The 144,179-nt window shown below is 43.5% G+C and overlaps 1 protein-coding gene across 1 annotated transcript; it reads right to left on the bottom strand.

Annotated features, from left to right (window-relative positions):
- Positions 1–57,530: 57,530 nt before the first annotated feature.
- Positions 57,531–136,087, bottom strand: ZNF831 (zinc finger protein 831). The gene is made up of 5 exons (XM_075347759.1): positions 132,611–136,087; positions 117,883–117,980; positions 117,408–117,526; positions 60,967–61,070; positions 57,531–59,306 (listed from the first exon to the last, which is right to left on the bottom strand). The coding sequence occupies exons 1-5, from the start codon at positions 136,085–136,087 to the stop codon at positions 58,680–58,682; spliced, it is 4,425 nt and encodes a 1,474-aa protein (XP_075203874.1). The 3' UTR covers positions 57,531–58,679.
- Between the last annotated feature and the right edge of the window lie 8,092 nt (positions 136,088–144,179).

Below are 144,179 nucleotides of genomic sequence, written 5' to 3'. Positions count from 1 at the left end.
ATATATACCTATTTCTCATGGTGGACCTTCAGCGCACTAATGTCAGTCACTAACCTCCTCCTATGAGCAACACCGTCGGGTCATCATGAGCTTAACCTTGTGTTCTTAAATGATCCCACGGGCTGATAGGACCAGCCAAAAAGGTTATTAATAGGGATCTATATGGGATATAGGACTATGGTCTGCCATCTAATACCTACCATACCAGGACTGGCGGTCAGCTGTAGTAGGGTGAAACAAGTGCCAGAGGAAGACTGAAATACCTTAAAGCCTAGGCGCCCAGCCATTGTGTTAATAAAGTTCTATATGGATTGATTTTTGATGGCATAATTAAGTAACTTGGGGAGAACAGAATAAGAAATGGAATGGATATACTAATTATACGCTAAGTAGCAGTACGCAGTATACAATGCCAAGCAGCATCTGCAAGAGCTGACGATATGATAGGGTCTATAAATCTATAAAAAGAAAGATAATCTATGATCCAAATATAATATTCCCTGTCTATAAGTCCATTATAAAATCCCCATTGTAGGATATATATATATATATATATATAATATATATATATATATATATATATATATATATATATATGATGACAATTGCAAAGTGGTATTCTTAGGTCTGTTCTTTATTTTCTCAGACCTAATCTTGATCTTGCTTCCCCTTTCTCGGTTTGGATTTCGTACAACCACACCAGGTAAGCACGGCCCGCACCGACTTTAAGTATTTGCTCCTGTGAACCAGATGTAATCTTTTATTTCTAAATCAGCAATTACATATAAGTACGAAGCAGCTGCATCAACATCATCCTCAGCCTCCAGGCATTATATCTTATGTCTCTTATGTTCAGATACATTGTCAGCATTCTGCCCCCTAGTGGCGGTTATACAAACAACAGTTTTTGCTGATAAATAGCTGAACTCCGTCTTGTAAAGGACTGTTCTCTTTATGATGAATATACAGTCATATGAACAAGTTTGGGCACCCCTATTAATGTTAACCTTTTTTCTTTATAACAATTTGGGTTTTTGCAACAGCTATTTCAGTTTCATATATCTAATAACTGATGGACTGAGTAATATTTCTGGATTGAAATGAGGTTTATTGTACTAACATAAAATGTGCAATCCGCATTTTAACAAAATTTGACCGGTGCAAAAGTATGGGCACCCTTATTAATTTCTTGATTTGAACACTCCTAACTACTTTTTACTAACTTACTAAAAAACTAAATTGGTTTTGTAACCTCATTGAGCTTTGAACTTCATAGGAAGGTGTATCCAATCATGAGAAAATGAATTGAAGGTGGCCACTTGCAAGTTGTTCTCCTATTTGAATCTCCTATGAAGAGTGGCATCATGGGCTCCTCAAAACAACTCTCAAATGATCTGAAAACAAAGATTATTTAACATAGATGTTCAAGGGAAGGATACAAAAAATTGTCTCAGAGATTTAAACTGTCAGTTTCCACTGTGAGGAACATAGTAAGGAAATGGAAGAACACAGGTACAGTTCTTGTTAAGCCCAGAAGTGGCAGGCCAAGAAATATATCAGAAAGGCAGAGAAGAAGAATGGTGAGAACAGTCAAGGACAATCCACAGACCACCTCCAAAGACCTGCAGCATCATCTTGCTGCAGATGGTGTCACTGTGCATCGGTCAACAATACAGCGCACGTTACACAAGGAGAAGCTGTATGGGAGAGTAATGCGAAAGAAGCAGTTTCTGCAAGCACGCCACAAACAGAGTCGCCTGAGGTATGCAAAAGCACATTTGGACAAGCCAGTTACATTTTGGACGAAGGTCCTGTGGACTGATGAAACAAAGATTGAGTTGTTTGGTCATACAAAAAGGCGTTATGCATGGAGGCAAAAAAACATGGCATTCCAAGAAAAGCACTTGTTGCCCACAGTACAATTTGGTGGAGGTTCCATCATGCTTTGGGGCTGTGTGGCCAATGCCGGCACCGGGAATCTTGTAAAAGTTGAGGGTCGCATGGATTCAACTCAGTATCAGCAGATTTTTCACAATAATGTGCAAGAATCAGTGACGAAGTTGAAGTTACGCAGGAATGGATATTTCAGCAAGACAATGATCCAAAACACCGCTCCAAATCTACTCAGGCATTCATACAGAGGAACAATTACAATGTTCTGGAATGGCCATCCCAGTCCCCAGACCTGAATATCACTGAACATCTGTGGGATGATTTGAAGCGTGCTGTCCATGCTCGGCAACCATCAAACTTAACTGAACTGGAATTGTTTTGTAAACAGGAATGGTCAAAAATACCTTCATCCAGGATCCAGGAACTCATTAAAAGCTACAGAAAGCGACTAGAGGCTGTGATTTTTGCAAAAGGAGGATCTACAAAATATTAATGTCACTTCTATGTTGAGGTGCCCATACTTATGCACCGGTCAAATTTTGTTTAAATGCAGATTGCACATTTTCTGTTAGTACAATAAACCTCATTTCAATTCAGAAATATTACTGAGTCCATCAGTTATTAGATATATGAAATTGAAATAGCTGTTGCAAAAACCCAAATTGTTATAAAGAAAAAAGGTTAATATTAATAAGGGTGCCCAAACTTTTACATATGACTGTATGTCGCAAACAAGCGTTTCCGGACTGACAAGAACTTCCTGGATCAACTGATCACTATGGATGAGACCTGGATTTATTTGTATGACCCTGAAAACAAGGAGCAGTCAAGAGTGGAGGCACAGTGGTTCTCCTTGTCCAAAGAAGTTCAGGGTGAAAAAAATCAGCCACTAAGGTGATGGTGTCTGTGTTCTGGGATAAGGAGGGCATGCTGCTAGTGGACTACCTTCAAAAGGGTTCCACCATCAATGCATCATTGAACTTTTGGACCAATTGAAGGCAGCTCTGAAGGCCAAAAGGCGTGAAAAGCTGTCCAAAGGAATCTTGTTCCTGTACGCCAACGTCAGACTGAACAAATGACCACGGCAAAATTGGCAGAGCTGGGGTTCTGTGTCACCCAGGGTTATGGGGTACTCGGTCCCGAGCGGTATATACAATTGGGGATGTCACTGTGGTGGCCGTTGCCTGGTCCCATGCCCTGGGTGCTTTTTATAGAGGGGGGTATTTACATGGGAGATAAGAGTTAATGTTCATGTGACGCCACCTGCGGGTTGCGGTTAATAGGACGAAACCACCGCTGCTTAGTGGAATTACCCCTGGGCTTATGGTGATGGCAGTTATGATGGTAGGCCCTCTGCAGGCAGGGCTGAGACAGGGGATCTGTGAGATGGGAGCTTTGCACTTTATAATGAAGGAGACCACTCCAGGGTTGTAATGAACAGTCTCTACTCACTTTAACCTGTGGATGGCTGGTTCAGGTCCCTGTATTTCCAGTGCCAGTTTAATGACTCGGTTTCTCTGTCCCCAGCACTCTCAGAGTAGTTTGGGTCCCCATAGCTTGAAGCGATTTGTCGGCCCTTACTGTCCCTGTTAGGTAGCAGTCTCCTCATCCGTACGGCTGACAGTGTGGACCCTGTGGGGAGGTTTGTGTCCGAACCCCGATCCTTGCTTTACTGCTGATGACCCCGGATCTGTAGATCAGTGAAGTCCATGCAGGTCCCTCCACTGTGCAGGAATTTGCCAGGCCATCTGAAACTGTCGCCTGACCTAGGGACCTGTGCCCCGTGCCTGCTTCGGTCCTAGCGGTACTTGGATGTACCTGCCCTGGTGACATCTCTCCTGTGCCCTCGGGTCACCATTACCCAGACCCAGCTCGAGGCACGTCGGTGCACTTCACTGTGCACCACTCGACTCCCTTGTCCACTCCCACCAGGCTGTCTAGTTCCCTGGTCAGGCTCTGCCCACTGGGTGGCCCTCCCCTTCTTGACTAGCAGTGCCCCCTAGTGTGTTGTGGGAACTAGGATTTTAGGTGTTGTAGGTGTTACCGGCACTGGTGTTCCAGGTCACAGAGGGTAGGCCCTGCATCCTTGTGGGGATGCAGTACCTAGTAGTGCCCTGAGTGGCTCAGGGGCGCTACACTTCCAGCTGGTTGACCACCCACCTTATTCACCAGATCTAGCTCCCTTCAACTATCATCTGTTTCCAAACCTGAAGAAACACCTCAAGGGTACCAAATTTCACACTATTTCTGATACCATGCCTGCTATGGATGCCTGGTTTGGGGCACAATTGAAATCCTTCTTTTAGCTAGGCTTATAAACGTGGAATACCGCTGTAAGAAGGGGGTTGACATCAGTGGAGAGTATGTGGAATAAATGTAAAGTTTCGTCATCGTGTCTCGTTTCTTTCTGGGTAAAGCCAAAGATTTAGCAGCCCCCTCATATTTATCCAAAATCAGGATGTTCTCTATGGTCTTATGCCTTTCTAACATATTTTGTATTTTAAAGGACTTTTCTGGTTTTATAAAAGTCTAGTTCCCCGGCTGCAGATTTTATGTTTTTAAAAAAAATAAAAACAAACAAAAACCTCCCCAGGTCCAGCTCTGAGTCTCACTGCTGCTCCTGATGTCTGTTACTATCTGGAGCACTGATGTCATGTTGCAAGCACTGCAGCCAATAGGGGAGCTCAGCGGCTCATTCCATCTTTTGAGCACAGCTGCTGAGCTCAGTTTTTCGCTGCAGTGCACATGACATCAGCGCTGCAGATAGTAACAGACATCGGGAGCAACAGTGAGACTCAGCGCTTGACCTGGGAAGGTAAGAAGATGTTCTCTTTTTATAAAACAAACAGCACCAGGAGTCAGGGGGCTTTCAAAAGCAGAAAATCCCTTTAAAGTGTGGCTCCCCTGGGCTTCAGGCACCACAGGGTATTACACCACTTTTCAGGGGTAATATCTATCCCGGGTCAGGAGGGGGTTAACCTGCCGGTGCCTTTAAAAAACGCACACAAACAACAGCAGGTGTTTACTCACGGGGGGTTGGACTAGGGCAGACATGGGAACCAGCCATCACGAAGCATGGGACTTCGCCAGTCGTTAGGACAACGACTGGGGGCTGGCACCACATGGGGTAGAAGTAGGTGCAACCATCACACTTAGAGCAGAACCTTCCAGGGCACAGCTTGGGATGACATCTAGCACTGACAACTGGAGTTAGTGTTCCTCTTTCTTCGTGGGCCCGTGGCTTGGAGCAGGAGGCTCATCCCGGGTTCCGGACAGCAACCAATGGACACTTCACTAAAAGACTTTCACGGGTCCCGGGGGTGACCGCTGATGGGTCCGGGATCGGCTGGAGCCCATCGTGGGAGAGAGTGGTACCTTGAGCAGCGTCTAAAAGACTTGTGAGTAAACAGACTTGGAACCGCAGCGCCTGCCTCTGCTTTACCAGCACTGGCACCAACGGGGACTACCACCAACCCCCCGCCATCCTCCACGGGGTAATCCCGCTCCGCCTGTGGGGAGCGACACCATCGCGGCTGCACTTAACATCTGCCCTGGTGAGAGACCCTGCAGCGACGGCCCCATCCCTGGCCGCGTACCACAGGTGGCGTCACGATCCTAAAAGACTTTCCTAACCTCCAACTACTACCTCCATCCTCCCTACCACCCTCCAACCCTCCTTCCTGTACACCTCAGGGTAACGGAACCGGGCCAGGCCACCCCGTGACGACGCAGAGGATCTGCACCCCCGTGCGGCAACAAATAGGTTAAAACATCTGAATCGTGGGGCTCTACAAAAGAAAATCTGTCAGCAGGATTTAATCCCCCAAATTATTTATATGTGCATGTAACCCTTTCAAAGTAAAAGTCCAGCCATACTGTTACATGGCCAGTCCATTCCTCCATTCCTCTGTTTTTGAGAAATCAGCACTTAAATCAATAGGTAAATAGAGCTTAAGTGCTTTTGACTCATGGAAGCTCTTCCTGAGCCTCTATCAGGGTAACACACGCACAGAATGTGCCTTAAAACGTGCCACAAGAGCACACCATAAGGCCTCTTTCATACGTCCATGAAAAATGTTCGTATTTTGCATGGCCGTGTTGAAGGTACATATAGCTCATCCATGTGCTGTGATTTTGGCACATATGCTGTCCCTGTGCTATCTGTGTGACATCCAGATAGCACATAGACAGCATGAACTTCTATACTTACCTGACCATGGTGCTCCTGTCTCCGGTGCTGCTGCTTCTTGGTCCGCAGTGCAGTGAATATGCAATGAGCATAATGAGTGGGACCCAGAAGCAAGTGACAGCAGCGCTGGAGACAGGTGAGTATAGAAAATAATTTTATTTTCATGTTTTCTCCGCTACGTGTCACACGGATCACATCAGTGTGTGGGCCGTGTGACATCAGTGGCACCAGTGTAACGGGGTGCCGGGGGTGCCTCGGGGTTTGTAGTCGTGGCCCCTTTTTCTTTCAGGCCAACCCCCGGCTCCGCCGTCACTATTGGGACAGGGGATTGTTCTGTGGGGCAGAGTGTGGTGGAAAAGAGCATACTTTCAGCCGCAGGAAGACTCTTCAGGCAGGGATCAGATAAACCAAACGACATCTTTATTGCACAGAGTTTCACAGACAGCTCAATGCACGGATTTTGTAGCGCACGGTCACAATTCCTGTCCGGGGAAATCTTTCCTTGTTGTCTCCTCTAGTGGGGATGTTCCCGGCTACTCCACTTCACCTAGGCTCCCACTCCGGCTAACACAGACTGGACCCACACCAATTCTGCTTCACCCTTGAGGACACTTCTTCTCTTCTTCCCTTCTTTCTTTCTTTCTTTCTGCCCACTCAGCTCCACACTCTGCCCCTGGCTGTTCCTTCTCCCCCGTCCCTGAATCAACTGCCTTCCACACACACACACTTCTCTCTCTAAGCTGCCGGCTCCTCCTCTCTCCTGCCCTGTTTCTATGGGGACAGCCGTCCCACCCGGGCTCTAGGGGAAACCCACTGCACAGTAAAAACATGTTTATTAATAACATCAACAGTAACTACCCCAGAGTGAGGTATCTTCAGGGGGAAACTGCACCTCCTTGTAAGGGGTCTGCCCACCCCTTACATTCCTCCCCTCTTTAAGCCTAAGCCTCCCGGCAAGGCTCGAACCTGTAAAACACAATTTAGCAGCAAGGCAAACTTTGGATAAAACTTTAAAACCTTCATAAACAAAGTCAACCACTGAGCGCCCAAGTTCTGCGCCCGGAGTCCCTCCTGGGAGCTCCCGGTCTTTGTAGGCAGTGTGCCCGGAGGCTTTTACAGCACTACCGGTCTTTGTAGGCAGTGTGCCCGGAGGCTTTTACAGCACTCCCGGTCTTAGTAGATAGGAGGACAAACAATAAAGTCTTTCTTAACATCACGGAGGGAGCCCCTGGCTCAGTCCAGCATCAGGCTCCTTCCGGGCTCGGTAACTTAAACATGGTTGAAACTGTGGAACTTTTCCGGCTCTTTAACAACACCGGTCTTCAACACGAACATGTCCGTCACCTCCGGTCGTTACGGGTCACTCGGGATGGTAAGCGCGCTGCCATTCGGCCCGCTGAGCCCTCACATAATCGGAAAGGGACTGACCTGGCAAGCGGCGCAGCCTCCGGAACGGTTCGTAGTTGACTGGTGGTTCTGGCGCCTCTGTCTCCGGTTTTGCCTCTTCAACCCCCGACGGGGGTGACGGGGGTCGCTGAACGGGACTGACGGGGACTACCCACGACGATCACCGGGTGTGTGACCATACTCTGGTGGATCGCAAACACCGCCGGTGTCCCCTTGTCTGGGTCAGCACTCAGTCCTGTCATTACTTCTGGCGAAACCGCCAGCATGTTTCTCGGCCGGGAAATCTCAGCCAGCACCGGTCTCTGCTGTGTACGTCTCCGGTACTGACACTCTTCCCATCCGATCTCTTGCAGACCTTCCTGTAATGGCGCCGGGAACGGTGGAGACGCTGGGGAAGGTGGAGGCGGGCCTTCTTTTCCCGCTCTTGTATACGCTCCACCCCCAGTCTCACACATTAAATCGACCCAGCATAGGCGACTCTTCTTTTTCTCTGTACTGCCACCCTCTCCACATGTTTTCAGTAACATCTTAGGGTCAGCACCTCCCCTCTTTGGACGGCGCACTCTGTACTTCTTTTTCTTCGCCGGCCAACTCAGGGTCTTTCGTTTGGCGCCAATTCTTCGCGCGCTCGCTGTACTCGTGAAGATGGCGGCCATCTTACCGCCGTCTTGTGCCTGGTCCAACGCCTTAGGCACCACTTGGTCTCCATCTTCTTGGATCGGGACCCCTTGCATATAATCCGGATCCTGCCGACTACGCCACATGTAACGGGGTGCCGGGGGTGCCTCGGGGCTTGTAGTCGTGGCCCCTTTTTCTTTCAGGCCAACCCCCGGCTCCGCCGTCACTATTGGGACAGGGGATTGTTCTGTGGGGCAGAGTGTGGTGGAAAAGAGCATACTTTCAGCCGCAGGAAGACTCTTCAGGCAGGGATCAGATAAACCAAACGACATCTTTATTGCACAGAGTTTCACAGACAGCTCAATGCACGGATTTTGTAGCGCACGGTCACAATTCCTGTCCGGGGAAATCTTTCCTTGTTGTCTCCTCTAGTGGGGATGTTCCCGGCTACTCCACTTCACCTAGGCTCCCACTCCGGCTAACACAGACTGGACCCACACCAATTCTGCTTCACCCTTGAGGACACTTCTTCTCTTCTTCCCTTCTTTCTTTCTTTCTGCCCACTCAGCTCCACACTCTGCCCCTGGCTGTTCCTTCTCCCCCATCCCGGAATCAACTGCCTTCCACACACACACACACACACTTCTCTCTCTAAGCTGCCGGCTCCTCCTCTCTCCTGCCCTGTTTCTATGGGGACAGCCGTCCCACCCGGGCTCTAGGGGAAAACCCACTGCACAGTAAAAACATGTTTATTAATAACATCAACAGTAACTACTCCAGAGTGAGGTATCTTCAGGGGGAAACTGCACCTCCTTGTAAGGGGTCTGCCCAACCCTTACACCAGAGAAAAACGAACTTGCTCTATACGGACACACGGTCCTTGTGAAAACACGGATGTGTGCGCAGACCCATTCATTTTAATGGGTCTACGTATGTTCGTGTCTCCGACACTTATGAAAACAGACGTCATACCTACCAGTATCACTGACATGTGAAAGGGGCCTAAAGTGAACATAATGCAAAGCAAGGACAAATCAACATTGCTGTGCATATATTCTGTCTTCGGTAACATGTTTTAACCACTGCAGGGTTCAGAAACCCGGGATTGGTTAAAGAAATGACTTGCTCATTCTACGAGTGGCTACCACTAGGAAGCCGCAATCGCTCTACACTTAAAGGGGCTGTCCACTACTCGAACCACCCCTTCTCATTCCCCATGTTTCCCCATGTTAAAATAATAAAAACTTAAACTCGCCTCCAGTGCCAGCACCACTCCAGCGGTGTTGGCACTCGCTCTCCTGGAACTCACGTGAGTTTATTACTAGTGATGAGCAAGCACTAAAATGCTCGGGTGCTCGCTACTTAAATCGAGCAGGTTGGATGGGTTCGACTTAAGTGCAAAGTATAATGGAAGTCAATGGGAAATTTGAACATTTTTCTGGAAGACCCTAACAGGAGGGCCGGGGAGTCAGAAAAATCACTAGAATGGAGGGAAACAGTGCTCAAATGGAATGGGAACAACATGGGGAGATGCCTGGACACACCTCTGACTTCCAGGTCGCTGTTGTGAACAATGTTGCCAGAGTATTACCCCACTTTTACGGACTGACAAAAAAACATACAAAAGTGAAGATCGTATAGATTTTACAAAAAAAAAAAATTTAAGGAACCATTTTTAAGTTTTTAACTGTGCCTGAGAAATTGTGCAACAAATTGTATTGGTCATTTTCTCACATAACCCCTTTGAAAATTAAAAACGTGAGGCCAAGCAACATTTTAGTGCAAAAAAAGGGTAATTTGCACTTAGCCTAATATTATACAATTCTGTGAATTGCCTGAGGGTTTAAAGCTCTCACTAATCCACTTGACGAATTCAGTGATAGGTGTAGCTTCCAAAAAGGAGTCAAACTTGTGGGGGTTTCTGCTGTTTTGGCATGCCGGGAGCCCTTTAAATGTGACATGGCATCTGCAATCTATTCCAGTCAAAATGGTGCTCCTTCCGTTCTTAACCGTGTCATGCACCCAAACAGTAGTTTTCAACCACATATGAGTTCTCATCGTGCTCAGGAGAAATTGCACCACAAATACTAGTGACAATTTTCTCTCCTGTTATCCTTGTGAAAATGCAAAATGTGGGGCTAAAATAATAATTTTGTGGTAAAAATATGATTTTTTTTATTTTCACGGCTCAATGTTATATAATTTTGTGAAGCATCTGGGGGATCAAAGTGCTCACTACACATCTAGATAATGGTTTTTACACGGTTTAGGCACATTACAGGTTCTGCAAATGCGTTATGGTATCCGCTATCAATTCCAGCCAATTTTGCGTTCGAAAGGTCAAATACTGCACCTTCCAAGCTCTGCCGTGCGCCCAAAAAGTAGTGTTCCACCACATATTGTTACGGGGGGCTGTCTGATAATAAAACCCAAAGGAATATCAGACAGTCAGGGTCCACCGTGCAAAGACTCTGCTGCAGACTATGGCAGAGGATAAGGGGTATATAAGTGTGCCACTGTAAATAGTAATTGAAACAATTTTCATGGGAAATGGGGATGCACACATATATCCAACTGTATACATATCAAAACACAGGTGATATCCCCAAAGTATTGGATTCCTGATGACAGGACATACTCCTATATATACTACAAAAAATGTGGAAACCACACAATGGAGTGATGAAGTCCAAAATATCTTTATTAGAAAGGTTCACAAACAGTTTAAAACGTGGGAAATGCACTTACACAATTCCCCAAAGTAACATAAATAAAGAGGACACTAAGGGGCACTTTGCACACTGCGACATCGCAGGCCGATGCTGCGATGCCGAGTGCTATAGTGCCCGCCCCCGTCGCAGCAGCGATATGTGGTGATAGCTGGCGTAGCGAAAATTATCGCTACGGCAGCTTCACACACACACTCACCTGCCGTGCGACGTCCCTGTGGCCGGCGACCCGCCTCCTTGTTAAGGGGGCGGGTCGTGCGGCGTCACTGCGACGTCACACGGCAGGCGACCAATCGGAGCGGAGAGGCGGAGATGAGCAGGATGTAAACATCCTGCCCACCTCCTTCCTTCCACATATCCTACGGAAGCCGCAGTGACGTCGGTAGGAGATGTTCCTCGCTCCTGCGGCTTCACACACAGCGATGTGTGCTGCCGCAGGAGCGAGGAACAACATCGGACCATCGCGTCGGCGTAATTATGAATTACGCCGACGCTGTACCGATGATACGATTACGACGCTTTTGCGCTCGTTAATCGTATCATCCAGGCTTTACACACTGCGATGTCGCATGCGATGCCGGATGTGCGTCACTTTCAATTTGACCCCACCGACATCGCACCTGCGATGTCGCAGTGTGCAAAGCCCGCCTAAGAAAGACCTCACATCGTGGGGACCAGGGCCAAAATATAGATGACTGGATATTATAGGCAATAATACTCAGTTAGTGCAACAAAGTGCCTAATGCCAGTCATTATTCACATTATACAAACCCCCCTCAAACAATATAAAGATATGTCTTTGGGTACAACGAATCTCTCATCACAAACGTTCTTCTTAGAGGGTGCAGAAGACGTCTCTAGTAACCCCCCTCTAATGGTTACTAGGCCTGGGAGTTTCCCTGATGGCTAGGACACTTATTGGCATAGTGCCCAGCCTGACGACATACGTAACATATAGGAGGACCAGACCTGCGTAGTCTGGAGGACGTTTGACCTAACTCCATGGGAGTGGGAGATGTGCTGAGGAAGATGGTAGTGGACCCTCAACAACTGGAATAGCCCGATGCTTAGGGCGTGAGGAAGAGACCTCGAGTCTACGTTCTTTATGGCGCATGTCGATCCTTGTTGCTACAGTGATTAAGTCCTCCAGAAAAGCAGGGACCTCAGGAGTAGCAAGGGCATCTGTTACGGGGGGCTGTCTGATATTAACCGAAAGGAGTATCAGACAGTCAGGGTCCACCGTGCAAAGACTTTGCTGCAGACTATGGCAGAGTGCAATACCTCTGTTAACTCACAGAAGGATATAATAAGTAAGTAAAGCAATTCCTCCCTTACTTGGAGGGTGTGTGGAATGATCTCTGTTAATAATCACAGAGACAAAGGCAATGTGTGCGAAATGGCACCTACCTAGGTCCGCTCTTCTAGTGGTGCAAAGGAGACGAACAGCAGCGTACGCCGCACAAAGCTCCTACCTGCATTCGCTCCACTAGTGTGCGAGGACACGAACCACTAGATATGGCACCTGCCTAGGTCCGCTCTTCTAGTGGTGCAAAAGAGACGAACAGCAGCGTAAGCCGCACAAAGCTCCTACCTCTGTTCGCTCCCCTAGTGTGCGAGGATACGAACAACTGCCAGACGCAGTATAAGGAACGTTACCCTAGCGGCAACGTCCACCTACGAGTAGAATCACAAGGCCCAGCCAGACCATGTGCCTCAGGCACCTGCCTATGTCCGCTCCCCTAAGAGGTAAGGATACGGACAGCAGCCGAAGCTGTAAGGTATAAGAACACTACCCTGCCGGTAGCGCTCACCTAGCATAGACAGAGGAATGCCTAGAGGAACGCGCACAGAGCGTCTACTCATATGCATGAACCAAGAGGACTGAGCACCATGCGGCGTGTGTCAGGGTCTTATATAGACTCTGTGCCTCATCCAAGACGGAGGACACCAGAGCCAATCCGCTGCCAGAACGACAGGAGTGACGTCATGCTGGCCTATCACCGAGCAAGACGTCACAAGCACATGACCAGCGACCAATCGGCATAGAAGGTGTCAGAGACATGTGACCTCGTGTCAGCGATGATGTCACCTGCACATGTGCAATGGCTCCAAGATTGGACTTAGTCTCCGGCGCTCGCACATGTGCAGTAGCAAGAAATCTGGACTTAGTCTCCAGTGCTCGCAGCAACCGTAACAGTACCTCCCCCTCAAGGGCCCCCCTCCCGGCGACGCAGGTAATCGGCAACTAAGTCGGGAGCATGGACAGCCTCCTCAGGCTCCCAAGAGCGATGTTCCGGGCCATAGCCCTCCCAATCTATCAAGAAGAACCTGCGCCCTCTAACCATCTTAGAACCAACTATGGCTCGTACCTCATAGCTAGAGCGAGAGGAATCAGAGGCAGGAGAGTGCACTTCACGAGCGTGAGGTAAAATAGCCGGCTTTAGCAGTGAGACATGGAATTTGTCATGAATCCTAAGATGGACAGGTAACTTCAATTGATAGACTACAGGATTTACCTGTCGAAGAACCTCATAAGGACCCAGGAAGCGAGGAGCAAATTTGACAGAGCTCACTCTAAGTCTCACGTGTTTTGCAGAGAGCCACACAAAGTCCCCTGGAGAAAAGACAGGAGCCGGGCGACGAAACCGATCGGACACCGTCTTCATACGGTCCTTAGCTGCTTGGATCGACTCTTGAGTCCGATCCCAAACCTCTCTGGCATTAGTTGCCCAGTCGGCCACAAGAGGAGGAGGTGCAGCAGCGGGAAACGGTACCGGTACCCTAGGGTGTTGCCCATTATTGAGTACAAACGGTGTCTGCCCAGTGGCCTCAGCCAGCGACTTGTTAAGGGCAAATTCTGCCCAGGGTAGGAGGGAGGACCAGTTATCGTGGTTCTCAGCAACAAAGTGTCGAAGGTATATAATCATAGATTGATTGGTACGTTCAACCAAACCATTAGTCTCCGGATGGTATGCCAAAGAGAGATTCAACTCAATTTGCAGAAGGCTACAATGCTCTCGCCAGAAACGGGAAGTAAATTGCGGGCCTCTATCACAAATGATACGATCTGGCATCCCGTGAAGCCTAAAGACATGCTTGAGGAATAGTTTGGCTAGTACCCTGGAAGATGGGATTCTCGATAACGGTACGAGATGAACCATCCGGGAGAAATGGTCCGTAATGACCCACACAAATCTATGTCCCTGTGAACATGGAAGATCACCCACAAAGTCCATGCCTACCACCTCCCATGGTCTATCTGGCACTGGTAAAGGATGCAAGAGCCCAGCCGGTCTCTGCCGTAATGGACGGTTGCGAGCACACGAGTAGCAGGAACCGACATATCTCTTGACGTGGCTGGCTAAGTGTGGCCACCAATACCACCTCTCCAGTAACTCTCGTGTCCGCCTAATACCAAAATGCCCACCCACCTTTGAGGTGTGGGCCCATGACAGTATATCATTCTGTCGATCAGGCGGAACAAAGGTCTTGCCCGGTGGGATTTGGTCTAACGTCACAGGGGAGAGCGTATGAAAAACCCTGGAGGGAAGGATAAGACGAGGTTCGTCAATCTCTTCCTGGGTAGAAAGCATAGAGCGAGACAGGGCGTCTGCCTTGTTATTCTTACTCCCAGACAAATAGTTGATGGAGAAGTGAAAGCGGGAGAAAAACAAGGACCAGCGGGCTTGGCGAGGATTCAGACGCTGAGCGGTTTGTAAGTACGTCAGATTCTTATGGTCTGTATAGACCTGGAAAGGATGTTTCGCTCCTTCCAGCAAGTGACGCCACTCCTCCAAGGCTAATCTCAAGGCGAGCAGTTCCCTATCCCCAATGGTATAGTTTCTCTCTGCCGGTGAAAAGGTTTTAGCAAAGAAGAAACACGGCCTTTTTCTACCTGCACCGTTCTTTTGATACAAGACCGCACCAGCACCCACTGAAGAGGCAACAACCTCTAAGAGGAAGGGCTTACTCTCATCGGGTCTTTGAAGAACGGGAGCAGTTGAAAAGTGTCTTTTTACTGCCTCAAAAGCCTGAGATGTCTCAGTAGACCAGGCTTTGGGATTAGCACCTTTCTTAGTCAAGGCCACCAAAGGGGCCACCAAAGTAGAAAAATGGGGTATGAACTGCCTGTAATAATTTATGAATCCTAAGAAGCGTTGCACCGCCTTCAAGGAATGAGGTTCGGACCATTGCAGGACAGCAGAGAGCTTCGCAGGATCCATAGCCAGACCCTCTTGTGAGATAATGTAACCCAAAAAAGGCAATGAGGACTGCTCGAATACACATTTCTCGAGTTTAGCAAACAATGAGTTCTCCCTTAAACGGGAAAGGACACGAACGACATCCTGACGATGAGTCTCCAGATCAGGAGAAAAAATCAGGATGTCGTCCAGATACACCACTACTGAGGATAACAGTAAATCCCTGAACACATCGTTTACGAAGTCCTGAAATACTGCGGGTGCATTACATAACCCAAAAGGCATGACGAGGTATTCATAGTGACCGTCTCGGGTGTTAAAAGCGGTCTTCCATTCGTCACCCTTTCGAATTCGTACCAAGTTATACGCACCCCGCAGATCCAACTTCGTAAAAACTTGAGCTCCTCTCAGTCTGTCAAAGAGCTCCGAAATTAAAGGTAATGGGTATTTGTTCTTTATTGTGATTGCGTTGAGACCCCTGTAATCTATGCAGGGACGCAAATCACCCTCTTTCTTCCGAACAAAGAAAAACCCAGCTCCCGCGGGAGAGACAGACTTACGAATGAACCCCTTCTCTAAGCTCTCTCTTATATAGGTCGACATGGCCTCCGACTCAGGTATCGACAGGGGGTAAACCCTGCCTTTAGGTGGAACCGAACCTGGGATAAGGTCTATGGCACAGTCATACGGCCTATGGGGTGGAAGAACCTCATCACCCTGTTTGGAGAACACGTCAGCGAAATCCAAATAGGGTGTAGGTATGGGAGAGAGATCAGTTGATGCAACCGCAACGACCTTAGGTGGTAAGGGAAGACATCGGGACTGACATTTCGAACCCCAACTAATAATGCTGTCAGACTCCCAGTCAATGTGAGGAGCATGAGTCCGAAGCCATGGAAGACCCAGAAGGACGTCGTCTATACCCTCAGGCAAAACAAGAAAAGAAATCTCCTCTATGTGACCCTGAGACAGGGAAAGGCGCAAGGGAACTGTCCTCAATGTAATGGAGTCAGACAACATAGTTCCATTAACAACACGGACAGGAATAGGCGCCTCTAACATGATAGAGGGAATATTGTGTCCCTTTACAAATCCTGAGGACACAAAAATCCCGTCAGCTCCGGAATCCACAAAAGCCATAATTGGCCATGTATTCTCAGATAACGAGAGCTGACCTGGGATACAACACTTAGAGGGTGCAGAAGACGTCTCTAGTAACCCCCCTCTAATGGTTACTAGGCCAGGGAGTTTCCCTGACGACTAGGACACTTGTTGGCATAGTGCCCAGCCTGACGACATACGTAACATATAGGAGGACCAGACTTGCGTAGTCTGGAGAACGTATGACCTAACTCCATAGGAGTGGGAGATGTTTCAGATGCTGAGGAAGATGGTAGTGGACCCTCAACAACTGGAATAGCCCGATGCTTAGGGCGTGAGGAAGAGACCTCGAGTCTACGTTCCTTATGGCGTACATCGATCCTCGTTGCTACTGTGATCAAGTCCTCCAGAGAAGCAGGGACCTCACGAGTAGCAAGGGCATCCTTGACATAGCCTGCCAACCCTCTCCAGAAGATAGGAATCAACACCTTCTCTGGCCAATCTAGTTCTGCCACCAGAGTTCTAAAAGCAATGGCATAAGAACTAGTGGATAACGAACCCTGAGATAGATCTAACAGTCTCAGGGCCGCATCATGGGTAACCTGCGGACCCATGAATACCGCCTTAAGAGCATCAAGAAAGTCTTGATGTCTCAGAGTAACCACATCAGAGCGCTCCCATAGGGGAGTCGCCCATTCTAAGGCTTTGTCCTGAAGTAAGGAGATGATAAAGCCTACTCTGGACCTCTCCGTAGAGAAGCGAGAAGAGTTGACCTCTAGGTGTATCTGACACTGACTAATGAAACCACGACATGATCTGGCATCGCCAGAATATCTGTTTGGCAGAGCAAGTCGAGGATCATGTGCAGATGTCACTATGGTCTGAGGTTTATCCTCTATACTCTTGAGCCGTGACTCAAGTACTTGTATGTAACGGTGTAACTGCTGATATTCTGCCATAACTGCCAGACCCTTGGCTCAGTCCTAATGTTACGGGGGGCTGTCTGATAATAACCGAAAGGAGTATCAGACAGTCAGGGTCCACCGTGCAAAGACTTTGCTGCAGACTATGGCAGAGTGCAATACCTCTGTTAACTCACAGAAGGATATAATAAGTAAGTAAAGCAATTCCTCCCTTACTTGGAGGGTGTGTGGAATGATCTCTGTTAATAATCACAGAGACAAAGGCAATGTGTGCGAAATGGCACCTACCTAGGTCCGCTCTTCTAGTGGTGCAAAAGAGACGAACAGCAGCGTAAGCCGCACAAAGCTCCTACCTGCGTTCGCTCCACTAGTGTGCGAGGACACGAACCACTAGATATGGCACCTGCCTAGGTCCGCTCTTCTAGTGGTGCAAAAGAGACGAACAGCAGCGTAAGCCGCACAAAGCTCCTACCTCTGTTCGCTCCCCTAGTGTGCGAGGATACGAACAACTGCCAGACGCAGTATAAGGAACGTTACCCTAGCGGCAACGTCCACCTACGAGTAGAATCACAAGGCCCAGCCAGACCATGTGCCTCAGGCACCTGCCTATGTCCGCTCCCCTAAGAGGTAAGGATACGGACAGCAGCCGAAGCTGTAAGGTATAAGAACGCTACCCTGCCGGTAGCGCTCACCTAGCATAGACAGAGGAATGCCTAGAGGAACGCGCACAGAGCGTCTACTCATATGCATGAACCAAGAGGACTGAGCACCATGCGGCGTGTGTCAGGGTCTTATATAGACTCTGTGCCTCATCCAAGATGGAGGACACCAGAGCCAATCCGCTGCCAGAACGACAGGAGTGACGTCATGCTGGCCTATCACCGAGCAAGACGTCACAAGCACATGACCAGCGACCAATCGGCATAGAAGGTGTCAGAGACATGTGACCTCGTGTCAGCGATGATGTCACCCGCACATGTGCAATGGCTCCAAGATTGGACTTAGTCTCCGGCGCTCGCACATGTGCAGTAGCAAGAAATCTGGACTTAGTCTCCAGCGCTCGCACATGTGCAGTAGCAAGAAATCTGGACATAGTCTCCAGTGCTCGCAGCAACCGTAAAAGCATCCTTGACATAGCCTGCCAACCCTCTCCAGAAGATAGGAATCAACACCTTTTCTGGCCAATCTAGTTCTGCCACCAGAGTTCTAAAAGCAATGGCATAAGAACTAGTGGATAACGAACCCTGAGATAGATCTAACAGTCTCAGGGTCGCATCATGGGTAACCTGCGGACCCATGAATACCGCTTTAAGAGCTTCAAGAAAGTCTTGATGTCTCAGAGTAACCACATCAGAGCGCTCCCATAGGGGAGTCGCCTATTCTAAGGCTTTGTCCTGAAGTAAGGATATGATAAAGCCTACTCTGGACCTCTCCGTAGAGAAGCGAGAAGAGTTGACCTCTAGGTGTATCTGACACTGACTAATGAAACCACGACATGATCTGGCATCGCCAGAATACCTGTTTGGCAGAGCAAGTCGAGGATCATGTGCAGATGTCACCATGGTCTGAGGTTTATCCTCAATAGTCTTGAGCCGCGACTCAAGTACTTGTATGTAACGGTGTAACTGCTGATATTCTGCCATAACTGCCAGACCCTTGGCTCAGTCCTAATGTTACGGGGGGCTGTCTGATAATAAAACCCAAAGGAATATCAGACAGTCAGGGTCCACCGTGCAAAGACTCTGCTGCAGACTATGGCAGAGGATAAGGGGTATATAAGTGTGCCACTGTAAATAGTAATAGCACAAGTGCAGAGTGCAATACCTCTGTTAAACTCACAGAGGAATATAATTAGGAAATATAGCAATTCCTCCCTTGCTTGCAGGGTGTGTGGTATGGTCTCTGTTAATGGTCACAGAGACAAAAGCAGTGAGTGTGAAATGGCACCTACCTAGGTCCGTTCCTCTAGCGGTGCCAGGAGACGGACAGCAGTGTAAGCCGCACAAAGCTCCTACCTGCGTTCGCTCCACTAGTGTGCGAGGACACGAACCACTAGATATGGCACCTGCCTAAGTCCGCTCCACTAGTGGTGCAAAGAGACGGACAGCAGCATAAGCCGCACAACGCTCCTACCTATGTTCGCTCCCCTAGTGTGTGAGGATACGAACAACTGCCAGACGCAGTATAAGGAACGTTACCCTAGCGGCAACGTCCACCTATGAGTAGAATCACAAGGCCCAGCCGGACCATGTGCCTCAGGCACCTGCCTATGTCCGCTCCACTAAGATGTAGGGATACGGACCACAGCCGAAGCTGTAAGGTATAAAAACGCTACCCTGCCGGTAGCGCTCACCTAGCATAGCCAGAGAGATGCCTAGAGGGACGTGCACAAAGCGTCTACTCTCATGCATGAACCAAGAGGACTGAGCGCCGGGCGGCGTGCGTCAGGGTCTTATATAGACTCTGTGCCTCATCCAAGATGGAGGACACCAGAGCCAATCCACTGCCAGAACGACAGCAATGACGTCACGCTGGCCTATCACCGAGCAAAGCGTCACAAGCACATGACCAGCGGCCAATCAGCTTAGAAGGTTTCAGAGACATGTGACCTTGTGTCAGGGATGATGTCACCCGCACATGTGCAATGGTTCCAAGATAGGACTTAGGCGGGCTTTGCACGTTGCGACATCGCAGGTGCGATGTCGGTGGGGTCAAATTGAAAGTGACGCACATCTGGCATCGCATGCGACATCGCAATGTGTAAAGCCTAGATGATACGATTAACGAGCGCAAAAGCATCGTAATCGTATCATCGGTGCAGCGTCGGCGTAATCTATAATTACGCTGACGCGACGGTCCGATGTTGTTCCTCGCTCCTGCGGCAGCACACATCGCTGTGTGTGAAGTCGCAGGAGCGAGGAACATCTCCTACCGGCGTCACCGCGGCTTCCGTAGGTTATGCGGAAGGAAGGAGGTGGGCGGGATGTTTATATCCTGCTCATCTCCACCCCTCCGCTCCTATTGGCTGCCTGCCGTGTGACATCGCAGTGACGCCGCACGACCCGCCCCCTTAATAAGGTCGCAGGGCAGGTGAGTCCATGTGAAGCTGCCGTAGCGATAATGATCGCTATGGCACCTATCACAAGGATATCGCAGCTGCGACGAGGGCGAGGACTATCGCGTGCGACATCGCAGCATCGACTTGCGATGTCGCAACATGCAAAGTACCCCTTAATCTCCAGCACTTGCACATGTGCAGTAGCAAGAAATCCGAACATAGTCTCCAGTGCTCGCACATGTGCAGTAGCAATAAATCCGAACATAGTCTCCAGTGCCACAGCAACCATTACACATATACAGTATCTCACTACTCAGGAGAAATTGCACAACAAATTGAATCCTGCATTTTCTCTTATTATCCTTGTGAAAATGCAAAATTTGGGGCTAAAGTAATTTTTTTGTGGGAAAAAGTAGCATTTTTATTTTTTCCTTCCATATTGCTTTAGTTCCGGTGAAGCATCTGAAGGGTTAATAAACTTTTTGCATGGAGTTTTGAGCAGTTTGAGGGGTGCAGTTTTCATAATAGTGTCACTTTTGGGTATTTTCTGTCATATAGGCATCTCAAAGTCACTTAAAATGTGATGTGGTGCCTAGAAAAAATGGTTTTGTAAATTTTGTTATAAAATGAGAAATTGCTGATAAACTTTTAACCCTTCTAACGTTTCAAAAATGGTGCTAATATAAAGTAGATATGTGGGAAATGTTATTTATTAACTATTTTGTGTGACAAAACTCTGGTTTAAAAGCATAAAAAGTAACAATTTGAAAAAATGTAAAATTTTGAAAGAATTTTTGCCACGTTTCCAATATTTTCACATATAAACACAAAAAAGTCCTAAATTTATGACTAACATGAAGTCCAATATGTCACATAAAAAACATTCTTAGAATCACTGCAATCCGTTGAAACGTCCCAGAGTTATTTCCTTATAAATTGATACTGGTCAGAATTATAAAAATTGGCCTGGTCATGAAGGTGAAAATAGGCTGGGTGGTAAAGGGGTTAAACTCTGCCTATATGGCTGGTTCACTGATGGACACATTCAGAAAAGGGTCCCTGTGTAAAAACAGTGTATAGGCCCATTTCAATCCAATAACTCATCAAAATGCACAATTTCACCTACTTTGAAGGTAAAAATTGGCCCCCTTAGCTCTTGGGCCCCTGTGCAGTTGCAAATGTTGAACCAATGATAAGTCCACTTCTGGCCTGCTCTAATCTAAACTTTCCCTCCTAGAGCAACTCTTTCTGAACTGCTTCCAGAGGAGAGTGTGCCAACCATCGCATCACCAGGCTTTATATAAGACCCGAAGACGCAATGTGGCTGGCCAATCATAGTAATGTCAGTAGGCAACATGGCTACTGCATTAACGTGTGTGGCAGGCAATCCCTGCAGGTTGTTTGGCTGTCTAACAGCCGCAAAACATGTGGGGTTGGGAATCGATAATGGCGCGGAAGCATCCGCAATTTTCAATCGAGCAACGAACATACCCAAGCACCTCGATGCTCAGTTAAGTATCAAGCAGTGGCGACCATGATTGCTCATCACTAGTTGTTACATCACACAAGCCCTGTACACATTCACCACCGGCTTCTCTCCCTGCCTTCAGACAAATAAGAAATCAAGAGGAAGTGAAAGCTGCAGATGTTTTTCCACTTCCTATTGATGTTTTATACACTGATGATCAAGAGGGCTTTGAACTTTTGACTTTTAGGCTCCACATATCTTACCATCCACTACAGCTTTGAGGCTGGATTCACACGATTGTATGCCATCTGATGTGAGTGCATCGGATGCAATATTCTAATGACCCTCCAGCGTGAGCCGAGTGTTATGCAACTGTGAATCCAATCCTGTGATCGGATCACAGAGACGGCGGGAGCTGTGGAGGAAAGGGAGGGATTACTCTCACCATCTCCTCCATTGTCAGCTGATGCGATTATCGCACTGCACTCAGATATCATTGCATAGACATGTATGGGTGCAAGTGACAGAATATGGATGAGAAAAAAGCTAACCATCTGCTCTCCCTAATTGAATAACATTGGTCTGAGTGCAATACGAGATTTTCTCACATTGCACTCGTCCAATTCATACACTTGTGTGAGTGTACCCTGAACATGAGACTGCCTTAATTTATAAACAATCATCTTGGCTCTCCTACATAAATGTGACTTGCAACTATTTAACATTTGATTAGTTATGCAGATTTTTGTCATGTCACTGTATTGTTACTGTTTTGCTTCTGATGGTGGAAATATCTATATTTCCTGTATACTACAAATTACAACCTGTTCTCACATTCCCTAATAGCTCAGTGTGTTATTAATTTGACTTCCAAGTGAAAGGTCACTGGTTCAAATTGAGTAGCAGCCATGAATAGGATTTCCCAAGAACAGGGTGTGATGACACAGACTTTTTCAATGTGTGTCGTGGGTTAAAATTTCTTACATTAGCCAGAGGTATTGTTCTTCTGTGTGCTAACTCATGTTTGCTAAACTATTGTGTCTGCCAGGCCCTTCTGAGCATTCAGTTGTGCATTGCTAATCTAATGTAAATTACCTTAGTAGCCATCTGTGACTTGCAGACTTCATGTAGATATCCTCAGTCTTTCTATCCACATCATTTTAATGAACATTATCCATGCAGCTTGAAATTCATCTAATAAGAGAAGCAATCTTGTACAACCAATCCGATAAGGACACAGTATATCCAAAGGGAAGGCTATGGCTATAATAAGGGACTTCTTTAAGTCACCAGTTGTTGATGGATTTTGTTTGATCCAGTCTAAGCTCTTAGGAGCTGGCTAGAGGATCAGAACCAGGATACCTTGTGGACTCGGTCTAGGGACTCTGGCTCCAACTAGAGGAACACTTGGGTACATGACTTCAAACCAGAAACTACTTAAGGAGGAAACCCAGGTTGGGACAATTCAGTCACCTGGTACAGACTTTTCAGACCTCAGCCAGCTTCCTAAATCTGGCGTTATTCCAATCTCGGTGGGTGCCCACCGAAAGCGGGGTGCTGCTGGATTGGAGTAAATAGCCCTGGAACCTCTGAGGCATGAACATTCTAAATCCCTGGTGAGCCAGCGGAAGGGTGAGACTCTGATGCCTGTTACATTTGTGTGTTTTGCTGGTTATGTGTTATGTGCCGTTAATATTTTGGGGATCCAATAAAGTCTTAATATTGTGATTCCCTCACCCTGTGTTGTCTGAGTAGTGTTCCGCCCATGGTTAAGGAGGTTGTGCGTTCAGTTGGGATTAGCCCTGAGCCATGCTGTCTTTCTAAAGGAGGCCGGGCCAGCGGACAAGAGCACCCACTGAGCCCCGTGTCTACACACAGGGAAACAGCATCATCTAGCTCATCGATAGTGGTCTCTCGGCCATGAACATTGCCAAACTGCATGTAAGTGCTATGACGTTTGGAAGAATATGAAATGAAGTCCGCCCATCCATTTAAAAGCCAAGAGGTGGACATCCAGGCAAAATATCGGAGTCAACAAGTCGGCTCATAACAAGGTCTATCAATTCTGGCACGACAAACACGGCAGTAGAGGTGGCTTGTATGCTTCATAATAGTGAGATCACAGATGTCCATGCAAGCAAGGGGTGATGCATGTAGCAAAAGTCTAGAATGATGGCCCGAAAAAAAGGTGAAGAAGTCTCAATTTCAATATCATCATAAGAAGTGGCTTGAGTTTTCAAAGAAGTATAAAAAGTGGACTGTAGAAGATTGAAATGGGTGATTTAGAGCGATGAGACGAAAGTCAATAGACTAACTAGTTTCTGATGGGGCAAATGGGTCTAGGAAAAAAATAAGCAAAAAGTGTGCTAACGGATCGAGAAATTGAAAGAACTGTCAAGTACAGTGGAGGAAGCCTGATGATATGGGGTTGTTTCACAGCCAAGAGCATTGGATACTTGACCTGGATTGATGGTGATCTCAATGCTAAGCTATATGTAAGTATCCTACAAGATATAATAATAATAATAATTATTCACTTATATAGCGCCATTAATTCCATAGCGCTTTTCATACATCATTAACACTGTCCCCATTATGGCTCACAATCTAAAATCCCTATCAGTATGTCTTTGTGTCTTAGACGAAGGGAGGAGGAAACCGGAATACTGGGAGAAAACCCATGCAAACACGGGGAGAACATACAAATTCCCTGCAGATGTTGTCCTTCGTACACTCGAGTACTATGGTATGCAAAGAACAACATAGTGTTTAAAGCGGACAACAACCCAAAGCATATATTGAGATTGGCGAAGAAATGGTTCAATAGCAATGAAGTAGAGGTTCTGGAATGGTCCAAAGAGTCCCCATATCTCAACTCAATCGAACACTTGTGAGTAGAGTTGAAGAAAAAGCCAAGTGAGTCGATCAGTATTCACCAACATTGGGCAAATGTAGAAGATACCTAGGATTAGATTTCGCACATGCTTGGATCTGTTCAAGAGCATGCCCAGAAGGATATAGGCAGTGTTCAAAACCAAATGTGAAAGAATGATGTACAGACCTATTTGCTAGGGAGTAAGAGATCTGAATGTGCGTTTTCCCATGTTTTCTCCAGGGAAATATAGTCTGGGGAGGATCACCACTTATTTATATACAAAGGACCCTATCAGAACACAGCTCTCCATGGCCGTGCAGAGACCTGAGGGGATATGATATTGGTCTCTGCATGACCATGCCATTCTAATAGAGTTATTTGTATATCAATAAGCGGAGCTGTCCCCCACACTATACTTCCCTTGAGAAAGCATGGCGAAACACATGATGGGATACCATTACTCTCTGGCAAATAGGTCTGTACATCATTCTTTAACCTCAGCACTGTCACTTTGTTTGATGCCATGGCACTTTATATATTGGCTCTTTGATGTATATATTTATATTCTTCATAGTGAACATACCCTTTGGTCACCATAGTAGTGACTATTATACAGCTATATGCACATATTGCACTGCACTTTATTTCACTGCATTACCTGATACTGCCTCACGTTTTGTGAACTATCCTATTAGATGCAATTCACTTGTAACTGCACTTATATTGTCTGATGCCCCTATTACCAGCTGTGCCATCCACGAGCTGCGATTCAAACCACTACATCCTAAGTGTGCCTACTTTATTTAATTCCAATAACTAGTGACCATATTATATATAAAATAAACTTTTTTAATTTTTTGTATGTTCACTCAGGACTAAATTTAAGCAATTCACCTAATGTTATGTGATATGATCTGTGACAACTCTGTGGTCAGTTTTCTGTATTCATAGTAAATTATTATTTACATTATTGTCCTTACCCCTTACCAGGGTATTTTTCCATTTGATGTAACTCTCCCCATTCTTTTTGCATTTTAACTTGTTCTATAAAGAAAATCTAATATTTTAAATGTATTGATTGAACGTTGTGCATCTTTGATGTAGGTTTAATAATGAAATATACCACAATATTACCCTGGAATACAGTTAGGTCCAGAAATATTTGGACAGTGACACAATTTTCGCGAGTTGGGCTCTGCATGCCACCACATTGGATTTGAAATGAAACCTCTACAACAGAATTCAAGTGCAGATTGTAACGTTTAATTTGAAGGTTTGAACAAAAATATCTGATAGAAATTGCAGGAATTGTACACATTTCTTTACAAACACTCCACATTTTAGGAGGTCAAAAGTAATTGGACAAATAAACGAAACCCAAACAAAATATTTTTATTTTCAATATTTTGTTGCGAATCCTTTGGAGGCAATCACTGCCTTAAGTCTGGAACCCATGGACATCACCAAACGCTGGGTTTCCTCCTTCTTAATGCTTTGCCAGGCCTTTACAGCTGCAGCCTTCAGGTCTTGCTTGTTTGTGGGTCTTTCCGTCTTAAGTCTGGATTTGAGCAAGTGAAATGCATGCTCAATTGGGTTAAGATCTGGTGATTGACTTGGCCATTGCAGAATGTTCCACTTTTTTGCACTCATGAACTCCTGGGTAGCTTTGGCTGTATGCTTGGGGTCATTGGCCATCTGTACTATGAAGCGCCGTCCGATCAACTTTGCGGCATTTGGCTGAATCTGGGCTGAAAGTATATCCCGGTACACTTCAGAATTCATCCGGCTACTCTTGTCTGCTGTTATGTCATCAATAAACACAAGTAACCCAGTGCCATTGAAAGCCATGCATGCCCATGCCATCACGTTGCCTCCACCATGTTTTACAGAGGATGTGGTGTGCCTTGGATCATGTGCCGTTCCCTTTCTTCTCCAAACTTTTTTCTTCCCATCATTCTGGTACAGGTTGATCTTTGTCTCATCTGTCCATAGAATACTTTTCCAGAACTGAGCTGGCTTCATGAGGTGTTTTTCAGCAAATTTAACTCTGGCCTCTCTATTTTTGGAATTGATGAATGGTTTGCATCTAGATGTGAACCCTTTGTATTTACTTTCATGGAGTCTTCTCTTTACTGTTGACTTAGAGACAGATACACCTACTTCACTGAGAGTGTTCTGGACTTCAGTTGATGTTTTGAACGGGTTCTTCTTCACCAAAGAAAGTATGCGGCGATCATCCACCACTGTTGTCATCCGTGGACGCCCAGGCCTTTTTGAGTTCCCAAGCTCACCAGTCAATTCCTTTTGTCTCAGAATGTACCCGATTGTTGATTTTGCTACTCCAAGCATGTCTGCTATCTCTCTGATGGATTTTTTCTTTTTTTTCAGCCTCAGGATGTTCTGCTTCACCTCAATTGAGAGTTCCTTAGACCGCATGTTGTCTGGTCACAGCAACAGCTTCCAAATGCAAAACCACACACCTGTAATCAACCCCAGACCTTTTAACTACTTCATTGATTACAGGTTAATGAGGGAGACGCCTTCAGAGTTAATTGCAGCCCTTAGAGTCCCTTGTCCAATTACTTTTGGTCCCTTGAAAAAGAGGAGGCTATGCATTACAGAACTATGATTCCTAAACCCTTTCTCCGATTTGGATGTGAAAACTCTCATATTGCAGCTGGGAGTGTGCACTTTCAGCCCATATTATATATATAATTGTATTTCTGAACATGTTTTTGTAAACAGCTAAAATAACAAAACTTGTGTCACTGTCCAAATATTTCTGGACCTAACTGTATAATGTAGATATCACAGACGTTCTGGGAAGGGCCATCTCCTGAGAAAATCTTTCATCTGGAACATAAACAGGCTATGAATGAACCGAATGAATTATCCATGACTTTGTGCCTTTGAGCCATCATCTCAGGGGCCACATCTGCTTTGAATGAACCTTGTTTTCCGTCCAGGACTGCCCCGATCAACAGTAGTCACTGTGTATATTTTCATTTGTTTACACTTCAATATTAAGCGGTAAGATAAATCCTGCTCTCTATGGAGCGCTAATCTCCACTAATAAAGCTACTCAATCTCCCACTACTTCTGAGAAGGACGGACCGCACAAGACTAGACAAATCCTCCTGGCTTCTCCAGAGGTTCTAGAAGATGAATCCTCGGATGGTAACTTAGAAAATGATTATTCCTGTCTGGTTGGTAAGCAATGTAGAATAGTCTTCTGGCTCATTTACGGGAGTGAAGGGGGTCCATGAGGTCTGTTTCCATCTTGCCTCCAGTATTTTTTCTTTAAAAAATATTAATGGATTCTCTTTACTTTCTTCTACCAAGCTCCGGCATCATTTTTGGCATATACAGAGAGAACAGGAATGTATTTTGCTTTTTTAAATGTATTTATTTATTGAAATCTTCTTAACTTTCTTGCATTATTCAAATAGTTACCATGAAAAAAGAGAAGATTAAAAAAAAGAAAAAGGGGGAAAACAATATTGCATAATTTGAAACGCACAAAAGGGAAAAAAAAGGTTAGAAAAGATAGAGCAGCACTATTGTGGCAGATCTCTTATTATATGGCCTCCACAATGTCGTGGTGACATGGATCTGTGTATCCATTTGTATGGATTTGTAATTAGGGTTGCTATTTTTTCTAACAAAAATATACAATACAATATAAAAGAGTAAAGATGCAGCTTAAGGTCTCGGTTCCACTTGCGCAGAGCATTGGAAGCGATATACTACTGACCCTCTGCTGCGGGTGTCAGCCGAGCGTCATTCGACTGTGATCTGATCTTGTGATCAGATCACAGCTGCAGAGGAGAGGGGGAGGGAGCACTTTCTCCCCATCTCCTCCGCTGCCTGTCTCTGCGTACATCACACTGCACTCGGATGACATGTGAGTGCAGTGCGATGTTTCACACGCACCCCTAGACTTGTATGGGGGTGTGTGAGCCAAGACTCACTGCTGTGATTAATTTCTTATGCAACATGGCATGAGACCTCAATCACAGATGGACACTACCCCATAATTTCGCACTGGTGCGAGTGCAATCTGATGTTTTATCGGATCACACTCGTCTGTTCAAAACGCAAGTGGAACCGAGGCCTAATTGAGGCCATAATAATAATAATAATAACAATAACCTTTATGTCTATAGCGCCAACATATTCCACAGCTCTTTCCAATTCAGAAGTTCAAATACAAACAAACATAAGTAACTGTTATACAATAGTTAGAGCAAAAATAAAGACAGCCCTGCTCATAAGAGCTTACAATCTATAATAAAGTGAGGTGGGGGTAACACGAGGTACAAGTTTTTATTTACAATGATGGTACAGCCATCTCAAAGAAATAGGGGATAGATAAAGGTTGCATGAGCCAGTCACCGGCCAATCTTTGTAATGCTTTTGGGTAAAGAAGTTTGTGGGAGAATTATGTTCTGAGAAATAGTGGAGGGACTCTATATGAATTGACTTCAATTAGGGATTATGACAAGCCACCCTAAAAAGATGTGTTTTTAGGCAGCCTCTGAAGCTGGGCAAGTTGTAGATTGCCTTAGTTTCTTGGGGTAGAGCATTCCAGAGGATTGGTGCAGCTCGGGAGAAGTCTTGGAGTCGGGAGTGGGAGGTTCACATTAGTGTGGATGTTAGTAGAAAGACGTTTGTGGAGCGTAGAGAGTAAAGTTCAGCTCTGTTTCCACTTTGGAAGCATAAACAATTCAAGATGTTCAGCTACCAATACAAGACGTATATGAAACCGTAAAAGATGTTTGCAAAAAAGGGAAATTTGATAAAGCTAATTAGGGAAAAAAAGTTGTTTCTTAGGATTTTTTACTTTTAACACATATAATTAATTATCACTAATTGAATTAAGCTATGCCTGGAGTAGAAAGAAACAAAAAGATAAAGAACCATGCAGTAACTTTGGAGGGAGAGAGCACAATAGGGTCTTACCAGATAAACAGCAATTGGTGACAAACAGAATCACACTCACCTACATGGGTTGTATTCCATTCTTTTATTTATAATGCAGGTCAGGTCAATGCATTTCAGGGACTGACTATCACCTTCATCAGGACATCAAGGAGACAGTTTGATGGTTCCTTGAAGTCCTGAGGAAGGGGATAGTCGGTCCCTGAAACGCGTTGACCTGACATGTATTATAAATAAAAGAATGGAATAATCAACATCTATCATCTGGTGATAGCACGGCATATGACCCATCTCCCGCCTGACTACACGTAAAAAGATAAAGAAAAAACTTAAAAAGTTTTTTTTATGTCTGAAAAAAATAGTGACTATTCTGAATGAAAAAAGCTGGATTTGTGTATGACATAACATTATAAACTGCATGAAAAAATACACAATTACAAACATAAAAACAGCGGGGAAAGTTGAATTAGTAGACAATTGTTTACTTAAACACGTATCACTAATTTAATTCTCCCTAATTTAATTACACTTGGAGTGGGGAGAAACAAAAGGATTGCTTTAAAAAAAATAAAGTGCAAATTACATTACAATAAAAAGATAAATCCATGCTCATGCGAGGATATCAAGACATTATGGTTTTTATACTTGGGAAAATCACAATCACATTCCCCATCCTGCTGTTCCTGCATTTTTTCCTCCAAAAATGGTGCAAAAACTGATAGGAGTGCTTTTGCTATGTTTTTGCATTTTCTTATTCCTGTCTATAGGTGGAAAAAATGCTGCAAATATGGTGAAAGAATTGACATGCTGCAGTTTTCAAAAATTTAGCTGTTATAAAATCCTTTTGAGAAAAAACAAAACAAGAGTGTGCATGAGATATTTGAAACTTCATAGCTTTTGCTAGTAGCAATTTTTAATAATAAAAAAAGTGGACATAGCCTAAGGCCCCATTCATACATCTGTGTTTCCAGGACGTGTGGTGTACGTTTTCAAACAATTTGGAGCCACGTTCACACGCATACTCAATAAAATCTCTGTAGATCTTCACACCTACGTGTTTTCACAGTGTGCCAGTGTGAACCACATGTGTGTCCCTGTGCTCCACAAGGAGACATATCTGTTTTTTTTATCATCAGCATGGATGAAAAAGGCCAATAGAAGTCCATGGGTCCGTGAAAAACACGTGCAGCACACAGATGACATCATTAGGAATGTCATCACTCGTCACTGATTGCTCTCAGTGAGAGAAACAAAATTATAATTGTCACTGTGACAGTCGCTGGGTATCAGAGTGGGTGACTAGAGATAAGTGAGTACCGAAATATTCATAATCGCTGTACTCATAACGAGTACTTTGTAATATTCGTGTGTTCATTCTGAATAGCCAGTACAATGCAAGTTAATGAGAAATGCGAGTAATTTTCTGCTAGACCCAACAAAGAGGCCAGGGGGCCTGAGGAAAAGGCTGAAATGGGTGGAAACTGATGAACTGACCACAAAGATGCAGTATTTCAATTCTTTTTGCGTTTCGTCCCTGCGTTTCTCACTAGTGAAGGAAGGACTCGCAGATCAATCCTCCACTGACTCGGGGTCGGCGGGGGATTGATCCCTGGTAAAAATAATCAATGGGGAACAGAATCCGGCGCATAGGGGTAGGAGCAAGCGTTTCATCCCCACTGCTCACCGGGGCGGCTGTCATACTGCTCCTGTGGCCTCTCATTCTTCTTCTCAGGCCATTCATTTGCCTCATTACATATGCACTGCTTCCCCCGACCACTGGCATCTGTGATTGGATGAAGTCAGATGAGCCCCCACGCTGATTGACAGCGTGTCTGATGGTTCCAATCACAGACACTGGTGGGCGGGTCTATATCGCTGATTGCGCAGCTCACTTCAATCGCAGCGTGGATGTCACAGCAGGCAGTCATGTTCTATGGCGCTCACTGTGATCTTCAGATGTAGCAGTGCTGGAAGCGTCGCGGGACCTTGTGTGGATAACGTCGGGCCTACAAGGTGTTTTGGGGGTTAATAAAGTGGGGAAATAGGGTGCTTTTTTGTCTTTCATGTCAAATAAAGGATTTTTGGGCTGATTGTGTTTAGTTACTTTTACTTACAGATTAGTGATGGGGGAGTCTCATAGACGCCTGCCATCACTAATCTAGGACTTAGTGGCAGTGACATTTCCTTAGTACATGCAACATTGTTTGTTATAGATGATTTAGTGACAAAAATGTATAATTGGTTGAGAAAAGCTGAACTTGATGGACCTAGGTCTTTTTTCAACCTATGTAACTATAAGTCATTTTCCTTTTCCTCCATTAAAAATAAAGATAACAGACAATAAAAAAATAACACGTGGTAGTACCGTATCCATAAAAGTCCGATCTATCAAAATTAAAAATTAATTAACCCAATCAGTTAACTTCTTAAACAGCAAAAAAAAAATCAGAACACCAAAATTATGTTTTTTGGTTGTCAAAATGCCGCAGAAAATGCTATAAGAAAATGAAACACAATTACATTTTTTTTACAAATTTCTAGTCCTTCTTTATCCCTAAAATAATTAAAAAACAAAACAAAACAAGTTTGTTATCACCGTAATTGTACTGACGTGGAAAATTATGATTCGAGGTCTTTGTTTTATCACACAATCGTATATGTGTGACGCCCTGGACCCCAGGGGTCACAGGTAACAACACTTACCACATTACACAGACACCCCCATCCCTTGTGAGGACACATCAGTCACCCGAAAGGGAGAACTGATGCCTTCCTCAGGGCCAGTAGGGCACATCAGGTGGGCGGCGTCAGGTGGAAAGGCATGCCCACCGAGGAGACTACTGTCCTGAGGCAGGAAATACAAACAGTTTAAGTTGTGGAGTGACAGTAACAGGAGGTGTAGAGGAGCAGAGCTGTCAGGGACCCGGGTTGGAGCCTGGGATCCCCGTAACGTAAGGCAGGCAGACAGTAGTGGCCGCCTGCAGGAGTACCGGTACAGCAACCGGCAGAACTGTAGGGACCGGGCCAGGGTTGGAGCCCGCCGGCCCTGAATCGGGGAGTCAACCATTGACCGGAGCACCAGAAACCGGGTACTCAGACCCCGTCCTAGCTTAGAAGTCACTGAGTTTAGGCAAATTAACTGATTGCAGTCTGGACCTCACGGGTTCATCCTCACCCAAAGTCCCGAAAGAAGGCAAAAGCCCACCGATACCGGGTGAGAGCCACCGCCAAGGGCCAAACATCCGACGGGCCAGCGCCTGCAGGCAACCGAGGGCTCCTCCGGCAGCTAAACGCCGGGGAGCGGGCTACCACTGTCCAGGCAGGGGAGCCAACAGTCAAACAAGAGGTGCAAGGGAAAGGGGCCACCATCAGCCTCACAAGGGACACAAGCAGCCGGCTGCGGGACCCGACCAGACCCGAACTTTAGTTTACCAGTGACTCTGAGTGTGAATTAATCGTGAGTACACCAGTGCCATCGGAGCACGACACTGCACCGCAGCACGGCACCCTGCACCCCGAAAACAACACCGTCGCCAGTCCCCACCGGGCCCCGGGACACACCGCCCCTACCCACGGAAGGGCTAACATCTAGGCTGCGGCCAGTGTGAAAGCAGATACAATGACCCTACTTATTACAACAATGGACCACTCCAGTGACTCCTCCAGCTGATAGTACAAACACCCCAGCCTGGACCTAAACTGTATATCTTGGCATTTGGTCCACACATGAAGAGGGTCAAGAAAAGTTGACATTCCACACGGGGTACTGAGGTCTCTTCTCACTGAATTAGTTCAGCAGTTTATATCCCTGTGCAGATTAAGATGATATTAAAAACAGACCGGATGGAAATGATCCTGTCCACTAAGAAAGCTGTCTGTGAACTATTCACTATCCTATACAAAATAATAGTCTGGAAAACTTCCTTTCATCCCATTTTCCATCTAAATCTCATCACTGGGATGACTGCTCCCATCATATGCTCAAAAAACCTGATTAATAAATGCTGCTAACTGTAGTAGATCATGAAGAGTGTAGACTTATCCAATCATTTTCCTACTTCTGCCGTGCATCTATAATAGGAAAAATATAGCATGCTAATATATCTTAGCAGTTTTCCGTATACAGCTTTAATCCAGATGAATGTGTTTCTATGGAATCTGATTTAAACCTCGTGTGTACTATCACCCCCTGCAGTTCTGTTCCTTCTTCCTCTTCCATTTGGTATTGAAGATGGAAAATTAGAGGACAGAGGGATTTGAGTTTCACATATCAACAGGATCTGATTATTATAAGTTTCCTCTGATTTTTCCACTAATGATTTGGGTTTACTGATGTACAATACTGACCAAATACATCCGTAAGCTAATTGATTTACAGAGGTCCTTTTATTATTTTTTTATGTAACCGCTTATTCATCATGTAGCAGATCAGGAAGGTGTGGTGCGGGCTCAGGAGCTGAGCCTGCTCCACATGTGGCATATGCTGGATAAATGAAATAGTCTAAAAGCAGTATATAAATGGAACTCATGCACACTCCAGTGCAACGGCTCCCATCGCCTCACCATGATGCAAGTGTGGGGAGCCTATGGGTTACTATTCCAGCAGAGACCCGACTAAAAGGCACCATCACTATCTAGGTACTCCTATGAAGGTCAGCAACATGCTGAGCTTCAAAGGAGAATGAGATTTTCAATATATAGTGCATGAACGTGGTAAGAGTAAAAAGCGATCAAATTATTGCTGGTTCTAGACCCCTGAGGGGACTGCAAAATAAGAGTAAGAAAAATATGAAGAGAATATAAATATAAATTTAACAGTAAACACCATGAAAGGGGTTGTCCACTACTAGAACAACTCTTGTGATTCCATATATTTCTCCCAGGTAAAATAATAAAGCCTATACTCACCTACCATGTTGTGGAGGCTCACTTGGAGTTGTGACGTCCAATCAGCTTCGGCTTCTGTCTCCTCGACTTTTAACCAAACAAGAATAATCAACCTCATGTGAGCCACAGCACCGATGAATGGGTGCTGGCACGGGAGATGAGTATATGCTTTATTATTTTACCTTGGGGAAACATGTGGAATCAGAAGGTAATCTGTTTAATTAGGGCTGAAGAAAACAACGTAGATATGAGCTGCTTCATTACTATACATTGGGCCGAGCAAATGTAAATTTTTTTCTCATTGCATTAGTGCAACTCATACGCTAGTGTGACTCTACCCTATAAAAGAAGTTCCCAGTTGGTTGAAAGAAATACCTGCATCTTTAAAAAGGGGCATAACATTGGATTGGAGTGGCCACATTAAACATAGAAAACTTCTAAAATCAGTGAAACAATTTCAGTTGGAGGAAGTGTAGGAGGTGGTCAGGATGTGACGGCCTGGATTACTCAGGTCGTCCCCCCATGGTTCTGGGAACCTAACCTGTAGTACTGCCCGAACCAGCATTCACAAATCCTAGCTACACCTTGCACCACACCTGTCAGGCACACCAGTGGGCTGCTTAAGCAGGAATAGGACCGCCCACCTAGGGTTCAGGCAGGGAGGTGAGAGGTGTCAACTTAGTTCAGTGGTAGCCCTCGAGCTGTGAGGAGCTCTGAGGAAGCTGGGAGTTGTAACTCCCAGGGGAGAAGCAGACTAGGTCGCAGACGGTGGTCTGGACCTAGAGGAGTCGGACCCCCTGTCGCAGGGCATTGACGCTAGGTGCCCTGGACCTGTCTTGGAGGACGGTCAGCAGCCTGGGCCTAATCACCGATCTGGGACCGAAGGCACGACGGGGTACACAGACCCTAGGTCGGGCAGAAGCTTCAAGCAACCCGGCAAATAACCTGCGGAGAACAGGACCTCTATGGACTGTTCCCACGAAGCTCAGAGATCGGGGGCACTAGCGTAACGAGGGGTTTAGGGCTTTCCAAACAAGCGGCCCACTGAAATCACAAGGGTGAGCTCCTGAAAGCAGGCTCCTTCACTTAGCCATAGTGGGGAGCGGGGCCCGGAAAGCTCCAAGCTGACGGGCCACAAAGCACACTCTAAATTCTGTGCCAGGAGGCAGGTTACGGACCACCAGGCAGTGCTGCAGGGGACGAGCTCCTCTAAGAAGACAGCGGCAATCAGAGACTTGGTTTACCCTGTTGTCAGCGTCTGCTTTATTGCTGAGTGAGTACCTAATTAAACCCTGCAGCCAGCGAGCCTGCGCTCCCCCTGCACCCCACACCACCATCCAGAATCCCGGGGTAATCCCCTACCCGTGGAGGGTCACGTCATCTAGCTGCCCCACTCTATCACCCCGGGTACTCCCAACGGCAGCGGCGGTACTCCCAATTACCGTACACCACGGGTGACGTTACGATCTATATATACCTCCCCTGTAAATATCTCCTTCTTCATTTGAGTGTGGCCCCTAGCCCCCGGGTCCGGAGACCCTCGAGCCACGAGTAATCACCACCCCCGGATCCGAGCGGTTCGACCGCTGCAGGGGCAGCACAAGGATACCCCCATTCCTCTTAGGTGTTGTATTAAAGTGGACCACAAAATGTGTTTTTAGACTACTTTAACGTGTTAGCTATACTGTGTCATAAGTGTATTATAGTTATATGCATACAAATAGATAGATTTGTTAGTGGCAGGAAGAGTAATATGCAGGTGTTGGCAAGCAAAGAACAGGATACTTTTGGAAACTAAAGGAACATTGTCCCCAGTTCCAGGTGTGTGTTAGGCCGTTTTCACAATTAGTTTTTACCTATGTGACTATTGATTATAATGGAGCAGACGGAGTCCCCATGTGCTCCGTCTTGCACCATTTTCAAGTGTATACACGTTCTGCAGGCAGACACCCAGACAGAGCACACGCTGACTCCGTCTGTTACATTATAGTAAATGGCCCAGTCGACACATGCGTCCGAAACCAGTTTTTTGGGGGTGTTTGGATGGAAGCTCTGGCGGGACCACTGAACGCAGGTAAAAATGAAATGTGAAAGCAACCTTAGACTAGCTACCGCCTCCCCTCCTGTGGACTGTGTGGGGTTTAACCCAGCAGAGAAAGTGCGGGAAAGAGTCTGTGAGGAGATAGACTGGACTGAGGGAGATATAGGAGTGGTTGTGCCTCTGACATGGTTTAATCTTGTGGGACGCTACCTGAGGAGAATCCGATAAGTAGGAGTGGGAAGATATACGGTGCCAGTTGCGAGACTTACGCAGTGAAGTTCGCATGAAGAGCATTTGGACTCCCTCTACCCCTTTATTAAGGGCTTTTTCACACATCCATGTTTCAGGTACGTGTGATGTCCATTTTTGCATGGATGCCACATGTACCCATGTTATTCTATGATGTAACATAGGGACGTACATTTTTCTTCGGTTCACACAGACCCATACAAGTCTATGGGTGTGTGTAAAACACATACAGCATACAGCATACAGTTAATGCCAGCTGGAGCTGGCATTAACCCCAGAAATACTGCCCTTTTTGCCACCGCACCAGAAGAGCTGGGTCCAGCACCAGAATTGGAGGATCTAATGGATGTGCCACTTCTGGAGAGGTTGCGGGCTGCTATTGTTAGGCTGGAAAGGGCCAAATAACCATGGCCCTTCCCACCTTAATAATATTAGCCCTCAGTTGTCTGCTGGTTTTAGAAAAATGGGCTGGAATGCACGTAATTTTTTAAAAAGATAAATCAAATAATTAAAAAAAAAGAGAAAGTGGGATCCCCTCTATTGTTTATAACAAGCCAAGGTACAGTAGAGAGCTAAGGATTGCACCCCGCAGCTGCTGCTATACCTGTGCCGGATCTGAAAATTGGGGGGAACCCCACGTCAATTTTTTTTTAAATTAAAAAATAAAAATGCTGCAAAACAGCTGTCCAAGCTAGCTAACTTTCTATCTACTGAGCCATTCTATCTGTACTTTCTTTTTCTTTTCTAAATATTCTTTCTTATCTTGTTTCTTTGCATCTCTTTATGTGTTTTTTTCTGTTCTCTCCATCTATGTATCTATCTATCTATCTATCTATCTTTATAGCTATATCTATCTTTAAATTTTTCTGGCTTTGCATAGCTTTTACACTTTAAGGCTATGTGCGCACTTTGCGTCGAGGTAGTTGCAGTTCTAAACGCAACCTTTGGCAGAAATGGTTTTTGCCAAAGTTGGTTTTGACCAAAAAACGCTATAAATACGCATGTGTTTTTACAGCGTTTTTACCGCATTTTACATGCTTTTTCACTGCTTAAAATCAGATGCGTTTTGACTAATAATACAATGTTAAATAAAGTTTAAACATACAAACACTATAAAAAAATAGAAAAAAATGATAACAAATATCAAGATTATTACTAATCATCAAAAATAGCTTATTTTATTAAAATTATAACTTTGTGATAATAATTATGCATAAAATTACATTTATTTATGGATTTTCTTAAATTTAATTGTCAGATTATGTGTGTGTGTAAAGGGATATATCATGCCATTAATATTTTGCCAAAAACGCAGGCAAATAATTGGTCCTAAACGCATGTATTCTTCATCAAAAAAGCAGGTAAAACGCTATTGCGTTTTGCAACATCTCATTGACTTCAATGTTTGCAAATAGCTGCCCAAATGGCAAAAACAATTGACATGCTACTTCTTTGAACGCAGAGTTTTTGCACAAAAAGATTTAAATTAAACGTAGCGTTTTGAACAGCAAGAAATCCCCATTTCCCATAGACTTTGCTTGAAAATCAAAATGCATGCATTTTGGCATGAAAACGCTGCAGTTCAAAAAGCTGCGGAAACGCAGGTAAAAACGCAAAGTGCACACGTAGCCTAATAAAAACATTTATTTCAATATCATGTGTTCTTTTACCGCTACCAGCCACACGGATATCACAAGTATACAAACATGGATGTAACATATATGACACACGGATGTCACACTTATGACCATACCGGTGCATGTGAAACATACCTGTTGAAACACGGAAGTGTGAAAGAGGCCAATTCACTATATTGTGTATGAAATAGCTTTTTTTTAAATAAATAAATAACCCTTTCAAGATATGTATAATATTCTAGAATATTTTTATGAAAATCATTTTTTTATTACAGGCCTTTGGACTCCTTGTAATAGGCCTCGTAATACATTATAATCTTTAGTTCATCCAGAATATTATAATCTGATGAGCTTTTACTGAGTGCATAACATTCAATTCCCTTTATAACAGATCTATAAAGTTTTTTTGGACAGGAGCAAAGCCTTTGTTTTTTTGCAAGCAAGATGCACGTGTTTTCAATCACATGTATGGTATCTATTAGCTGAAATACTTGGAACGTCATATTTTCAGATGATTTTTTTTTAGTTATTTGGAGTGCCGTACCTAAAACATATTACATTTCACATGCAGAATCCCTCTCTCTATAGTAAATATCACAGTCTATTTCCATTAGATGTTACAATGAAGTAATTCCACAAAGATGTGCACACAGACCACAACCTCCCAAATCTACAATTGTGTTACCCATTTTAGGAAAGATTTCGTGTTTTGATCTCATGCTGCAGGCTGTGTTATAACTAAATAAGTCCCACAGAGCTGTAGGATCTGGCTTCAGGGACCTTGGTAGTTCACATGGGACGTGTGGGCTATCATGTGGACGTGTGGGCTATCATGTGGACGTGTGGGCTATCATGTGGACGTGTGGGCTATCATGTGGACGTGTGGGCTATCATGTGGACGTGTGAGCTATCATGTGGACGTGTGGGCTATCGCTATCATGTGGACTTGTGGACTATCATATGAACATATGATCACAATTTAGCTTTGATTTTCCAATGTAGACTGTCAGAAGTGACTATAGAAGTAATATACACAATTTAAAAAAAATATAGGGAAGGGTGAAAGTAGAGAACAGCCTGTGCAATTTGTATCCTTTTTCGATGATCCAATGGGCATATCAAAAATCAATAGATGTTAGATTTCAGAGGAGAGTGATGAACCAATCTACCTGTACCAGGGTATTTAGATAGTATTACTAGTACAAAATATATTTTTATCTTTGGCCTAGTCATCAACATTGGTGTTGAAAATTCAGCGATGGTTTAGCCCTGTACTAGTTCCTCCCTGGACTGCCCCAATTCCACCCAGAAATGGCTAATCGTGGGTGGGATTTGTGTAAACTTGGCATCAGCTCAAGACACCGCAAATTTGCAAGATCAGGGTAACCCTTGCAAATTCAGGGCAGTTGGCATGTGTGTAATGTGGCCAGGGGTGGTATTCGAGGGCGAGTAACTTGTCTTTGCTGCCCCACCACACCACACTACATGAAAATTGGGATCCTGGCTAGGTGTGTGGGCTGTTGGCTTTACCAAGACGATATGCCTCTGCAGACCGCATGCTACCGTTTGGCGTGGCTGGTATGGACCAGATGGTATAGAAAGAATTCAGGACCACCAAAGTCCGAAAATAAGCTTTTCTTTACTTAACATTAACTTAAAGAGAATTATGTACATCAGACAGTAGTATTGACATAAACTTAATAAATGCTTCATTTGCAATATGCAGATATAGGCACTTTCCCATTACATGTGGTGATACACAGTGACGTAGTTCCAATGGCGGCAGACCACGCAGCCGCTATGTGTTCTGTGAGCTCGGGGAGCTGGGTGTCAGCGCTGTCCCCCCACACCCCACCCGGCAACCACTTTCAACTGCATTGTGGATGTCAATACAGCTGAAAGCAGTGATAAAAGACGGACCTGTCATATTTTAAATAAAGCTACTTTGTTTTTGATACTTTGTGGTATTTGGCTTAGTTAAAACTTTATTGATGTACTTATTTGCGGATTACATGCATTTTTTATTTGTTTTCTTATTGGAAACGCTCTTAAAACTTATGTATGTTTTTTACCTGCATTGTTTCTGCACCTAATGCACATCTATGGGGAAAATCTTCTCATCTATGCTGAATAAAAAAGGACAATGAGCACAAGATTTCTATATATCCATCCACTTTGCTGGAATGGTAAGATGCTGCATTTTCAACCTAGTGAAAATACGAAGAGTAAAAAAAACTCACCAAAAACTCATCATGAGCACACAGCCCTAGTCCAGTTGCACACAGTCAGTATTTGGTGAGTTTTTTATTTCAGTATTTGTAGCCAAAACCAGGAGTGGAACAGTCAGAGGAAAAGTATAATAAAAACACGTCACCACTTCTGTATTTATCACCCACTACTGGTTTTGGCTACAAATACTGATGTAAAAACTTACCAATAATTAATCATGAGCATACAGCCCTAGGCCACGTGCACACCGTGTGTATTTGGTGAGTTTTTACCTCAGCATTTGTAAGGCAAAACCAGAAAAGGGATAATCATAGGAAAAGTATAATAGAAACATGGGCACCACTTCTGTATTTTATACTCACTCCTGGTTTTGTCTTACAAATACTGAGGTAAAAAACTCACCAAATACTCAATGTGTGCACGTGGCCTAGGGCTATATGACAGTGATTAATTTTTGGTATGCTTTTTACCTCAGTATTTGGAAGCCAAAACCAGGAGTGGGGGAAAAATACAGAAGTGGCAACATGTTTCTATTATACGTTTCCTCTGACTATTCCACTCCTGGTTTTGGCTACAAATACTGAGGTAAAAAACTCACCAAATACTCAATGTGTGCACATGGTCTTACAAATACTGAGGTAAAAAACTCACCAAATACTCAATGTATGCACGTGGCCTTACAAATACTGAGGTAAAAAACTCACCAAATACTCACGTGGTGTTACAGTCCAAAAGCTCATGATCATGTACAATTCCACCTGATTTAGAGCTGGAGGTAGGGCATTACCTCTCAGCCCCGATGTAGCTACACAGGTTGCACCAATGGTGTGTCCGCCCCTGGTATGAGGTTATTTCACAATGAGTCCTTTTCCATGATTTTTTTTGCACAGGAAATGCCACAAAAAGCACTGAGAAATTGCTCAAAAGAATGAACCTATTCATTTTAATGTAAAAACAACTGCCTGTTTATACGTTCAAGTTTTTGAGCTTCTTTTAAGTGTTTCCGGCTTTCAAAAGACACCAAAAGAAATCACATGGCCATTCTTTAAGTGTTTTCAGCTACGAAGACACCCAATACCTTATAAGAGAAGTCAAATGGAAGGCTAAAATACACACATGGGTGTGTTTGCGCTCAAAAAACACTAGTATATTTTTCATTGGTTATTGGATTTCAGAAAAAGGCAGAAAAAATACCCCAAAAACACAGGCAGAATAGAACACCAAAAAAACACTCGGGAAACTACCAAAACTACAGCAATTTTTTAAGCATCTATTTATCGAAAAACGGACGTTTTTGAGCACTTGAAAATGACACAGTATGAATATACCCTTGGGCTAGGAACGCACTTTGCGTTTTTACCTGCGTTTTAGGTGCTTTTAGGTCCGTTTTGGGAAGCACCTTTTTCTTGCCATAAGGCATGCGTTTTGATTTACCAGCAAAGTCTATGGAAAATTGGATTTTCCAACCCCACTTTGCGTTTCTAAACGCTGCGTTTAATTTGCATATTTTGTGGCAAAAACCATGCGTTCAAAGAAGCAGCATGTCAGTTGTTTTTGCCATTTTCGGTGCGTTTTGCTAACATTGGAGTCAATGAGAAATGGCAAAAACCAAGATTCCTTCAAATTCCTGCGTTTTACCTGCTTTTTCAGTGCAGAAAGCATGCGTTTTGGACTACCAAAACGCATGCTTTTTGATCAATAAAATAATGATTTCATAAGTCCCTTTACACACACACACACACACACACACACACACAGTCCGACAATTTAAATTAAGGAAAATAATACTTTATTTCAATTTTTCCATAAAATATCATATTACAGCAATAATTTAATGAACATAATTTAATTTCATGATTTTTTTCTATGATTATAGATTTGATTTTTTTTTACCATTTTTTGTAAGATTTTGACTATTTAAACTTTATTAAGCAGTGTCTTTATGTTCAAAATGCAACTATCAGAACGCAGGTGGAAACGCAGATAAAAAGCGCTGAAAACGCATCAAATACACAGCAAAAGCGCATGCGTTTTCAGCGCTAAATTTCAGAAACAGGCAACTTTGGTCAAATCAACGTGTGTTCTAAACTGCAAGTAGGTGAACGCAAAGTGCGTTCCTAGCCTTATAGTCAGGGCTGGACTACAAAACACCGTAACCATAATCCTTAAATTATTCAGGTCTCAGTCTAACCTTTGGAATGATATAGTCAGATGACAACCAACGCCCTACGTGATTATCATAGCTTGATGGGATATAATGTATAGACTTTATAGCAAGTGAGTAATAAAGACTTGTATCTTCTGAGGGGGAGGGCAGCTTTGACCTTGTGTTTGCAGTTTCATGTATTCTAAATTTTCTATGTATTTATTTTACCCTTTGACCCAAACCGAATTCAGTTTGGAGCATAAAAATATGAGGAGCCATATCTTGTTTTTCCCAGGATTATTCTGCAAAAAGGCCCAGTGACGATTATTGAGCGCTTTTTACATGCCCTGTCTGTTGGTGCTTCTTATATCCTAAATCCACCCCCATGCTTTACACTGCATCTCAGCATCCATTACCAACCTGGAGGAGCTAAAGTCGATCCCACGTCACTTTAAATTGGAACACGCCAGCAATCCAAAAAGTTTTCAAGTGAGGGGAATCGAGCACATCCAGGTTGGTATTAGAGGAGGTGATGTCAAGCGCATTTTAGCGCAGAAAGAATGCAAGTGGATTACTATGCTGGGCACCCTTGCAACGATGGGACTCAATGAATCCAACAGCTTCTCCTCCTTTCTGCGACAGAATTAGGCCAGTTTCACACATCCTTCTTTTTGCCGGTTTCGCGGATCCGGCGCGCTCCGGTGCAGTGAATACAGTACAATGACAGCGCTGTAACTTCCGGGTCACATGCGCCGGTCACATGACAGCACGTGACTGGCGCTTGTTGCGCTGTCATTGTACTGTATTCACTGTACGGGAGCGCGCCGGATCCACGAAACCGGCAAAAAGAAGGATGTGTGAAACTGGCCTTAGTATCGCACAGATCTATGGTAGGATCCCCCTGTTTAATACATTTCAACAAGATTATGCTCCTGGAATCATATGATTCACCACCATCTCTCTTCATTGATGATATTTTTGGGAGGTGCTGTTTTGCCTGCCTGCACTGCTTTTTAGCCATGTTTGACAGTGTCTGGTAGTATTTCTTATTGATTTTAATCATATATTTTTAATGTTTTTTGCAGCAATATATGACCTATTGAAAATAACTTTCTATCATCTGGCACATCATACATAACGCAACAGCATTGAAAGTAATTCCCACTCTCCCCTTGTGTTCGTGGACTGAACAAGATTTGCCTGTGCAGCATGCATGACTACAAACAACAAACAGTACTAATACATTGGACATTATGCCAATATAAATATACAATTATGTTCTTGCATATGCCTGCAATGTTTTAATGATGATATGTGATTGCCAACACGCATCCATAATTCATAAAGTATGCATTTATTACCTGATACCATATATATGTATGCTTTAGTGGATAAATGATAATAGATGCATATTGGTAAAAAAAACGCTTGTTTAATACAGGCTATAAATGTATCTTAAAAAATATCATACAGATGTACAGTTAGGTCCAGAAATATTTGGACAGTGACACAAGTTTTGTTATTTTAGCTGTTTACAAAAACATGTTCAGAAATACATTTATATATAATATGGGCTGAAAGTGCACACTCCCAGCTGCAATATGAGAGTTTTCACATCCAAATCGGAAAAAGGGTTTAGGAATCATAGCTCTGTAATGCATAGCCTCCTCTTTTTAAAGGGACCAAAAGTAATTGGACAAGGGACTCTAAGGGCTGCAATTAACTCTGAAGGCGTCTCCCTCGTTAACCTGTAATCAATGAAGTAGTTAAAAGGTCTGGGGTTGATTACAGGTGTGTGGTTTTGCATTTGGAAGCTGTTGCTGTGACCAGACAACATGCGGTCTAAGGAACTCTCAATTGAGGTGAAGCAGAACATCCTGAGGCTGAAAAAAAAAAATCCATTAGAGAGATAGCAGACATGCTTGGAGTAGCAAAATCAACAGTCGGGTACATTCTGAGAAAAAAGGAATTGACTGGTGAGCTTGGGAACTCAAAAAGGCCTGGGCGTCCACGGATGACAACAGTGGTGGATGATCGCCGCATACTTTCTTTGGTGAAGAAGAACCCGTTCACAACATCAACTGAAGTCCAGAACACTCTCAGTGAAGTAGGTGTATCTGTCTCTAAGTCAACAGTAAAGAGAAGACTCCATGAAAGTAAATACAAAGGGTTCACATCTAGATGCAAACCATTCATCAATTCCAAAAATAGACAGGCCAGAGTTAAATTTGCTGAAAAACACCTCATGAAGCCAGCTCAGTTCTGGAAAAGTATTCTATGGACAGATGAGACAAAGATCAACCTGTACCAGAATGATGGGAAGAAAAAAGTTTGGAGAAGAAAGGGAACAGCACATGATCCAAGGCACACCACATCCTCTGTAAAACATGGTGGAGGCAACGTGATGGCATGGGCATGCATGGCTTTCAATGGCACTGGGTCACTTGTGTTTATTGATGACATAACAGCAGACAAGAGTAGCCGGATGAATTCTGAAGTGTACCGGGATATACTTTCAGCCCAGATTCAGCCAAATGCCGCAAAGTTGATCGGACGGCGCTTCATAGTACAGATGGACAATGACCCCACGTCTACAGCCAAAGCTATCCAGGAGTTCATGAGTGCAAAAAAGTGGAACATTCTGCAATGGCCAAGTCAATCACCAGATCTTAACCCAATTGAGCATGCATTTCACTTGCTCAAATCCAGACTTAAGACGGAAAGACCCACAAACAAGCAAGACCTGAAGGCTGCGGCTGTAAAGGCCTGGCAAAGCATTAAGAAGGAGGAAACCCAGCGTTTGGTGATGTCCATGGGTTCCAGACTTAAGGCAGTGATTGCCTCCAAAGGATTCGCAACAAAATATTGAAAATAAAAATATTTTGTTTGGGTTTGGTTTATTTGTCCAATTACTTTTGACCTCCTAAAATGTGGAGTGTTTGTAAAGAAATGTGTACAATTCCTACAATTTCTATCAGATATTTTTGTTCAAACCTTCAAATTAAACGTTACAATCTGCACTTGAATTCTGTTGTAGAGGTTTCATTTCAAATCCAATGTGGTGGCATGCAGAGCCCAACTCGCGAAAATTGTGTCACTGTCCAAATATTTCTGGACCTAACTGTATGTATGTACTTGGGTTCACAACAAGGGGTTAATTATTATAGATCCTAGTGGTGCTGTGCGCGTGCCCGGCGCTCTCCCCTGCCTTCCGTGGATGCTGCTGTTGTCTGGCAGCGTTGCATGCGCGCTGCGCACACTAGTTGTTGCCAGCGCCCGTGCGACGTCAGGAGAGGAATGGTGGCCCACAGAGGTATGGGACATCACTGTGCATGCGCCAAATAGCGCACCACTATTGGCTACAATGTTGGAGGCGGGCTATATGAATGTCGGCTGTTCAACCAGCTCATGTGCCATTCCCTGATGAAGCTGTGAATGCGAAATGTGCATTGGAGGCAAATGAGGTCACATCCACGGGCTGCATGACTAATATGGGTAAATCACGACCTATTTCGTGGATTTAATATGCCGTGGGCTAAGGAAACTAGGCTAAATATGAACTGTTGATCCATAAGCCCTCATCTGAGGAGCTTAATTGCATTTTCAGTAAGACTGTTTTGGTAGAGCACTTACATGTGTGTGATCTTTTGTGCAAGAGTTTCTCCTGTGAATGATGACAGTCAAGTAAGGAGTAACTACTTACTTTACATTTATATCTGGGCAATAAGCAGTATGGATTAAAACTACCAACTCATAAGGGACACTACTGCTGTCTGTCAACACACACAGGTGCATATTCACCTACAGACTAGTCTGAATAAATTAAAACAAATGGTGGATTAACCCTTGTGTGTGCAGGAGATATCTTGCTGACTGGTAACTCATGGTTGTGTATATATATCCACAGGACAGACTGAATAGACCAAAATAAAATGGTGGATTAACCCTTGTATGTGCAGGAGATATTTAGAAAAATTAGATACACTGGTCATTATTTACCTATTTTCTGCACATTTTGGGTTTAAATAGCCGTAAACTCAAATTAATACAGCTGAAAGCCCGGCATATGTTTAAAATGGTATGAGATTTCTGATTTACTCGCGATTTGCACGTTTTTTCTGCAGCATGGTGTGTGAACCTGTTATTCCTGGGTCATGATTCTTTGCTTGAGACCGTACTTGTGCTTTTAATGTTTGTAAAATATTCCTTCTATACCAACAAATAAACTTTTTTGATACATTTTTCCAAAAAAATACGTGGTTGCATTTGAGACTCGTTTTTCGCTTTTGGTCTATATAAATGGTTTTGAGTCTGCAAGATAAGTTTAAAATAATGAAAATCTGGAAGTGGTTTTTCTTTGCATCTCAGCATGCTCAGACTTCCGGCAATATGCTGTACTGAATAAACTGATTTCAATTACAATGTAATCATTCACTAAACGCAAGTAAACCACCAGCCATAAAAGATCAATCAGCACAAGTCAGTTTCAACAGTGAGATCATAGAGATTCACTTTAATATTGATATTTACCAAAACACACAAAATTACAAAACTGAGTATCAAGAAATTGTCTGAAATCTGTACAAAATCCTGTTAAATTAACAAATAGCAGTCTATACACATAATATACACAACGATGTACAATGATTGTCCAGCGTCATCAGATCATTAATACAAACAGCAGTAACGAGATAAAATAAAGCATCCAACACCAGAACCAGGAGATGCAGATTGTCATGCAGCTAAAATAACTCAGATACACATGAAATTACTGTATACACAAAGCTCCATAAAACAAAGCAATAAAAAGATTTAAATAAAATACATATGAAGGATTAGAGCCACGATCACTTATCCCAGATCCACAAGAAAAGTTGTAGCTGTCCGATCTGTGGGGTCAATGTCTATGGGGCTGATGAAGAAAGGCAAGCCTATATGCTTCCGTTCAGTCCCATATATAATCAAAGGTGCATGGAGCGCCATTACTCCATTGAAATGGTAGCACTCCATTCCTGTGTCATCAGAAGAGGTTCCAGAACTGGTACCCACAGCAATCAGTAATATCATATGTATGCAAAATTTGGGTTTATCAAAATTGTTTCAAATCCAATTGTTGTATTTCCTTATGATTTTTTTTATACCCTGATTTAAAAAAAAAAAAAAAAAAAAAGAAAAACTTCTATTTTCAACCACCGCGTTTGGATTTTGCACACAACACAAGTGAAATTACGCCCAAGCGAGATGAACAAGAAAAATCTTTAATGTAGCCAAAAAATGTTCACAATATTATATATGTAAATTTTTTTGAACATTCATTCTACAGCTGTATTGGATATTAAAAATCTTGCGTCTTTTCCCTTTCTCTTCAAATCTCTTAATACCTATAGAAGTCCTGCAGATCTTCTCTGTGATGCATCCAGCAGTCGTCCCCATCACGTTCACCTTCTATCTACCTTGGTATACTCGTTCCATCTCCTTGATATCCTAATGAAATCTCTCTCCTTCCTCTTCGCTAACCGTACCAAGGTTTTCAGTAAAGAAGACAAAATGGAAATGTAAAAAATGTAACTTCAAATTCATCAGACAACCCAAGCCTGCGATACATTTCAGCATGTTCTCCATGATGGACTTAAATTTTGGATCTTTGTTGTTGCTTTCGATCCCACAAATGAAAACTGTTGAGAAAAGGGCTTGGGATTATTTTAAAGAAGTCGTGAAGAAATTTCTACATAACAACAAAGATCCAAAATTTAAGTCCATCATGGAGAACATGCTGAAATGTATCAAAAGCTTGGGTTGTCTGATTCATGAGTTTGCAAATATCCGGACCCACAAAAATGCCTTTCATCAGTTTTGCTTTGGATAATCCCCAAATCTTGGTACACACGTACTTAAAAGTCTCTCCTTTTGGTAGAGCTTTCACAAACTGCTCCATGAGTCGAAGCTTAATGTGGAGTGGTGGCAAGAGAAGTGGGATCAACTAAACTTTCCACAGCTATGTTTTTGAAACAAGGTTGTCAAGATTTTCTTGTTTGGCTCCAGTGACGAGTCCTGTCCCATTTACACTAAAAAGCATAGGTACTTTGTGTATCCTCCTTGCTGCCCATGGAGCAAAGAAAAAACTTCCAGATCACCACATTGATCCTCATAGTTATGTTTCTTGAGAAAAATGTCTAATTTCTCATATCTTTCCTTCAAGTCAGGGCCGGCGTCAGCACCCGGCAAACCCGGGCAAATGCCGGGGCCCTGGAGAGCCGGGGGGGCCCACTCGGCCTCGTCAGTTCTCCTGTCCCTTGGCCGGGGCCCACTCGCCTTTATAGTTCTGCTGCCCCCGGCCGAGTTCCGGGGACCGCAGTCCTCGGCAGCAATCTGCGGCGCCGTCACTTTAAGGCGCGCAGACATCCTCGTTTGAATTTCATCTGTGGGCGGAGCTACCGCCTTCTCAGTCCCACAGATGAAGGAGGCGAGCTTCTGTCCGGCGCTGTGTGGGCCCCCTCTCCACCGTGACCTAATCGGGTAAGTGCCCTCCCCGCCTCCCCATTATAGGCCCCGGTGAGCTGCTTCTACCCCCTGGATGTATGCCCTGGCCCCTGCCAATGCCCCCACCCGCCGATTCCGCGGGTGCGGGCCCCGCCGAGCCGCGGGTGCGGGCCCCGCCGAGCCGCGGGTGCGGGCCCCGCCGAGCCGCGGGTGCGGGCCCCGCCGAGCCGCGGGTGCTGCCAGTGCCGCGGGTGCTGTACCCGCCGAGCCGCGGGTGTGGGCCCCACAGAGCAGCAGAGTTGTGTGCATTTGTCTGAATGTAGCAGAGTTGTATGTGTTTGTCTGAATGTAGCAGAGTTGTGTGTGTTTGTCTGTATGTAGCAGAGTTGTGTGTGTTTGTCTGTATGTAGCAGAGTTGTGTGTGTTTGTCTGCATGTAGCAGAGTTGTGTGTGTTTGTCTGTATGTAGCAGAGTTGTGTGTGTTTGTCTGTATGTAGCAGAGTTGTGTGTTTGTCTGTATGTAGCAGAGTTGTATGTGTTTGTCTGTATGTAGCAGAGTTGTATGTGTTTGTATGTAGCAGAGTTGTATGTGTTTGTCTGTATGTAGCAGAGTTGTATGTGTTTGTATGTAGCAGAGTTGTATGTGTTTGTCTGTATGTAGCAGAGTTGTGTGTGTTTGTCTGTATGTAGCAGAGTTGTGTGTGTTTGTCTGTATGTAGCAGAGTTGTGTGTTTCTATGTAGCAGAGTTGTATGTGTTTGTCTGTATGTAGCAGAGTTGTATGTGTTTCTATGTAGCAGAGTTGTATGTGTTTGTCTGTATGTAGCAGAGTTGTGTTTGTCTGAATGTAGCAGAGTTGTGTGCATTTGTCTGAATGTAGCAGAGTTGTATGTGTTTGTATGTAGCAGAGTTGTATGTGTTTGTCTGTATGTAGCAGAGTTGTATGTGTTTGTCTGTATGTAGCAGAGTTGTATGTGTTTGTCTGTATGTAGCAGAGTTGTATGTGTTTGTCTGTATGTAGCAGAGTTGTGTGTGTTTGTCTGTATGTAGCAGAGTTGTATGTGTTTGTATGTAGCAGAGTTGTATGTGTTTGTCTGTATGTAGCAGAGTTGTATGTGTTTGTCTGTATGTAGCAGAGTTGTATGTGTTTGTCTGTATGTAGCAGAGTTGTATGTGTTTGTCTGTATGTAGCAGAGTTGTATGTGTTTGTCTGTATGTAGCAGAGTTGTGTGTGTTTGTCTGTATGTAGCAGAGTTGTATGTGTTTGTATGTAGCAGAGTTGTATGTGTTTGTCTGTATGTAGCAGAGTTGTATGTGTTTGTATGTAGCAGAGTTGTATGTGTTTGTCTGCATGTAGCAGAGTTGTGTGCATTTGTCTGAATGTAGCAGAGTTGTATGTGTTTGTCTGAATGTAGCAGAGTTGTGTGTGTTTGTCTGTATGTAGCAGAGTTGTGTGTGTTTGTCTGTATGTAGCAGAGTTGTGTGTGTTTGTCTGCATGTAGCAGAGTTGTATGTGTTTGTCTGTATGTAGCAGAGTTGTATGTGTTTGTCTGTATGTAGCAGAGTTGTGTGTGTTTGTCTGTATGTAGCAGAGTTGTATGTGTTTGTCTGTATGTAGCAGAGTTGTATGTGTTTGTATGTAGCAGAGTTGTATGTGTTTGTCTGTATGTAGCAGAGTTGTATGTGTTTGTATGTAGCAGAGTTGTATGTGTTTGTCTGTATGTAGCAGAGTTGTGTGTGTTTGTCTGTATGTAGCAGAGTTGTATGTGTTTGTCTGTATGTAGCAGAGTTGTGTTTGTCTGAATGTAGCAGAGTTGTGTGCATTTGTCTGAATGTAGCAGAGTTGTATGTGTTTGTATGTAGCAGAGTTGTATGTGTTTGTCTGTATGTAGCAGAGTTGTATGTGTTTGTCTGTATGTAGCAGAGTTGTATGTGTTTGTCTGTATGTAGCAGAGTTGTATGTGTTTGTCTGTATGTAGCAGAGTTGTATGTGTTTGTCTGTATGTAGCAGACTTGTATGTGTTTGTCTGTATGTAGCAGAGTTGTATGTGTTTGTCTGTATGTAGCAGAGTTGTATGTGTTTGTATGTAGCAGAGTTGTATGTGTTTGTCTGTATGTAGCAGAGTTGTATGTGTTTGTCTGTATGTAGCAGAGTTGTATGTGTTTGTCTGTATGTAGCAGAGTTGTATGTGTTTGTCTGTATGTAGCAGACTTGTATGTGTTTGTCTGTATGTAGCAGAGTTGTATGTGTTTGTCTGTATGTAGCAGAGTTGTATGTGTTTGTATGTAGCAGAGTTGTATGTGTTTGTCTGTATGTAGCAGAGTTGTGTGTGTTTGTCTGTATGTAACAGAGTTGTATGTGTTTGTCTGTATGTAGCAGAGTTGTATGTGTTTGTATGTAGCAGAGTTGTATGTGTTTGTCTGTATGTAGCAGAGTTGTATGTGTTTGTATGTAGCAGAGTTGTATGTGTTTGTCTGTATGTAGCAGAGTTGTGTGTGTTTGTCTGTATGTAGCAGAGTTGTGTGTGTTTGTCTGTATGTAGCAGAGTTCTATGTGTTTCTATGTAGCAGAGTTGTATGTGTTTGTCTGTATGTAGCAGAGTTGTATGTGTTTCTATGTAGCAGAGTTGTATGTGTTTGTCTGTATGTAGCAGAGTTGTGTTTGTCTGAATGTAGCAGAGTTGTGTGCATTTGTCTGAATGTAGCAGAGTTGTATGTGTTTGTATGTAGCAGAGTTGTATGTGTTTGTCTGTATGTAGCAGAGTTGTATGTGTTTGTCTGTATGTAGCAGAGTTGTATGTGTTTGTCTGTATGTAGCAGAGTTGTATGTGTTTGTCTGTATGTAGCAGAGTTGTATGTGTTTGTCTGTATGTAGCAGACTTGTATGTGTTTGTCTGTATGTAGCAGAGTTGTATGTGTTTGTCTGTATGTAGCAGAGTTGTATGTGTTTGTCTGTATGTAGCAGAGTTTGTGTGTGTGTTTGTCTGTATGTAGCAGAGCTGTATGTGTTTGTATGTAGCAGAGTTGTGTGTGTGTGTGTCTGTCTGTATGCAGCAGACTTGTGTGTGTGTGTCTGTAAGTGTATATGACTGTATATATTTGTCTGTTTATATGTATTTTTGTGAGTTTGTCTTTAAATATGTATATGTTCGTATCGGTGTCTGTGTGTGGATGGGGCCCACTGGGACTCTTCCGCCCGGGGCCCACAAAAACCTGGAGCCGGCCCTGCTTCAAGTGCACAGAATGCCCTACAGGCACTGAAGCAAATTTGCTGCCATTGAGCAGTAGCAGCTTTCAGACTTTTTTTTAATCAAACAATAAAGAGTCTGCTCTCGCTCACATTGTACTCAATGTAAATTTTTCCATCAGAACATCATTGCAATACACTAGAGCACCATCTTGAGAACTAATGGAAGAAATCCCTTTTGGATCCCTGTTGAAATATCATCTTTTGGCAACCTATGGAGTCAGTGTTTGTTAAAAACAACTGTACATGAAGGAGTTTTTTTTTTTATATTTTTACTGAGTTCAGTGATTGAAAGTATATAAAAATTCTTACTTTTTAAACATTTTTACTCTTAAAGACCTGTGTATTTGTTGTTCATGGGCTAACTCTTTGAAGGAGCTTTCCGAGATTATTTTAAATTTCAAATATATTTTGTGTTTTGATTCCTCTCGATGTTCAGGAATCCTGCTCGTTGTCAGCTCATAGAATTTTATATGTTTTTTTACATGAGGCTGGAAAACTAACCTAAGGTTGTGTTCACACATCACACATTTGAGTTTTCTGATCCAAGAGTGGATTTTGAAATAGGAGAAGTCTGTCTTTACTTAATGCATGTCTCCTGTTTATTATCTACTTTTGGATTTGGCATCTAAAATTGCATAGAAAATCCCTGAAAATTTGGCTGTACCCTTAGGGTATATGCACACAGAGTTTTTTGGAGCAGGTCAGCTTAAAAACCCCCCACCTGAATAATCACTTCAAAGACTCTTGTTATTCATTTCTTTTGTAAAACCACTTTTCTGTTCATATGTTTATTTTTTTTAGCGTATTGCTTCCGCTTTAGGTTTTGAAAAATGCTTGGTGGAAAAAAGTAATGTGTATGTCACTGCTTTGAAGCATCTCCTGGTGGAAAACGTTCCAAACTAGGAACTACCCAATCAAAAGGTTGAAAAATTTGTACCAAGACAAAAAACTCTTCTGAAAGGCTTCAGAAAATGAAGAACTCCCCAAATACACCCACAAAAAAAAAGCATTTTGTGGAGTGGTTTCCGCTAGAAAACTTGTTTTTGACCCCCCCCCCCCAAAAAAAAACAGTGTTCACATAGCCTATTTAGAAGAATGTTTTTTAATATGCCAAGGCATGGGTGCACAACGTGCATCACGGCGGCTATGTATGGCCCATGATGCCATTCTGTGTGTTCCCAAGCCACCTATGACTCCTCTGTGTTGAGTAAGTTTTAATCTTAAACTATAGGGATAGCTGTGCTCAGTCTTTCATTGTCTTGACATATACAGTGCCTTGTGAAAGTATTCGGCTCCCTTGAATTTTTCAACCTTTTCCCATATTTCAGGCTTCAAACATAAAGATAAAAATTTTAATGTTATGGTGATATGCAATACAAGGTAATATTGTGGTACTGTGTTATGGTGAAGAATGAACAACAAGTGTGACACAATTGTGAAGTTGAACGAAATTTATTGCTTATTTTAAACTTTTTTAAAAAAATAAATAACTGAAAATTGGGGTGTGCAATAGTATTCGGCTCCTTTACTTTCAGTGCAGCAAACTCACTCCAGAAGTTCATTGAGGATCTCTGAATGATCCAATGTTGTCCTAAATGACTGATGATGATAAATATAAGCCACCTCTGTGTAATCAAGTCTCTGTATAAATGCACCTGCTCTGTGATAATCTCAGTGTTCTGTTTAAAGCACAGAGAGCATCATGAAGACCAAGGAACACAACCGGTAGGTCCGCGATACTGTTGTGGAGAAGTTTGAAGCCGCATTTGGTTACAAAAATATTTCCAAAACTTTAAACATCCCAAGGAGCACTGCGCAAGCGATCATATTGAAATGGAAGGCGTATCATACCACCAAATCTACCAAGACCCGGCTTTCCATCCAAACTTTCATCTCATACAAGGAGAAGACTGATCAGAGATGCAGCCAAGAGGCCCATGATCACTCTGGATGAACTGCAGAGATCTACAGCTGAGGTGGGAGAGTCTGTCCATAGGACAACAATCAGTCGTACACTGCACAAATCTGGCCTTTATGGAAGAGTAGCAAGTAGAAAGCCATTTCTCAAAGATATCCATAAAAAGTGTCGTTTAAAGTTTGCCACAAGCCACCTGGGAGACACACCAAACATGTTTAAGAAGGTGCTCTGGTCAGATAAAAGCAAAATCAAACTATTTGGGCACAATGCCAAACAATATGTTTGGCGGAAAAGCAACACATCTCATCACCCTGAACACTCCATCCCCACTGTCAAACATGGTGGTGGCAGCCTCATGGTTTGGGCCTGCTTCTCTTTAGCAGGCACAAGAAGATGGTTAAAATTGATGGGAAGATGAATGGAGCCAAATACAGGACTATTCTTGAAGAAAGACTGTTGGAGTCTGCAAAAGACCTGAGACTGGGACAGAGATTTGTCTTTCAACAAGACAATGATCCAAAACATAAAGCAAAATCTACAATGGAATGGTTCACAAATTAACGTATCCAGGTGTTAGAATGCCCAAGTCACAGTCCAGACCTGAATCCAATCGAGAATCTGTGGAAAGAGCTGGAAACTGATGTTCACAAACGCTCTCCATCCAACCTCACTCAACTCCAGCTGTTTGCAAAGGAATAATGGGCAAGAATTTCAGTCTCTAGATGTGCAAAACTGATAGGGACATACCCCAAGCGACTTGCAGCTGTAATCGCAGCAAAAGGTGGTGCTATAAAGTATTACCTTAAAGGGGATGCATAATATTGCACGCCCCAATTTTCAGTTTATTATTTTTTAAAAAAGTTCAAAATAAGCAATAAATTTCATTCAACTTCACAATTGTGTCCCACTTGTTGATTCTTCAACATAACATTAAAATTTTTATCTTTATGTTCGAAGCCTGAAATGTGGGAAAAGGTTGAAAAAATCAAGGGGGCTGAATAGTTTCGCAAGGCACTGTACCTCAGATCAGAATACCCTTCAGAGTGGTACATTTAAAAAATGTGATACTTGGACCAAAAAATGTTGCGCATCTCTGTACCAAGGACATGTTCCCATGTGAAGAAATGCTGCATTTTCCAGCAACATTTTTCCCACTAGTGTCTGCACCAAAATATGCAATATCATTCTCCCCTAATGATTATTATGTGCTTTTTTTGTTGTTGTTGTTGTTGCTGTGGCTTCCGCTTTATTTATGTTGTTTTTGGTGCATATTTGAAGCAGTGTTTTGTTTTTGTTTTTTTTATTTTCTTAGTGCAGAAATGCTGGAATTCTGCACTAAGGTTTCCCATAGAAGTATATAGGGGAAAAAACCCTGAACAAAATCTTTAAATGAATAGTGGGCACACATTTTTATGAAATCACACCTACTTTGGTTAAACTGTTAAAGGCAGAAGTTTTTCTTTACAAATAATATGCAGTAGAAAAAGAGCAGCATTATCCACATCTATGTGGGAACATGACTTTAGGCTGCAATGACATTCAACTGTTTTGCTGTTTGTTCTTTTTGGAATAATTTTCACAAACTTTATAAGGTTATTGAAGTGACCCATTTTCACATAAATTGCTATACAACATATACTATCATCATAGCAGGTGACTATACATTTGAAGGTAATCTGTTAGCAGGTTTTTGCTATATAATCTGAGAGCAGCATAATGTAGGGGCTGAGATCCTAATTCCAATGATGCATCACTTACTAGGATGTGTTGTTGGTTCAATAAAATCAGTGTTTTATCAGCAGGAGATTATTACTACTAGACTAGAATTTTTGTGCCTCCTAGTGAACTCTGTGGGGGTGGGGTTATATAGAGCTCAGCATTCTGAGTTCTGCTAGATCTTCAGTAGAGAAAACTGTGTTTTTTATCACAACTGTAAACTAAGTGATACATCACTGGTATCAGGATCACTGTCCCTACATCATGCTGCTGTCCGATAGGGTAGCAAAAACTTGGTGACCGATTCCCTTCAAAGGGATTTTTCTATCTGCTAAATGAGCGTAAGATCCTCTGTTCTGAGAGCTGCATTGGCTGTGCTAAATAGACTAAGTACCTGGCTACCCACCAATCATGTGAGAATTACAGAGAGCTGATTAAACCTAAGGTGTGATTTTCACCTGTCAGACATTTTTGGTATGTCAGCATACTAAAAACTTGCAAAGTCCACCAGCAGACTGATCTATGTCCAGCATGATACAAAGAAGTCAGCGCTAAGCAGATAAATATATCATTTTATGGGACAAAGTTCCATGTAACTTGCAATTTTTTCATTTTAATTCCTGATCATTCTAGATTTAGGAATCCAATGGGCAGTCCTAATCAGTAATAAGACCACCCACTGAGCTCCTAAGTGCAAAATAAACAGTAATATAAATGAATGAATTGCAAGTTATACTGAATCTTTTACCGCAGAACTATATATATATCAGTCTACTCAGCTCTTCCTGCCAGTTCAGACTGTGTGTTCATTGTAAACAGTTCCTCTTTTAAGGCAATCTGTCAGCAGGTTTTTGCTATGTAAGCTGAAGCCAGCATGCTGCAAGGGTTAACACAGAAAATTCAGGGATGCCTGTCTTATCACAGTCTGATCTATTGTTTATTTGCTATGTTTGTTTAAGCAACAGAACCGTTATCATTGCTGGGACAGAAAAGTCATGAGCAAGGCAGTCCAACACGCCCCCTGCTGTGATTGATACCTCACTGTCAATGTACAATCTCAATGTACATCGTCTGGTGTGGGCGATGGCAGCTCTCTGGACTCTGCTACATGATGATTAAAGCTAAAAATTCTGATTGTGTCAGGATGGCGGCACCCAGTAATCTAAGTGATACATCGTGGGACTAAGGATCTCTTTGCCTACATCTTGCTGCTCTCAGATGAGGAAGCAAAAAACCTGCTGACAGATTCCCTCTAAAAGTCTTACATGATCAGAGCAAAATCAGGAGAGGTTTTAAGCCTCCTTAGCAACAATTTGAAACCTTGAAAATGATAGATAAAGCACAAACTAAATTAGAAATGTACAAAACTTGGTATTATATAAGGAATAGGCTTGATTTATATAATACTGCAAAACCCCCTTTAAAGTCACAGAACATTATTTCCAGTTTAATTTTCACCTTTGTGCAGTGAAGTCAGCTACTTTCTGGATTAATTGATAATGATGGGAATATAGCTAATTTTTCTATTACCTATACATTCATCACTGTGGGAAGACCCTCAAAGTACCCAAAGAACACAGGAATATAAGGTGAATGTACAAACACCTGTTCACTTCAGCTGCCACTGGGGGGAGCTCACTGCAAATAGAAGTATACAGCTGGGCTTGGATTTATAATGGAACTGTAGTTTTACTAATCATTGAACAAATCAGTAGTAATAAACTTTGTAATATATGTTAGCAGAGAATTCTGCTTTTTACTACACTAATTAGCCACTTTTTTTCCCTAACTCTGTGCCTCTAGAAGTTATCGTCCACTCTGAAAAGACAGCTCAATTCATCTTCCTCATAACAAGAAGAAATGACAACACAGTGAGAAAACAGGCGAAGGGAGACACAGAAAGATTTAACAGAGCTTTCTAACAAGTCTTTTACCCCATCTCAGAGCTGGATTCACATATATACAGCTGAATACAGCTGTATAATTTCTCCAGGCTGCTTCTGCTTCTGTCTGTGTCCTAAGCAAAGATGAGCACGAACCCTTCTCTGTATGCCATGGTGTGTATGGGACACATCATAGCAGCTAGTTTCCACCCACCAGCTCAGAGTCAATTGCAAGTTAAGAGATAGAGCTTGCATAACAGAAAACTAGTTAAAATGCAGGGTACAAGACATACAATGAACTGGAATATCTTTCATCATGTACACACAGGACAGCTTAATTTGAGAATTCACCTGTACCTACAGTTACTGATTAATAGTATGTGTATAAAGTTTCATTCAGTGAACTCCCCAATGACAGATGTTGGTAACTGCTATAACGATATCAAAGCAGGTGTAGCTGGGTCTGCCCACCATGGACCCTATAGCGGTTGTGTGCCCTGCATATGATTATGTAGATATACATAAATACAAACATGACTGTTCAAGCAAAAATATACAAAATTTTGTTAAATTGACAATTGATTGGTGTATGGATTATGTCTGTCTTCACTGTATACAGGCAAAAGCTGCACTATAAAACACCACAATATAATATATTTGGAATGGCTTCGATTAAGGTTCAACTTGGCATCAATAATAAAGTAACATCCTTCCTAAAAAAGAAACATAAACACGTCAGTTCCGTATCACCTAATCAAGACAAGTATTTCAGGTCCTTCATCCACTAGGCTAACAAAGTAATCAAAATAAATATCATGTTTCTAGGAATCTTTCAAGGAACTACTCAAGAATATACAGTCGGTCCTCATCATCACTGCTGGAGTCACTATATTCTACATGGCTTTGTTTTCTCATCACCTCCAAGTTAATCTTCTGTGTTTTAAGACTTTGAAGGTCTGAACATTCTCCATGATTTTCTGGTTGAAGTTTCAAGCTCAGGGAAAAAGTCCCAGATTCTAGAGTTGAACCGGAGCTACTTGTGTTTTGAGCCAAATAGACATCAGGTGCAGTTATGTTTTGTAATGATGACCTTCGAGTACCATCCTTCGCTTCTACAGGAATTCTTGGATGGGAGTCAGAAGATGTCAGTCCTGATACCAAGCCTAAAGCCTCATCACCTAAGCTGTGCCCTATTGTCTTAGATCTGTGTAGAGTCTTTCTGATATGTTTTGGTGGTGGACATCCTGTTAGATGATGATGTAGTGGAACTTCTTTCCTTGTGGGAAGAACATATGAGCAGGTTTTTGGCCAAATTAATGATGCCGAATGGGGAGATTCTAGCTGAGCAATCTCTTCCGTAAACTGAGGTTTTTTATCATCTTCCTTAATAATTAGCTCTTCCAATAGAGTCCTTGTTGTTATCGAACTCTCATTCATTTGACTAACCAGTGTAGCTTGACCTTCACTCTGGTAAAAGCAAGAAAGATTATTAGATGATCTTTATGATGAGTCATTTCAGCAAATCGACAAAAAATGCCTTGATTGTGACATTTCTGACTAATGTGACAGTTGTGCCACGTATAATACCATGTATGTATCATGTACTTCTGATTATCTTACATGCTTGTATCCCCCCAAAAACCCATTTATGGACTATATTTATGGAAGGACAGTTGGCATAGCTAATGGGTAAAGAGTCTGAGATTTCTTACAAAGTGAAGACTTTTAGTCCTTTAGACAAAAAGTTCAGATTAGGTATCCTGCTACTAGGACCACCAACAATTTACTGTATTTCATAGGGAATCAGACTGCAAGTGTACAATTTTCCTACAACTTCAACAAAGAAGAAATTACAAATTTCCCATTAAAATTGATTGATCATTTATATAATGCACATATATGCTGAGTCCTCCAAAATCTCTTTGCTGCTACTTTTTGCTCTGGCTAATCAATGATGGTCCTGAGCAAAGGTCTTTCTTCTATAATTGTACTATAATGCAGTATAGAATATTTAAGGATTGGTTTTCTAAACAAGACAAGCCTGTGAAACATATTTTTCAAGTGTAGAATGTAAATCAAACTAGGTGGAACCATTAGAATGACTGTGAACAAAAAAACTGTTTTCAATTTCCTGATATGCCAATAAATTCCTGGAAGGTCTTTGCTTTGTGGGACATTTTGAATGCAGTTCATTAGTTTTAGTGGTTAGGAACCTGCGGTTATGGGAAGGTGCACAGCGGGTGTGAATAAACGGGGCCCTTTCTCTGCATCACGACTATAGTGCACCTGCTGTTTAACATTAAAAAATAATTCATAAAACGACCCAACATGTGGAAGAACTTAAAATGCTCTGAATTACCAAAAACCTAAATGTTTCACTACTATTTGTTTACCATCTTGTGGATTATCTCCTCAGCAACAGTTTTTTTTCCTTTTCGTTATCATTCCATAACTTACTAAAGACAGAAACATTTCCAAAGAAAGGGTGACAGGGTTCACAGGTCATTGATGACACTGTTGTCTAATACCATTTCACAAAAACCTCCTAGAACCTGCAGAACTTTATACAACACAGTGGTAGAATTAGCAACGAGACTCTGTGATGAGAAACTCTACATGTATTCAGTCATGGAAGATTTACGAGTGCTTGACCCATGCTCATTTTATGACTCAATCCACATATAGTCTTACTTTCTCATCTTGGCCACTCACTTCAAGTCCAATCTCATAAAAAGCTCTTCCTCCAATGATCATGTTTTTGGATGGAGGAAAGCAGGGAGGACATACAAACTGCATGAAGCTGTTGTATGGTGCCACATAAACCAATGGTTTCACATACAGTATGTAAGGCAACTTGTATATAACCACTGAATCAGTAGACACTATTACTGCTCACTAAAAAGAAAATCACCTGGGAAATAATGAGGACCTTCCCTATCGGTCTACCAACCGGAACCCTCTTTCTATTACAGCAAAGTATTTACGGTAATCTTTTGAGCCACGTCTATATGATTGATGATTCTTTGTTTCTTAGCTGCACCGACCATATCTCTTTAGTCTAGCAAAGTGCCTGAAGATGTTATTGAGGTTTTTTTACCCCTATATTGAATGTGAAGCAAATTCTCACCTCCTGGCTAAGGTCTCCTGGTTGACATGTTGTATGATGAATGCCGGTTCTGCTGCCTTCATTATCACTAAGCTCAGTGTTTGTGGTCCTCAGTAAACTTTCCCCTGCAAGAAAGAAAAATCAGAGATAACTAATGCGGGCCTAGTTTATATTCATCACATGTGGCGGTGGTGGTGGTATTTTCAGATTTATTCATAGACTCAGTTATGGCATTTGTAAATAGGCCACAGTTCATGCTGAAGTTAATAATTTGCGATGGTAGCATCTTTAGTGACTACGTAATATGTCCAGGTGAACAATTTGTAACCACAGCCATAAAGTATATATCTTTTATCGTTCAATTATCATATGTGCTGGTGGCATAATTACTAACAGTGGCAAAACTAGAATCTGATACGCCCCAGTGCAAAGTTTGGGCCTAGGCTCCCCTCCACCACATGTTAGTCAGATGTATGGGCCATTGTAGCATTCTAAATCCTATAAAGACATATGATTTGCCACCCCCTTCCCCTTCATTGTATACTAATGTCCCCCATCCTATACTAATGTCCACCACTGTGGGCCAATACCCAGTAAATATGTCCCCCACTATGGAAAATATGTCCCCATCCTGGTTTATATGTACCCCATCCTTTTATATATGTCACCCATCCTGGTATTCAAGTCTCCTATCCTGGTATATATGTCCTCCATTCTAGGCCCCATCCTGGTAAATAATTTCCATCCTGGTATATACTGTACATCCCCCATCCTTTTATATAGGTCCCCCATCCTAGTATACGAGTCTCCTATCCTAGTATATGTGTCCCACATCATGGGCCCATCCTGGTATATATGTCCCCATCCTAGGTTCCATTCTGGTATATCTGAACCCCATCCTGAGCCCATGCAGGTATATATGTGACGCGCAAATGGGGTCGGGGGGTTATTCCTCACTGGGCCAAGGTGCATCTCCTGGGACGCCGCAGTGGCCTTGCCCGGTTCCGTGACCCCGGGTGTCAATAAAAGGCTGGGGATGGGGACGATGGGGGTAGTTGTTCATGACGCCACCTGTGGTGTGCGGCCAGTATTAGCTGCCACTGTGGGACTTCTCTGCTGGGGCGGATGACAACGCAGCTCAGATGGTTCAGCTCAACACAGGCAGAGCTATGGCCCCAGGGAGGATGGTGGTGGTAGTAGTTTCTTAGGCGCTGATGGCGCGGTGGTGCAATGGTAGGGCGGCGGCAGTAATAGGACGACACAGGCGGAACAGTTCAAGGTCTTTCCTCAGAACCCGGGTCGAGCCTCCGGCTCCAGACCACGGGCCACGAACTTTCTGTGTCTTTGCTTGCTTGTGTGATCTGGAGTCTGATCTGACTCGAACGCTGTATGGTGCTAACTGCCTGTAGTGTCTCAGATGGATCCTTACTTCGCCTGTGGGTGCCCCGCCTCCAGGGTCCCTGAACTACTGAACTAGTGGGCATGAGGTTCCATACCTTGTGATGGCCACCCCAACACCTACCCTAGCCTGGTCCCAGTGACAGAACCTCTGTGTTAGGCTGGAAACACATCTATGCGAGTAAAATCGGTCAGACTGGGCTGAAAAAAACTCGGCTGATTTTAGTTCACGTTAGGTCCGAGTGCAACGCAAGTGCGATGCTTTTTCTGAATAAATTAATGATTTTACTAGCGTGTGTAATGCGTGTGTAATGCGTGTGTAATGCGTATTTTTTACTATGTCATCTGCCATTCAGATCTGCTACATTGCCGCTGACAGCAGACACAGACAGCCATGTAGCAGAGCTGAATGGCAGATGACAGCAGACACAGACAGAGCCGCACTGTCAGAATGAACTCGGGTGAACTTCACCCGACTTCATTGTCATGCTGCGGCTCTGTCTGTGCCACGTCCTGATTAGCGGTCACCTGTGAAGGGCTCACTGGAGACCGCTAATCCCCTGAGTGACTGAAGTTAGCAGCCCTCTCTCATACTCACTGATCCCCGATCCCCAGCGCGGCGCTGCACGGCGTTCACACTGCTCCGGCGGCTTTTACTATTTTGAAAAAGCCGGCCACTCATTAAACAATCTCGTATTCCCTGCTTTCCCCGCCCACAGGCGCCTATGATTGGTTGCAGTGAGACACGCCCCCACGCTGAGTGACAGGTGTCTCATTGCACCCATTCACAGCAGCCGGTGGGCGTGTCTATATTGTGCAGTGAAATAAATAATTAAATAATTAAAAAAAACGGCGTGCGGTCCCCCCAATTTTAATACCAGCCAGATAAAGCCATACGGCTGAAGGCTGGTATTCTCAGGATGGGGAGCTCCACGTTATGGGGAGCCCCCTAGCCTAACAATATCAGTCAGCAGCTGCCCAGAATTGCCGCATACATTAGATGTGACAGTTCTGGAACTGTACCCGGCTCTTCCCGATTTGCCCTGGTGCATTGGCAAATCGGGGTAATAAGGAGTTAATGGCAGCCCATAACTGCCACTAATTCCTAGATTAATTATGTCAGGCGTCTCTCCGAGATACCTTCCATGATTAATCTGTAAGTTACAGTAAATAAACACACACACACACACACACCTGAAAAAATCATTTATTAGAAATAAAAAACACTAACAAATTCCCTGGTTCACCAATTTAATAAGCCCCAAAAAGCCCTCCATGTCCGGCGTAATCCAGGATGGTCCAGCGTCGCTTCCAGCTCTGCTGCATGAAGGTGACCGGAGCTGCAGAAGACACCACCCCTCCTGTCAGCTCCACGCAGCAACTGAGGTGAGGAGCGCGATCAGCTGAGCTGTCACTGAGGTTACCTGGATCCAGCTGTGGCCGCGAGTATCCCGAGTGGAGCTCCCCATCCTGAGAATACCAGCCTTCAGCCGTATGGCTTTATCTGGCTGGTATTAAAATTGGGGGGACCGCACGCCGTTTTTTTTAATTATTTAATTATTTATTTCACTGCACAGTATAGACACGCCCACCGGCTGCTGTGATTGGGTGCAGTGAGACACCTGTCACTCAGCGTGGGGGCGTGTCTCACTGCAACCAATCATAGGCACCTGTGGGCGGGGAAATCAGGGAATACGAGATTGTTTAATGAGCGGACGGCTTTTTCAAAATAGTAAAAGCCGCTGGAGTAGTGTGAATACCGTGCAGCGCCGCGCCGGGGATCGGGGAACGGTGAGTATGAGAGAGGAGGGGAAAATGACCGACAGACTGTGAGAGAGGGACAGAGATAGTGACGGACCGACAGAGAGAGAATAGAGACTGAGAGGGAGAGACCGACTGACAGAGAATAGTGATTGACAGATATTGTGAGACATCACTCATTTCCAGTGTTTTAGGAAACATGCGAGAAATGTATTTAGAAAATCGCATGTCACTAGGATGGTGTGAGTGCCGTCCTGTGACATCCGATAATTTACACGCTCCCATAGACTTGCATTGGAGAGACTCACAGTAGAAACTCGCAAAAAAAGCAGCATGCTGCGATTTTTTTTTTTTCTCATTCCGATTTGGACTGAGAAAAAAATCGCAGATGAGAGCTGAATCATTCACTAACGTGTTCGATTCCAATGCGAGATTTTCTCGCATTGCTCTACTGCGAGAAACTCGCAAGTGAGAAGCAGCCCTTATGTGTTGGTTGAGTGTGGTTGTGATTGTTACCGGTGATGACCTCCTCTGTATCCGCGCCTGAGGCCGCAGGGGCGCCCCATATGTCCTTATCCTAGGCCCCTTCCTGATAGATACAGTCCCTATTCTGTCTTTAATGCATTAAAAAAAAACCAATTCTATTCATTTCCCTCTACTCCTAGATTGTGCGGCGTCCTCTCTAGTCAGCACAGTTGCCAGCAGCTGACATCGGAGTGCTAACGTCAGCTGTCGACCGGCAGCTTGTCTTGCAGAGCAAGGACCCGACAAGTCTCTGTGCTGCAATGCATTTCAGCTGGATGTGCAGCCTCAGATGCACATCCAGCTGAAGCATGCACTGGGGTTGTAGGGCCCCTGTACCCACAGGACTTGGTCTTGACCTCTGTAACCACAATCGTTATGCCCCTGATTACTGGTGAGGTAAAGGTGCAAGTATAAACCATGTTCTAGACCCCTGAAGCCTCAAGCTAGGTCTTTACTCCAGATTGTGCATATACTGTATATTGAGTGGCTCCAATAACCAACTGAGATCATGTTTGATTATATTTTTTCATGTATAGTAGGTGACAAGTACAATGGAAAGCATAGCCATCATTTTAATTTTTATTTATAAATCAATAGTACACATGAAAATAAGCAATGTTGTAATATATCTTATCAGACAAATTTGTTTGCCATCTCCTCTCAATATTGGGAAAGTATTCAATGATTACATATTTTACCTCAGAAGTGAGAATTTTTATAAAGATTGATCAATTCTGGCAGAGAAAGAAGCTCATTTGTCTGATAAGATATATCACAAATTGCTTACTTTCATGTGTACTTGCCAGGTTTTTTTTTGTAGATTTTGAGAAATCTGCAAGTATATTGTGGCGCCCTGGACAAGCCAGGACGTCACAGGTACTGCAACAACACACCCCACACCCCGGTTAGGAACATCAAGGTCAGACACAAATCCTTGTTGCCTTCCTCCAGGGGCTGATGTCCACGCCAGGTGGGGCGGAGCCAGACGGTTGTCTCCACCCACCGAGGAGTTCACAGTCCTGGAGGCAGGAAAAGGAGGACAGATAAGTTTAGGAGTTGTGGAGTGAGGAAGTAGTAGTGGAGGAACTGACTGGCTGTGTCCGGGTACGTGGCCCGGGCACCTGACAGCAAGGTTGGCAGACGGTGGTGACGATCTGCAGGAGTGGCCGATTGACGCACAACCGTGAGGACCGGGGACGGGCGGTGGCCCGCCGGTACCGAACCAGGGAGCGAAGAGAAGCCAGCACCATCCGGCAGGGCCTACAGACCCCGACCAGGGTAGGAGTCGCCGTAAAACCGGTCAAATCCGTATGTGACGGGAACCTCCGGGGTTTCCCAGCACTAAAGACCCGACTGAAGGCAACCGTCCAAACCGTGAGGGAGATAAAGCTACCGCCAGAGCTCCCAGGGCCAGAGCCTACGGGCAAAGGAAGGGCTCCCTTAGCCCGCTCCCCAGCGGTATGTTGGCTATCAGTGGGGAAGCCATTGGGGCTGAGAACAGAACACCGGTGCAGGGGGAGACAGTTACCGCCAACCTACCGGGAGTGACCGCCGCAGCCGTCTGCGGGACTCGTCCATCCAGCCGTTTATTTTACCAGAGACTCCGTGTGCATTACTGGCTGAGTAAGTACCACCGTGCTGTCTGGCACTGCGCTGCCCCGTGACCCTGCACCCGGCCAGGCCCTGCAACCCACCTTCCGACCTCCACCACCGGGCCCCGGGACCACCAAAAACCCCCTACCCACGGAGGGGAGAAAACATCTCAGCTGCTCCCTGCCAACGCTCCCGGGATCCCCGTACAGAGCAGCGGTGGTGTCCCAACCTCACCACGAACCATGGGTGGCGTCACGGACAATATCCCTACACCCAAACCATCCCTTTCACTCACGGGCGAGGAGCGCCGCTCGAGTCCCCGGGATCCGGCCCACCGCTCGAGCCACCGACCGAGCGAGCAGCAGCAGCAGCTGGACCCGAGCAGTGGGTGAGCGCAGCGTCCCCTCCCCGCCCGCGACAATATCATAATGCGAGAAACGTCTATGTGAATTCTGAAGTGTTGTGCACACGTTCAGGATTGTTTCTTTGCAGATTTTGTTGCTGAAAAAATCTGCAACATGTCAGCTCTTTCTGCGTTTTGTCCTGCGTTTTCACCATTAAAGGCAATGAAAAAAATGCATAAAAAAAGCATTATAAAAAATGTGGCAAACAAACTTGACAAATCATCGCAAAACACACGTTTTTTCAAGCAGCGTTTTTTCTGCCAGAACATCTAGATTTGGGTGCAGATTGTCTGCAACCAAATCTGCAATGTGTGCACATAGCCTTACTTTCTCAAAAAAGTTCTACCACTGTTCAGCAGAGCCTTTCCATTAAATACTTAATTAACCTCTTGTCAGGGGATTGTGGGAAATATGTTGATTTGCCTTACATAATTCAGTTCTCAGATCATACACATGACACAGATTTAAGGATGGCTGCCATTTCCTGTTTTCCACACCTTGCCTGGAATGCAAGGAATGTCCAGATGTAAGAAGACCACTATATAAGGAAAAGACCCTCTGGCCAAGCTAGAGGACCAACCCACAGATCAGATGACACCGTGGACTCATCCACTGACGTCAGACCCGCCCATCAGCAGCAACACGGATCTCCCCATTAGCTAACCCATGAACTGTCCCACTAAATGGGCATATCCGAACTTGTGTACGCTCCTAGTCTATATCAGATGCCGCATGCTTTTTCTCTGTCTGTTCGGTGCCATCTTCACTGTGATCAAGAAGAGATTTCACATTTGACTGTGTCTGACGTGATTTCTTTATGCATGCACTTGGTGCACACCACTTAAGTCAGGCAGTAGGCAACAAGTGATCTCTGGTTGGATTGAAATGTAGGTGAAAGGTTAAGTTGCACAGTGTTGGGACTAACCCATAGGGGAGGGTTTATTATTCAGGGAAAGAGAAAAGTTTTCTCTGGAACATCATATAGGCACAGCAGTTGACTGTCATAGATCTAATCAGCAGCAGAGCCGCATAACGTGGGTGTTCTGAAGGAGAGGAGACCAAGAGCTATGATAGTGTGATTCAGATTAGCGAGCAGAGCCAACAGCACTACAGACAAAGTGAGTGGAGAAGGACCTGAACCAATTGAGAAAGTGAGTGAACGGAAGAGGCTGATCCCTAGAGAGGATACTTAGGTGTGTGTCTCAGTAGCTTAGCAATGTTCCTCAACTCCAGTCCTCAAGACCCACCAATAGTGCATGTTTTCAGGATTTCGTTAGCATTGCAGAGGTGTTGGAATTATCACCTGTGCAGGTGATCCTGCAATACTAAAGAATTCCTGAAAACATGTACTTTTGGTGGACCTCGAGGACTAGTTGGGGAACACTGGCTTAGAGCACAAGAAGTGATGGGCCCAGATGTGACGGGAAAATGACACAAAACCACAACGAGGACAGAATTACTTTAGAGGACTGTGATGTCCAGTTGAGCTGGGTAGTGGCGAATTATTCAGGCCAATGTGAGAGAATAGGAACCGGTGATATGGCACATAATGCAGAAATATGTCTGGAGTTACTCTGTAATGCAAATGAAACGTACGAGAAGAAATGTGCCTGCTATCGTGTGTTTATAGCTACCATCAGCCTTCTGTTCAGTAGAAACTTTGTATTTTTAAAGAATTGATGGTTTCCTTCCACAAAGTGGTTAATATCTGGTCATCGGTACCATACGGACTACAAGGGTATGTCGCCCCACTGGTAAAAGTCCACACTCAGCCAAGACAACATCTTTTATGTAGCGTGTCGGGGTGTCCGGAGTAAATCGCCAACCCACAACTACCACTCTGCTCCGATCTATACAGGCGCCTATTATTGAGGCTACATAGACACTTCCTAGGCACTCCATGTGGCCTCAGCTACACACAAAAATGTTCTGTATGACAGCGTATTTTATAGTTGATGCCACTATTTAATGCATTCAATATATTCATTTACATTCAGTATACAGTGATGTGCACAATATAACACAATATGTAAAAGTAACTTAAAGCCATACCTAAAATTAAATAAAGAACATATTGCTTTAATTACAAAACCATAAATAACATGATCAGCTAGTGCAGTCTGGGTAAACCCTTATATTGCCAGCTTTTTTCATTCTCTGTGTAGCCCACCAAACCTCATTCCATCATCCTTATTTCAATACTTTTAGTGTGTTTTTATATTAAGAAACAGCTTCTTCCATTGTGTTCTATTTTTAGGTCTAGCCTTGCTGTTTATACTTAGCAGCAGTTTGGGGTTTCTCTCCATGTGGACTTCTGTGCAGCTTTTCAAAGAGAGCAAGACATCCCCAACTGAGATGAAAAAAAACGCTTTTTATAAGTTACTAGCTGTAGTTCCCGGCATTGCCCAGGATAGTAACTGTCACTCTGTCTATCTCTCATTCTCCCTCTCTCCCAGTATCTGTCTGTCTCCCTCTCTGTCTGTCTCTCTCTATCTCTCTGTCTGTCTGTCTCTTTCACTGTCTGTCTGTCTCTATCTCTGTCTGTCTGTCTCTTTGTCTATCTCTTTACCTGTCTCTCTCTGTCTGTGTGTCTGCCTGTGTGTCTGTCTCTGTGTGTCTGTCTGTCTTCTGTCTCTATCTGTGTCTGTCTCTGTCTCTCTATATCTGTCTGTCTCTGTATCTGTCTATTGCTATCTCTCTGTCTGTCTCTATCTCTCTGTCTCTCTGTGTGTCTGTCGCTCTTTCTCTCGCTATCTCTCTGTTTGTCTCTCTCTATCTGTCTGTCTCTTTACCTGTCTGTGTTTGTCTGTCTCTTTGTCTGTCTGTCTCTTTGTCTGTCTGTCTCTTTGTCTTTCTGTCTCTTTGTCTGTCTGTATCTTTCCCTGTCTGTCTCTTTTGCTGTTTTTCTGTCCGTCTCTGTTTCTGTCTGTCTGTGTCTGCCTCTGTCTCTCTCTTTTCCTGTCTGTCTCTTTCCCTGTCTGTCAGCCTCTGTCTGTTTCTGTCTGTCTCTGTCTGTTTGCCTCTTTCCCTGTCTGTCTCTGTCTGTTTGTCTCCATCTCTTTAACTATCTGCCTCTATCTCTGTCTGTATCTTTCCTTGTCTGTCTCTTTCCCTGTCTGCCTGTTTCTGTCTCTGTTTGTATTTTTCCCCGTCTGTCTCCTTCCCTGTCTGTCTCTTTCCCTGTCTGTCTCTTTCCCTGTCTGTCTCTTTCCCTGTCTGTCTCATTCCCTGTCTGTCTCTTTCCCTGCCTGCCTCTGTCTTTGTCTGTCTGTCTCTCTCTGTCTCTTTCCCTGTCTGTCTATCTCTTTACCTGTCTGTCCCTTAACATGTCTGTCTCTTTATCTGTCGGCCTCTGTCTTTGTCTCTGTCTGTCTGCCTCTGTCTTTGTCTGCCTCTGTCTGTCTCTCTATCTCTGTCTGTCTCTGTATCTGTCTATCACTATCTCTCTGTTTGTTTGTCACTGTGTGTTTGTCTGTATCTCTGTCTGTCTCTTTCCCTGTCTATTTCTCTACCTGTCTGTCTCTGTTTTTCTCTCTCTGTCTGTATCTTTCCCTGTCTGTCTCTTTGTCTGTCTGTCTGTCTCTGTCTGTCTGTATCTTTCCCTGTCTGTCTCTTTCCCTGTTTTTCTGCCTGTCTCTGTCTCTCTGTCTGTCTAGGTCTGTCTGTGTCTGCCTCTTTTTGTCTTTCTGTCTCTTTCCCTGTCTGTCTATCTCTTTCCCTGTCTGCCTCTTTCCCTGTCTGTCTGCCTCTGTCTGTCTGCCTCTGACTGTCTGCCTCTTTCCCAGTCTGCCTCTCTGTCTGTATCTTTCATTGTCTGTCTCTTTCCCTGTCTGTCTCCTTCCCCTTCTGTCTCTTTCCCTGTGTCTGTCTCTTTCCCTGTCTGCCTCTGTCTTTGTCTGTCTGTTTGTCTCTGTCTGTCTCTTTCCCTGTCTGTCTTTGACAGTCTGTCTCTTTGTCTGTCTGTATTTTCCCCTGTCTATCTGTCTCTGACTGTCTGTATCTTTCCCTGTCTGTCTCTTTTGCTGTTTTTCTGTCTCTGTCTGTCTCTTTCTGTCTATCTATCTGTCTCTTTCCCTGTCTGTCTCTGTCTGTTTGTCTCTGTCTGTTTCCCTGTCTGCCTCTATCTCTGTCTGCCTGTATATTTCCTTGTCTGTCTCTTTCCCTGTCTGTCTCTGTATCTGTCTCTCGCTGTATCTTTCCCTGTCTGTCTCTTTCGAAGTTTTTCTGTCTGTCTCTGTGTCTCTGTCTTTTTCCCTGTGTGCTTCTGTATTTGTCTGTCTCTTTATCTTTCTGCCTCCTCTCCTGTCTGTCTCTTTCTGTATCCGTCTCTTTCCTTGTCTGCCTCTGTCTGTCTCTTTCCCTGTCTGTCTGTCTGTCTGTCTCTGTCTGTATGCCTCTTTCCCTGTCTGTCTTTATCTCTCTGTCTCTTTCTCGGTCTATGCCTATATCTGTCTCTCTCTGTCTTTCTATTCGTCTGTCCACCGATATCATATTACCTCACATATAAGCTTCTTATACTAAAAATGTCCTTAGTTGCCTATAGCAACCACTCACAGCTCCTATTAATAAGCTGTAGATCCCAGCTCCATTGACTTTAATGGAGGCAGGTTTTTTTGGCGAATAACTGTAAAGTACAGGGTTAATTTTTCCTTCAAGTCATAGTCTATGACGTTCCCTGAGTCAAATGAGGCGGCTGTGCAAAATGTTGTGATTGTAAATGCAACTGTGCGGATTCCTTTAGTTGACATAGATACACTCACACACATTCACACACAAACACACACAAACACACACACACATACACTCAGCTTTACATATTAGATAAAACTGTTTTAGTCATCTTGACATCTGTAGTAAAAATATTGCCTGCAGTGTCATTTTGGAATATGATATGGACCATAATCCATAATTGCTCAGAGTATTTATCACTAGCCTTCTCCCACATACACAATTCTACAAGCACTCTGGTCAAAGAAAGAAGAAATGCGAAATATATGTAAAATATAAAAATCTTTATTAAATTACATAACAGCCAATAGTGAAAAAGCGGCATCACAAAGGGGGTAGGCACGCACTACATCACAGGGATACATTATCCCCCAGCATTCCAGAAATGGATGTATCTACCACCAGTAAATTCTTATCTAATCACATGCAAAATTATGCTAGATCTTCCAATAATGTAGGCTCAGAGTCAAATTGTAACCCTGCTACGTATTGCACATCTCTGATCACTGAGACACTTGTATTGTGTGAAAATGCAATAGATATGCAGACACTTTTATTGGGTGTTTGCAATGGGTCCCAGAAGTGTAATCATGTACATATGTCCTACTTTCCAGCCATCACACATCATATTTAATGTTTAGATATTTATGATCGCAAATACTTGTATTGGAAAACCATGGAATGAAAAATACTGACTGGTTCAGCAAGCTGATCTGATGTAACCAGCTATAGTTTAATAGTTGATCATAATGATCCAGCAGGAGACAATCCCATCTAAAGCTGATTAGGAGGCGATCTCTTACTGAGAGAGACAGTTTTGGTTTTTTTTTGTTTTTTTTTTTAATTCACACATATGATTATATTGGTATTATCCCATTTTTCCAGCAGAGTCCATCACAGGGGAGATATACTAAAGGAATTTTCCACTACTAATGTAACCTCCTTTTATTTGACCTAACCTTTCCTAACTAACACTTTCCAATATACTTCTGCCACTGGTATATACCTTTATTGATGTTTTGCTATGATCCTTCTGGTCTTGAGACTGGAATCTAACAAAATCAGCAGGGCACATCACTGGTGGAGGCGGAGATGCCTCTCTGTGAGTAACAGCAGTCTGGGCATGTATGGCCAGATCACACTTCACTCTCCTCTCAGCCCAGAGTTTGGTTTACAGTGCAATGCTTTCATGTGACAAGCTCTGTAATATGCTCACCATTAGATAGTAAGTCACAGTGATAAACTATCTAATGATTGGCACATTGCACTGTTTGTTGTAACATGAAGCACCATACTGGAAAACAAGCAGAGAGAAGAGTAAAGTCTAATTTGGGACTGCTGTCACTCACAGGAGAGTCAGCCCTGCCCCCACCAGTGACGTGCACAGCTCATTCTGTCCAACTTCAGTCTCCAGACCATAAGGAGAAAAAGAAAAACATCAATAAAGGTATATACATGCTGCAGATAGATCAGCTTAAAGGAGCAGGGTAGGTAGCAGATGTATTTTGAAAAATCGCGCTAGTTAGGAATAGTTAGGACAAATGAAAGGGAGTCACATTCATTGTGGAAAACATCTTTAAATATCTACTAATTCAGATAAATAGGAATTCAGAGTCCTCAGAGTGGCTCTCCACTCTGGTTTATAGAAAGGTCCTAAACTATGGCTGCTCTTTATGATATTCATGTGCCCTAGTAGCAAATATGGGCAGTATGTGTCATAATGACCTACTCCCTTCCATGATAAGACCAGTGGACCACAGAAGAAAATACAGTGCTGTACAAATCTGTTGTATCAAAATCAAAGGCATCTTGATTAAGTTTAATACTATAAATTAGTGAGATTTATTTTTCTTGTATAATATATATATATATATATCAGAACAAAAGTTTGGACACACCTCATCTCTAGAACAACTGTTAAGAGGAGACTTTGTGCAGCAGGCCTTCATGGCAAAATAGCTGCTAGGAAACCACTGCTAAGGACAGGGAACAAGCAGAAGAGACTTGTTTGGGCTAAAGAACACAAGGAATGGACATCAGACCAGTGGAAATCTGTGCTTTGGTCTGATGAGTCCAAATTTGAGATCTTTGGCTCCAACCACCGTGCCTTTGTAGAAAAGGTGAACGGATGGACTCTAAATGGCTGGTTCCCACCGTGAAGCATGGAGGAGGTGTGATGGTGTGGGAGTGCTTTGCTGGCGACACTGTTGGGGATTTATTCAAAATTGAAGGCATACTGAACAAGCATGGCTACCACAGCATCTTGCAGCAGCTGCTATTCCATCCGGTTTGCGTTTAGTTGGACCATCATATATTTTTCAACAGGACAATGACCTCAAACACACCTCCAGGCTGTGTAAGGGCTATTTGACTAAGAAGGAGAGTGATAGGGTGCTACACCAGATGACCTGGCCTCCACAGTCACCAGACTTGAACCCAATCGAGATGGTTTGGGGTGAGCTGGACCGTAGAGTGAAGGCAAAAGGGCCAAGTGCTAAGCATCTCTGGGAACTCCTTCAAGACTGCTGGAAGACCATTTCCGGTGACTACCTCTTGAAGCTCATCAAGAGAATGCCAAGAGTGTGCAAAGCAGTAATCAAAGCAAAAGGTGGCTACTTTGAAAAACCTAGAATATAAGACATATTTTCAGTTGTTTCACACTTTTTTAAGTATTTCATTCCACATGTTTTAATTCATCGTTTTGATGCCTACAATTTTCAGTCATGAAAATAAAGAAAACTCTTTGAATGAGAAGCGGTGTCCAAACTTTTGGTCTGTACTGTATATATTATATACACACTGTATGTATGTGTATGTATGTATATATATATATATATATATATATATATATATATATATACAGTATATATACATATATATATATATATATATATACACACACACACAGTATATATATGTATATATATAATATATATATATAATATATATTTAGCGCCATTAATTCCACAGCGCTTTAAAGTCAACATCATTATCATCATCATCATCATCAAACATCCAAGCCTAATAATAGGAGTCCGACCTGTGGGACTCCTGCCTAACAGTACCACAAATCCTTCATTGTTTCCATTTTTACAATGGCTCACCTATGTATGACTTACAGCAGCTCGCCCCATTTTCCCATCACTACGGTATGACCCCATTATTGTTATGATCCTCAAAGATCTCAGATATAATTGGGAATGTTGCGAGTCACTTTTCTTTTTCAGCACTTAAGCTCCATTTATCTGGATTGCAAATGTCCCAGAATGGAGGCCCCTGTGTTCAACAGACTCAAAGCAGATGAACTTTCTCTCTCAACATGCCTCGCTCTGGACAGCTGCCAGTCCATGCAGATGTTTAATGGCAAGGACCAGATCCTTCTCCCCCTTGAGTGGACTGTCTAAGCAGTTTAGTATCACACTCTCAATCCTCTAACGTTTATTTCCCCCGCAGTCACTTTATTAGTGCAATTATTTGTCAGTTTTGCTGACTTTCAGTCCAGAATGTTTTTGATTAATATTTTCAACATCTCCAGATAGGAAATCGTAAACATGGAGCTGTAATCATCTGCTCAATGACCTACACGTTGGTGTTGATTTACACGTACACTAATGTATGGTAGACACAGACACAACCGATTTTTCAATATGTCTAGAGGCAACCGCTGACTTGTGGTGAGGCATCCTGCGATAAGAGTTGTTCATATCCCAAGACACATGGTAGAAAATCTTGCACAACTTATGTTGACTGCATGTTTCAGTAGACACATGTGAATAGGGTTAGGGATCCTATTTCAGACATAATAATGATAATTTTTATTTCCATAATGCCAACATTTTCTACAGCACTTTAAGGGAACCTGTCAGCTGCAATATGCACCCAGAACTACGAGCGGACATAATGCCGGGTGACACTACACAACAGACCCCTCAAAAAATATTACCCCAATTACCAGGTCACCAAAGCAATCGGGAAGAGCTGAGGCGAAGCACCAAAATTGGAGCATCTAATGTAATGTGCCACTTCTGGGGCAGCTGCCGGCTACTTTTTTTAGGCTGTGAAGGGTCCAATAACCATTGACCTTCCCAGCCTGATAATATCAGATCTCAGAAATCTGCATTACCTTTGCTGGTTATAAAAGGTAGGGGAGACCCCACATTATTTTTTTTACTTATTATTTTATTTATTAGGTTAAACCAGGCTAAGCACCCTCTAGTGCCACATGAAAGGCACTAAACGGTGCAAGTGTATAGCATGTAGGGGATTGGGAAATTAGATATCCACAGGATATTGATCTATTCTATCTAATATCTTTCTGTCAACTATCTATCTATATGTATATGTATATATATATATATATATATATATATATATATATATATATATATATACAGTAAAGTGCAAAGGTTTGGACACACCTTCTCATTCACAGAGTTTTCTTTATTTTCATGACTCTGAAAATTGTAGATTCACATTGAAGGCATCAAGACTATGAATTAACACATGTGGAATGAAATACTTAAAGTGTGAAACAACTGAAAATATGCCTTATATTCTAGGTTCTTCAAAGTAGCCACCTTTTGCTTTGATTACTGCTTTGCACACTCTTGGCATTCTCTTGATGAGCTTCAAGAGGTAGTCAACGGATATGGTTTTCACTTCACAGGTGTGCCCTGTCAGGTTTAATAAGTGGGATTTCTTGCCTTATACATGGGGTTGGGATCATCAGTTGTGTTGTGCAGAAGTCTGGTGGATACTCAGCTGATAGTCCGACTGAATAGACTGTTAGCTGCCTTTTTCTTTCCATAATACAAATTCTAAGTAAAGAAAAACGAGTGGCCATCATTACTTTAAGAAATGAAGGTCAGTCAGTCCGAAAAATTGGGAAAACTTTGAAAGTGTCCCCAAGTGTAGTGGCAAAAAACATCAAATGCTACAAAGAAACTGGCTCATGAGTAGAGATGAGCGATGTTCGAGGCTCGAGGTTTGCCAATTTCATGTTCGAGTGATTTTGGGGGTGTTTGAGACGTTCGACGAACTCGAGCTTTTTGCTAAAAGCTTGACAGTTCGAGTTACGTTTGAGAACGGTTCGAGCACCAAAAACGTGGCTTTTCACAGTAAGGCTATGTGCACACGTTGCTGTCTGCATGCGTCCTGCTTCCCCAGCACAATCCCTCTCTTTCCTACTCACCGATCACGGGCGTCTCGCTGCACGGCTGTCACAAAACTCAAGCGCCATTTCCTCTTTAGAAAATGGCTGCCGCTTCATTATTCAATTAGTTATTCCGTGCTTTCCCCGCCCACCGGCTAATTGAATTTCATGAAATAATTAAAAAAAAATCGACATGAGCTTCGCCCCATTTTTGTGTCCAGCCAGGTACAACTAGGCAGCTGGGGATTGGAATCCTCAGCACAGGTTAGTCCGAGCTTTCTGGCCCCCTCTGCTGCGAATTGCAGTCCGCAGCCGCCCCAGAAAATGGCGCTTTCATAGAAGCACCATCATCTGGCGCTGTATCCAACTCTTCCAGCTGCCCTGAAGCCGGGTGGCTCGCTGGGTAATAATGAGTTAATACTAGCTTTGTTTTACTAGCTAGTATTAAGCCAGAGATTCTTAATGTCAGGCAAGTTTGACCCGGGCCTTAAAGAATATCAAATAAAGGGTTAAAAAAAAAGACACCACACAGAGAAAAAATACTTTAATAGAAATAAATACACAGACACACTTAGAGACTCCATGTTTATTACTCCCTGTCAGCCCTCCATGATCCATGGTCTTCTGTCTTCTTTCTCCTTCAACCCATGCAGCTCTGATACATCAGACAGCTATGCATGGGAGGAATACGCTGCTGCTCCCCGTGCAGTCTATACACTCAGTGAGAGTGAGCAGAGGGTGCAGGCTGTAAGCGGTGACGTCACTGCTGACAAGCAGGTTACCATAGCAACGGTGCTCCGATCATGTGATTCCTGGTGCCGCTGCGGGCTGTAACCGGTGATGTCACCGCTGACAGGCGGGTTGCTATAGCAACGGTGATCTCCATTATTGACCGGCTGTGGCAGCCGGTGAATAACGGAACGGGGAAGCCGACCATGTGCCAGAGCATTTCGCCGGTATATGGAGATGCTGGAACGATCACCGCGTACCGGAGAGATGCAATGACAGGACCTAGCATGACGTCATAGCCATGTGACCAGTCTGTAACCAATGAGATAATAGACACGTGACTGGTCACATGCTTTTTTTGACGTCATGGAAGGTCCTATCATCAGTGCTGGTTACCGGTAGGACGCAGTGATTATCGGAAGGAAAAGCGGCGGGAGACAGAGTGCAGGATGCGTCGCGGGGACCTGTAAGTGTAATGGCAATGTTTATTAACTGTATGTCTACATTTATAATGTGTTTTTATGTGTTTGTGTTTGCCTCCCATTGTTTTCAATGGGGTTCGAGAGGTTTGTCGAACGGTTTGTCGAACCGAACTTGAACGGGGCCTCCGTTTGACGAACCAAACTCGAGCCTTCAGAGGCTCGCTCATCTCTACTCATGAGGACCGCCCCAGGAAAGGAAGACCAAGAGTGACCTCTGCTGCGGAGGATACGTTTATCTGAGTCGCCAGCCTCAGAAATTACAGGTTAACAGAAGCTCAGATTAGAGACCAGGTCAATGCCACACAGAGTTCTAGCCGCAAACCCATCTCTAGAACAACTGTTAAGAGGAGACTTTGTGCAGCAGGCCTTCATGGTAAAATAGCTGCTAGGAAACTACTGCTAAGAACAAGCAACAAGCAGAAGAGACTTGTTTGGGCTAAAGAACACAAGGAATGGACATTAGACCAGTGGAAATCTGTGCTTTGGTCTGATGAGTCCAAATTTGAGATCTTTGGATCCAACCACTGTGTCTTTGTGCGACGCAGAAAAGGTGAACGGATGGGCTCTACATGCCTGGTTCCCACCGTGAAGCATGGAGGAGGTGTGATGGTGTGGGGGTGCTTTGCTCGTGACACTGTTGGGCATTTATTCCAAATTGAAGGCATACTGAACCAGCTACCACAGCATCTTGCAGCGGCATGCTATTCCATCTGGTTTGCGTTTAGTTGGACCATCATTTATTTTTCAAAAGGACAATGACCCCAAACACACCTCCAGGCTGTGTAAGGACTATTTGACTAAGAAGGAGAGTGATGGGGTGCTACGCCAGATGACCTGGCCTCCACAGTCACCAGACCTGAACCCAATCGAGATGGTTTGAGGTGAGCTGCACCGCAGAGTGAAGGCAAAAGGGCCAACAAGTGCTAAGCATCTCTGGGAACTCCTTCAAGACTGTTGGAAGAGCATTTCCGGTGACTACCTCTTGAAGCTCATCAAGAGAATGCCAAGAGTGTGCAAAACAGTAATCAAAGCAAAAGGTGGCTACTTTGAAGAACCTAGAATATAAGACATATTTTCAGTTGTTTCACACTTGTTTGCTAAGTATTTCATTCATAGTATTGATGCCTTCAATGTGAATCTATAATTTTCAGAGTCATGAAAATAAAGAAAACTCTTTGAATGAGATGGTGTGTCCAAACTTTTGGTCTGTACTGCATATTTCTTTTTTTTCTTAGAGATTTGTGGGTAAAAATCGGATGGCAGATGGATGCTCCGTGTGCTGTCCGATTTTTTTTTTTTTCTTGTACCGATTGACTTACATTCACGAGTCTCGGCCGATATACATGGTAGACTAATAGATTAAAGGGGGCTTTACACGCTGCGATATTGTTAATGAATTATCGTCGGGGTCACGGTGTTTGTGACGCACATCCACGAGATTGCAGTGTGTGATACGTACGAGCGACCTTAAACGATCGCAAAAGTCGTCAAAATCGTTTGCCGCGGACAGGTCATCCTGAAACCAAAAATCGTTCTCTGCTTATTAGCGATGTTGTTCCTCGTTCCTGCAGCACCACACATCGCTGTGTGTGACCTCGCAGGAGCGACGAACATCTCCTTACCTGTGTCCTGCCGGCAATGCGGAAGGAAGGAGGTGGGCGGGATGTTACGTCCCGCTCATCTCCGCCTCTCCGCTTCTATTGGACGCCTGCCGTGTGACGTCGCTGTGATGCCGCACGAACCGCCCCCTTAGAAAGGAGGCGATTTGCGGGCCAGAGCGACGTCGCAGGGCAGGTAAGTCCGTGTGACAGCGACTAACGGGGTTGTGCGCCACGGGCAGCGATTTGCCCGTCGCGCACAACCGACGGGGGCGGGTACGATCTCGCTAGTGAGATCGCAGCGTGTAAAGAACCCTTAACTGTGAATAATATCATAAGAAATAGAACCAAGTTGTAAGTAACTTGCAGCAAAGTCACCTACAAATAAGATTGTCTTCTGCTAGATATTTGGGGTCCATTATTTTGTCAGAACCTGGACCTTTTGGGTATCAACTAGTACTATGGTGTGTCAGTCCTACCTGTTAAAATTATGATCTCAATGTGTACTTAGAATCGAAAAACTGTTAAGGCCAAAAAGGGCAAAAAATATTACCCACATAACAATTCATCCAAAATTGTGTCTAAAATGTTATTCGACTGAAAGATTGTGTACTGTACACAGTATCAAGGATGAAAACTATACTGTCCAATGGCAAAAGTAACAATAGAGAGAGGCCATGTGGCTGCTATGGAGCCAAAAGAAAGAATAGGTCCATTCCAGTTAATGTTTATTCCTATTTTAATGGGTGGTGCTGGTGCAACCTGCATAGGATGGTGCTTCAGCAAAGACATGACGCATCTATAAGGGATAGGCAGGTTACCAGGTTCCACACCCCCCATACCATATTTACTTAAATAAAGACGATAACCACGACTTTATTGCAGGAATGGCCACCGCTTTATTTTAACCGTATATATGTATACCAAACTCGTGGCTCAAACATGCCACCCATTGTTAAACATAACCTTATACATATATACCCCCTTATAACCAAAACCACCGATAGATCCATCTGAGAGGGAAAACCATCATTCTTAACCCCCCGGCCGTAACTTCCAACTGGCCCAGAGGACCACCTCGGCCGTGACCAACCGGCCCGAGGTGAGGGGTAATAACGTTCCATCGTTAATTACCCCCGCCCAGAACCTGCAGGACCTCCGCCCACAAGTTCCCATCCAATCCGAAGCCACTCCCCTTGAGCGACTTCGTACCAACAAACCGACTGTCGGTACCCCCAACCTCTCAGACGGACCTATCACCCCGCTGTGACAACAAAACAAAACATCCATTTTTTTTTTTTTTTTATGACAAAAAACCATCACCCTTTCCTTTTTTTTTTTTTTTTTTTTTTTATCCTTTCCCTTTTTTTTTTTTTTTTTTATAAGTGTATATTATCTTTTTTTTTATTTTAATAAGGGTGGGCGGGTGGGCACAAAGTTCACGGCGACGAAAGGGGAGGTAACATATTTTACACCCCCTTTATACCTCCTACTACACCCCCACCCCTTCCTTGCTCTCCTCCAATCCCCCCTCCAGTACCATCCACCAATCCTATGCCCCCATCTACCTCCCCCATTGTACCAAAACCTTTAACTCCTTACTACTTTGCACCCTCCCGATCGTCATGGGCCTGTTCACCCCTATGGGGCTCACTGCCCTTCTTGACTTGCGTTATGAAAATGGGATGAAGACACTGGGACCTTCTGGTTGTGTAGGAGCACATTAGTGTCAGTCAGCCACCAGAAAGGCACATTGTTTTATATTTCTTTGCCCATCCTCTTGCATGCCATGACTGATGCTTTCTGCACCACTAAAAATGGTTTGTCAATCTTATGATGCTTTAGACCTAAGAAACATGCTATCAATGCCTTTACAGATGGAATTAATCCTGAGCAACAAGCCCGAGACATGACCTTTTTATTCAATGATGGGGGTTGTGTACAATATAGACCAGATGGATCCCCAAGAATCATCCGGTTTTAGGGACATTCTGCAAACTCTGCTCCTTTTAGAAAGCTCAAGAATGTGACATTTATAACCCTCAGAATCTGTTTTGGGGTTGGCAGTACTATTTACATGATTTCAAGTCAATATATCCGTACACTATAATGGATGGCTCCTGCCGCAGCCGTATACACTGCACTAATAGGAAACAGAATTACACAGTAGTAACAAACATAACAAAAAAGGTTTGGAGTTTTGTTCCAAACTAGAGCTAGACACACATCACCACCACCACCATTCCATCTCCTGTTCAACCCTTTCAACAGTGACATCACAGTCACATGACCAGTCACACAATCATGATGTCACCAGAGGTTCTGAAGTCCCACAGAGTACAAGACCTGTGGTGACATCACAGTCACACCACTGATCACATGATCGTGATGTCATGAATAGTCCTTACGCCATCTCCACATCAGGAATTACACTGTTCAAGTACAGCTTCTGCTGGAGGCCCCGAAGCGAGTCGGGGCCTTGGGCAAATGCCCAGTTCATTACCCCATAATGCTGGCCCTGAATGAGGAATATTTGCTAATGTTTTCAAAAGTTTGGCAATTTTATTGTTGTGAATGTGTGCACCAAATTTATTAATGTTTTATGCCATTTTTAGCGTCTCTGCCAAAACTTAAAGGGAATCTTTCACCAGCTTTTTAATACCCAATTTGAGAGCAGCATGATGTAGGGGCAAAGACCTTGATTCCAGTGATGTATCATTTACTGGATTATTGGCTGCAGTTTTGATCACTGTTTTAATCTCTAAATCCTGAGTTCTATGTAACCCTGTCGACACCACTGATTGGCATCTTTCTGTGTACATTGTGCCGAGGCAGAAAGCTGCCAATCATTGCTGATGCTGGGAAAAGCAAATTCCTCCTCGCTTGAATCAGGGTCCCTGTCTCTATATTATGCTAGTCTCAGATTATGTGGCAAAAACCTAGTGACAAATTCCCTTTAACTCCTTCGAGAATTTGGACATACTTGGTACGTCCTGCTTGTCGGGTACTTCCCCACCAAGGACGTACCGAGTACATCCTGTGAGCTGTGCCCACGCAATCGACGCAGAGGACTCGGCTTACCCGACAGCCGAATCCTGGTTCTCACAGTTAGGGGGATGGTCCCCGCGCTGCTCTTGGCTGTTATACCCCATAAATATCGTGATTTATATCGGTTGCAGCACTTAGGGATCAGGGAGAGGGATCACGCTCCCTCTCCCCTCCGATTGGTGCCCCCGTGGTGTGATTGCTACAGCCCGATGGTTGGCATGGTGACCCGGGGTCGTCATGATGAGTTCCTTGGTCACCAAGGTGGTTAAAGCCTCTGAGGTCACGTCAGGAGCATGATTCCGATCCAAGATGCTTCTGACAGTGCTGCACTGACAGATTTACTGTATTGCAATGATCATGTATTGCAATACAGTATAGCTGCAATCAGAGCAGTTAAATGTCCCATGTAGGAACTAAGTAAAAAATGTTAAAAAAAATTGTAAAAATATTTTTTTAAAAAATCAGAAAATAACCAACAAAAAATGTTTTTTGCCCCCCCAATAATATGTATATTTATGTAAATGGAAATAAACAAAAAAAATACACATGTTTGGTATCGCCGAGTCCGTAGCAACCCCATTTATAAAATTGTCACACTAGTTAACCCCATCAGTGAATAAAAAATGTACCAAAAACTGTTTTAACATACAGCTGACATAAAAAGTGGAATAGTATATGATCAAAAAGTCATATATAATTAAGAACAACTGAAAATGTTATCTTGTCGGGCAAAAAAACAAGCCACCATATAGCTCAGTCAGAAAAAAATAAAACAGCTATACCTCTCAGAATACAGTAATGCAAAAAAATGTAAAAGGGGCAAAACATAAAAAAACTATGTAAATGTGGTATTGCTGTAATCATACCTACCTGAATAAAACTCATCATCACATTTATGACACTTTGATCGGTGTAAAAACAAATAAACTATTCTGGAATTGATGTATCATCTTGATTCTGCTTTACAAAAATTGAAATAGAAAACAATAAAAAAAATGTGGCCCAAAAGAGTACCAATAAAAACTCTATAGCTTCCAAAGTTCGGTGATGCAAAAAATCTTTATTTTGTAAGAAAAAAAATAAAAGAATTATTAGTGTGATAGTAGCCAAACCTAAAAAAACTTATATAAATCTGGTATTGTTGTAATCGTACTGACCAGAGGAAAAAAGCCTCACTTAGGCCTAAAACACACTTCCGCAAAAAAAACGTCCGTGTGACACGGTCCGTTTTTCGGGTCCGTGTTCCATTTTTTTGGGGCATTTGTCTGGTACGTATGGCATCCGTGTGATGGCGTATGCGAGCCGTGTGTGCGTGTGGAATGTGCGTTTTGACATAAAATACGTACGTGTGCTGTCCATTTTTAAAGGCCCGCATTCTTACCCAATTAATTATTTTAATCATTCATCATGAGATCCTGGTGTTGTTGTTTGCTTTCAAATGACCTGATAGATTGGAAACAAGTGTTTCAGATTTTGTGATGAAAAACGGACACGGACGATACGTGCTGAACACGGACATACTCCGTGTGCGGTCCGTGCAGGCACGGACCCATAGACTAAAGCGGTTCCGTGCCTGCGTGCTGCCGGCAAAAAGCGGACATGTCGTCCATGTAGAAAAGCGCACACACGTACTTACGACACGGACACACGTTCCGTGTGATTTTACATGCGTGTGCCATCTACCATTGATTAACATGGGTCTCCGTGTGTACGTGTCTCCGGTACGTGCAAATACGTACCGCACACGTACAAAAAAAACGGATGTGTGTTGCGGGTCTTATACAGCAAGATGAACAGCGTAAAAAATAAATAAGTTATACAAATGCTTAAACTGCGTTGATCTGTTCATTCTGCCTCCCACAGATTACAGTACGGCATGGCTCACATTTATTTTGCAATCTACACTGAGCGTTTACATCTAGGGCTATGTGCAAATCTCTGAAAAATGTGATTCATAGAAAATTCTCAATGGAAAATGCACTGTAATGAGGCAGAGGGAGTCACTTTGAAATCACATCTGGTTTGTGGTGTGGCAGTGTCCATTTTTTTTATTTTTTTTTAGGCGTGAACAAAAGTGCAGTCATGAACAGTTTTGTTCACCTTTGATAAGATGGATATGGAGGAACAAAAGCCAAACGAAGTCCAGAGTAACTCTGCTGCCTCATTGGTGAATGGCTCCATTGGGGTTTCACCTGAATCACGTATTTTGAAGATGTAAACTGAATCCCACATGTAAGTGCTCAGAGTGCCGCCCCTGCAGCAGTCGAACTGCTCGGATCCGGGGTTGCTGTGGCTCGAGGGTCTCCGGCCCCGGGGGCTTGCAGCCACTTAAATGTAAGGGGGGTATTCACAGGGGATAAATGTTTGTGATACCACCCGTGGTTCGCGGTAAGGGGAGTACCGCCGCTACCGATGGGAGTACCCGGGGGAGATGGAGTGGCGCAGCCAGATGGTGTTCCCTCTATGGGTAGGGCAGACCCCGGGACTCTGGAAATATAGGTGGCGGATAGCGTTGTGAAGGCTATGCGGGCAGGCAGGACACAGGGAGAGCAGTGTACTCACTCAGGCCCCCTTCACACGCACGTGTCTCCGGTACGTGCTAGGTCCGCGCCCGCATGTACCGGAGACACGGGAACATGTAAACCCATTAAAATCAATGGGTTTATGTGCACGCACTTGTGCAGCCATTGGCCCGTGCCTCCGTGTGGAGCAGACGTGAGCCCGTGTGCTCCACAAGGATGCATTTCTATTTTTCTCCGGCAGCACGGGTGTCACACGGCCCGCACACGTACCACACGGATGTAGTGTGGATGCGGTCCCATGTGACACGGGCCAGAGAAAACTCATGTGTCATAGAAAAAAATAACATTAACAAACCTTTACTCACCTTCTCCTGCCCTGCTGTCTCTGCCGCTGCTGTCACTTGCTGCCGCCTGCCGCTCATTATGCTCATTTAATATTCACTTCACTGCGGCGGAAACAGCAGCAGCGGGGAGTCGGCAGGGCTGGAGACCGAAGTTCAGCACCACGGACAGCGACGCCAGGGAACAGGTGAGTTGAAGGTTCTCGTTCTCTGTGTGTTATCACAGATAACACACGGAGAACACACGTAGTGCCATAAACACGGCACACGAAGGGGAAAACGCACCTTTGACACGTCCGTGAAACACGTGGGTGATTTTCACGGACATGTGAAGGGGGCCTCAGGCTGTGTGGAGGTTGGTGCAACCATGAAGCAGACTCTGACACAAGTGTAAACCAAGTCTCCGGGTGCTGCTGCCACTCTGGGGAGCTCGTCCAGTTATCCGTCCCCGCTGGTATTGCTTAGTGGTCCAGAACCTGCCTCCATGCACAATTATGTAGATGTTCCTGAGTGACCCTTCGGCCTGAATCTGTCAGGGTCCCGCTCCCTATATTTCAATAGTGGAGCTGTGCTCTCGATGGCTGACACTTGGGATTTCAGTGGACCGCATAAGCTGGAAAGCCCTATCCCCCTCGTTGTGTTGGTGCCTTCGATCTCTGAGCTCTTGGGGAAAGTTCATAAAGAGACTATCCTCCACAGGTGAATTACCAGGTTGCGTGAAGCTACTCCCTGATCATTGGTCCTGTACCCCACCATGCTCGGTATCGGTCTGGTTACTGGACTTTCCAGTGCAGACTGTTCTCCAAAAATAAATCGGTACACCCTCTTCCAATACCGTGCATCCAGGTCTCCGACTCCTCCGGTCTCAGACCACCGTCTGCAAACTAACCAAGGTCACACAGGGAGCTCCAACTCCCTCAGCTGCTCACTCTCTGAGGGCTACTACTAATCTGACTTCCTCCCTCCCACCAGTCTGCCTGACCCCTAGGCAGGTGCCCCTGTTCCAGCTAGACCACCCACTCGTGTGCCTGACACGGTGTGGTGTGAGGTGTGGTTAGGATTTGAGTGCTGATGGAAGCAATACCAGTAGTTAGGATCCCAGAACCATGGAGGGTGAGTTCTGCACCATGAGATACAGGGGTGCAGTTCCCTGTGACACACTGATAGAGTCAGGGGCGTCACATCAGCATAGAGCACAGGATAAATAGGAACTGTTCTAAAATGTTCTCTACCACAAATTGCCACCAAATAGCATTCAACTCAACCCACAAAAACACAAGCCCCCTCTCAGGTCCATAATCTGTTAATGGTAATATAGGGGGCTTCCTTGTTACTGGTAGCATAAAGTGTCACAGGATGGCAGGGGATAAGAGGGTACTGTAGTTCCTAAACTGGTTCTTAGGATAGGGGAGCCCTAGTTGTCCATGATCTCAAAGATGCAACCTATGTTGACGATGTCTGGGCTTTCCTACAAAAGCCCCTGACTAGACCTTCTCCCTCCTATTCCCAGTGGAGGGGAGGCTGGGACATTAGCATGTAAACACCAACAGTGATAGACAAACAAGCGAAACCAAAACTCTATCACACAGCAGGCTCACTCAGAGTAATCAGACAAGTAATAAGGACTAGGAGGAAAACTAAAGCAGGGAGAAAATAACCAGAAGACAGGAGGTAATCCACAGCACACCAAGCAACATGCAGTAAATCACCAGACTAGAAAACAACAGCACACGGACTGGTTTAGCATAAAGCTATAGACGGCACAGTAAGACATATTCCTCCATCTTCAAAAGGTGCGGAGTACCTGTGATAGGTCTCCCGCAACATGTGATGCAAAAGGCAACCAGCAGGCTAGCAGAAATTAACTCCTGCTAGTACGATTACTAATGAGTATACAGCTGGTCGATGTCCAAGCCTGCATGTGCAACTCAGAAGCACCAGAGAAAGTATAGTGAGGAGTGTCAGAGTCTGTAGTCTGAACAGCATCTGATGCCGCCATGACACTCAACGAGTTTAGGGCAAAAACCATGTGACACAAAGGCTCTTGAAAAGTGATAATGGTTCCCCCACCTCAAAAAAGAAATTCAGCAAAATTTGCCCTACCCAAATCTAAATGCCCCCCTTCTGAGCACCACAATGTGCCTAAACGACAGATAACGTTCACATTTTTGGCATTGTTGTACTGAGGAAGCCCGCTTAACTGAAGTGGATTTATGCCGCTAAGGAGGAAATTACAGTAAGTTTCTAAATCAATTTCAAACTTCGAAACTCACCAAATTACCAAAAGGCAAGAAAGCAATCAATTTGGTTTATAAGACCAAATTAGACTCTGAATGCAAGGTTCATAGATTTAAAGTAAGATTAGTCAAAAAATGAGATTCTCAAAAATATGATGACGATTATGATGCCACAATTTCTCCAGTTGCTAAGCAGATGACATTCAGGACTCTAATGGCTATAGCTGATGTACAAAAGATGTGTGTCAGACATTTGGATATCAAAACTGCCTTTTTAATCTAGGAATCCAGGTTCAAAGAGAAGAAGATGGAAGCTTTCATCTAAACCAGAGTGCAAAAATCAACTCAATTCTGAATTAATTTCAAATTTCAGAAGCCAAAGGTATATCCACCCCAAAGGTACCATCCTACTTCAAGTTAGAAGGAGAAGATGTTCTGTTATCTAATAATGAGAAATATAGACAGGCAGTAGGGGCACTTCTATACATAGCAACTATCACTCCACCGAATATCGCAGCAACAATTGGAATTCTCTGCAGATATGTGGAGAAACTGCTCCAAAAAGACTTAAATGCCATTAAGAGAGTTCTTCGATATTGAAAAGAGAGTCACGACATAAACTTAGGGTATCTGCAACAGGAGATCTAAAACTCACAGGCTATGTGGATGCAGATTGGGCTGTAGACTTAAGTGATTGTAAATCAACAAGCGGCTAATTCAATTCCTGGGTTTAGCAGAAAACAGGTGGCTGTAGCCATGTCGTCTACAGAATCAAAGTATGTGTCTGTAGCCCACGCAAGTCAAGAGGACTTTTGGTTAAATCAATTGTTAACTCACAAAAATCCTCAACCCTTATTAAAAGGTAATTTTTATTAATAATTACTAAAATAACCACATAGACACACAACAAATAACCAACAAGGTCAGGTAACCTCTCAATTAGTTGATACCATTACAAGGGACAGAAGGGAGGGGGAAGCCCTGGTGACCCTCAATAGTAACAATGTCCCTACCTAACAACGGAGGGTGTGACACCTTAAGTTACCGGGTGCCCCCGTTCCTCGTCGACCGGCCCTTTTCCTCACCCTAAAAATAAAGAGGGAGAAGGGGAGAAAAAGGGGGGGGGAGAACTGTCCCAAGAAAAAGAGGAGAGGAATAAAATGTGTATAAATATATACCTTTTTTGTAATTCCTGACCCAAGATAAATTAAATATACAACCACACAATGGAAAGCACAATTTAGCTCATATAGTCTGTCACATTATGATACGTCACAGAGAGAGCCACCATAATCCCTATGTGACCGGGATTGGGTAATCGGCAGGCAAATACCTACCACCCACTAGTACTAATATCCTTACTATGGGTACCGATAACTCCCGTTATAAATACAGTTAATAAACACACATAGGACAAATAGGGGAATAGAAAATAATCACTTCCCTGAAAAAGCAGGTCTTCATCCCTGCCTAGCCTCAACGCGTTTCTCCTTTCCCATAAAAGGTTACTCAGGAGGCTTGGGGAGACACAGCAAATCCTGTAAGGTGGTGATCCATGGCTGTAAGCCGTGTTAGGTAGAGACACCATTACTATTGAGGGTCACCAGGGCTTCCCCCTACCTTCTGTCCCTTGTATTGGTATCAACTAATTGTTAGGTTACCTGACCTTGTTGGTTATTTGTTGTGTGTCTATGGGGTTATTTTAATAATTATTAATAAAAATGACCTTTTTAATAAGGGTTGAGGATTTTTGTGAGTCCGCTTTACACTCTACCCGCAATTTTGGATTTTTTTCTTGTTAAACTAAATCAATTGTTAGACGATCTTGGTAAACTATCAACTCAACCAATGATAATTTATGAAGGCAACCAAGGATGAATTAAACTTGCATGCAGTGAGAAGAACAATGCGAGAACCAAACACATTGACGTTCATCACCTGCTGAATTGATAGAATGTGGCATAATTGAGTTTGTTTATTGCAAGACTGACCAGATGATAGCCGATGATACGACAAAGCCACTACCAAGAGCCAAATTTGAAAAATTCAGAACCACTATAGAAATAAAGGCCGCTTTACACGCAAAGTCATCGCTAACGAGATGTCGTTGGGGTCACGGAATTCGTGATGCACATCTGGCCTCAGCGACATCGTTGCATGTGAAACGCACGAACGATCGTTAACGATCAAAATTACTCACCTAATCGTTCATCGTTGACGCGTCGTTCTAATTCCAATTATCATTGCTGTTGCAGGACGCAGGTTGTTCGTCGTTCCTGCGGCAGCACACATCGCTATGTGTGACATCGCAGGAACCAGGAACATCACCGTACCTGCGGCCGCCGGCAATGAGAGAGGAAGGAGCTGAGCGGGATGTTCGGAAAGGAGTCGGTTCACCGGCCACAGCGATGTCGCTAGGCAGGTAAGTGCGTGTGACCGTTCCTAGCGATGTTGTGCGCCACGGACAGCGATTTTCCCATGATGCACAACCAACAGGGGCGGGTGCTTTCACCAGCGACATCGATAGCGATGTCACTGAGTGTAAAGTGCCCTTAAGAGGAGTGGGAAGGTTGGAACAATGCTTATTATTATATATTGAACAAAAATATAAACGCAATACTTTTGTTTTTGGGGGATTGGGGGGCAGAACACCACTCAGTATCTGGTGTGGCCACCGTTTGCCAGTCTAATGTCTGCCCTGCATGTCCAATGTGCCAGATGCCATAGAATGTGTGAGCATTTGCCCATTCAAGTCAATTAGAAAGACAAGCTGCAATCAGCATGCATAAGCTTCCCTGAGACAGTTTCTGACAGTTTGTGCAGAAATTCTTTGGTTATGCAAACCAATTGTTGCAGCAGCTGTCCGGATGGCTGGTCTGAGATGATCTGGGAGGTGAAGATGCTGGATGTTGAGGTCTTGGACTGCTGTGGTTACACGTGGTCTACGTGAAACACCTTTAGAGATGGTTTATGGTAGAGAAATGAACATTCAATTCACGGGCAACACCTCTGGTGGACAGTCCTGCAGTTAGCATGCCAATTGCGACATGTGGCATTGTGCTGTGTGATAAAACTACAGATTTTAGAGTGGCCAGCCAAAGGCACACCTGTGCAATAATTATATATATACATACAACCTACAAGAAGAAATTTCCACATGGACAATATTAGTAATATGATGGTCCTTCGTGAATATCTTGAAAAAAACAACGAAATTATCTTATCTAAAAATTCCCAAATATAGGGGCTATAGGTGATGTTTATGGAAAATAGAAAAACAGGACCAATATGATAAAACTATAATTTTGTTTACATTTTATAAAATAAGAAAATATAAAATAAGTCAAACAATAACTGGGAAGAAATCATACAAAGAACAGTGAACCTCTAGTTACACCACTGATTACTCTTGATAAATATGGAGCGGCAAAGTTGAAATTAATACATTAAAGATTTTTTTGCTCAAATTATGCCAATTTTGATAATTGTGGGCTACATCATTCTTTCTTTCTTTTGCCTAATATAGCAACAACTATGGAATGTACAGTATGTTCTCAAGGAATGAGCAGACCCTATGCTTAACATAAATAGAAATCTTTAGAGAATTCTCAGCAGCTCTAAAAATTAGGTGCTAAAAATCTTCAAATATTACATTTGATTCTTGAGCATGAAACGCTACCAAAGGTCTCTCTATGGTACATATAACTGCAGTTTTAGATGGTGACAATGACATACTACATATTGTGCATGTGTGCAGATGTAAGGGGGTCGCTGAAAGAAGACGCTTATCTTCAATGCTCCCCGGCAGCTGTAGATCAATATTGCCATCTGCCAGGGAACCAGAACAGACAGGAACTGAATTGTATGGAGTGTGTTTCCTGGAGGGAAGAGTTAAATGGGAACGCCAAGTCAAGTGACAACTGTGGCACAGCTACAAAATATAAAAAGCCAGGCTGGAAGAAAGGAGGCGGAGACAGCGCCACGACTATCAGGGAAGCAGACGTGTACGCAGCAGAGCAGCCCAAGTGGTCTGTAATGGTAGCATCAAGAAATGTACTGAGTCCAATGGGGACCCAAGCCACACCATCGCCAGAGGAACACGAACACTGAATACCAACGGCAGAGAAACTTGAAGACCAAACACTAAATAGAGAGAACCAGACTCCGCGGTCAAGCGCTGAAGCCAAAAAAACAAGCATTGTCATCACAGAAGGAATAGCCTATGTTATCATGCACTGAATATCAGACACCGAGGACCAGAGATGGGACAACAAATATTTGCTTCAAAGCAGCGTCCAAATGAGCTGGCCCGTTACTGAAGTACAGTACTAAGAGAGAGTAACAAATTACTAGCGTTAGACGGTTCATGTCGTGAATCACATCCAAATGTTTGCCAAGCTTTGTGTGCTGTGAACATAGACCTATTTAGAGTTTAAGTTCACTGGTTTCATTGTATACTATGACTTCAAGTAGGGCACCAAAATTGCATCTCCTGACAGAAAACCGCACTGAAACAGCGTCAAAACCGTTTTTGTGCATTTTTTGCCCAAGAGATGTAGATTTGGTGCTGAAATTTCTAAACGATAGTCCTGCACCCAATCTACAATTCCTGGCAAAAAAAAACAATCGCATCACTAGCGCATTAAAACCGCATGGTGTTTTGATGCGTTTTTTGCTAGATATTGATTGGGTGCAGGAATATGGTGTGGAACATTTTTAGCACCAAATCTCTTGACAAAAGAAAACATGGTTTCTATCAGGATATGCAGGTCTGTAAACTAAGTTCAATGAGGTCACCTGAGATCAGGTTACTTGCAGTCACAGGTGGAGGACCATGGGAACCTCCAGCTGTGACTGAAAATAACATGAGTGACGTCACCGCTCATCGCTGAGGCTTAGTCTCTGCCTGAAACTCACAGCGGATGGTCATGTTCTCTTCCCACACGTTTTGTCGTCAGTAATGTAGCAGAGCTGAAATCATTGTTGGACCTCGTGTGGGTTACATTGGACCTGGGTGTTTTAGGGGTTCATAGAGGGGTAAAAGAGTGTGGGGTTTTTTGTATTCTATTTCAAATTTAGGATTTTTTTGGTGTTTGTATTTATTTAATTTCATTTACAGATTAGTAATGGGGGGTCTAATAGATGCCTCCCATTACTACATCTAGGGTTTAGTGGCAGCTGTGTGATGTTATTGACACCCTATTACCCCAATTGCCGCTGCACCAGGACTTTTGGGATGAGCCAGGTAAAGGTCCAGGATTGTCACATCTAATGAATGCGACAATCCTGGGTGGCTGCAGGCTGCTATTTTTAGGCTGAGGGAGCCCAGTAAGCATGGGTCTCCCCAGCCTAAGAATACCAGCCCCCAGCTGTTGGCTTTATTATGGCTGGGTATCAAAATTGAGAGGGACCACACGCCATTTTTAAATTATTTATTTAAATCTCCACCCACAGCCCAGTCACCCAAGGAAACTGGAGCCCTCCTTGGTGATGTCAGGTCAACTGGAAGTTGATGTGACATCACCAGATCTCAGAGGACACAGAGCCCTGGGGTCAATTTATGCATGTCAATAAGCATATGCAAGGGTCATTGTGAAGTAGGGGTAACTGTGAAATCACACATTGTGATTGTTGGATTCTGTGTTATCAGCTGTGTAGAGGTAGATGTAATTGTAATCCTGCCTGTGATGATAAGGAAACTCCTGAAAATGCTTCCTGAAAGCATAACATATAAGACTAAAAAAGCCCCAGTGTGAAATTGAAAGATTACTGATTTTGTTTTTTAAAACAGAATGTGAAATTAAAAAAATACATGTAAAACAAAAACCTTATTTAAATAATGTCATTTTCTGATTACACATTCTCTATAAAAGACAGTCAGCAATAAAAGGTTCCATAAAGTCTACATGAAAAACTTAGTTTTCTGCTTAACGCATTTTCCTTCTTAAACACAGCACAGTTTCTGCACATGTTCCTTCTTAAGAGTCAATCACAAACAGCTGCCCCTTATAAGATATGAATGGCCAGAACAGTGATACGGGCTGTAAATAATCAGATGGTAAACTTCAGGTGTCCACAATTGTTCACTGCCAAGGAAAACCCGTTTCACGTTACATGGTTGGGTTACTGGGGAGGTAGCTCATATCCTATAGAGCAATTACAGGTAACATCTTTATGCTAATGAAAGCAGGATCATCTAGTGGAAAACGAAAGGTCTATGCTACATGCAAAAGCACAACTGCCTATAGAAAAAAAGAGAACAGAGATAACACAGCAATTATAAACACCAAAGATGTAATAACATATCTCAGCCCAAGATAATGAGCAAGAATAAACAATGTCCAAAATAATGGGTACAGCTAGGAAGTTGGAACTTAAGCCCGCTTTTCACGCTGCAATGTATCTTACAATGTGTCGGCGGGGTCACGTCGTAAGTGACGCACATCCGGCATCGTAAGGTACATTGCAGTGTGTAACAGCTACGTGCGATTGCGATTGAACGGTAAAACGTTCATCGCACGCACATCGTTCATTCCTCATGTATTGAACGTCAGATTGTTCATCGTACCCGGGGTAGCACACATCGCAGTGTGTGACACCCCGGGAACGATGAACAGATCTTACCAGCGTCCTGTGGCTCCCAGCCGGTAATGCGGAAGGAAGAAGGTGGGCGGGATGTTTACATCCTGCTCAGCTCCGCCCCTTCGCTTCTATTGGCCGGCTGCCACGTGACATCGCTGTGACGCCGTACGTCCCTCCCACTCCAGGAAGTGGACGTTCGCCGCCCACATCGAGGTCGTATGGACGGGTAAGTACGTGTGACGGGGTTTAATCGTTTGTGCTGCACGTTCAACAAATTGAAAGTGCCGCACATACGATGGGGGCGGTTACGATCGCATACGATATCGTATGCTGGATCGTAAGGTGTAAAGCAGGTTTTACAGAAATCAAAAAGACCCCCCCAGTCATGATTATGTAATACAATTCAAAACATATATGTGTGTAATGAAAATGATTGTTCAGAGCCTAAAAAGAATAAGAAAATAAGAAAAAAAAACACTAGAGGTGTATAGCGGCAATAGAATAAATCAAATGCTCTAAATAATGATGACATCAACCAATGGGTGAAAAAGAAAATACAGAGGTAAATTTATCCGACTATATATCGGGATAAAAGGATAAGATGAACAGAGCAGCCCAACGTGTTTCACCCGCACACAGCAGCTTCATCAGGAGATATCAGATTGTAGGTAGAGCTATGTTTTTATGTAACAAAAGCTATGAGTAAAACCTGAAATGGAAGCACAGGAGGATACAGCAGCCAAAAGGCACAGTGGAGAATGTTATATATTTAGCATCAAGTTAGATGGAAGACTAATTTATTTCTACCTAGATTGGAGCTGAATATACAGCATTCTCCATTATGCCTCTTGGCTGCTATATCCTCCTATGAGTCCATTTCAGGTTTTACCCATTAATAGCTTTTATTACATATAAAAAATAGCTACCTGCAATCTGATAACTCCCGATCACTGTTCATATTATCCGTGTTTTTGTCTTTTTTTTTACTTTTCATGTTACGATGTTACATTCACACATTATTCCAGCACGTTTTACACTTTATAACTGGTATAGTTCTTTGCTTTTTTTTCTTTGCTTCCCCTCTTTCATGCACATGTGCTTCTTATGGCATTTTTAGTCCATTTTTTAAAACATATTGTTTGTTAATCACAAATGGATATGTTGTATTTCAGGTCTTTTAGTAGGCATACTTCCATATTGCTTTCAGCTCATGTCATAACATTTATGTTCTTCTCTGCTATTATGTAGTATATAACACAGTTCTACAAAAAAAATTACTATTTTCAGGTGCCAAGGTTTTTGTTTTTTTTTTGTAAATTCTTTATTTAAGATGTTTCTTAATATTACAGAAATGAAATTGCAACAACAAATAAGCATAAACATGTATTTTTCAGATGAAAGGAAAGAGAAAAGGAAAGGAAAGAGGGAGAGATGGGGACGTGAGGTTGGTATAAAGTAAAGAGAGGACAAGGGGTTGGGAATGTAGAGGGGGTAGGGGAAGGGGAAAAGGGTGAGATTCCCACCTATTTCTAAGAAGGTGTGTAGTGGGTGCTCATAACCCCTACTAAAGGACCGGAAATGTTGTTAATAAAAATGTCTGTTGAATATTGATGTCTAGTGTTAGGGCACCCCCTAGTGGCCGGGTGGGACGGCTGTTGCCACCGGGGAAGGAGGAGTCGGCTGGATGTCTAGGGAAGGTCTGTGTGTGTGTGCTAGAGAGGGATCCGGGTCAGCAGTGTGTGAACATCGGTGGCAGTGTGTGTGAGCGGAACACCAGGGGACGCCGGAGCAACGGAGGGGAACGTAACCTCAAGGTCTGAAATCGCTGGTGTGGGTCCGGTGTGTGCTTGACCTAGGAGTGGGAGCCCGGAGAAGCGGAGTACCCAGGGCATATCCCCACCAGAGGGCGCGTTTGGGCAGGTTGTCCCCAGCTCCACAGAAAGTGCCGGATTCTGCTGACCGGATTGTATTGTGCAAATAAATGTCATCTTTTATTATAACCAGCTTTTGCCTGAAGACTGTTTGTGCACCATCCGGCGAAGGTGCCGTCACACACTGCCTCACAAGAGAAGAGCTCGGTATCCAAGTAATGGTGGAGTCAGGGGTAAGTCAATCCTCAAGGGCCACGACTACAAGGCCAGAGGCGCCCCTGGCCCATCATTTCATGTGGCGTAGTCGGCAGGATGCGAGTCCCCTGCCAGGGACCCAAGAAGCTGGAGATCAGGTGGTGCCTGGGGCACAGGATCCCGACTACGGGAGAAGATTTCCAGTCCCCTGGTGGGAAGAGAACACAGTGCCCGCAGCGTTGGACCGGGCACAAGATGGCGGCAAGAGGGCCGTTATCTGTGAAGATGAGGAAAGGGCGCGAAGGGTTGGCGCCAAAAGAAGAGCCTGGGGCTGGCCGGTGCCGAAGAAGAGGTACAGAGTACTCCGCCCAAAGAGGGGAGGCGCCAGTTCCAGGGCATTGAGGAAGACATACGAAGTGGGCGGTGTTCGGAAGAAAAAGAAGTACCGCCGCGGAGGAGTCAAAATGATGCGTGAGGCTGGGGGAGGGATCTGTTTAAGAGCGGGAAACAAAGGCCCGCCTCCACTCTCCTCAGTCTCAGCTTTGACGCCGCCGCCATTGTTAGTACAACGATCGGAGACAGAGATGGAGTCTTCCAGACAACCAGAAGAACTTGCCACCACCATGGCTCTGGTCAGCCTAGGCCGGGGGCGTCCCAAATTTGCTGCCGCAAGCGAGGAATCCCTAGTAGACCTTCCGACCGGGCCGGGAGGTTCCACGCGTCCCGAGAAGGTGACCTGGAAGACCACTTGGGATGCGAAGACCGGAGGTACGATTACGGAGGTACGGGCAACGTATGCCACCCAGCCACCAGTGAGAGACCGGATTCCGGGGATTACGTATTCCCCTTGGGAGACACCACAGCCTGGTGCCACCGCCGCCATACCTTCTGTCCCATCTGGGGAGCCGGCCGAAGTGCTTGCCGAGCGGCTGGAGGAAGACCACCTGGGCTTCGTTTGGGATCCGGTAGTCGTCCCGTCCCCCGTACCGCACCCCAGAGCTCCGTCCCCGGTACCCGACCCTGTCCGAGAACGCCTGCTTGCCGAAACCATCGTCCGGGAAATGTTGTCCGGTCCCGGCGGTGAGGAGCTGGCCCTGCAATTCACCACTGGCATAGTGGTGAAGTTCAACCAGCAGGAGGGCTACGGGTTTATCCGCGAAGCAAACACCGGGGATGATTACTTTTACAATCGGGTCCACCTGGACGTAGAGGGGCTGCCGAAACGTCTCCACACGCTCTACCCGGGGGAGAGGGTGCAATTCTTGCCCGATGCGGGGAGTCGTGGCCTGTTCGCGGTGGGGGTCACTCGGATGCCGACCGCCCGGGAAGCGGCCCAGTGGCAACAAGAGCTGGAGTGGGAGGAGCAACAGGAACGGCGCCGGAGCCACCCAAAACCGGTACCGACCGCGGCCTCTCATTCCAGGCGCACCTTGGCAGCTGCACCGGAAGTACCATCTGGCCCGACCGCTGACCCGGAGAGGGTTACCCCGGTGGTAGCGGTGAATCAGAGTGTGACCAACAGACCGGTCATAGTCCTGGACGTGCCGCAACCCGCGCCACAACCACCCCGGGTAGCGACGCCATCACCCCCGCCGGGAGCTGAAGAAGCTGTGCCAGCAGAGCCACCTTTTGCCCCCGTGTCATTCCGGAGAATACACCGCCAACCGGGGCAGTCCCTGGGTGCCTACATACAGGCACAGGCGGAGGAGTGGAAGCGGTCCTGGCCTCCGGAATAGATCTCTGCAGATATCTTGTTTGAAGACCGGTATCGTTCCTAGACCGGCAGAAGTTCTTGTTCCAAAGGGTTAAAAGTTCTACGGGCCCGTTGCCCGCCACCTAAGACCGGGAGCGCTGTTGAGCCTCCGGGCGCCACCTAAGACCGGGAGCGCTTTTGAGCCTCCGGGCGCCACCTAAGACCGGGAGCGCTGTTGAGCCTCTGGGCGCCACCTAAGACCGGGAGCGCTGTTGAGCCTCCGGGCGCCACCTAAGACCGGGAGCGCTGTTGAGCCTCCGGGCGCCATTTAAGACCGGGAGCGCTGCTGCGTCTCCGGGCGCCACCTAAAGATCGGGAGCGCTGCTGAACTGGTGCCTCTGTTGTTGTGAACTGGACTAAAGGTTTTCTCATGTTATGTGTGTTTTAAAGAAGAGCCGTGCCGGGAGGCTCGGATTTTAAGAGGGGAGGCATGTAGTGGGTGCTCATAACCCCTACTAAAGGACCGGAAATGTTGTTAATAAAAATGTCTGTTGAATATTGATGTCTAGTGTTAGGGCACCCCCTAGTGGCCGGGTGGGACGGCTGTTGCCACCGGGGAAGGAGGAGTCGGCTGGATGTCTAGGGAAGGTCTGTGTGTGTGTGCTAGAGCGGGATCCGGGTCAGCAGTGTGTGAACATCGGTGGCAGTGTGTGTGAGCGGAACACCAGGGGACGCCGGAGCAACGGAGGGGAACGTAACCTCAAGGTCTGAAATCGCTGGTGTGGGTCCGGTGTGTGCTTGACCTAGGAGTGGGAGCCCGGAGAAGCGGAGTACCCAGGGCATATCCCCACCAGAGGGCGCGTTTGGGCAGGTTGTCCCCAGCTCCACAGAAAGTGCCGGATTCTGCTGACCGGATTGTATTGTGCAAATAAATGTCATCTTTTATTATAACCAGCTTTTGCCTGAAGACTGTTTGTGTACCATCCGGCGAAGGCGCCGTCACACACTGCCTCACAAGAGAAGAGCTCGGTATCCAAGTAATGGTGGAGTCAGGGGTAAGTCAATCCTCAAGGGCCACGACTACAAGGCCAGAGGCGCCCCTGGCCCATCATTTCAGTGTCTGGTTACTAGGATTTATATATATGAAAGTATGAAAAGGCTTTGTTTTCAGAGGTGTGTATGAGCAACGTGTTTGTTTTGCTTAACTGTCTGTTCGGTTTCTGAGCTAATGTGTTATCTTTGGATGAGAAAATTTGTCAAGAGATTTTAGTTAGCTTTTGGTATCTGTCCCATTTGTCCCAAGATTCTAAAAGCTTCGCATTTTTCCTAGTGTAATGCAATCGGGCTTTTTCATGTATGCTTATAAGATTTGATTCATTGAACCACTCGGTTAGACTCGGTGCATCACCTTCTTTCCAGTGTCTGGCTATTAGAAGTTTTGCTGCATTTATGAGATGAGGTATTATTGAGAGTTTGTTTAGGTGTTCCTTTTGTGGATCTAGATTGAGGATAATAAAGTTTGGGTTGAAAGGGAGTTTGGTCTTGAGAGCATTTTCTATGTGAATTTTAATGGAATCCCAATATTTTGCTATTTTTGGGCAATGATACCAAATGTGTGAAGGGGTGCCAGTCATTTGATTACATCTCCAGCAGTGTGGTGACAAGGAGTTGTCAATTTTGTAGAGAATGTCTGGGGTTTTATACCACCGTGAGATAATTTTATAGTTGAGTTCTTGATATCTAGATGCGGTTGATAGGTTGTGGGCGTTGTTGAAGATCATTTGAATTTCACTAGGGTTGAAGGTGGTGTTTAGTTCCATTTCCCATCTATTAATGTAAGAAGGTTTTTCCGAAGTGTTATATAGTAGCTTGTATATTTTTGAGATTAGCCTATTCTTCCCTTGAGCATGTAGTAGAAATTCTTGTTGGGGGGACGGGTTTGAAGGGGAAATATCTGGGATGTGATATGAAGCTAGGTGTCTAATGATGGCTAGGTCTTTATCTTTTAAATCTATTGGATTAAAGATGGATTTTAGCTCTTGTATAGTTAATGGTTCATGGTTATGGATTATCTCTGACAGTGTTATGTTGCAGAGATTTTTTGATGTCCTAATTTTGTTTTTTAGGAGTCTAAATTTTTGCGGGATTACATGTAAAATGGGGGTGCCTCTGCAAATGTTCGGAATTAGATCTAGTTTTTTATTAAATTTGTGCCAAAGCTTAAGTGTTACTTTGGTAAAAGGGTTCAGTATGTCTTTATATTTGAATCTGTTGTGAGGGGTTGGCCATAGAAAATGTGATAGGTCTCCTTTTAAGTTGCTGATTTCCAAGGTAGTCCACAGTTTTCTAGGGGGGTTTGTCCTCATCTCCATGAGTCTGGCTATGTGTGTGGCTAGCCAATAGCATTCAAAATCTGGGAGTCCTGTACCTCCTTTATATTTAGGAGCAGTCAGTATAGTGTACTTTAGTCTATGGCTCTTTTTAAGCCATATAAAATTTGAGATCATGTTTTTCAATTTGCTGAAGAAATGTTGTGGGATATCTGTAGGGATTACTTGTAGAAGATATAAGATTTTTGGCAGAATGATCATCTTGATTAAATTGGTTCTCCCAAACCACGAGATTGGTAAACTGCTCCAAGCGGAAATGTCGGCTTCTATTTTGTGAAAAAGTGGCTTGAGATTCAGATCATATAGTTGAGACAGGGAGTTGCTAATTCTTACGCCTAGGTGGGTGATGGAATTGCTAATACTGAAAGGGGATGATTCTGATACATTTTTCCATATTTTGGGGGGAATGTTAATGTTTAATAAATGGGATTTTGAAAAATTTATTTTGAAGTTGGAGACTTCACTATATAACTTGAAATCTGCGGTAAGGGCCTTAATTGAATTTGAAGGGTTCGTTAAAATGAAAAGTATGTCATCTGCAAATGCCACGGATTTGTATTCTATTTGGTTGCATTTCAGGCCTGAGATCTTGGGATTTTGTCTTATTTTCTGGAAAAAGGTTTCTGTTGTTACAATAAATAGAAGTGGTGAAAGGGGACAGCCCTGTCTGGTTCCATTTTTTATGTTAAAACTAGAGGAGAGTTCATTATTTATTTTTAGCTTTGCGGTTGGGGTGGTATAAAGTGCCAGGATTTTGTCAATGAATAAGGGTTGGAAGCCAAATTTTTTTAAAGTTTGTTCGATAAATAGCCAATTGACGCGGTCGAAAGCTTTTTCTGCATCTGATGTGATAATTGCAGTTTCAATATTGTTATGTTTTGCATATTGAATGGCGTTTAGTGTTTTAATTACATTATCTTTTGCTTCTCTCTCTTTTGTAAATCCCACTTGTTCTAGGTTTATAAGATCAGGTATTATGTTTTGCATTCTTTTTGCTATGATTTTGGCATACAGTTTTACGTCATTGTTAATCAGCGAAATTGGTCTATAGCTTCCGCAAAGGGATGGATCTTTTCCTTCTTTTGGGATTAGAGTTATGTGAGCTGTTAGGGCTTCTTTACTGAATGGGTTATTCTTGTTTATATAGTTAAAATAGTTTGTCATATGTGGAACTAGTTCTGTTTTAAAAATTTTGTAGTACTCAATTGAAAAACCATCCGGGCCTGGACTTTTCCCTCCCGGAGTTGAGTTTATGGATGATTCTACTTCTTGGGAGGATATTGGGATCGTTAGATTTTGTGCTTGTTGGGTTGTGAGTTTAGGTAATTTCAGGTCTTTTAGGAAAGTTTTTATGAGTTTTGTTTTCCCCTCTTGAGACTCTTGTGCTGTTGTGAGGTTGTATAAGTTGGAGTAGTATGAAGAGAAAATATTAGCAATGTCTTCAGTTTTGTGATGTACTTTGTCATTCGTATTTTTAATTTTTGTGATATATGTTGTATTTATTTGTTTTTTAATCATGTTTGCTAAATTATGTCCACTTTTGTTGGGGTAAAGGTAGGATCGAAACCTTGCATAGTTAAGGTATTTTTTGTATTTTTGATTTAAAAGAGCTCTGAGCTCAGATCTTAGCTTGAATAAGTCCTTCTGTAATGAAGGGTTTTGATTTGTTTTATGTTGTCCTTCTAAGTTTTTTATTTGGTCTAGAAGGGAAATTGTTGTTTTTTCTCTTTCTTTTTTGGTTCTAGTGCCGAGTTCTATTAAAGTACCTCGTAGAACTGCTTTGTGGGCTTCCCAAACGTTAGGGTCACATATGTTATTGAAGCAATTTTTTCTAAAGTAGTTTTGGATGGACGTTCTTATGTAGTCTTGAGAAGTTTTGTTTTTTATTAAACTATTGTTGAGTTTCCAATTGAGTGGGCATCTTCTGCCTTGTGAAAGCTTTATGTTTAAAAGTAGGGGGGCATGATCAGAAAGTAATATTATATCATAATGTATTTTTTCAACATTGCTTAGAAGTTGATGGGATATGAATAGATAATCTATTCTGGAGTATTTCTTATGGACTTGTGAGTAATAAGAGTAATCTTTGGTTGAGGGGTATGAGATCCTCCAGCTGTCGACCAGAAGTAATTCTGTGAGGGATTTTTTAATGAAATTTACTGTTTTAATTGGGATCGTTGAATGTCCATCAGAGGTGTCTGATGGAGGGTGTAGAGGGATATTGAAGTCACCTCCTAATATTATATTCCCTTCTGAAAAAAGATGCAGAGTGTTGAATATTTTCTTAAAGAAGGGCAGCTGGTTAGTATTTGGGGCGTAGATGTTTATGATTGTGTATAAGGAGTTGTATAGTTGGCATTTCAAGAAGATGAACCTGCCGTCTGGATCATAAATGACGTCTTTGAGGTTAAAGGGTATCTTTTTATGGATAATAATCGAGACCCCTTTATTTTTCTTGATTGGGGAATTGGCATTAAACCATCTGGTGTAGACCTTATTTTTTGTTACTGGTATGTACGTCTTCTTGAAGTGAGTCTCCTGGAGAAGAGCGATATCTATTTGGTGTTTGTTAAGATAGCTCAGTATTTGTGATCTTTTTTGGGGGATGTTCATGCCTTTAACATTGAATGTTATAAAGTTAAGATTAGCCATAGTTACCATGAAATAATTGATAATTTATCTTTGAAATTTGGGTAGGTATCTGGGAAGGGTGAAAAAGATTTAGTATAGGGTAGAGTGTGAGATATTTGAGTCTCTTAGCCATAGCCTTGAGACATTGTGGATTTCTCAAATTGAGAAATTAAAAAACAAAGAAAATTTGCAGCTGGAAGGGATAGGGTAAGCCAAGCCAATCCCTTCCAGTGTAATCTGCAATAGTGGATTTTCCGGTCCATGGGGGCGTGGACCTAGGATGTAGTACTTTTAGACAGTATATGTACTGGACACTTTCAGTGAAGTGAACTAGAGGGCGCTATCTCCCAGCTAAGTCTTATCAGTAAATGTAATGTAAGAGGGTGAGATAACAAGTCAGTTATAAATGATAAATAATAACCAATTAAAGCAAACATTCCATATTTGTATAGTTACAACCAATGGTCTTCGGTTCTGTTCCTTGAACGATGAGGATAGAGGTCATGAGCGTCCAAGAGAGTTCTTTGTAGAATTGTGATTTGATTGAATGATATGCACAAATCACAGGCAGATAGAAAGAGAACTAAGTCCCGATGTCTCTATTTCAACAAATTTAATGTCTTTAGAACAGGAACTGAATTGGGAACATACGCAATCATGTGGTAAACTTAAGGTCCAGTCACACTAAGCAACTTACCAGCGATCCCAACAACGATAGGGATCGCTGGTAAGTTGCTAGGAGGTTGCTGGTGAGATGTCACACTGCGACGCTCCAGCGATCCCACCAGCAACCTGACCTGGCAGGGATCGCTGGAGCGTCGCTACACGAGTTGCTGTTGAGCTCACCAGCAACCAGTGACCAGCCCCCAGCGCCGCGTGGAAGATGCTGCGCTTGGTAACTAAGGTAAATATCGGGTAACCAACCCGATATTTACCTTGGTTACCAGCGCACGGAGCTACACGTGCAGAGAGCAGGGAGCAGCGCACACTGAGCGCTGGCTCCCTGCTCTCCTAGTTACAGCACACATCGGGTTAATTACCTGATGTGTGCTGCAGCTACATGTGCACAGAGCAGGGAGCAGCGCACACCGCTTAGCGCTGGCTCCTTGCTCTCCTAGTTACAGCACACATGGGGTTAATTACCCGATGTGTACTGCAGCTAAATGTGCACAGAGCAGGGAGCAGCGCACAATGCTTAGCGCTGGCTCCCTGCTCTCCTAGCTACAGTACACATCGGGTTAATTACCCCGATGTGTCCTGCAGCTACATGTGCACAGAGCAGGAGCCGGCACTGACAGTGAGAGCGGCGGAGGCTGGTAACAAAGGTAAATATCGGGTAACCAAGGACAGGGCTTCTTGGTTACCCGATGTTTACTCTGGTTACCAGCGTCCGCAGAAGCCGGCTCCTGCTGCCTGCACATTTAGTTGTTGCTGTCTCGCTGTCACACACAGCGATCTGTGCTTCACAGCGGGACAGCAACAACTAAAAAATTACCCAGGACATTCAGCAACAACCAACGACCTCACAGCAGGGGCCAGGTTGTTGCTGGATGTCACACACAGCGACATCACTAGCAACATCGCTGCTACGTCACAAAAGTTGTTCGTTAGCAGTGATGTTGTTAGCGATGTTGCTTAGTGTGACAGGGCCTTTAGACAAAACTACGACTTCTCTCCAATTCTCTCCTCCTCCCCCGAACGAAAACGTTGGGTGGAAGGTTAACAGAGGGAGAGGAGGGAGAGAGAGAGAGGAAAAAAAAAAAAAAGATTTTTTTTTTCTATATGAATATCTTTTCTTTTCCGTTTCTCATCAGGGTATCTCTTAAACTTGAATGATGAGGTCAGGTATATAAAGGTATTGGAGAGTCATCATCCATTTTCATCTTGTTCCCCTTGTCTTTTTCTTGGAGTCTTCTTTGGCCCCTGATTCAGTTTTCTCACTTTACTTGCTCTGGGTGGTGATGTTGTGGTCCATTTGTCACGTTTAGGTAGTGCAGGCAAGTGAAGGAAATCTTCAGCGGAGGTCCAATCTGGTATCTTTATATGCATTAAGTCCAACTTATTGAGGACAAAGGGAAGATCGTCTGGAGTTCTGATTATTAGATTTTTGTTGTCAAAGGAGATGGCTAAACCAAAAGGAAACATCCATCTGTAGATTATATTTTTTTCTCTCAGTGTTTTTGTTAAGGGCTGTAATTGTCTTCTCAGATCTAAAGTGAGCTTTGAAAGGTGCTGATAGATTTGTATTTCTGTCTCTTCATATTCAATCTTGCGGGTGTATCTCGCTTTTTGGTAGATTTGTTCCTTTATTTTAAAGCTTTGTAAACAACATAGAACATCCCTTGGTTTATCCCAGTTTGCTGTTTTGGGTTTGTAAACTCTGTGGGCTCTTTCTAACCCTATGTCAATGGTTTCTTCTTTGCCAAGTAGAGTATTAAATATCTGTGTAAGGGCTGTGTGAATGTCTTTGTCTTCTACTGATTCTAGTAATCCTCGAATTCGAAGGTTATTCCTTCTGGACCTGTTCTCGAGATCATCTATGTGAAGTTTTTGCAAGAAGATCTCTTTTTGTTTGTCGATCAGGATTTCTGTCACTCTCTCTGAGTGCGTTGTAATTTGGTCAAAGTCGTTTTCAAGGGTATGAACTCTTGTATAGATCTGTTTTATGTCACTTTTAAGTTCAGCCATCTCTTCTTTTATGGTCTGCGTGAATTCCTTAGGCTATGTGCACACACTGCGTTTTTTTGACGCTGCGTTTTTGTGCGTTTTTGGCCGCTAAAAACGCACAAAAACGCACCTGCGTCGAAAAAACGCGGCAAAAAAACGCACGCGTTTTGCCGCGATTTGGTGCGTTTTTTTGCTGCGTTTTTGCTCACTGCGTCCTTATGCGTTTTTTTATCAGTGAACAAAAAAAAAAAGGTCTGATGTCATTTCCTTCTTCAATGTGTTCTTCATTCTCCACTAGTGTATGCAGAAGAGCAGACAGCTGCAGAACTACAAGGCTCAGCATCCTCCATCCAATAGTGTATGCAGGAGAGCAGACAGCAGCTGTCGGACTACAAGGCTCAGCATCCTCCTTCCAGGACTGTATGCAGGATTTCTTTGCCCCCCCCAAACAAAAAAAATGACGTGGGCTTCGCCATATTTTTGTATGCTAGCCGGGTACAGCAGGCAGGTACGGGCTGCCCCCAACCCACAGCTGCCTATTTGTACCCGGCTGGGAACCAAAAATATAGAGAAGCCCTTTTTTTTTTAAATTATTTCATGAATTTCATGAAATAATTTAAAAAAAAATGACGTGGGCTTCGCCCAATTTTTGAGTCCAGCCGGGTACAACTAGGCAGCTGGGCATTAGAATCCACAGTGCAGGGTACCCATGCTTTCTGGGCACCCCCGCTGTGAATTGCAGTCCCGCAGCCACCCCAGAAAATGGCGCTTTCATAGAAGCGCCATCTTCTGGCGCTGTATCCAACTCTTCCAGCTGCCCTGAAGCCGGGTGGCTAGCTACGTAATAATGGAGTTAGGGCTAGCTGTATATTATCAGCTAGCCCTAAGCCCGAAATTCATGGTGTCACGCCAATATTAGACATGGCCACCATGAATTTCTAGTAAAGATAAAAAAAAAACACAACACACAGAAAAATATTTTTATTAGAAATAAAACACAACACAATTAGTGACTCCATCTTTATTGAAATAAACCCCCCTCCGCAGTAATCCCAGGTCAGGGTCCCGCGCCGTCCAATCCGGATCCAATATCATCTGATCGGTTTGCTGGAAGGCAAAGCGATCAGATGATGTGTCAGGATCAAGTGCCTGAATCCCATCACACATCAGCTGATTGTATAAAAGCCGATTATACAATCAGCTGAAGCATCGGTGCAAAAAAAATAAAATAAAAAAAATAATACTCACTTATGTGCTGATTACCGGCAGCTCCTGCAGCGATGGGGCGGGAGTCTGATCCCGTCCGATCGCTGCAGCAGCTGCCGGTAATCAGGGATGAAGTCTCCTGACGCATCCGCTGATACTGGCCGGGCGCCCGCATCACCGCGATACTTACGATCACCTGATGCGTCAGGTGACTGCATCAGGTGATCCATCGCCAGGTCCTGCATCCTGCAGGCATACGCACCCGGGGAGACTGCACACAGCCAGAGCGGCGGGACCGGGAGGAGATGGGAGCGGGCATGGCACCGGGAGTCTGCAGACAGGTGAGTATAACTTTTTTTTTTTTTCTATTGTTAACTTTTGTTTTCGCAGCCGCTTCCACCTCCCGCCCAGACATGGCGCCGCACGGCAGCAGACATGCACAGGACGGGAGATGGAAGCGACGGTGACGGTATCGGGAGGATTCATGCTTCTGTAGTATATACTGACAGAAGGAATCCTCTTCCTGTACACGTCACTTTACTACCCACCTCCTGCGTTTATAGCTGCGTTTTTGGTCTTAGAAACGCACCAAAACGCACCAAAACGCAGCTATTTGCGTTTTTCATTGCGTCTTTCAACATCCCATTGAACTCAATGGATGAAAAGCGCAGTGAAAAACGCGGGAATAATTGACATGCTGCGCTTTTGTGGTCACCACAAAAACGCAGCTGAAAAAAAACGCTGTGTGGGGACAGCAAAAATGAAAACTCATAGACTTTGCTGGGGAAGCAAAGTCATGCAGTTTTGAGGCCAAAAACGCACCCGAAAAACGCGCAAAAACGCCGAGAAAAACGCACTGTGTGCACATAGCCTAAAATAGGTTTCTGATGCAGTTTGCTGTAGGAAGGGCTTTGATATGTTCCATGAGATTGGCATTTCCGCTTAGTGTCTCTTCTGTCTGACAGTGTGAAGTTGGTGGTTGGTGCTTGTCTGGATTTTTGTGCTGACATCTCTTGGGTGTGTTGTTTTTTAGATTTATCCCCTTCCTGGTTCTTCTTTGGAGTTTTCAGGGTTTTGTTTGGCTCGTCAAATTGTAATTTGTAGTTTTTCCCCATTTTCTAGACCTGGTCTTAATAGAACTTAGCTGGGAGAAAGTAGGTTGGGTTAACGCATTTGGAGTAAGCTTGTCCTCTTTTTTTTTTTTTTTTTCCTTTCCCCTTTTTACTTTCTATATCTCAGCTGCTGCAGCTCTTTTCTTATCTTGACCACTAGATGTCACTGTTCACCACTGTTGCACATTGTTCTTGCACCTTATACTGGAGCTTCTGTTTGTTGTATGCTTAGAATCGTCAGCTCTAGCTGTACTTTTTATATATCAATGTATAACCTAGAGGGGTTTTATGTCCAGCCACTTACGTTTTGCTGCATTAACATGGGGTGAGCAGCAACTGCGATCCAGCAACAGGCAGCTGCCAAGGTTTTTGAATGGATTCATGGTATCTTAAGGGTGCTGAATTAAAAAAATCCTATTACGCTTATTGAATTTGTTCTAGTTTTTGAGATAATGGACATCCATGAAAACAATTCATCCCACAATGCGACTTGTGTGTGATAACAAATGCATTAGCTTTTGCTCTGTCTTTTGACTCTTTAACAGTGTGTCAGATAATTAAATATCCTGTATACTTATTTTATATTTCAATTTGTAAGCCTAAAATGCTATAAAAGCAACTTTTGAAGCCAGAATACTGTGAATTTTCTGAGGAAAGAAGTCGGCTACAGTAAATGTTTGTCAACTCAGTCTTGGTTTATACCCCAAAAGTATATCTGTAGGGACACCTTTCTCGCCTCCTTCCCAGGATGTTGCCATATCCTGGGAAGGAGGCAAGAAAGGTGTCCCTACCGATACCCTGATACAGACATTAACCCCTGATGGTCCAGTGACCTGCAAAACAACCATAACACCTACCTGTGGGACCCCTTACACAATATATTGGATAAACAGTTTTTCTCTCATTTTTTACACCCCAAGAATCTGATTTTCTAAACTAAGGAGCGACTGGACATGAGAAAGGCCCTGTGAGGCCGAAACATCTTTACCTACAGTGCAGACCAAAAGTTTGGACACACCTTCTCATTCAAAGGGTTTTCTTTATTCATGACTCTAAAACTTGTAGATTCACATTGAAGACATCAAAACTATGAATTAAAACATGTGGAATGAAATACTTAAAAAAGTGTGAAATTACTGAAAATATGTCTTATATTCTAGGTTCTTCGAAGTAGCCACCTTATGCTTTGATTACTGCTTTGCACACTCTTGGCATTCTCTTGATGAGCTTCAAGAGGTAGTCACCGGAAATGGTTTTCCAACAGTCTTGAAGGAGTTCCCAGAAATGCTTAGCACTTGTTGGCCCTTTTGCTTTCACTCTGCGGTCCAGCTCACCTCAAACCATCTCGATTGGGTTCAGGTCTGGTGACTGTGGAGGCCAGGTCATCTGGCGTAGCATCCCATCACTCTACTTCTTAGTCAAATAGCCCTTACACAGCCTGGAGTTGTGTTTGGGGTCATTGTCCTGTTGAAAAATAAATGATGGTCCAACTAAACGCAAACCGGATGGAATAGTATGCCGCTGCAAGATGCTGTGGTAGCCATGCTGGTTCAGTATGCCTTCAATTTTGAATAAATCCCCAACAGTGTCACCATCAAACCACCCCCACACCATCACACCTCCTCCTCCATGCTTCACGGTGGGAACCAGGCATGTAGAGTCCATCCATTCACCTTTTCTACAAAGACACGGTGGTTGGATCCAAAGATTTCAAATTTGGACTCATCAGACCAAAGCACAGATTTCCACTGGTCTAACATCCATTCCTTGTGTCCTTTAGCTCAAACAAGTCTCTTCTGCTTGTTGCCTGTCCTTAGCAGTGATTTCTTAGCAGCTATTTTACCATAAAGGCCTGCTGCACAAAGTCTCCTCTTAATAGTTGTTCTAGAGATGAGAAGGTGTGTCCAATCATTTGGTCTGTACTGTATATTAGTCGCCAGAATAAACTCAGACTATTTTTTGCAAAAACCTTAAATCTGTCTTGTTGATTTAGTGGGGAGAGTGCAGTGTTTTTTTATATAGATATTTCCTCTTACAGGGTTAGTAATGGGGGATTTCATAGACCCCTCTCCACTACCAACATCAGGCTTGACATCAGCTTTGAGTTTTTGACAAATCACAACTGTCATTATCCCTTATATTGCCCCGATTGCCACCGCACCAGGGCACTTGGGATGAGCTGGGTAAAGTGCCGGAATTGGTGCATCTAATGGATACAACAATTCTGGGGAGGCTGCGGCCTTTTATTTTTAGGCTGGAGGGCCCAATAACCATGGACCTCCCCAGCCTACGAATACCAGCCCCCAGCTGTCCACTGAACCGCATGCAGTTTTTTCAATTATTTATTTAAATAATAATAAAAAAGCCGCATGGGGTCCCTGGTATTTTGATTCACAGCCAAGATAACATGCACAGCTGGGGGCTGCAGCCTGTAGCCATCTGCTTTATCTGTGCTGGGTGTCATAATATGGGGGACTCAACACCATTTTTTTCCAGTTATTTTTTTATTTTTACACTCTACAACCAATCACAGACGTTGGCACACTTGCAGTCTGACTGCAACCAATCACATGTGCTGTAAGAGAAGGTGAGCAGGGGAAGCAGTGAATATGCATGAGAGTTAATGAGTGGACCCGGAAACAGTTTGACAGCCACGCGGAGACTTGGTAAGTATAAGTCTCCTGTTTTAACCTCTATTTTCTTCCTTTTAACTTTTTTTATTTTTATCTGGGTGGCCAAACCTGAACCGTAATATGGACTTCCTTGAGATCTCTGTGTTCAGGGTCCGTGCACGGACACTAGGTGTCTGGTATGGAGCCTGAACTTTACAGTTTGGGTTTGCCCATCACTTGTTTTGAGTACTTTGAAGGGTGCAGTTTTTAGAATGGTGTCACTTTTGGGTATTTTCTGTCACTTAGGCCAGTCAAAGTCACTTCAAATGTGATGTAATCACTAAAAATATAGCGTTTCTAATGTTGGAAAAATTAGAGAAATTGCTGATAGTTTTTAAACCCATCTAACTTCCTAAGAAAAATATGTTTCAAAAATGGTATTGATGTGAATTAGACAAGTGGGAAATGTTATTTATTAACTATTTTGTGTGGCATAGCTCTCTGGTTTAAAGGCATAAAAATTTAAATTTTGAAAACTACAAAATTTTAAAACTTTTCACCAAAATTCCGATATCCTAATGTTACCACTAACAGAAAGTACAATGTGTCACAAAATAACATTATCAGAATCACTGGGATCTGTTGAAGTGTTCAAGAGTTATTATTACATAAAGTGACACTGGTCATAATTGTAAAATTTGGCCTTGTCAGAAAGGTGAAAATAGGCTTCGGCAGTAAAGCTGGGTTCACACTAAGCGACAGCGACAACGACGTCGCTGTTACGTCACCATTTTCTGTGACGTAACAGCGACCTTGTAAGTCGCTGTTATGATCGCTGCTTAGCTGTCAAACACAGCAACGCAGCAGCGATCATAACGTCGCTGTGCTACATGTGCAGAGAGCAGGGAGCCGCGCTTAGCGCTGGCTCCTTGCTCTCCTAGGTACAGTACACATCGGGTTAATTAACCCGATGTGTACTGCAGCTACATGTCACAGTGCAGAGAGCAGGGAGCCGCGCACACTGCTTAGCGCTGGCTCCTTGCTCTCCTTGCTACAGTATACATCGGGTTAATTACCCGATGTGTACTGCAGCCACATTTGCACAGAGCAAGGGCGGAGGCTGGTAACTAAGGTAAATATCGGGTAACCAGGGAAAGGTCTTCCCTTGGTTACCCAATGTTTACGCTGGTTACAGCTTACCGCAGCTGCCAGACGCCGGCTCCTGCTCCCTGCTCGCTTCATTTCGTCGCTCTCTCGCTGTCACACACAGCGATGTGTGTGTCACAGCGGGAGAGTGACGACCAAAAAATGAATCTGGACATTCAGCAACGACCGGCGACCTCACAGCAGGGGCCAGGTCGTTGCTAGATGTCACACACAGCGACAGCGACGGGACGTCGCTGCAACGTCACAGAAAATGGTGACGTAGCAGCGACGTCGTTGTCGCTGTGTGTGACACCAGCTTAAGGTTGATTCAGATCAAAATCAGTCATGTCTTTGAAAATGTTTTGTGTACACTTGGCCTGCAAAAAAAAAAAAAAACAACTTTGACTTAAGAATTGCCCCATGGACTATAAAGTCTACCTGTTTTGTGAAAAAAGGAGATATAACTTGGATGTGAAAAATGAACATCTGACCTAGGCTTTACATACGCAATTATTGAATTGGATGGGCACCTTTTAATGCTTCTTTCCCCATTCCATCAATATAAAAGGGGTTGTCTACTATTCGAACAACCCCTACTCAATCTATATGATTTTCTCCTATAAAATAATAACACCTATAATAACCACTGGCGCTGGCTCTCCCGGGGATCATGTGATATTATGACTCGCGATCTCTGCAGCCAATCTCCCTGCCTATGGACGAACGCTGTGGCTGGTTACTCTCTTCCTCCAGATGTCTGATTTGTTTGAAGGAACGGACAGTGTACCCACCAGTGTCTCGCCGTAAGGATCACGTGACATAACAATGACACATGAACCCCGGGAGAGCCAGTGCCAGTACCGCGGGAACAGAGGTGAGCAGAGCTGTTGTTATTTTACTGGGGAGAAACATATGAATTGAAAAGGAGTTGTCCAAGTAGTAGACAACCCATTGAACACTTAGGCGGGCTTTGCACGTTGCAACATCGGTAACAATGTGTTACCGATGCTGCAGCGATAGTCCCGCCCCCGTCGCACGTTCGATATCTAGTGAAAGGAGTTGTCCAAGTAGTAGACAACCCATTGAACACTTAGGCGGGCTTTGCACGTTGCAACATCGGTAACAATGTGTTACCGATGCTGCAGCGATAGTCCCGCCCCCGTCGCACGTTCGATATCTAGTGAAAGCTGCCGTAGCGATTATTATCGCTACGGCAGCTTTACACGCACATACCTGCCGTGCGACGTCCCTCTGGCCGGTGACCCGCCTCCTTCCTTAGGGGGCGGGTCGTGCGGCGTCACAGTGACGTCACACGGCAGGCGGCCAATTGAAGCGGAGGGGCGGAGATGAGCAGGATGTAAACATCCCGCCCACCTCCGTCCTTCTCATTGCAGCCGGCGGCAGGTAAGTTGAAGTTCCTCGCTCCTGCGGCTTCACACACAGCGATGTGTGCTGCCGCAGGAGCGAGGAACAACATCGTACCTGTCGCTGCACCGGCATTATGGAAATGTCGGAGGCTGCAGCGATGATACGATAACGACGCTTTTGCGCTCGTTCATCGTATCATCTAGGATTTACACACTACGACATCGCAAGTGACGCCGGATGTGCGTCACTTTCGATTTGACCCCACCGACATCGCACCTGCGATGTCGTAGTGTGCAAAGCCGCCCTAAGGCTCCAAATCATTAAGACTGGCATTATTGTATTCCATTTTTGATGGGAGCATTGGAGTAAGAGGAGCAAAATTTATTAAGAGTCGGCAAAATTATTAAGAGCTGTGTGCCTCCACCAGGTTGACGCACATTTCTGCCGTAATGTACCACAAGTAAGTGGGAAAAAATTAAGATGAATTTGTCAGGCACATTTTGCTACATCCTGTCTATCCTCTATCATTTCAAAAACTTTGTGGAGCAGGCAAGGACTGAAGCAAAAATGCCAAAAGCTGTAAAATGTTTGTTCCACTTTGAGTTGTACAAAATTATTGCGACATTTCAAACGTTTTTTTTTTCTACAGATTAAAGATGATTTGGGGTCTTAGAATGGAGACTCTTTATGAATAGCTTAAGGGTTTGGTCTTGAATATTTTAGAAAAGTTGTAGAGAACAAAAGACGTTGTGTTAGGGGTGGCAACGCCTGTGGAATTCATTGTGGGTAAAGGAAAAAACGAGCTTTACATCTGTAATTTCAATTTTCCATTCAAGTAATTCCATTCTCACAGTACGACAGATCATAAGACAGCAGGGAATCTGCCTCAGTGCCATGGGAAGATGTCTTCAATGGAAGAAACTTCAGGGTGATCTAAATGTTACCCAAAGGACTAAAAAGCCCTTTATGGCACTTTTTGATATTGGCTAAGAAAAGCTAATAAAAACCCTCTCATCCAATAAAACTGACTGTTAATCTCTTACATAATCTGAATCCTCCTGCTATCAATTTGCTGGTTTCCACAACAGAATGAAATTCCGCAGGTTCTTTCAACAATTTAAGGTCGTAAACAGGAGGCCTTGGGCATCTCTTACATCGACTGTTCATGTGGCTGTAATTTTGAGGGTCAATATGGTAAAAAGTTACATTTCTTAAAGCCAAAATCCTGCCACAACTAAATGTCCTTTGACTTGATTTACTGGGAACAGTCCAAATCTTATACATTTCAGTATAATATCAATATAGCAGCAAATGGGATGAAAGCAGTTCCAACAATGTAAAAAGTAGTCATGGGGCCCCTTAGCGCAAATTGGAGCAGATAAGATGAAGAAGTCTTTCTGCAGGTCAGGTTTCTTTAATAGGTTTCTCTTTTATTAGTAACCCCTCTTTATTTTCACTATTAGGACACATTGACATCATAAAGGAGGGCTCTTGTCTAATCTTCCTCTGAGGCAGAGCCGTCAACAAGCAGCAGGTCTCACTATTAACAACCTGATCTGTTCATTAAACAGTTTATATTTCGATACATACATAATACCAGATTTCCTCCGCAGTGGACATTGCAGAGAAAACGTGCAGCCAGCGAAACATTTTCCCTGGCAAAATCAAAAGTTGGCCGGGGAGCTTGAGAGACACACGGATCTCATTATATGTCTGTGATGAGATGACCTCTTTAAGTAAAAGCAGCTATTATACATCTATTGTATCCATCTCTGTCATTGACTGGAATACATTTTTAAATAAGTTGTTGGTTTCATAATAAAAAAGAATGAAGACAACTTTATGTATGCTTTGATAAAAAAAAGCAAATAGGCATCAATTATCACAAGAGTTGTTGCCCCAGGCGCCATGGAGGTGTAAAATATCATCCCCCCACACGTACACACAACCGTTGTGAAATGAGAACACTGAGAAACATAACTTCGTCTTAGAACAGTACAGTAAAGTACAATAAAGCAAGTTTTGTCATTTTAGGCTCTGCCTTTGCAGAGAGCAGCAGTTTATAGTAAACTCATTTCAACTGCTGCGATCTGCATAAGCAACAATGGGGATGACAGAAGCTAAGCAGCTAATGAGTAAAGGCAGTATTACATCATGCTCTTTACATGCTTCAATACTGCCTTCATTTATTACTAAGAGCTCCTTTTTTTTACAATTTTTAAAACCCAAACTAGCATTAGGGCTAGGGTTAGGTTTAGGGCTATGACTAGGGTTACTTTTTGGGTTGATGTCATTGTAAAGGGTAAGGCAAGGGCTATGGCTAAGGTTAGAGACAACGTTGAATTAATACAATTGTTGCATTAACAAAATGTATTAAAAAGTTAAAAAAAAATTAACAATGTAGAGCTTTATTTTTAAGATATTATGTCTAAATTCGTCAAGAAGCAGAAAAACTTAGAGGGTCAAAGGGCAAACTATAATTACTTCAGCACTTTCCTCAAAGTACAGTACATGTACTGTAACATTTGCCCTTGACCTCAGACTCAAGATGACTATCATGGACATACTAGGGCTAGTCACCAAGTCGGCAGGATCTCAACAACCCTGAAACCCTTTAACTCCTGTACAGGGATTGGAATTACACAAGGTCCAGGAGATCGCTGCCTATGGAAGGCTGTAATTTAGGAAAGAGTGGGCATCAGGCAGGGTCCAAACCAGGAGGCACAAAAGGGACAAAACCGGCAGGCATGAGCGTAGTCAGGAAATCAGGCAGAATTAAAAACCGGAGATGGCAACGAAGTACAAAAACGGCAGGCAGGAGAGTAGTCAATGCGTAGGCAGAGGTTAAAACACAGGGATCAATAGTCAGAACAGAACAGGAACCAGACACTAGCAGGAATACAAAACTATCTCTGGCAGTGACTAGCAGACAAGAGGGGGATTAGAAGGGTGTGGTGTCTTCCCATTGGCTGTAGATGAATGGTGGTAGCTTCAGATGGAAGACACACACCACATACAGTCAGCCAGTGGCACAGCAGGTCCCCAGGGAAACCCAGCTTAGTGGATGAGAGGAGCCTTCGCCCATCAGAGCCATTGGCACAAACTTCTTTCCTATCACCAGCACAATCCATGGTGGGAATACGGCGGCACCTGGTGACTGAAGCAGAAGTCGCAGGAACGGACTGCGGTGAGGACGTGACATGTAATTGTTTGAAGAATGGTTCAATACTGAACAGGTAAAATAAATAGATAGAACAGCAGGATGGCTCAGTGGCTAACACCAGTGCATTATAGCATTGGGTCCTGGGTTTAAATCTAACCAGAGTCCACATCCGCACCGAGATAATATGTTCTCTGTCTACCTGTGCGGAATCTCTGGCACTCCAGTAACACACTCATAAGCCCATTGTACCAACTGGACAACCCTTGCTTAATTTCAACATGTAATTTTACGATCAGCCGTAATGAAAAAGTATCCGTCTTCATCTTCATACTTGAACTTTCATTACAGTAAAGTTGATCACCTCCCTGCCCTGCTCTTGTTCCATTTCCTACTTGCACCATAAAACAATGTTATAGAGCAACGTCCGTTTAAGTGTCTGAGCTATCAGTTACATTTTTGAGGGACAAAAAGCTTACATCAAAGATCCTCAAATTTTGCAGATCATGAACCTGTTTAATTCCGGGAAGATATGGCTTTTATCTAGGAGTAATAGAGAACCTGTTCATGTTGCCCAAAATGCAGACAGCATGAATCAGATCCTGGCCTCATAATTGCAGCCAGGTATGTGTCTCTGCAAAACACACCGGCGTTTCGGAGAAAATATCCTTTAAAAATCTGTCTATGGACTATAGCCGGAGGAAAGACTAGTCCACTGCTAAAAGTGCGAGATTTTTAAAGTATGTATAAGTTCTCTAAACTGCCACAATGTTTCAGAGACATATATATCTGGCTGCAATTGTGCAGCCAGGTTCTGATTCATGCTGTCCGCAGTTTGGGCAACATGAATCAGATGATACGTTCCCCTTTTCTGCAAGTAATACAGTTTTGAACCTAACACCAAAGTCAAGTAATGTTATGACAATCCTGGTGTCACCAGTGTGCAATTGTCTCTTTAGTCGCCTAACTGGAGAGCCACATGTGGATCACTCTTGGGCACCATGCATCCTTTCGGGTTTCTGGGTTTTGGATATGCTCTGAGCAGTTGGCACCAGCCCACAGGTTGTTGTAACCCAACAACCAATATGCACAGAAAAAGAAAAAATGATGGCAGCACAGTAAATGCTCAATGTAAAAAGTGCAAAAGAATGTTGGCCTATCTAAATGAAAATACAACATTTTTTGTTCTGTGCGTTGAAAATTTACTGGAGTACTAGCTACATTATTTTTTCACATTTTTTGATAGATACATATGAGTTTGATTTCTGAGATAACATACTAAGAGACCCTAAATTAAGGTTTATTCATTACCTGACTCCAGAGTTGAAGGACAATTGATTTTCTTATGCTGTTGGTCTTGAACAAGTGCTCCTGGAGTCCTGTGCTTCGATATTTTTCCATGGGAACGTCCATGGGAACCATCCTTGCTCCTGCATTAGATAACAGCAGATATCACCTACCAAATTCAGTGGCACAGTCCAATGTAATTTTTATAAATTACTCATTGTTCCAACAGATACTCTATGCCGCCAAATCATATACCGTAACTAAAGAGAAACACTAATAGGAAATAGGTTACATTACGCTTCTCCTGCAGATAATTTTCTGTACCAGACATGAGATAGGAGACAGGAAACTAAAATATGACAAAATTATTCATGGATTGTCTCTATTGCCAACAATATGCAGACATGAGACATAACCCTAGGCAGCTTAATATTGGCGCCCATAGTCATGGTTGACATCAACAGACTTACAAAAGAAGAGAAATAGAGATGAAGCAAACCTTTTTACATGTCTAGACTTCATAGCTGTGCCCTTCTTACTGGACCTCTTGACTAATGGATGGTAATTGTTATTGCCAGTTCTTTCTTTCAAACAGTCCTGGAAAGGAGAATAACAATTTAAGAAAGGATGCAAATACAGAGTTATTTCCATGAAACTTACACCGACTAACTATTAGATGTTCCACCTTTATACATCTTTTGCCATTAGTGGGCTCTGGGGATCATGATATTTCTCTAAGTACGTAAATGGAAAATTGTAATGGTAGACTCAGAAATCGAAAGATCTTCATGTGAGAGAATAAAGGGTCATGGAGCTCAGATTGTGGGGCTTCACAAGCAACATCCCATCATTGATAATATCTTCCAATGTCTCAAGGAGATATCAAAAGACATGTTAGCTCTTTAAATACAAATGATGTAATCGCTTGCAATTGGTAAAGAATGATAAATGGCAACCTTTTAGAGAATGACGATAGGTGTAGAACAAAAAGAAAGGGTTAAACGCTGCCCTGCCGTTGAAGAAAATCTAAGACCAAATGGATAGGAATTGTGATCCTTATTCGTCTACGCATTTCAGAGATTATTCAATGTGATTTTTGGTCCTGAAGGAGAATAGTCTCTGAAACGCGTAGACAAATAACGATCATTATTCCTATCCATTCGGTCTTGGATTTTTTTCAACGGCAGCGCAGCGTTTAACCCTTTCTTTAATCTGCACCTATCATCTTCCACATGGTAGCTGCAGAAGCTGTTGGTACACGTTTTAACAGTGGTTGTGACTTTCACAACTACTACAGCTGAGCCTTCCTGATCCCTTCATATCCACTACTCTACTCAGGTAAGACCCTATCTGCGCTTTTTGTCTCCCTCAGTTGGTTTTTAACCTTTTAGAGAAGGCAATAATGCTCAAAAAGAGTTGAAGGAAAGGAACGGGGAAGAGGACAACTATGAACAAGATGGATAGATAAAACAATCTATTTTATGAATACACTTCTAAAGAGAAGCTTGAAATCAAAAAAGACAACAAGGCATTCTTTTTTAGAAATCTCTTCTACAGAATTCTGAGATACTAGAGAGGGGTATCCTCATGTAGGTCCCTTATTTAACAGTTAACAGTTAGATGTCAGAGCAGCTACAAAGAGCATCTAACGGATCGATTTATTAAAAGAAGCACTGTGTAATACTTTGTTTTCCCTCTAGTGGCGCTGGAGTTGACCACTTTAGCAAACGCTCTAATCTGCTCATGCTTGAGGGAAAATTCTTTCCAAAAGAGTCTGTCTGAAGTGTAAGACTGGGTCAATTATTATCACCTTTGAAGTCACGGCAAGAAATAATGTCAAAATAAATTTGTCCTTGTATTTGAGGTTAGATTTCCCAGAGTTTGAAGCAAAAGGTTATTTTTTTAGAGACTTATCTTAACGTTACCAAAACCATGCAAATTATATGATGTCATAGATAAATTGAAAAGTATGTATAATTGGATTTAAGGGAATTTCACCACACAGTAAATTAATGGTTAAACCATCTGTACTTCGTTAAAGATTTTTTGTAGCTCAGAAAAGATGAGAAAATGTGCTAGTTCTATGTGCTGCCCCGGCGCAGAATGGGGTGCTTGGATCCAAGGTGATTGTGGCTCGAGGGGTCCAGACCCGGGCTCGGCTAACACTCCGATCCTTGAAAGGGGATATTTACAGGGGAGAAGTTTGTGACACCACCTGCGGGTTGTGGCAATGGGAGTACCGCCGCAGCTGGAAGGAGTACCGGGGTAGATGGTGTGCGGCAGCAAGGCGTCCGTCCCTCCGCAGGTAGGAAAGGCCCCGGCCTCTGGGGATTTTTGGTGGGATGTTTGGGAGCGCAGGGTGCAGGGGAACAGAGTACTCACTGTGGGTAGTTGTAGTGCAGGATGAGGATTATAAACAGACACTCACATTGAGATAAACCAAAGTCTCTGTGCATCCAGTCACTACAGGGGAGCCCGTCCAGGTGTCCCCTCCCACCGGTGTCACTTGATAGTCCGGACCTTGCCTCCGTGCACAATTTTAGTTGTCTGTTGTGGCCCCTTGGCATGAAGCTGTTGGGGCCCCGCTACCTGTGTGTAGGGCAGCTGTGCTCTTGATGGCTGGCACTTGGGATTTCAATTGGGCTAATCTTCATGGAGAACCCCATTCCCCGCGTTGTGCTGATGCCTTCAATCTCTGAGCCCTTCAGTTCACGAAGATACTCTCCCTCCCAGGTTAATTATCAGGACGGATAAACCTGCTCCCGACCTAGGGTCCTGTACCCATCGTGCTCGGTACCGGTGAGTTCTTTTGGGATTCTGATGTCGACAGTCCTCCTAGACTATGTCCGTCGCACCCTTTCCAATGTCACTGCCACCGGTCCCCGACCCCTGTGGTCCCGGACCACCATCTGTGACCCAACCTTGTTCTCGCTCCCTGGGAGCTACTACTCCCCGCTCCTTACTCTTTGAGGGCTACTCTCAACTCTCCTCTCACTTTGAGAGCTGACTCTAAACTTCCTTCCTTCCTCCCACTAGTCTGCCTGACCCCTAGGTGGGTGGCCCTACTCCAGCTTGACCATCCCACTGGTGTGTCTGACAGGTTTGATATGAGGTGTGGTTGGGATTTGTAGTGCTGATGGGGTGACACCGGTTATTGGGAACCTGGAACCATGGGGGGTAGGCCCTGCACCCTGGGGAAGGATTGCAGTACCCTGTGGCACCCTGATACTTTCAGGTGCGCCACATCTACATAAAGTCCACAAGAAATGTATAGGACTTTCAGCTCACCGACTGCTGTGATGTTTCCTTCTCGTTCGCTGGACTGCGCACGGTAAGGTGAGGTAGCCAATTTGACAGAAATTCAAAAAAGAAAAGATCTAGCACGGTCCTCCGAGGTATATTAACAAATTCTTTCTTTATTTGTATATTTAAAATCAGGAGACATACAGCTTTAGTATATCAAGCGTCTCAAAACAAAGTGCTGTCGAAACACGCTGTTTTTGAGACGTTTGATATGCTAAAGCTGTATGTCTCCTGATTTTATATATACAAATAAAGAAAGAATTTGATAATATACTTTGGAGGACCGCGCTGGATCTTTCCTTTTCTAGATCTACATAAACACTCATGTACCCTGATCTTATAGGGGTTTTCCATTTTTTTTTGCACTCATGGAAAATCACAAAATCAGATAGTCCTCACCCTCCCCGGGTGCAATTGTTGTCCAACACAGCTCCCGTCTCTGTGTTTTTGCAGTTTTAGACCTGGAGAAGGCAAGCACTATCTGATTTTGTTATTTTACTTACGTGCTATTGTTTGGGGACCACTTTTTTATAAGTGGAAACTCCATTTAGGCTTATTAACAGTGTTCAAAAAGTTTGTCTCTTGACTTGCTTGTTATCAAATGTCTATCAGTAAGTTGGGGTATTTATTACTTTTATGTGCCTGCTCTATAAATACTTTATATACAGTGCCTTGAAAAATAATTCATACCCCCATGAACTTTTCCACATTTTTTTTTCTTACACCCACAAACTTAAATGTATTTTATTTTGATTGTATAAGGAAGTGTAACTAAATAGCAAGTATTGGTGAAGTGTAAAGGAAATGAGATATGTTTTATTTATTTATTTTTTTTAAATATTCTAAAAGTAGAAATAGGAAAATTGTGCATTTGTATTCAATACTCCTGAATCATTACCATAGGACCACCTTTCACTGCAATTATTGCTGCAAGTCTTTTGGGGGATGTCTCTACCAGTTTTGCACATCTAGAGGCTGAGACTTTTACCCATTCTTCTTCGCAAACTAGCTCTAGGTCAGTGAGATTGGATGGAGAACATCTGTGAACAGCAGTTTTCAAGATTCTCAATGGGATTTAGGCCTGGACTGTGGCTAGCCCATTGACACACATGAATATGCTTTGATCTAAACCAGGGGTGGGGAAACTTTTTCTGCCACGGTCCATTTGGAGATTTCTACCATCATTTGGTCATCACACAAAATTATCAACTTGAAAATTACCCTGCTATATTTGCTCAAATTACTTAACTCACCCCTACTGTGGTGGCTGGAGCTGTTTCTCTTTGGTGTGGCTGTGATGTTCGGTGATATTGATCATGTTGCTACTCACAACTGCTTTTCCAGGCTTGCATCTGTCCTGGAGCGTAGTCAACTCTTTGTGATAATAACATTTGTAAAGCATATATATCACATAGGAGATGCTGAGACTGCTGTTTATACATCACTGGAGACATGGTGCTGCGGTATATACGGTACATCAAAGGAGACTCTGGGCAATATACATCACAGGAAATGCCTGGGCAATTATATAACTGGGTAGGGCTAAGGCGCATAGACATCACTCCTAAGGCTGGAGCATGCACATAACTGGGAGCCTGGGGGGAATAGATATCACTGGGGAGTACTGGAGGGCATAGACATCACAGGGAAAGGCTGGGGGTTATAGACATCACTGCAGATGTTAGAGCATATATATCACTGGGAAGGCAGGTGGTATTGACATCACTGGGTGCATATCCATCACTGGAGAGGCTGGAGGGCATAGACATCACTGAGGGGAAAACACATCACTGGGGGCATAGACATCACTGGGGGAATAGACATGACTGGGGGGCATACACATCACTGAGGGGAATATACAGCACTGGGGGGCATAAACATCTGAAGAGCATATACAGCACTGTGGGGAATATACATTACTGAGAGGAATATACAGCACTTGGGGGCATATACAGCACTGGGGGCATATACATCACTGAGGGCCATTTACAGTACTGGGGTACATACACATCACTAGGGGGCATATGCAGCATGGGGGACCATACATCACTGGGGGAATATACAGCACCGGGGGGGCATATAGAAACCGGGGTCATATACAGCACAGGGAAGCCTGAGGCTGCCACTCATCTCTTCTTTGGTTGAACAGGAGCACATTGCACACTAACTCTGCCCACAAATTACATGCAGCATTAGGACGTAATCATTCAATGCGTGTGCATTCAGCATTCAGTAGTGAAAGCTGCATGTGCGAGCTCGCAGGGTTCTTTATGGTTTAAAGGGCCAAAAGCCAAGAGTGCTGCGGTCTCTGGTAATCTGCACAGGTCACAGAGAAAAGGTCATTGTATCATGCATACGCACCACGGGACAGAGGTTCCACACCCCTGATCTCAACCTTTCTATTGTAGCTCTGGCAATATGTTTAGGATTGTTGTCCTGCTGAAAGCTGAACATACGCCCCAGTCTGAAGGTTTTTGTAGCCTTTAACAAGTTTTTCTCCAGGATTTCTTTGTATTTAACACCATCCATCTTCCCATCAACTTTGACCAACTTCCTTGTCCCTGCTGAAGAAAAGCTTTCCCATATGATGCTGCCACCACCATGTTTTACGGTGGGTATCGTGTTTTCAGAGTAATGTGCACTGTTAGTTTTCCACCACAAATAACATTTTCCATTTAGCTCAAATAGTTTCACTTTGGTCTCATCTGACCAGAGCACCTTCTTCCACATGCTGACTGTGTGCCCTACGTGGCCTTTTGCAAACTGCAAACAAGACTTCTCATGGCTTTCTTTCAAAAATGGCTTTCTTATTGCTACTCTTCCATAAAGGCGAGATGTGTGGGGTATAACACTAATAGTATTCCTGTGGACAGATTCACCCATATGACCTGTGATTCTCTGCAGCTTTTCCGGAGTGGCCATGGGCTTCTTGGCTGCTTCTCAACATCAGTTGAGTCAAACAGCCATGTCTTGGTAAATTTGAAGTTGTGCCATACATTTTTTGGATAATGGATTGAATAGTGCTCTGTGGAGTGTTCCAAGTTATGGGTGTTTTTTTAAATTTAACCCTGATTTACTGCAGTGCACAACTTTATCCCTGACCTGTCTTATGTGTTCCTTGGTTTTCACAATGCTGTTTGATGCCTAATGTTCCGAAACAAACCTCTAAGGCTTTCACAGAGCAGCTGTAGTTATACTGAGAATCAGTTACTCACAGGTGGACTCAGTTTACTAATTAAGTGACTTCTGGAAGCAATTGGTCACTCTGGATTTTATTTAGGGGTATAAGACTACAGGGGGCTGAACACAAATGCACGTCACAATTTTCAGATTACAATTTTTAAAATATTTAGAGAACAATGTATCATTTCTTTTAAACTTCACAAATACTTGCTACTTAGTGTTGATATATCACATAAAATACATTTGTTTGTGGATGTAATGAAAAAAATGTCAAAGTTCACAGGATATGAATACTTGTTCAAGGCACTGTATTTTAGACCTTAAACAAAGTACATAAATTTAGAACAGTCCCTCACAGGTGAAGGAACAGCATCTTTGTTTCTTAACAAAGTAGTCAGGATTCTTGCTATCACATCAATATCATCCAAACTAATAAAGTACTACATAGAAAAAAATGATAGGGAAAAAAAAACTCCTGAAGCTTAATATAAGTCCTACAAAAATTATGGAGTTATTATAAGTATACCAGCTACAGTGGTATGCAAAGATTTGGGCACGCCTGATCAAAATTACTGTTATTGTGAGCAGTTAAGCAAGTTGAAGATGAACTGATCTCTAAAAGGCATAAAGTTAAAGATGACACAATTCCTTTGTATTTTAGGCAAAAAAAAAAATAATCTTTTACATTTTAAAATTAACAAAAAAATGTTTGGGCACCCTGCATGGTTATAACATAGTAGCACCCTCTTTGGCAAGTTATCACAGCTTGTAAACGCTTTTTGTGGCAGCCAACAATCTTTCAATTCTTGTTAGAGGGATTTTCCCCATTCTTCTTGGGGAAACGTCTTCCAGTTCTGTGAGATTCTTGGCTCGTCTTGCATGCACTGCTCTTTTGTGGTCTAGCCACAGATTTTCAATGATGTTCAGATCAGGGACTGTAAGGGCCATTGTTAAACCTTCAGCTTGTGCCTTTTCAGGTAGTCTATTGTGGATTTTGATGTTTGTTTAGGATCATTATCCATTTGTAGAAGCCATCCTCTTTTCAACTTCAGCTGTTTTACAGATGGTGTTATGTTTGCATCAAGAATTTGTTGAAATTTAATTGAATCCTTTCTTCCCTCTACACGTGAAATGTTCCCCATACCATTGGGTGCAACACAACCCCAAAGCATGATTGTTCTATTATAACCTCAGAATTCCATAGGACTTGTTTGCAAACTGCATCAGGCTTGTTTAGATGTTATTTTGCATACTTCTGATGCTGAATTTTATGGTGAGGGCGCAGGACAAGTTTTCTTCGGATGATTCTTCGATGAAGGCCATATTTGTGCATGTTTCTCTGAATAGTAGAATAATGGACCACAACTCCAGAGTCTGATAAATCTTTCTGAAGGTCTTTTGCAGTCACACGGGTGTTTTGAATTGCCTCTCTAGCAACCCTGAGAGCAGCTCTCACAGATATTTTGCTTGGTCTTCCAGAATTATCTTGACCTTCACTGTACCTGTTAACTACTATTTCTTATTTATATTTCAAAACTGACGAAAGGGCACCTTGAAAACACTTTGCCATCTTCTTGTAGCCTTCTTCTGCTTTGTGGCCCACCACCATTTTCATTTTCAGGGTGCTACACAGCTGCTTAGAAGAACCCATGGCTGCTGTTTTTGGCACAAGGTTAGAGGAGGGTGGGTTTATAAAGCTGTGAAATTTGCATCACCTAGCTTTTCGTAATGATGAGCGTGAACAAGCCATAATTCTAACAGAGTAATTATTAAGATCTAAATCCATGGTCAAGGCTATCTAAGCACACATATCTCCAAGGGTGCCCAAACATTTGCGTCAGCCCATTTTCTTTTTGTAATTTTTAAAAAGTAAGATTTTTTTTTTTTGCCTAAAATACAAAGAAAATGTGTCATCTTTTACTTTGTACCTTTTTAGATATCATTTCATCTTCAACTTGCTTAACTGTTTCTAATAACAGTAATTTTGACCAAAGGTACCCAAACCTTTGCATGCCATTGTATAATAAACAATAAAGTTTATTGAAAATGACAGAAGTGGCACGAAACATATAGAAATAGTAATAGTGCCTTTCAGATGCAGTTGACAATGCTCAGGGATAGTGAGCAACAATGGGTATATACATAGTAGGTGCTATAGTAGGAAAGGGCATATCGTGTATAGGGTAGAAACAGGTAGGGCAAATGTAGAATTAAAGTGCTGGGTGCATGTAAAAGTACAGTATATGTCACTCTATATAGGTAAGTATTCAAAAGTAAATACAAAATAAATATATTTTTATATATATATATATATATATATATATATATATATATATACAGTTAGGTCCAGAAATATTTGGACAGTGCCACAAGTTTTGTTATTTTAGCTGTTTACAAAAATATGTTCAGAAATACAATTATATATATAATATGGGCTGAAAGTGCACACTCCCAGCTGCAATATGAGAGTTTTCACATCCAAATCGGAGAAAGGGTTTAGGAATCATAGCTCTGTAATGCATAGCCTCCTTTTTTTCAAGGGACCAAAAGTAATTGGACAAGGGACTCTAAGGGCTGCAATTAACTCTGAAGGCGTCTCCCTCGTTAACCTGTAATCAATGAAGTAGTTAAAAGATCTGGGGTTGATTACAGGTGTGTGGTTTTGCATTTGGAAGCTGTTGCTGTGACCAGACAACATGCGGTCTAAGGAACTCTCAATTGAGGTGAAGCAGAACATCCTGAGGCTGAATAAAAAGAAAAAATCCATCAGAGAGATAGCAGACATGCTTGGTGTAGCAAAATCAACAGTCGGGTACATTCTGAGAAAAAAGGAATTGACTGGTGAGCTTGGGAACTCAAAAAGGCCTGGGCGTCCACGGATGACAACAGTGGTGGATGATCGCCGCATACTTTCTTTGATGAAGAAGAACCCGTTCACAACATCAACTGAAGTCCAGAACACTCTCAGTGAAGTAGGTGTATCTGTCTCTAAGTCAACAGTAAAGAGAAGACTCCATGAAAGTAAATACAAAGGGTTCACATCTAGATGCAAACCATTCATCAATTCCAAAAATAGACAGGCCAGAGTTAAATTTGCTGAAAAACACCTCATGAAGCCAGCTCAGTTCTGGAAAAGTATTCTATGGACAGATGAGACCAAGATCAACCTGTACCAGAATGATGGGAAGAAAAAAGTTTGGAGAAGAAAGGGAACGGCACATGATCCAAGGCACACCACATCCTCTGTAAAACATGGTGGAGGCAACGTGATGGCATGGGCATGCATGGCTTTCAATGGCACTGGGTCACTTGTGTTTATTGATGACATAACAGCAGACAAGAGTAGCCGGATGAATTCTGAAGTGTACCGGGATATACTTTCAGCACAGATTCAGCCAAATGCCGCAAAGTTGATCGGACGGCGCTTCATAGTACAGATGGACAATGACCCCAAGCATACAGCCAAAGCTGCCCAGGAGTTCGTGAGTGCAAAAAAGTGGAAAATTCTGCAATGGCCAAGTCAATCACCAGATCTTAACCCAATTGAGCATGCATTTCACTTGCTCAAATCCAGACTTAAGACAGAAAGACCCACAAACAAGCAAGACCTGAAGGCTGCGGCTGTAAAGGCCTGGCAAAGCATTAAGAAGGAGGAAACCCAGCGTTTGGTGATGTCCATGGGTTCCAGACTTAAGGCAGTGATTGCCTCCAAAGGATTCGCAACAAAATATTGAAAATAAAAATATTTTGTTTGGGTTTGGTTTATTTGTCCAATTACTTTTGACCTCCTAAAATGGGGAGTGTTTGTAAAGAAATGTGTACAATTCCTACAATTTCTATCAGATATTTTTGTTCAAACCTTCAAATTAAACGTTACACTCTGCACTTGAATTCTGTTGTAGAGATTTCATTTCAAATCCAATGTGGTGGCATGCAGAGCCCAACTCGCGAAAATTGTGTCACTGTCCAAATATTTCTGGACTTAACTGTATATATATATAATAAATCTAATGAGGTTAGAAACCCATGATATCACATTCATGATTACAATTAATGCTAACCTTTTTTTGGGGTTCTTAGAGAGAAGCATTTTCCATGATGACGCACATGCCGCTTCCTGGGTACTTGGATGGTATCGCTACGTTGATGATCTTTTGATCTTATGTCATATGCCTATGGTCTTCACATTTTCATGTCAGACTTGAATTGCAATGATTTCAACATCAGGCTCACTTATACATACCATCAACTTGAAATCAATTTTTTTCGACATCAAATTGAGGGTCCAGAAAAATGGCTTAATTCACACGGATGTATTTCAGAAAAAGACCTCAGTCAGTGCATTATTACATTCATCAGCCCTGGAGTCAACTATTTGAGCTGTCCCTTTGAGTCAATTTCTTAGTATGAGGATAATATTTTATCTGAGGAATTTTTTGAAGGTTGAGCAGATGACCTCAAAGAACAATTGTTTGCACAACGTTATAGTGGGAGATGAACAAAACAGGCTATTATCATGCCAAAAATACTACTCAACATTATCTAGTAACCTCCATAACAAATAAGCAATATAGAGATCATGAGAAGTTATATCTCAATGTATAACCACCATAAGGAGATTATGTGGAATATTTTTTGAAAAAACATTGGGCCATCTTAAAGACTGGACCTACCCAGTCTGGGATGCTACCTGACTCTCTACTGATGATGGCTAGGAGGAGCACAAATCTCAATGATATCCTGGTGAAAAGCTAAATCTACATGGCATAAATAATGTTAGTAAACGCAAGTGGGGATGTTACCCATGTGGTGATTGGTTAGTGTCCAAAAATTTGTTGTGCGTTACATCTTTCACATCAGCTGATAGCTCTAGGGAATTCAAAATCGCAAATTACATTTTTTGCAATATTACTCATGCTATTTATTATGCTATGTGCACGTGCAAGTTTATTTGTTTGGGTCCCACATCTTCGGAGTTATGTACACGTACTTGTGAGCATGTGAGAGATATTATGCCTGCTTATGGGGTGAATGATGTGACCACACTGAAAACTACTCCAAGACATTTTACAGCTTATCCATGATTGCCACACCAATGACTTGAAAATCCATTGTATAGAGCATCCGCTCTAGGGTTTTAGAAGGGGTGATATGAAGCATTTATTGGCACAATTGGAGTGCTGTTGGATCATCCCATTGGGTACAGTGTCGCCCGTCTTAACGAAGAATTAAGCTTTGTTCCTTTTTCTTAAATATATTGTGTCTCTTTTTGGAGATTTTAATCTGTGTGTTGTTTGTATTAGTTTTAGTTCCTTATCATGATGACTCTCTGACTACTGTGATTCCTCTTTCACTAATCCTACCGGTTGCTTCTGAATTAAACCTCATTGATCTGTTGATCTGTGTCTTACATCTTTGTTCTTTCCACATGAACATTGACGGACGCTTAAGGCGGCATTACACGCTACGATTTATCAGATGATATATCGTCGGGGTCATGGTTTCCGTGACACACATCCGGCATCGTTAGTGACATCATTGCGTGTGACACCTACGTGCGACTCCGAACTATCGCAAATAGGTTGAAAAACGTTGATCGTTGTCACGTCGTTCAGTTTCAAAATATTGTTCGTCATTTGGATCGCAGCAGACATATTAGTACGTTTGACACCCTGCCAATGACGAACAACATCCAAACGACTGCATTGGTCAAACAATATATAGCTGATCGCTGTTGCGTCGTTTGTGAGATTGTTACGTGTGACCGCGAATAAACGACCTATGTGCGATCTCGGCAAATCGTAACAACGATCTGGGCGACACATCGCTACTGAGATCGTCAGATAAATCGTAGTGTGTAAAGCGGCCTATATTGTTTTTATTTTTTTTTTCTTTAGTTTATTATTTTTTCTGCTTTGATCTTCATTGTTATTATTCATTATGATGCTTGAGCATTTGTATTGCTTTGTATGTCTGAGATGCATTTATGGGTTTCAATATGCTGTTTTATAGAAAAACTGATAAGCTTACCACATGTGGAAACATAGGTTAGTCAGAGATTTGATCACCGGTGGGTGCAGAGAGAAAGGTTGGTGAGTGCAGCAATCCAGTGGAGAAATAGAAGAAATCTCTTGAAGCACGACCACCGGTAATTAAACATTCTTCTTTACTATGAATGGATATACTATGACTAAGGGCACTCGGTTGCGAGAAACGCGAGCCTCATTCATGGATCTGAAATGGTTTTAATGGTCTTCCAATAAAGAAGAGTTTTTAATTACCAGGTGGTCGTGCTTCAAGAGATTTCCTCTGTTTTTATACTGTTTTATAGTCTGCCCTTATTTCTTTATTGGGATAGTCACACTATGTATGGATTAGATTAATTAATAAATTACACATATAGGGTGATATTCCATATGTTATTAATATAATTACATTTATTTGTTATCCCCTTGGGAACATTTATTTACTTGCATTGTGTACTTTAGCTATTGTATTGATATTTGTGTAAGGCCGGAGTCACACTTGCGAGTGACTCGCTGAGTCTCGCATCGCATCACCCGACATGGCTGCACACTCTCTTGACAGGAGCAGGTCGGCTGCATGTATTTCTATGCAGCTGAAACGCTCGTGACCAGAGAGTCTGCATCTGTGCTGGGTGATACGATGCGAGACTCACGCAAGTCACTCGCAAGTGTGACTCCGGCCTAAATCTTCTCAATATATGGGAGATTTTCCTCCCTTTTTATCGACTGTAATGTGTCTTTTTAATGTGACATTGTAATTGTAATCATGAATGAGATATAATGGGTGTTATTACCTTATTTTATATACAGTATATATATATATATATATATATATATATCTCTAATGAGCTCTAGTGCACATGCGCCGCCTTTTGCAGCCAAATGCATGTCACTTGTGGAGGACGATATATAAAATCAGTAGGCAGTGTATTGCAACCTCTGAGGAAACCCACGCGAAACACAGCTCTGTGTTGCGGGTACATGGTTTGACATGGAATAATAGATAAGTTATTAGGTATTATACACTGATTGTTCATATAGTAATTATTAACTATTACTGTTTACGGTTCCCTCTCATACCTTGTTTGGTTGAATCTTCACATCTGTTACAATCTTTGTACATATGAATATTAATTCCTACTAATACTGCCCCTCTTCACATTATGTGTGCAGACCTCGTTCCATATATTTCTCAGTCTCCACTTCAGATTGTATTACTATTTATTCTTTATGTATGTTTTGTGCCACTTCAGTCATTTTCAATAAACTTTATTGTTTATTATAGCTGGTGTACTTATGACTCCATATTTGAAATAGAACTTATATGCCACATGACTTAGAATAAAAGCCAAATCAACATTTCTGTTTGCAGACACGTGTTTTGGGGTGTTGCTTCTCCTTAGTGCAAAGCAAGAGATCTGATTTGCCTGTATGAGAGACATCTGACTGAGGTCTAATTAGTAATGTCTCTCTTTGTGGAGCGTGACATGCCTGACATGCAAGTGTAAGGGGAGATACGGTATAGGTCATGCAATGCACTAGTGTCAAGGTTGTGTCTCTGTTGCAAAGACTAGTTACAGGCTCTGGGCCAGAGTCTCTTTGTTTTGAGACTCTGCAGATTAAATGTATTCCCTTTCCTTTGGGGAGGAGAGGGTTAATGTAAGTTTTCCTTGCCAGCAAACATTCTCATTACCTTCCCAGGAGATTCTGGTTTTGACCACTCCCAGTCATACATACCCTCTGTTCCCAGTAGAGGGTGCTGGTTATTCTCTTACTCATTTGGATGCTTGGTCTGGAGGGGAAAAGAGCTGGTGGAGCCCTCTCTGCAAGTTTATGTGTAGGCTGCAGTCTTGGTGCTGACTGCAGCAGTCTGTTGTTGTGTTTTCCACTGTCTGCCTTTCCTTCCCTTGGTGTGATTAGTGCAGCGGTGGGGTTAGCATCCCTCACCTGCCAGCTCACTAGCCAGGGCTATTACAGGGTCTAACAGGGTCTCAGGTATCCTTTTTGGCGACAAGTGTGGAACCTATATAGGGACTGGCTAGGAGTGTAGGGTACAGCTGCAGGTGAGTGAAGCAGGTTTCCCATTTTCACCTTCATTAGTGCAAGGGCCCACTGTTGTTAAAGTGTCCTCAAAGTACCCATTGTTGTGTTGTGTCGCGTCATGCGCCATATTTTCTGATGTCAATCTCGTAACAACTAGAGTTCAAGACCTCTTCCTCCCTGAAGAGGCAATTTGCACATTACATTTCCCAGAGGAGCTTTGCATAGCCAAAAAGTCTCCTTACTGTGGCACATCAGGCATGATGTTACCCCTTACATCCCAGTCATAAGCCAGTCAAAAGTGTATCATATAGCCAAATCAGATATCTTGCTTTGCCTTTAAGTGTGGCAACATCCTGAAACATGTGTCTGCAAATAGAGATTCTGGTTTGGCTTTTATCCATGGGGCAAGGCTTGTTAAAGGGTCGATATTGACTTTTAGGATTGCTACTTTCAATAGGTGGCACTAGAGGTGAAGTCCTCTTCTTCACTGAAGAGGCAATTTGTATATAGAGAAGCTTGTACATTCAAGCAGAAGAACCTTCTGGAGGAACACCATACAGTCATCTGTCAGAGTTCATGACAATAATAGTAAATTTAACTATGATTTCTAAATTATGAAATAAGGTGTCAATAGCTTTGATACACCTAAAAATGCAAATTTTCCTAAATTACCTTTTGTTTTGCTGACATGAGAAGTGATGACATCACAGGTTGCCCATCAATGGTTATTCTGTAGTTCATGTCTTTCTCAAGATTTCTTCCATGCTGATCAGATCTGCTTTCTTTAAAGGCATGACTTGACAAAGAACCATAAACTGAATATGACTTTTCCTTTTGCTCTGCTGGAAGGGGTAGACATCTGTCCAGCCAGCACCAGGTAGAGGTAGGTTCTGTGTTCATTGTTGAAAAGGTGACCTGTGTGACCTGGATATCTGGTGGAGAATAGGTGCATGTTGTAGGGAACAGTGAGTTTTCTTGATGTCTTAATCCGGTTGCCTTAAATGATTTCCAACAAGATCGTGCAGGCTGAATTCTATCTTGTAGAAATTGGTCCTGAGAAGATTTGTTAACAGCATTGGTTGATATAGTGTCACTACTTACTATGGCCATAGCAGACTTTAAATCCATTTGTTTAAATATATGGTCTTTCACCTTTCCATATTCTTCAAATGTATGACGACTCTCTAGACATGTGTCATCTAACCTGACTTTTTGATACCAACTTCCCTGAGTATCTAAGCTTTTGTTTTGAACTATGTGCTGAGAAATCTTAGAGGAGCAACATATAGGAACATATTCTTCATTAAGATTTATCTTTCCAAAGGGTGCAATTACAGAGTCGTGTTTCTGTGTCAGTTTCAGCTGTTTTTCGAGTAAGGTTTCATGTGTTTTGGTTGGAATAAGAAGAGAAGTTCTGTTTTGATCTTCCGTAACACTGACTAAATCACAGTCTCTTGAGGATCTAACGCAAACTGTAGTCTGGTTTAACTGTAGAACAGACTCTTCTACAGAAGTTTCTGTGAAATTAAATTTTATTAAGTATCTTGGAGAAAATAAAGTTTCTTTTGGTGCTGATGATGGTTGAGGAGTCAGGATAAAAAAATGACCTTTGTTAGATTGTGCTGGCATTTGTTCGGAATCTTCTCCATGAGAAGGTGAATGACAAGATAAGACTGTGCCAATTCCACCACCATCTAATATTCTTGATGTTTTTCCACTATCTTTTACGCCCTCCACGTTGTTGTCCCGATTCCCAATGGTATCTTCTGGAATGTCTAAGGAAACACTATATAATATCTCTCCTTTCAACTTTGCTACCTTAAGCTTTTTCCTATCTGATGGAGATCTTTCATGGCTTTGGGAATTGCTGTTATAATAAAATTCCAAGTGGTCAGGCACACTTGAAATATTCAAGTTTTTTTGTTGATTTTCAGTTACTATAATATCAGAAACACTGGTAGAAGGATTTGGAACATTTTCTGGAATATTTTGTGAACCATTCATATCAATTTTGGAGACACTTAGGTTATTCTGGTGCTTAGATTCTGGCTGGAGGCTGTGACCTTTCATATCATAATCTAGATTTGTTTTAGGATTTTCAATAGATGTAGGAACATCTATTCCATTATTCCCTGAAGTCATTGCATAAGTACAAGTAAGTTGCAAGCTTGGATTTGGAGGTTCAACCATTGGTATAGAGGCAAGATTATCGGATGGCTTTCCCAATTCAGACGTAGACGGCAAGCAAACTTCATTGCTGATTGTGCTTTTTGAAACATCTTGTTTTGACTTCTTGACCTGTTCATTCTTTTTAATCTTCTGATAGAACTTCTTAAATGTTTCATCCCCATACATTTGCCACTTTTCATGAGAGAACATGTTTAATTTTCTTTGTCCACCTTTTTTATTTGCGATTTTTGACTTTGACGATATCTGATCTCCTGCAACCTTCTTCTTTTCTTTAATTTCTTCAGAAGAGGTGGAGAACGAACCACTGCCAATTTGCATCTCATCTACAGCAGCTTGCCTAACAAGCCCACGAGGGTGACTGCATGAAAAGTCAACCGTACAGGCTGTGGCAGTGTTAGAAAGTAGTAAATTACCATAGCTGGCAGTTAAAGATTGTTTTCCTGAGCCGTGTGATTTAATGTTATGTACAGTTAGTCTATCCTTTAATCTACCGCTTTCCACAAATGGTAAGGAGTTGCTTCTGGTCAATATCATGCTCTCTATAGTCGTAGATATCTGAGTTGGCACAGAATGAAAAAATAGAGGTTTGTTCTTCTCTGATGGAGTGAAAGTAGATTTGTCAGAGCACATGGACACCTTCCTGTTGGCATCTAGGGATTTAATGTCAAAGTGGAAGGAGTCTTTAAAAGTATATGGCATTGGCAGGTCAATGCTTCCTTGCTTTGATAGAGCAGTTTTTCGAGGACGAACATTGTCTAAGTGTGTGTTGTCTACAACTGCTTTATTTTGAGAGATTAGCATTGAGATACGTTCCTCCAAGTTTTTCTTGTGTGAGGATGCGGCCTTATCCTCACTGTCACCAGAACCAATGCCAAGCATGTTCTCTGATTCCATACTGCATTCACTAAGGCTATGAAGAGGGCTTCCAGCAAACATCTGAAGATCTGCACTGTCTGAATGGGATAAGTACCCGGAATCTGTACTTTCACATTTTTTTAGTTTCCTTTCAGAAGGCGAAGAGTCCCATTGCTTATCTATACAGGTTTCATGTTGCCTTTGTAGTTGGCCATGCTTATTTGAAGCTTTAGATTTTGGGTCTAGCACTGCTCCTTGTAGGTTTGGCATACCTGGTGAGATATTGGTCTGAGAGGAATAGTCAGGATCTTCATGTACCTTGTCATGGATATTCACAGATGATAAAGATATTTCTTTGTTTCCTGGTAATCTATCACTTTCCTTGACACCATCAAGAGTTTTGTTCCTGATGAAGTGATTCTTATCTATTCCTACATCCCTCATTCCACTGATGATGTCAAGATTTGTGCTGCTTCCAACTTGTACCTGTAGTTTATCTTCATGACAACTACCATCAGAATCAAAACTCTGTTTGGCATTATTCACATGAGTTTGTGTCCTTCTATGTTTGTAAAGGTTGCTTTGGGTTTTAAATGAGATTCCACATATGTTGCAGGGAAAGGGACGCTCTCCAGTATGTGAGCGAATGTGCTTCTCTAGGACACTTGGCTTCAAGCAATCCCGACCACAATGGGCACATATGTGCTTTCCGATACTCTTAGATTTTCCTGTGCTTGCACCAATTAGACCGGCGGGGGAAGTTGGACTTAGAATTGGTAGCGTGTTCACAATATTCAATGTGAGAGTTTGTGCTGAAGTTTTTTGGAGGATGGTTTGAGGCTGAGGGGTAAATATCAAAGATAGGTTAGCATTTTCAATGGCAAAGCTTGTACCACCTGATGCCAGTTGAATGGGTGTATGTTGCCCTTCCTGTTTGGCAATTTGAACTACAGGCAGACTGATGCCATTTAAAACCATAGCTTGCGGAGACTTTTTTTCATTTGCCGTAGAAGTTTGGTGGCTATCAATGCTTGGTTGATCATTAGATGTGCATGAAGGCCATGTAAAGTTGGTTGACAAAACGGATACATTTGACGCTTCCATTTTTAAACACTCCTATGCCATATCTGATGGTAAAAGGGAGAAAAATATATATGAGCAAAGTAGCAGCAAGAAAGTTATTACAGAATCAACTATAAGATGGAGACTTTACTAAACATTTAGAAAACATAAAATACTATATATATAAAAACCTTGAAATACCTTGAAATATTTGTTGAAATGTTCAACAAAACAGGATAGAAGAATGAAGAACAGTTATACATCTAATAAAGAAAGAGTAATACAGTACTTAGTACTTTTGATTGATTTACATGAATATGTTATCTTTATTTTTTAGAAATCCTTAACTATTTTTTGTCGTAAGTAGGAGTGTAGCAAAAGGAGTTACTCATTGATACTTAGGGACCGACTGCCGTATCATCAGAAACCAATATTACTGTGCAAGTGGCATAATATTGTGATGTAGCCCTGGTACTTATCTTGAATAGTGATGAAGTAACTGGAATCTAAAAAGGTTATTCCTATTTTTATACATAGTTGGATAGGTCTTGTAAATAAATGCAATTTTGCAATTTCCTGCTTAAAAATTTTTTAAGCCGTTAATGAGATATTAACAATTTTTATTTTCGTTACAGCTTGTTTCCTCAGAAACTGACCACTACAGCTTGTTTCCTAGGAAACCGACCACTACTGCTCTACAGTAGAACAGGTGTAGCACTGATAAGGCCTTTTCAATTGAGCATGTAAGCACTGTTATCAAATTGGTCATGATCCCTAGAGCGCTTCTCATCACCCTGGCCAGCTTCAGCATGTGTTTATAAGTTACAACTTGTTTACAAGTTCGGTCTCCTAGGCAACTGTGACGGGGTATGTGACAGAGCAGTAATGGACGCCAGGCCGAGGAACAATCCAAAGGGCTTTATTGGAACCACACAGATAAAGCACCAAACATGAATATAAATCCTTAAAGTCTGCAAGGAGTCCACAACAAGACAACAGATTCGGGGGCACCTCCTGGTATTCCGACGCCAGGGAAAATATGGCAATGGTCCTTATATGCGTTCCTTGAGTCCAACAGGGTGAACAACAAATCACAATGCCATGTGGCCACTAATCTCCAATCTGTAACAGTCCATACACAGGCACTAGGATCTAGCCTCAGCTATAGATCATAGTCCTTCTCCAGCCAAGAGCCAACAACTGACAGACATGGGTCTCATTATTCTCCTCTCCTGGGATCAGCCCCTTAGGTGGGCAGAAGGGCCCACCTCCCCTGGACATTTGATACATGAAAGGATTCTAGATATCCTGGCTCTATTCTGTCTACCAAGTTGTGGATTTGAGGAGCCCCATGCTGAGAAGAACAAACAATCTCCCACCAGAAGCAGTACATACAAGACAATAGCTACTGCTGGAGCCTGATTACAATATGGTACAGGCTGGGGGGATGTAATGTTACAACCAAAGAACAAAGGCAGCCAAGCAACCTACATGACCCTATATGGCATAGAGTACATGAATTAAGCCCGGGGGTTGGGGAGGGACACATCGTCACAGCAACAAACTGTAAACAAAAGAACAGTTTTAATATCTGAAGAACGACTGCAAAATAAGCAGTAAATGGCAAAACCGCTTGTTTTTTTGCAAGGACTACTGACCGTATCCATAAATGAAGATGGCTATAAACTTTTAAGGTCATAAGAATACACCTTACAAATCCAATTAAAACAAAACAACAACTCAGAAGCCATGCAGAAATTCAAAGGATTATCTGATTTAAAAACAAAAACATTTTTGTCTCTGTTAGACAATTCTGACTTAATAGAACGGCTACAAAGTGTGTCTTTTATTCTGGAGGACCCACATGTCTATGCAATACGTGGTCATCCTAAATTTATTTCGATTGGAACTGAGTAATGTTTATTTTTCCTGTGGTTACCTATTGTGGGGAACGCTCTATCACAAAAAAGAGATTGTCCAAAGCTGACGCCCTGATAAGTATATGTATATTACATTTGCATTCTTTTTTTGGTTAGATGTCAATGTACAGCCAATATAACTTCCAATGGTATTATTATAACCAGTGTAAACTAAAGAACTAATAACTATTCACTGTAGGTGAAATATTTCACTTATCCCTTACTCATTTTTATGTAACAGGATCTGTGATTTGACCTTCGATTTGTTCAATATTGGCTTAGAAATTGTTCTACTTGGCTCAGATTACATATAAGGCTAATACTTCCAATATAGTGAACTGTCTGTGCCATGGCCTGCGTCCAGAGAGTCTTCCCTCTATCACAACCTAATAACCTCGCCAGTAGAACATCGGCCAACACATTATAACCTATAAAAAGGGAATTACTAGGAAAACCTATTTATTCGCTATGGCCCTTCCTTGCAAATAAGAGATAGACTTGACCAATGGATTTACCAACTTAAACTTCTGGAATAGACTGAAAACTCAGGGTCAAGTCAGACAGTCTGGGCTTTGTGGTCTAAAGAAAAGGTGCGACCAGGTCAAAAGTGGCAAATTTTTACTCTTAAAATCAGTTTATTTTTTAAATCCGCTGGGAATCTCCCTACGAAATGTATATTTTCCCGAGGAAGGCTTTTTAGAAACTCGTTGTATTGTTTGTTATTTTATTAAAAAAACGTTTTATATGTGACGCCCTGGCAAAGCCAGGTTGTCACAGAAAGAGTTAATCCTCCTTGGTAACCTGATCCCACACGGTGCAGCAGGACAAACCACATCCCCCAGTGTAAGAGAAAAACAGAGCAGAGGGGAGGGGCTGGAGCAGACTGTGTGGAGAGACAGACAGAAGAGGAGTCTGGAGTTGTAGCTCCCAGGCTGATAGTGAAGCGTGCTCCGAAAGGGCCGGGACAGGCTGTTAGTGAGGAAGGGGCCAGAGGTAGCCGGGGCAGGGTAGTGGCCCACCGGTACCTAGGGTGACCCGGATCACTGCAGGGGAGTGGATTCCCCGTTCCCGGCTGAGGAGAAAGAGGAAGAGAGTGGAGAGAGAGGCACCTGGCTGCAGGGAAAGAACAGGAGCTGCTGCACCGTGTGTGGGACACTAACACCCCCCGTACCGAAGGCTGCGGACACCGGCAATTCCTAGTTTACCAGTGACTGTGTGAAATACTTGTGAGTACGCCCGTGCCCTCGGGCACCGCAACGCAGCACTGCGCCCTGCTCCCTGCTTATCCCCGAACGGACCCCGGGACCAACTGCCCCTACCCACGGAGGGGTTAACATCCAAAGCTGCATCCCAACACCATTCCCGGGAGTCCCGCACCTTCATCGCAGCGGTGGTGTCCACCATCACCACAACCCGTGGGTGGCGTCACGGACAATCTCCCTTACCAATCCCTTTTTTACTGTGGAGCCTGGGATCACAGACCGGGTCACGCCACCGTGATACCCACAGAAGTGACCTCGTGGCCCGGATCTGAGTCCCCCTGGTCCCCGGGCGACACATATACAGTTGTTGAACTATCACCCCATTTGACACCTTGCCTCTGAGGACAAATTAGCGCTAATACTGATGACTGAACTTCTTTTATTACCTTGTGAGATACGTCCCTTGGTAAAGACCATAAAAACATAGAACTACATAAATAGCCCCATAACACAGGAACCATGTGGCAGATTTAAAAAAAAAAAAAACACCTGAATTCTCATGGGAGGAGTGGGAATAACAGAAGAGCAAGACCTGGCCAATTTTTACATGTTGACCTTTCCACTTTAAAGAAACACAACAGACAAAACGGATACACTGAGGAGGCAGTGTGTGACAGGTGGAGTTCTTCATTTTGGGTCCTTCTTTACTCCCATGTAATGCTCAGGCATTGCGGGGGCCTGCAGTTGGCATAACATTGTTTAAAAGGTATTGTCTTTGGAGAGGTTCTGTAATGCCCTTAACGGAGACCCTGCACTTTCCTGCCCCCCTCCCCAGGCAGGGACGATGGCACACTCACCCTCTCAGCTGCTCAGCAATGGCTGCTCCGTCCTCGGTCCCTGCTGCCAACTCCCAGGGCCTGTGAACACCACACAGGCCTCCTGGGAGCACTCTTAGGGTGTGCCTGCACCTTCTCTTAAAGGGCCAGCCTATGGATGAGAGGCATCAGGTATTTAAAGCACCCTCCCCTTAAGGAATGTGCCTTGGCAACATGGTCTATGTTAGTTGATCAGGTCCCTTACCTATGTGCTGCTGCTGTGTTACTTACTCCTGTCTGTTTTGTAGTCCCAGCTGCTGCTTCATCGCGCTATATCAACCGAACCTACTATCACAGCAGCCGCTGCTGCATCATACCACATCAGCCAAGCTTGTGTGCCGCCCCCGTGCCAGCAGCCGGCGCTGCTCGGATCCGGGCCTGCTGGGGTAGTGGCTCGAGGGTCTCTGGATCCTGGGGTCTCGCGGACACGCCGAATAAATGGGGGGACATAGATGTACGGGCTAGGCCGTATTACGTTTGTGACGCCACCCACGGTGGGTGGTGAGTTGGGACACCACCGCTGCTGTTATGGGGCACCTGGGGGAGATGTAGTGGCAGCTGGATGTTAACCCCTCCGTGGGTAGGGATGGTTGCCCCGGGACCCAGTGTCCGGTGCAGGGTGTAGCGACGGCAAGGGGAATGCTTGATTACTCACAATCAATAAATCACACAAGTCTCTGGTAAAGCAAGGTGCTGGTGGCCGGTGCCGCAGCCGGTTGTATTCGGGTCCCCCACCCGGGCTGGTGGTCTCTATTCTTTTCCTCTGCACTGACTTTGTGTAAGGTGGAATTCCCAGTCTGGAACTCAGGAGTCCGCTGCCGGCTGGATGTGGCCTAAGGAGCCGTGCCCGCAGACGCTGGCCCGTGGGATCTATGGGCCCTGGCGGTGACCTCTTATCCCTATCGGTGGGATGTTGTCTTCTATGAGGGACTTTGGGTGGGACAGAACCTCTAGTCCTGGCCTCAATCGGTTAATTAACCAGTCCGCTTGTTTCCAGTCCTGGCTTCAGGGTCCGAGTACCCCCTTTGTGCTCCGGTTTCCAGGTCAGTTCCCCTTGTCGCTACCGGCGGGCTGCAACCCTGTCCCTGTCCATCTCAGTTCTGCTGAGCCGTCTTTCCGTCTCCTGCTGACGGAGACCACCGTCTGCCTCCTAGCCAAGGTACCAGGGCTCCTACCCTGGCATCGTTCAACTTGAACTTTTCCTGCTGGAGCTACACTTAGCTCCAGCCCACACTCCTCTCCAAACTGAACTACAAACTGAACTAAATACTGTTTTCCCGCCCCGGGCTGTCTAGACCCCTGGGTTGGCATGTCCAACCACCTGATCATGCCCACTGGTGTGTCTATCTTTCCCTAAGGGGGGTTGACTAGGGTTTCAGGTCGGCTGTGTGTTTCCTAAGTGGGGGAAGGGTGTTATGCAGGGGCCTATCTGTGACTACCTGGTTTTGCCAGGGCGTCACACTTGCTGTCCCGGCAACTTCTGCATCGTACCATATGGCCAAGCCTGCTGTACTGGCCACTATGTCATACTCCATCGACGGAGCTTGCTGCATCAGCAGTCCCAATTGCACATGCCTCATCACAAAACTGTCCGTGTCCATACCCCTGGGGTCAGCTGTCGCAGCACTGAGTCTCGCTGAGTAGCACCTGGTTTCTACTTGCAGCTCAAATGCATCTTCACCATCAAAAGCTCTGGTGAAAACCTGGTGTGAACCATAGTCACACCCCTCAGGTATTCTGTGTATGGTGGCCCAGTAGGTCCACTCCCTGCTTGTACCTGTGAACATTACAGGTTTTCTTACTGTTAGGCTATGTTCACATATTGCATTTTTGCGGCATTTTTATGCACATTATAAGCTGCTTTTTACAGTACCAGCAAAAGCTATGAGATTTCAGAAATTTCATACACAAGCTTGTTTTTTTTTTGCCGTGGGCCAGAACAAGGCTTTTATAGAGTTGTATTGGGTTGTGACCTCCGGCACACTCTATGAAACACTGGAGTAATCTGAAATGTCACAGACTGCAGAAGACCGACCGAAGCGGCGGTGATAGAAGATGAAAACGGTGGATCATGAGTATAAAACTTGGAATCAGGGGACTAAAGGCCCTGTCACACACAGAGATAAATCTGCGGCAGATCTGTGGTTGCAGTGAAATTGTGGACAATCAGTGCCAGGTTTGTGGCTGTGTACAAATGGAACAATATGTCCATGATTTCACTGCAACTACAGATCTGCCAAAGATTTATCTCTGTGTGTGACGGGGCCTTTTGTTTAAAGGACCACTGCTGAAATAAAAAAGAATGCTGGTGTTCCTGCACCAGTGCCACCCATATGATGACCAGACCGATTTAATATATGGGGCTAAGCTGCAATTCTCTGTGTAGCTCCTAGTCAGAAGCAGTTTAGAAATATTTAAAGGGGTGGGTCTTGGCTCCTTCATCTCCACCAGTCCGCTATGTTGTAAAATGCCATCACTTGGTAAAAGCAGCATACTCCTTTGGGATGTGATTTTTGCCACCACATTGGTACAATTAAAGATCGCTGTGTGCTCCTGCTGTTACATTGTAGCATAATGTAGATGAATGGGGTCTGATTGTCAAGTCAAGGGTTTTGAAACAAGAAAGTTGCATATAAGCCGATTGGGTCTGACTGTTTGTGACTTGCTTGCCATGGGTGCGGTACCTTATGGCTGTGGCTTCACAATGACTTTGGCCTCGACAATGGACTAATATTACTGTGAGCTGCTGCTACATTGCAGTGTAATAGGTTATTTATGGCACCACAACAAGTGTATTACAAAAAGTCAGACCCAGTTGGATTTTTTGAGACTTGCTTGTAGTGGTTGAGCTACCCTAAGGGTCGCAATGTGACCACATTCAATTCCATTACAATGCAACAGCGATCTTTGTCAACGCGACCTCTGTCAAGGCCAAAGCCGCCATGTAGCTCCAGCCTAATGCTTTATATCTTCCCTTGAAAAATATCTTTCCTAGCTGCTAAAGCGCTGGAAAATGTGTAGGCCTTGTTGCCCCGTGACCTGCACACACTAGAGGCAGATATTTTTGGCTTAGAGTATGGATGTATTTGTGAGAGTATTACCTCTCATCTTCTATAGTACTTATTGGCAAATATTCATCAGTAATTGCTATATTCCCGCATCGTACATACCACCCTGCGGAGATCAGGGGTCCCATGTGTCGTGTTCTGTTTTTATGCGTATTGTAGCGGCACAAATCTGGCAGATCTGTCAGTAATGATCAGACAGGATGTGACACCCATCTACGTAAGAATTTCCTGAGATGCAAAACACCCTGCTGCATATACCTGAAATACAGGAGTTTGGGGCTGCCCTGAGCTAAGACATTCCTATAACTTACCTCTCCGCAGGTACTCGGACTACACTGTGACGTCCGGGCTGCACAATGATAGGTAAGGTGAGGCTATCACTCAACAAGACCCTAACATTGCGCTGGACCAGCCACGAAAAGAGGAAGCTGAGAAATTCAATTTCAGTTTTTACAACCTTGTCACTTGGAAACAGAAACCGCCGACTGGTTTAACCCTAACGTTACCAAGCAGAAGCTCCAGTTACATAATTCCCCTTCTAATACATCACATTTAACAACATAAGCATGTAATATTGGACAAATTAGATTAATGGTGTATTAACTTATTTATCAGCTTTACTCCCTAAAGGAAGGAATCAAATAGGAAATATGAAATAATTAGTGATGAGCGAGCATGCTTGTCACTACTCGGTACTCGCACGAGTATCGCTGTACTCGGGCTGCTCGGCGGGGACCGAGTAATCTCGCGATACTCGTGCTGTACTCGTGGTCTTCATTTCTGCATGTTGGCGCTCTTTTGAGAGCCAGCCCTCATGCAGGGATTGGCTGGCAGACCACTGCAATGCCACAGCCCTGTTAGTTGTGGAATTGCAGTGATTGGCCGGCCTGCACAGCGTGACCGAGCCTTTATATCGGCCGGCGCGCTGTGCTCTGCTCACAGCTATCCAGACAGTCAGTGCAGGGAGAGTGTCGCTGATTCAGGGAAAGCTTTGCGGCCCTTTATAGTTAGTTCCGGAGCAGGGCTGCAAACAGTGTGACCAGAAGTCCTTCTCAGGACTATTCTAGTTG

This window comes from Anomaloglossus baeobatrachus, chromosome 5 (assembly GCF_048569485.1).
Source record: "Anomaloglossus baeobatrachus isolate aAnoBae1 chromosome 5, aAnoBae1.hap1, whole genome shotgun sequence".
Lineage (NCBI taxonomy): Eukaryota > Metazoa > Chordata > Amphibia > Anura > Aromobatidae > Anomaloglossus > Anomaloglossus baeobatrachus.
Note: the sequence above shows the minus strand (reverse complement) of the source record. Positions and strands in the feature narration are given on the sequence as shown.

Excerpts from the sequence above, each read along its gene's own strand:
- ZNF831 (XM_075347759.1), bottom strand. The coding sequence starts at position 136,087 with ATGGAAGCGTCAAATGTATCCGTTTTGTCAACCAACTTTACATGGCCT. Across the intron at positions 117,981-132,610 it reads TCATGTCAGCAAAACAAAAG|GACTGTTTGAAAGAAAGAAC; the intron begins GTAATTTAGGAA and ends TCTCCTTTCCAG. Across the intron at positions 117,527-117,882 it reads AAGTCTAGACATGTAAAAAG|GAGCAAGGATGGTTCCCATG; the intron begins GTTTGCTTCATC and ends TATCTAATGCAG.